Source organism: Nyctibius grandis, chromosome 4, assembly GCF_013368605.1.
Source record: "Nyctibius grandis isolate bNycGra1 chromosome 4, bNycGra1.pri, whole genome shotgun sequence".
NCBI lineage: Eukaryota > Metazoa > Chordata > Aves > Nyctibiiformes > Nyctibiidae > Nyctibius > Nyctibius grandis.
In genome coordinates, this window is record NC_090661.1 from 99,162,789 (window position 1) to 99,306,967 (window position 144,179).

The 144,179-nt window shown below is 38.5% G+C and overlaps 1 protein-coding gene across 1 annotated transcript; it reads left to right on the forward strand.

Annotated features, from left to right (window-relative positions):
- Positions 1-57,303: 57,303 nt before the first annotated feature.
- PLPP4 (phospholipid phosphatase 4) lies at positions 57,304-117,547 on the forward strand. The gene is made up of 7 exons (XM_068399336.1): positions 57,304-57,359; positions 75,324-75,432; positions 79,806-79,896; positions 83,255-83,318; positions 84,803-84,927; positions 111,712-111,882; positions 117,348-117,547. The coding sequence occupies exons 1-7, from the start codon at positions 57,304-57,306 to the stop codon at positions 117,545-117,547; spliced, it is 816 nt and encodes a 271-aa protein (XP_068255437.1).
- The last annotated feature ends 26,632 nt before the right edge of the window (positions 117,548-144,179 follow it).

A 144,179-nucleotide genomic window follows, 5' to 3' on the forward strand; every position in this document is an offset into this window, starting at 1 on the left:
TCCATTGACCACCAAAGAAAACCAAAGCGATTTATATTTGAGATTATTAAAGAACAGTAGCAAACATTCAATATATAGTCTGAGGCAACACAGGGCATTGACATGAACTTTTTTGAAAGGTGAAGCTGTAATCATTATATTCCCTGCATTCAATTTATACTATTCCCAGTAGCAATCTGAATTCTGTTAATTGGTAGTAATTTTATGTTCCTCTGTGAATTTTGCTGGTGGTAATTTTCTTACTAGATTGAGATCATTTAAAGACGGCACTTGTGTGTGGGAAAAAAATCTTTTTAAAAGTTACACAACCACATCATCTTAGTTTGGAGGCATCGTTAATTGGTTTATTTTAAAGTAGTGCTTTTCAACATATTTCAGTTAACACACATTTTCGACTACTTTTCCTCCTGTTTGTTTTATCCCTTTATGATCACTCGATTTCAGTGACTCATTTCTCATGTTTCCATGGGTCCATAATCATATCACGCAGCCCACCTTTTTTCTCACCTTGATCTCTATTCTCTCAGAACTAATTTTATTCTTCTTCTCTTACTGATTCAAAGTATGAGGCTTCAAAAGATTTAAAAAAAAAAAGGGGCGGAGGGGAGGCGAGCTAAAAGAAAATGATACATCCACAGGCAATTGCAGAGGAAGGTTTGGGGAATCTTTCAAATTCGCTTTTGCAGTTTTTTAAAGGTTAAAATGAAGGAAGCACAGGGCTAAGCATCAGGCAAAAGCTCATACGGCTTTGCTACTCATGTGAATGTAGTTTTGAACCTACTCACTGTAATGCTTCCAGTTTGTTCACTTCCTGATGCACCTGTAAACCTCAGACCATTAGGCTGAAGGCATCATTGCCATGACGTATGGCACCCAGGCATTCCAATCCCAGACAGAACTGCCATTTTCAGCAGTTGTTATAATATGCAATGACTTGGAAGCAATTTTTTCCACGTCCCAGAAGTTTGAACATCAGCATCCTTTCCCCCTTTTTCCATAGTAGCATCTGAAATGGGAAGTTTAATATTTGAGGCTCTTCAGTTCTGGTGGCTGTGCCGTGGTTCCTAAGGGAAAGCTACATGTTCAGTGGCACTTTTCCCCCAAATTCTGAAGAATAAATTATGGCTGCCAGCATTCAGGGTACTGAGGCATTTTTGATTCATGCCAGGACGACAGAAAAGCTGTTACCTGTGTCTGATTCATTTCATGGCTCAGTGAGGCCACAGGTAGCTATCCTGAAGGTTGCTATTCAAATCACACCACAGAGAGCTAGATTAGATGCCAAGGATGCTTATTAAGGAAACGGTGAGATACCTTCACAAACAGCAGCTCAGGCTAAGCTGTAACACAAGGTGTGAGAGAGCACAGGGAAAATTGCACGGATAACCAATTACAGCCTGTATGGGTCTCTTCCTTCTTAATCTGAAAGTATTCATTGTAAATTAAAGACTAAATGCATTTCCTTCGTGGCGACATAAGTTCAATGAGCAGAAATAATGAAAGTTTCAGCAAACACTGTTTCTCTCTGTAGAACAGAGCTTCATCTGTAATGAAATCTTGCCAGAATATCCAGCTGGACAGGCCAACAGTTCAGTAACTAACACTGAAGTCCAGAAGCAAAAGTACTTTATTTTCTCTATTTCACTGGGTAGATGAGGTACATGATTTGTTCCTTTCATTTCTACAGATCATCAGTTGTATATACAATTAGATGTACTTGCCTACCTGTATCTGATCTTGAGTAAAATTTATGGAAGTTTCACCGTTGTTTACAATGAATTTAAAACAGGCACTAAATCCCAGCAAAATCTTTGTGTTTTAAAGCACTTTAGCTATTTTCTCTGGAAACTGAAGGATGGAATTCTGTCATTTGGTATAATCTTTTTCAGTTATTTTGGAGTTTTTTGATACAATACTGTTGTCTGGTTTTCTCACAATGTAGTAAATCATGGGTGGCCCTGAAGTCATGCTTTTGTTACAAAGAAGAAAACACCTTTCTGTAGGAATAATTCAAAACAAAATATATGGTTCTGCTGACTGACTCAGTGAACTATGAGTAGACACTGCAGCCTGGGTGTGTGTGTATCTATATATAAAATATTGATAACGGGTGATCACTGCATGCAGAACTGAAGCTGATTTAGAGATAGAAGAGAGACACTAGTAATGAAAAATATTGAAATTGGAAACAGATTCATGTTGTAGAAAAGGGAGTGGTTTTAATGTCTTTTGACATTTACGCTGTTCATCGTCATGGTGACTATGTTTTCAAATAAATTGTATCTGAATTAGAGGCATAGGTTATATAAAAACAATTTATAGTACAAGGAACAATATGCTTCCAGTAGCATCACACTCACATCATGAATGCATCCAGCCTTGGAGGAGCACCAACTTTTAGCAGTCTGATGCAAAGACTATTCATAACTTTGAGGTTCATCTCAGGTTCTCTGCATAATCAGCTGTAATTGCAAGTGGTTTTTTTTTTAAATTTATATAAGCTAGAAACAGTTTTTATGTAAAATCTAAATTCTTCATCTCACTGAGTGCTTCCACCAGACAAAGCTCTAATCATGTTTATGCACTAACCCACCTCTAAGAACGTTTGAACTAAGAAAATGTGGCAACCAACCATGCAGCTTTCATTGGTCACAACTACATGTTTGCCTTCAGATTCGTTTGTGGACTCAAACAGATGTACTATAACTGCATGTGTAATAAAGTTTAAGGAATTAACTTCAAGAGCAAGCTGTAGGGTCAGGAGAAAGAAAATTAATTGATACGGGCCAACTGAGTTGGAAGAACCAAAAGACCTGGGGAAGAAACACTGATTCACTTTTCAGCCTGAGTAAAGCACATTTTCTTTGGTTAAAAATGTTTTCTTCCAAGCTTCATAAAAGCAGACTAACCAGAACACCCACAGCTGAATACTGAAATAGTATAGTTCATGCTCTAAAGCAGGGGTGGGGGGAAATGATGATGCTTATAGGCAGGTAATGACCAATATAGGTAACATAAGGAAAGCACGAATAGAAGGTCAAAGTAAGAGCTTTTCAAATGGAAGTGTAATACTTTGGCTGGAAAAATAGTATTAACACGTTGCCTTTTTTTAGGCTTTAACGAAAGTTAAAATCATATGAAATCTAGGTTTAATATCAAGTCTAACTACTAACTAGAGAAACTGTGAAAATCCCAGTTGGGAGAGCAGAAGGAAACAAAAATGTGGCTAGCTCATGAAACATAACAGCAAAGCTGAACTGCGTGAAGGCGTCCTAGATGGAGCATTGTTTCTTTCCCTGCACGTTGCATCTGGTGTTGCAGACACACATCAAGGTAAAATGCAGTGAATTAAAGTCAAGCATTTGTCTGGCAGTCTGCACGATCTGATTGCAAGGACTGAGTAGGGATTAAATCCTTCAGACAACTGAACCGATTAATAACAGAGGTTTCATAAGACAGAAGGCTCAAGGCAATTGGACTGTGGCATAATTAGTTTTTCTTTTGGTAGAAAAACAAAAGTAAAACAGCACTGAAAACCCCCAGCGTATTCACTGCAGGTAATTTATTTTTCTTTTGCTTATTTGTAAACTTCTCTTCCTTGCAGAATTAAGCATTGACAATAAAAATAAAGCATTTGAAAGGGGGGAAAGGAAGAAAGCAGGCTGAGAAGGAGCACATGGAGTTTTAACTGGCTTCAAACTACATTGAAACTATTTTGGTGAGAATAGTTTTGCCACTTCTTTACACAGTCATCAAGCAGGAGTTATTGGAAGCAGCTCAGAGGTGAATTTATAACAGTTGATAGTTAGAAAAAGTTGACATCTACCAAACTCTGATATGCAGAGTGGAGAGAGAAACTAGAACCAGTCTCTGGAGCTGAAAAACTACTTGATCAGACAGTTTGGGGTGCAGATTCACAGCTAGACCCTCTTTATTAGGCTTGAACTAAGACGATAACTCACAAGAATTTCTCCTTTTTAAATATTCCTTGATCTTCTTACCCTTTGTCTCATAAGGTTATGCCCAGAAAGTCAGATAAAATGGAAGGAAATTTCTTTTCAAAAGTGAAAGCATCAGCAGAAGTCAAGACATATTATTAGCAAATTTCTGAAAAGAAACTCTACAGTTTAAATCATGCCTGTTTGTCAGTGTGTTCTCAGTTCATTTTTCCCTTAGGTCCGATTAAGTCTGAGCTAATTTTCCAGAATTACACTAGCATTACCAAAATAAAGTGATTGTTTAGCATAACAAAGCTGGTAATTAGTATAATTCTAGAGATAATGTTAGCATCAGCAGCAGTGAATACCTCTGTGGGATGTACAGCCAATTTGGGACTATCTGGCGACACCTCCCTTCAACAATGTTATCTTGACTAGCTCTATTACTTTGAAGCTCTTCTGGTGGTAACTTCTCCCTCCGCTCTGAACAACCACAAGTTCTTCAGATCCGTAACCGCAGCAACTTTTCTTGAGCAAGTTTGGCCAGCTCCAGATAATCAGCCATTTGTGCTTCTCAGCAGTCAGACTGGTATCGATTAGGAAGCCAAAAGTTCCCATCTAAACAGCCTGACTACCTCTGTCCCCAGTGAGCTTGCTGTTACTTCTCCGTTATTGCTCTGAGTGCCTCAGCAGCACTTGGCTCTGTTTTCAGCTGCTCTTCTGCACGCTCGGAATTGCAGCAGCAGCACAATGGGTCTACGCTGGAAGTAACACTTGGAGTCATGTGCTGAGGTCACAGTCTCACTAGTCATTTAAGAGATTAAAAACGAATTTTCTAACTCATAGCGTCAAATAAAATGCAATTCTAGAATGAGTTATGCTGGGTGACCATCTGACTTGTTTCTAACAGCCTGGCCAGACCTGCTCGTTGCTGTTGCAGCAAATAGATCTCCGCACATTCAGCAGCCATTTCTTTGAGGATGTTTTGTTGGTGTTTTTTGGTTTTTTTTTGAAGGTAACAGTGCTGCCCACAGAAATTTGGAAACACTGACTTCCAGAGGTTAACTGCCCCAAAGGCACTTTAAGAGGTACAGTGAAGGAGTGATGTGATGGATACCTTCTAGATCCTCTGCAGCCAAGTCCTCACTCTTCAGCAACTTCAAAGCATCTTGATGGCATTGGTACAATCTGGGCAGGATCAGCAGATATGAAGTAGAGAGGGTAGATATTTTCCAGGCAGCGGAGCTGGGATGGGCAGGTGGTATTTGCGTGTGTAAGTTCCCTCAGATTCGACTCACATCTCGAAGAACAGTTAAGAACCCAAACATTAATTATTGAACACAGACTAACATTTCATTTGAATAAGCAACTTAAACCAAATCATCCAGGAAGTATCAGCTGACAGTATCTCAGTGGGGTTGCGATGAGTCCTTGAGGGTCATATACCTACTGTCTACATGTAAGAAAAGCACAGGGACCACAACGTTTGTGCTTGCCAGCACTTACAATTTTTTCTGGGTTCTCTGAATTGACTGAGGTCTGACTTGGAGGTAATTTTACTTTCTCTCACTAGCTAGTATTTGAGTGTCTGGCTTTTTCAGTTTAGCATAATTTTTAGTTAGCAAATATACGGTAAATTTCCTCCTGGACTGGCCGAAACTTGGCTTGACCTTGGTTAACTGTTTGCTATTTCCCAAGACATGAAATAGAGTTTAATAATGATTTTTATAATGAAAATTGCCAAGAGGATCTCATGTAATTAATTATTTACTAGTATAAATGTTTTCTGTGCAAATGAGAGAGCTGAATTAAAAAATTTAGTTCCTCTGACCCACACATCAGATTAGAATATTTGAGGGACTGTCATAAGCATACTCTTTTTTGACATCTTCTTTCTTAGCAGACTAAGGATGCCATCATCTTCACTTCTTGCTGTAAGATTCCTGGGGTCTCACATCTCACACAGGAAATGAAAACTCTATTATAGTTTCTATGTCATAGCTGGATAGCGATAGTTAGATATTAGGAAAATTTTCTAAGAGTAAGGCAAGTGAAATTCTGCAATAGATTGCCCAGGGAAGTTGTGGAGTTTCTGTTAGCTGAGGTGCATAAGAACAAGTTAGACAAACATAGCAAATTCTTTGTTCAGTTCAAGTGATCTGGCATTATACATAATTCCCAAATCTGAAACACTGTGTGGCAACACCATCAGTTGGCATAAATCTGAGGACTCCATTATGTCCTCAAAATTTCAGACAAGCCTGTTCTTAAAAGTAATTTAACTGTCCACTCATTGCATTTATCTTCACATCCCGTAGTCCATCTACAAATCTCATGTTTTGCAGTGTAGAGGTATGGAGAAAGGCAATAAAAAGTTTCTGTAGTTCATGGATGTGAAGTTAAGCTGGCAAACAAGCAAAGTGACATGGTAGAAAATGTGGTTTTGGGAAAAGAAGCATATTGTTGTCAGAGAACAAGAGTGAGAATCTGAAAACCTGCATCTTACAGAAGTTCCTTTGACTTGTTGCATGGTGTTGGATAAATAATTTTAAGGCTTTTATTCTGTTCCTACTCCTATTTTTTGTCTGTTTATGATGCTGCTTGGGACTTTTTCTCTTCTGTGTCTCTATAGCACAGTCTTAGCCTATAGCTGGAATTCCCAAGTTTCACTGCAAATGATAAACATTAATTGCAGTGAGGACTATCTCTTGCTGTGCAAGTACACGGCACCAAGCAAAAGGCATCCCATTAGGTTGAAGCACTGCTTAAATTTAATGACAATATTAACTCTTAGATATCCCATCCCAAAAATCAATATTCTCCAAGCAATGTATTCAGTCAGGAAAACATTCACACAAAACAGTGTCCCTGGCATGGTTTTTGCATATGTGCTTTAACAAACGACTTGCTAAAGCTGAACTTCATAGAAGAAAACTGTTTCCTTGCAAGTTGAAAGTATGACTGTCAGTGCACTAAGAGGGTGCCAGGCAAATTGAGGCACCGCTGTTTTCACTCTGAACTACAGTATAGATCAAGGTCTCATCAGATAAATTGGAGAAAGGGAGAATCTGGCTGACTATCATTAGAAATTTCTCACTAGTAAAACCTATTAATCTCTAAAGAAAAACCACAGCACTAGAGATACCTAGGTAGTAGCTGGGCAAATCAAGAGAAAATGTACTGTAAAGAGTCATTTTTTACTGGAGGAAAGATGGCCAGGACAGTTCCCATTCTCAGTGTGTGGTCTGTTCTTTTATATATTTCTGTAAATAAAAGGGATGTTTTTATCTATAATTTATATTTAACTATAGCACATAAAAATTATTTGTGTCTACTTTATAAGTACTGCAAGAAAATGTGCTGTTTTTCACTGCAGCTATTACATTATTGATATTTCTAGGGCAGATTGTGCCACCCAGCAAAATTTACTTATAACATACTCAAACTAACCCAATAACATCAAACAAAACCTCACAAATAAGCCGACAACATCAAACAGAACCTCACAAATAACCAGAAAAGCACCAGCTTTAAAGTTTCAGACAATAACAGAACTGGGTTGTTAACCAATCTTCCTATATGTATCTTGTGGACACGGCTTTAATATGAGTGCTGTAAGTATGGGAAGAACTGTACTTTATAAAGGACAGGATGAGTGCACAGACTTGAATACACTTTTGAAATATATACACATTACAAACTATTTAGCATTCTGCCTTTCAATTTGATAGAAGAAATTTTACAGTGGAAAGTTCAGCTGGTTATTCTGGACCAGTAGCTGAATTTTATTCTCTCAAGTTGGTATCAGTTTGATTTTTCCTGAATTTGTGGTATTATCAATGATTACAGGTTTACCAATATAATTATCTGTAATAATAACCCAATGTAATAATAAAATAATAATAGCCTCAGATCCTAGCTGACAGACTCATTGAGCTGAGCTGCCCCTAGAATGTAGAACTGAAATTTCTATCATGGATTGTTCTACAAACTCTAGGTTGGCACTCAGCAATGTGTGGTTATTCCAACTTCTGCTGCAGGACAAGTTCACTAGGTGCAGTTGTGTAAAGATTTACTTCATCTAGCACTGTTAGTGTAAGCGTTAAAGACCCTTATCACAAGGGTCTTTAAGAAATCACAGATCTGAAGGAATTTTTTGTTCTTGAAATTTGAAATGTCAACACCTTAAACATAAGTTATTGGCCCATTTTTGCTCTCTCTCTTGCCATTAGCACTGAAATAGAGGGCTAGATTGTTCTGATAATTTCTTTCAGTTTCTCAATTTTAAAAGTGTAACATTAAATTGATGAGAACCCTTAGATTCCAAGATGTGAAACATTTTGGCTTTATTGGCCAGCAAACCAATAGACAATAGCACAATACATCTAAAATAGTGCCATTGCTAAACGGGTGCTAAATGATGTGAAATAAACTGCACAAGAAAATGGCAAGACATAAGGGTGAAGAAGCCCCATACTTAGAGCTGCTTAAAAGGTTCTTTTTCTCATGTAAAAAACCTACTTGCAGTAGAGAAAAGGTCTGATTTCCCAAGAAAGATAATTTAAAAATCACTGTTCATGAAAAAATCACTCTTTTTTTTTTCATATGAGAGAGTCACAATTTTAAGGAAACTTTTGTGAATTCTGAATGCCTTGGGAAAGAGAGCCCCAAAAGTGAAGCAGCAGTGAGCCAAATTCATGTTGTTGATATACCGAGAAACAGAGAAGCACCACTTCGTTCTGTGCCAGGGTTCAAGCTGCAATATAGGAATCTGGAAAATTTGACACATATTTTGGAAGGCAAATGAAGCAGTTAGCATGGTTTACCTTTCACAGATACTCCGATTTGCAGCTCTACACTGTATTTCTGGGCAGGGCAGTGAGTCACTACTTCTCAGTTGTCGTATTCTTTAAGATGCTGATCCAGCCTGGTGTCATGAAGGGCAATACTAAATTATATTTCCAGAAAAGTACATTCAAATATTGAGTACGTTAGCTGCATGCAAAAGCAAGGTGAAGACAACAACAAGCACTCCAGGTAATTAGAAACTGCACACTGGAGAAGGGGATGCAGTGATCAGCAGATGGCATTTTTCTTATTACTTCTTTCAGTCTGCGGTGCTGAGGTTTAAGTTTTGACCTAATGTTGGGTCCCCTTTGACTGTGAAGCCAAGTCTGAATGACAATCATTGCCAAGAAACTTCCATAACAGGCAGTATGGAAAAGACTAGGGAATAAAGAAATACACTTTTCCAGTAACACTGCTCTTGTTCGCAGAGCTACTCATGTTGCTAAGAGCTAGTAAATGTGACAAAAATATTCTGTGGTAGATTCCTCCAGTGTCCCGTGAATGTAGATAGCTCCTATATTTTTAATCATGCCTCTTAGCATGCATAAAATGGAAAGCTCTATCCTTGAAAAAGGCAATAATTTAAACTGAATACTGGATGTTGCAAATGGAATTATTCATATGCATGTTTTACATTCCTAAAATAAATTAACACAATTAAGGTATTTGTTTTGAAAAAAAAAGGCAGCAAAAAACAACCCACAATGCTTTCTTGAAACAGTGACTTTATGTTGTGTGAAAGTTACCAGGATATTATTAATCCAGTGAAACTCTCAACCCTTGTTAGTGTCAGTGAGATTTTATGATGATGCCTAGTGACTTTTTCTGGCTTTGCTGTCTTAAAGCCTTTCTGCCAATATAGCAGTTTGAAACAAATACATTTAACCTTGCATTACGTTTCCTTCAGAATAACGCTTTTTCTCGTTAATCCCCCCCCACAAGCATCTACCAAATTGGTAATATGAGAGACACATTCTTATTTATTCTTAATAAATCCATAGTCAAGACTGGAGGCTATGAAAAAAGAAAAGAATGTTATTGTTAACTAGCAGAATATGTTTGGATTTTGTGTGGCTCATTTTAAGTCTATGCATTTTGCATTTTAGAGGGACACCCCTGTAACTTGCACTGCAGTTTTGCAGTATTCATCTTGCTGGAACATATCTTTTCTTTTCATCAGATTTCTGCTTCTGAATTATAACACTGTTAACATACAGTTAACTGTTTAAATGTCTTGCTTGTAGAGGGAATAAGGTAAAAGTAGTTTGTCTTTATTATAAACTCATGAAATTCTGCCTGCGATGCTTTGTCTCCTTTGCTGGCAGTATCAATCACATCTTCATTTTACGTTTTTATGCAACTATGTACAGCATCCCATCAAAAATAATCAAGTGTCTGATCAAAAGGGAGATCCAAAGGAAAGAATGAATACAATATGGATGTTGATTTAAGGGCAATTGAAACTACATGAACAAAATCGTATTATTTGACTACCCTCAGGCCCAATAAATTTCTGTTTACAGAATTCTATGATTCTGTGATTCTGCAGAGAAGTGGGTGTTCTGGATAATTTCCATCCTAATATTCTGAAAAAATAAGCCTGGAGCAGGACTCTGCATTAAGAACAAGAAATATTTTATTACACTTCTGTTTAGGAGTGCATATTGGAGCAGGAAGCCAAAAAAATGCAATATATACACTATTAAAGAAGTTGAGGGAGCAGTGATAAGGCCCAAACCAGTCATTTGGTTTGAATTATAGGGAAGACAAAGATTTAGAAAGACGCTTTAGAAGAAAACAGCTTAAATAGACAAGTAAAATGGGAAAACCAGAAAAAATGTAATGTAAGTCTACAAAAAAAGTATATTGTTAGAATCATCTCACATTTTTCTTTGATATTAATGTTGATAATCCAAAAAAAGGAAATGAAGAAATTGTAGTAAATTGAACTGTTCTTTGCTGTAGCAGTTGATAGAGCATCACTTGTGAAATTATGTGTTAATTTGGGTAGGATAGGATGTAATATAAATTTTATAAAGTCGTAAGTAAGTAAGTGGCTGTGAGGAATCAGCAACAGGCAATGTTGAAAGGGGAAGTACAGGACTAAAGATAAGATGATTAGTTTATTCCCTCAATAAATATTTTTAGGCTAGATAGAAGATGAAACAGGAAAAGAAAAATAAGTCTGGGTTACTAAGAGCAAATGCCATGAAGAATAACACAAACATATAGATGATACAGGCTGAGTTGCAAAGTAAGATACAACTACAAGGAAAGATTAAGAAATCACTTCAGATGTGCTTTAATAGTAAAAAGATGACCAAGAAAATGCTGATCTAGTCAATGAAGAACAAAAGGTATCAGGCCATGACACCAAAAGGGACAATATTTCAACACTCTTTCTGCAAGCAATTAAGATAATTACATTTGAAAGGGTCTGGAGGATAGGGGTGTTCCAGGAGAGAAGAAATGCAAATACAGTTTCTGTCTTTAAAAATATAGCAAGAGAAGAAAAGAATGATAGATCCTAAGAAAATAAATTCCAAGAATATATAATAAACTTCAATTTCTGTAACAGTCCAAAATAAATGATCATATACTCTTTGTGAAATACCTGGCAGGTAACCATGTGTGTCATAGGCTGTGTGAATTTTCGAAGAACAAACTATGTGAGCCTAACCAATGTATCCCTCTGGCAAGGTAACAGACATTATGAGCAGAGCAGAACCAGGAGATGTCATGGATTTTGACTTAAGAGCTTGACAGTAATTTACATGATATTTTCCTAAATATAGAAAATGTCTGCATGTTTACTATAGGATGAATACAAAACAGGCTAACAGACCTTCTCTGAGTGGGTTTTATTCATTGGATCAGGGTCAAAACGTACCAAGTAGTGGTCTGTAGAAGTCAGATGCCAGGGCATTCATTAATGATTTAAATAATGGCATAGATAGTGTGCTTACTAAATTTACAGGCATTGCAGAGGAATGCGGACTAAGTCTTTATTGGATTAGAAATTAAAATCTTGATAGTCTGAAGGAATGGGCTGAATCAGCTAGGACAGATTTCAGTAAGGACAGTCCTATGTACTACATACATAGAGGAATATCCACTGTGTAATTACAGAATGGGAATTACTGAGAGGGCATGGAGTAAGAACAAGTCCCAGGCTGAACATGAGTTAATAATAGCTTATTTCTGCAAAAGGAGTCACCTGTAATGGGGTATAAAATCAAGAGAGTAGCCTGCAAGATGGTTGGCTCTCTTCCCAGTCTCTTAATCACAAACAAGATCCCACCTGGTCTCCTTTTGGTCACTGTAGTTTGAGAAAGGTAGAGAAAATCTACAGAAAAGCAAGGGGGTTGATCAGTAGTGTAGAAACTATAACCTGTGAGGAAAAAAAAAGAACTGGGTTTGGCTAGCCTGAGGACGAGAAGACTTAAAGCAAACTGAAACATCTCCCAATACATTAAAAAAACCAAACCTATTAAAGAGATGACTTGCACAGTCTTCATGTTGCAAGGTGGACAGGAATAATCTGTTCTCCCTGTTCATGCTGAATAGGATTGAAATTCTAGCAGACGTTCAGAAAAAGCCCTTTTCTAATGGTAGAGGATATGGCAGCTTTGGAATAGACTATATGGTCAAGGTGTGGTGTTGTCAGTGCTGCTGAGTTGGAGAAACATTTATCACTAATGACAGTCATAACTGATCTGTCTTGGAGCAGGGGTATGGTCTCTACGACCTCTTAAGGTCTCTGCCAACCACACATTTCCATGATTGTGTGACTGCATTTAAAGATTTGTGCCAGGTGAACATTTTCCATTTACTATATTCTTTTGCCTTTCCACTTGTCAAAATGAAAAATAGCCCATTCTGGCACAGAACTGTTCCAGATTAAACTGTCATCCAGAAAGCTCAGTGCCATAGGGAAGCTGCTTTGCACATACATCCCTTAGGAGATTAGTTGAGCAGCCAGCATACCAATTCCAAAGCCTCAGAAAGTATGAAAAGGACTTGTAGAAGACAGTCACAACTTCACTGAAATAAGACATTCGTCTTAACTTCAGCATTTCCCTAGTATTCTGTGGTCAGTAAAATCTGAATAAATGGGCTGTTATTATTCTACACGTGTGTGGCATAGCTTCAAAATGCACAAAGGTTTCTCTGTGCAAAAATGAGGGCTCAGGTACGAAGGAGAAACAACAGTGAGCTGGTGCATTCATTACAAATGTGGGCTTTGTTTTTCTTACATTGTCACTATATAGGCGTAGAAGATTCCAGGGACCAAATACAAATACTTTACACTACAGAGAAAAGAATAAACCAGTGCCAGAAAATGTTTTGTTCTCCAAACCTACCAACCTAATGTAATGTATTGAAATCTTCTTGAAAACAGGACTAGCAATGCAGCTTGGTCTATACCACTTAGAAAACAGTTTATTAAAATACAAAAAAAGCAAGAAGAAAATGTGCAAGTTCCTTGATATCCCAGGTTTCACTAAGCCTCAAAATTTTAGACAATGTCATACTTCTGTGCCTATATGGCTTTTTCCTTCCACATCACAGCATCCAGTGATCAGTCTACTCAAACCCAAGAAACTTGTGATTCCAAAGTGAACATAACCCAGCTTTCTTTTGGCTTCTTATCATTCTTCAGTCTAATTTCTGAGAGTAAAAAGATTTTCCTATTTCTCTGCCACTTCCCGGACTCTCATATCAGCAGTGTATTTGTCAGGTAGAAAGTTTTGGTTTTGTCACTGGACTTGCAAAATTCATTTGGAGGCTGCACATGCACGTGAATTGACTCTGGGATGAATGACTTCCTTCCCTATTTCACCATTGACTTGCACCTTTGTCTTTAAACAAATAACTAATTACTCTGCTTCTTTTCCCTATTGGCAAAGCTGAGGCAGTGCTTCACCAATAGAGGTGGCTCAGTGACATTATGGCATGTTATTCAATGAGTAAAGATTCTGCTGCAGTTGGGTATAAGCTGCATTATTTTGGCTCTAACTTAAATTATGGTTCACTCTGGCATCCATTGCCAAAATTCTTCATAAAATTTCAGGTAAAACAAATGAGTTGGGAAATAATTTCTGTAATCCTAATTTGAGTGCTGGAAGCAGGTTCTCAGTTTGAGTTACAAAAATATGCAAGGAAGCAAAACCTTTGGAGAAAATTGACAAGTTTTTATTTCAATAAAATAAAAGTTATTATTTCAATAACTCATCTCAGAGTTTGAGTTCAGTATTTTCTTCTTGCCTTGTGAATATTTGGGATTAGCTTTGCTTCTCTCATTAGAGGGAAGAAATAGCTGAACATATATTTATGGGACTGTCAAATGTAAAGTAGAAAATACCCTGAACAATTGTATCAGCTGAATTTATCTTTCGATCTAGCATAAATCATGGATCATTCTTTACTGACTGGCTATCCAGAAGGACTGAATCCCAAATATAGATATGAGTTTTGAGGATAATATGTTTATTAAGCAACATATGTTTGCAGTAAAACATTATTCATCATGTCTTTTTAATTACATTCTATTATGTCCTATGACTTCATGTAAAAATATTTGCAGATATTTACTGTGCAATAGTTCATGACCTATTAAAAAATTCTCTAACGTTATATAATAGGTATAATGTGAGAAATAAATTATAGCCTTATCTCCTGGTTTTGCAGGGATCAAATTGATAGAATCACTTTTCTGTTACATTTTGTTTCAGTTTGTGGCCAGCTGTGGGATGGTGATCAAGGCCATTAGCAGTGAAAGCCAGGGCAGCTGCCCCAGGCTGGCCCACAGGTGTGTTCTGTAACATTAACGTCAGGGTCACTATACATGGGAAAGCTGCTGGGGCTGGGGGGAATTCTTTGCTTTCGTTAATGGTTGTAATCTGTGGAGGAACTCACCACCACTCTATGGGCTGAGTATATTTTTCTGTTTTTTTGTATTAGTATTGATATTGGTTTGCTTATTTTGTTAAATCTGTTTAAGTTTTAACCCATGAATCTCCCTCCTTTTCCCAATTCCCTCTCTCAGTTGGGCAGGGGTCTTGGGTGATAGAACAACTGGTTATTGTTTAGCCCTGGGTGCGGGCTAAACGTAGAAACCTTGATATATACTTTTACATCAGCTCTGAAATGGAGACATGCCAGGAAGGGAAAAATCAGTAGTAAAGAAAAAAAGGATCTAAGACAATAGCTTCTGTTCATTTAGTATTATTTTTAACTTAATTGAGCATCTGTTTGTAGGACTTTGTTACACCATAGTACCTTCAGTTTATCTTCACTATTATGCTAGAATCCTCAGATACTTACATGGGTATGAAAGGAACAGCTCATTTAGAAGGAAGAAATATTCAAATAATCCAACTACTCCAGTATCGTGGGAGAAAGATGAAAGATGTTGGCACTTCACAAGGCAATGTCTTCACTTCAGCAGCCAGAGAACAAATGTCCATTTCCAACATTTGAGGACGTATCTGTCTGGTAGTGATTATTAGTGGTAGGCACTCTCACAAAATGCAATTTCTTCTGATGGCACTGAAATTTGAGGCTGTGTTTTCCTCAGCACCTGCCTTATGGCATTCTGTCAGTTATCTAGTCTGCAAAATGATTTCTTTAAATTATTTTTCAAACATATTCCATAATTTTCATTATAGCCTGTGGTGATCTGGCATTTTATAAACAGGAATAGCTCCAAGAATGCTAAGAATTTTTTTATATCATTCTCAAGATAACCTAGATTTTTAAAGAAGAGAAAGTTGAAAAATTTGAACTTTCTTGTGTATCTAGGAGTGAATGCTATAGTGGTCAAACCTGGTGATGATAAGTCAAATATCTATAGTCACACACCTGTAAATATACAAAGAACAGTTGATTAGAACCTAAGTGGGCTACAGGATTTCCAAGGTAGCTTTCTGTGCTGATATAATATTAAAGTGGACTTTGATTTCAACACTTTTACTGTAGAGCAAAATAATAAAACAATATACAGTATGAGAAGATGAGGCGGAATTTTGTACTAGGATTGTAGTCTTTCCCCAACTGCTCTATTAGCAGGTCAGGATAACAAGCATCTTGTGATTAATAACCAGAAAAGAAGTTTCTGGGGATTAGATACTTCACAAATAATTCTAAATAGCTCCATGCAGCAGGTTTCGTGCTAATACTATTTTGATCCACACCTCCAGGAGCCATAAACTAGCTTCAGTCCATTGCCTTTTGTGAAATAACCCTGATTTATACTAGCTGGGAAGACTTCCTTTGCATTGTTGGAATTGTTACTGCAAGGTTTCATTGCACTAGCTATGAAAAAAACAAGATGCAGCAGCCAAGGCTTATTTATAGTTGTGTTAAAGATGTAGCAGTGCGGTAATGCAATGTGTTTTGGAATGAACTGGGCTGCAGGCGCTTGCGTTCAGTTTGCAGATGGGGCAGCATTTTGGGGCAAGGGGTGTTTAGCAAACGGAGACCCTGCTACTGGAAATTAGTACCATAGTTCCTAGCTAACTTCCACTTCTCATCCTGGCTATTCATCAGGGCTTGATTTTCATGAGGGAAAGAGGAAAACATATGTAGAATAATAAGGAAATGGGTTACTGCTTATTTCAGAGCTTTAGTGGGCTGTTAGAAGGAAGCAGCAGCACTTGCTTGGCCTTTGTTAGTACCACTGCTCTTTTCAAAATGGATTTCATACGTTCAGACTCCTGCAGCCCTACGTGATCCAGTGATTATCTATAAAAAGGGACACATGCATCCAGACTTCATGTTGTGAACCATGCTAGATAAATCAATTTACCTTCTCATAAAATGAGATCAATTAGTCACCTTCAAAGCATCAAACTCAACTGTGTGTATAATGGTATGTAACGGGTAGTGACAGGACACGATTTACCGCAGTGAAATCAAATGCAATTACCTGACTAAAACCAGCATGTGTTATCGCCCTGAACGGATGTAGTGAGCCACACAAACTTCACTTACACCACCCCTTTGCTATTTTATAAAACCTCACAAAACCATAAAAAGTGTTCATAAAAATAACACCAGTGACAGAGCACTCAAAATATTTACAGAAGGATACTATTCCTTATTCTTTCCTAAAATAACATCTGGTTGCCTATTAAATTCACTGATATGTAGGACTGTTCTCAGTGTTGCCTTCTCCATGCTGCTTCTCACATAGCCACAGTCTCCAGCCAGAGCAACCATCGAAGCACCCCTGGAGGTCTCAAGGATGAGAGAGGGTGAACTCCCCTTGGTGTTCTCATGCATGAACAGAAGATCCACGAGTGATACAGACTCATGTATAGACTTCTGTCCGAAGTGCTACCAAATTATTTTGCAGTTTCCTTGGGTCCTCTAGGTTCATTCCCTTTTCTTTAGACTTTTACTGCTATGCCAGATATAATGGCATCTTTTCTTGATATGCAAGACTGTCTTGGAGTTTGTGCATGGTCTCTCTTAGAGCTTCAGCCTTTAGGCACCATATTTATACTTTGTTTCAACTGGGAAATTATTGTCACTTCTCAAAAATGTTAGTTTGCTAAGGTGTCTGAACATCTTTACAAGAAATCAAGACAAGATCAAGACTAAAATGGTCTAAACCTGTTCCCCTCTGCTGCTTTGTCAGTGTTAAGCATTCTTTGGCTATTAAGCATCATTCTCTAAGGAGTTCTGCACATGCTTCTCCTGTCTCCCTTGCGCAGCCAGAATTCTTACTCCTTTGCTGATCTGACAGTAGAAATAAACATACAAGACGTATACTTCTCTTCCAAGTTCTTCATGGACTTGAGTCTCTCTTTTTTCTTAATCTGCCTTGACTGTGTTTTTCTGTGCCCAGTTTGACTTGTGACACCTGTGAATCCCAAACAAGAGACTAAAGATCTTAGTCTCTGTAAGTAAATATATGTCGCTCTGATGCTAAGGCTTCCACCTGAATATGTCAGCAATGACCTCTGTTATTCTGTCTTCATTGAGAGATGGGTTCTACATTAATTGTTTGGGTTTTTTTACACTGATATAGCACTGCCTTAGTTGTGTAAGAATGGTCTATAAATGCCACATGGATATGTTCTCAGTACAAAACATAGTAATCTTTTAAAGTATTTGAATTAACATATGCCAGGAAATTAAGTTTAGTAGCCAAACTGAATGAAAGGAATTGCAGATAAAATGAAATCTGTGTCATCTTAAGGTAATTATCAAGTATTAATGAAATGTTATAAATGTAGCTAAATCAAAGCTCATAAGTTTTAAGAACTTCTTGAGAAACCTGAGGTATGCGAGATGCCACTTTTCAGTTTTTCTTTTAACTCACAATTAATTGTGCATAATTCAGTCATATTCAGCTCTCTATTTTAAGAAAGATAAATACAAGTCTGAGATCTTTTCTGGGCTGGATGTTCATTGTCTGGTCCTTGTGTATTACATTATGTGGTTGTTTCATAATTATAAGGATTTATCTACCCTCAGAATTCTTCCAAAACAGCTCTTCAGGAATAGTTCCAGTATACATTATACTAAATAGGAAGAAGACACTTTAAAGCTGAATTAGAGAGCCTAGCATGGTCATTATTCTTGACTAGCTATTTTGGTAAACTTCCAAATGTAGACAAATCCTAAGAGTTCAATTAAATACAACCATTGAATATGTTTATTGGAGTTGCTCTGTTCTAGTAACCACTGAATATTTTTTTTTTTTTTTGGAATTGCTCCATTAAAGTAATAATGGGTGTTACTTTTCAGGACTGTATCTGTCTTGTTTTATTTCTTATCTGAAGCCAAACTTCACTCTGAATTAGACTGGGCCTTCAGTATAGAAAGCAAGGCTACTATAATGCCATCTAGGAATAGGATGAGATTTACCTAGTTTCAAAACAGGCAGTTTTGTGGCCCACTGATTGCAGGCTATATGGGGAAACAAAACTGGGGTATCTGTGAAGTTTGGGGCACTGGTACAGGGCTCAGCTCCAATGCCTGCAGGTCAGTCACTGCTTTTTTTTTGCACCTGGATTTCTCCTTCTTGAGGCTTCCTTGTTCACATGCCTTCCCAAGGATGAGTTGCCCTGACATCCTTGTGCAAGAAGTGTGTGAAATAGGCACAAATACACAAATCTGTACAGGGTCAGTAAAATCATACTAGAGATCTACCATGAATTTCAGAAAGGTTGTTGCAATTTAGAGAAACAATTTGCCATTACATTGTTGACTTCTATTGAATCAGACGTACAAAAATCACACTCTGAGTGATGAAACGAGAGATGGTAGAGGATACTACCATGGTTATAAAAGACTTTTGCGAGTCTTAGACAACTCTTGGAACCTTGAAGTGTACCTTGTTAGGCTTTCAGTTGTGGGTCATGACTGCATCTGCATTAATAGTGGATTCACCAGTTTAGGGGTAATAGTTTTCCTTTAAACAAGCAAGAAATAGGTTTTCAACTAAACAGACACTTCTACATTTTGACTCTCTTCATTTAATTGGTTTCTAAACTAAAACACAGCCTTAAACTGAAAATAAAAATCACTTCATCTAGAAGAAACTGAAACATTTTTTATTACATTTTAAATTAATTATATGAAGAAATGGAAAAAATTCCCTGAAACTTTTAGCTCCACTTTTAATTTTGCAATATCTACCTTTCATACTAAAAAATCTTAAACAAAATGTTCTGAAACTGTCACTCAGTTCTGTCACTTCTTGGGCTTAACATTTATTATGCCTACAGGCTGGGTACTGAGAGGGAATCTTGACTCAGCTGTGATCATCGTGGCAGATGTGACTTGGATTCTGACTGCAAGACAATTCCCTCTGTAACAGTGAAAAGGGTAAATAATATGCAAGGCAGAACCAGGTATTGCAGCATATTTAGAAAGTTATAGTTAAAATGTAGTGTACCCTCTATAACTTTGTGGATGATACTAAAGGAGGAGGAATAATTGACATGCCAAAAGGTTGAGCTTCAGTTCAGAGGGGTCTTGATGACTGGGACAATGAGAAATTTGGAGTAGATGATCTCAAGGGATCCTTTCTAATCAGTATTTCTATGATCTTAAAAGTAATAATGACTACTGCGTAACTTTCAGTGCATTTTATTCCATTGAAACTTTCTCCACAGAGCTGGTCTCTGCCAGACTTATCATTACACTGGCTGCTCATGAGTTTTCTCTACCTCCTCCACCTAGTCAGACACTGTTTAGTTTATTAAAATTATTTTAAAGGCTGTATGTTACTTAATTAGTAATGAACTAATTAACATTAATATGTTAATATATAGCCATCCTTCAGAATTCGTAATGTTACTGCCAGCTCTATTTCTGTCATAGATGCCATTCAATTACAGCGAACTCCCTGATCACAGATTTAAATTTTTCCTTTTTCATGGGTGTTTTTTTAAGACCCACAGGTCTCAAAAGGTTCTAAAGGATATGGTTTATTTCAATAAGAATTTGTCCAGAAAAAATGCCACTAAGGACATTGAAGGATCTACCTTAGAAAGAAGCACAGGTTCTGCTCTCCAATAACAGTACAAATTGATTTTTAAAATTTGACTATCCTAGCAGGGGTGTGCTACCACCTGCTGCAGAATGCTGCAAAACTGTGGGACACAGCTGGACTATTGTGTGATAAACATGTCTGCTGGTAAGGGAAGCTCTTTGGGAGGGTTTCTTCACTTAAGCTGTTGACTGAAACAAGAGTTTGCTAAATTTTGTTCTTCTTTGCACTGCAAAACAACAACAAAAAAAGGGAGAAAGAACTACATTTACTACTGTGAAAACAACACTTTCAAGTAACTGCCCCTCTAAAACTTTTTAAACCAGATGCAATAAAACCTTGCCAAAGCAGTCAGAGAATGTATGTATTTAACTGCTGGCAGAAACGAAACAGAGCAAACCTGTCAAAAGTGCTTCCACCTACTCCATCTGACAAAATAAACCACATTAGACCTATTATCCCATGAAGGACTGAAGATTTTCAAGAGCAGTACCTGCAGGTAAATTGGGCAGTAGAGCTCTGTAAATATAAAATTAAAAAGATGGTAAAATGGCTTTTGGTTTGGCAGAATAAGTTTCCTAATGCGTACAATAAAACACATTAGTGTTTAGTAGTGTTTAATGAAACCGTTAGTATGATGTAATATTAACCGCATTTGTAATTTTTTCAATGTAGTCACAGATTCACAGATTCACACAGATTCACAGAATGTCAGGGATTGGAAGGGACCTCGAAAGATCATCCAGTCCAATCTCCCAATATGACTTCATGTTGTTCATGTTGTTCTAGTTTAATTGGTTTTGTCAACTTGAGAAGTTTATTTGAGGAACAGAAGATGAGCATCTAAAGGATTTGCCATATGTTAAGCAAACTGTGACTCTGATAACTCAGCTGGTTTTATATGCAAGGGATAGAATTAATGATATTTTAGATGGGTCTGGAAAATTACATTTGCAAACCCTCTGACCCCGTGATGGAGAACCCATCATTGCCATTAAGTTTTAAAAAAGCAATGTCTGGAGCTGGTACACTAAGAATTCAGAAATTATATTACCTCTATTAACATGAACTTTTAATGTCCTTAAACAATTAAAGCTCAAATATTATATGTCTGTTAATGAACTTCATAAATATTTATAAGATGCCATTAAAATGTACAGTCTAAAATGAGTAAGGAAAGACTTGAGCTGCCTTTTGCCTAATTTGAAAGGATTGTGTCATAACTTGGAGGCTACCTATCTGTTGCATGCAATTCTGTATCCTTTTACCATAGTAAATCAGAGGTAATTACATTAATGTCAGTGAAATTATACCAATGTGAAAGCAGTAAATATGAAATATCTTACTGTTACACAATGTTTTTATTGGCTCCACTCAGTCTGCACTTTGGCACCAGAAAGGCTGGTATAGATACAAGAAGAGAAGAGAGAGAGCAGATTGTACTGGCAAGTTTAAATCACTACTTGTTCATGGATGGGCAGGAGGGTACTAGAATTTTCAGTTTTTTATAGTTGTGGAGCAGAGCTGCATAGAGAAATCTTTTCAATGAGGTCCGTCTTACATTCAAATGCCAAGAAACCCTTGTTCCACTTAAATCAGGTCCAGTGAACTTAATGAAACTTTACTCATGTAAAACTGATATACCTGAGGGAAGGGATATGGCACAGCGGTTTTAGCTCTGGTTGTAGCTTTAGACCTGTTATGTGCTTCTCTCTGTTAAAAAGCCTTATTGTCATAACCCCCTCTCTGGCTGCAGTTGTGTAGCCACAAATACTTAGATTGTATAGCTGGGATACATGTCTGGATAGCTGGGGTACGTTTCCTCTCTCCTCTGTCAAACCAATGAACCCAATTATATTAGGTGTTTATGAGTATTTATGAGTATTTAGGCATTCCTGCTTTTAGGAAGCTGTGGAAGTTGCTGATTAAAGTAACTTGAAAAAAGATACTTGTAAACAAGTTTAGCCACAGGCTCATTGCACACAAAAGTTTTTAAAAAGCTGCCCTTGTTCTGCTTGTTTGCCCTTGTCTACTTCTTTGTCTTTTCCTGCAAGTTTTAATAAATTCCTTTAAAATCAATTCATTCCAACTCTTGAATTAGAATAAGACTGGAAGACAGAAAACAATTTCAGTGTATGTGTTTCTGTAAGAGACTCATCTCCAGCCATTGCTGACTTGATGGCCCATCTCAGTCCACTGCCTTAAAGTATTTGTTCTCCCTTTTATATCTATCTCCGGAAGCTCTTGGTTGGCATCACACAGCTGCATTCCCACATTAATGAGTTTTCAATGTATCTTTAAATACTATTGATATTCACTCAAAATCTATCTTGTTATTTCTGCTTTTTTTTTTGATTTCCTGTTACAAGTAATAGGTCTTAGTTGCTTTGTCTTGTATACTTGAGTTTCCTTGCCACAGCTGCTGGATAGCAAATGACTTTGTAGATGAGTCTCCGTTTGTCACTAGCTCGCTACATCGCTGCTGTTAAACAGCAGAGCACAATGCACTAGTAATTGCTTCCCAGATGCAAGTGAAATGCTGCTAGTAAGTGTTTGGAAACATTAGCAGATGAACATAAGCAGCACCCTTTCAGACAGCACTCTGGTGTTTTTCATAAGTTACAAGGCCTCTTTTAGACTGATAACAGATGGAGTTTTCTGAGAAATATTTTTCCTCTTTGATTCTTTAGGTCTTGCTATAGCTGCCTGAGTTTCATCATTGCAACTGATACAATTTCAGAGATGCATAAAATATTCCCTTACTGGAGAATGCAGAACAGGTTTGCTGATATGAGAGAGGTTCCACTTTGTTTTAATTATGTGAGATCAATAATGAGACAATTTTATTTGTTTAATCAAAGTTAACTGTTTTAGCTTCCTGGAGTATTTACACAAGGAGAGAAGTACACTACATGTTTTTTGACACTTATGGCCAATGAGCATCTTTAACAAAACTTGTATATGAGTTTTGTGTATTGTACTGTAATTAAAACTACAAATGCTGAGGTTTAAATCAGAGCTGACTGATCATGTTTAATTTAAATGTCTGAATGGCTGTATGTTGAATAGAACATAGGTATATTAGCTAATCCAGGTTTTCTTCATACAGAGAAAGAAGTATGTAAAAATCTCTAAGAGTTTGCTCCAAAAAAAGCATATAAACTCATAGATTAATTCAGGCAATTAAAAATTCCACTGAAGTCAGTGATACTATTACTTGCTTGAAGTTATGTTTGCATTGTAAGGGTTTATATATCAAGAGCTTAATCTTGAAGTAACTTTTTTGCACCAGAAGAAAAACATTTTGATGGAACATGAGTATTTCCCTGGTGGCTGATTCTTAGGGGACACAACAACAATCTGCCTTTTGCTTTTGTATCTGGCATAGTGTATTCAAACACCCCAAATCACTTCCCAGGCTGTGTGGGAACTAATTCCATCCAGAGCAAAGTAGGACATTACATACTCCACTGGGGATAATGAAACAACTGTATGTATTTAAATCATAGTAAATGAGGGCAATTTTTGGCATTAATTTTGATTTTCATCTAGCAGAATTAGCTTCTTCCTTTACTCCCCAGAATAAAAAAGTATCCAGACTTTAACAAGGGCTTTTTGAAGGCATACAGTGAATGCCAAGCAGTTTCAGGGATAACTATAAGACAGGAATGATTACAAAGTATTTTGCATTGTGAAATATTTCATCTCCCCTCTGTTTTGCCAAATCAGAATTTTTGAAGTGGAAAAAAAAGTTGAAAAATAGTGAAAATGCTTTAGTTTGAAGTCTCTTGCCTAAGGTGGTCCTTTTCCTATAATGACTCAGTGAATGGAAAACTGGAATGAGGTTTGTAAAATCGTTGGTGTGCAAAAATACATTTAAAGTTTGACACTCTATCTAGTTTTCAAATCATCCTTAGATTCAACAGTTCCTCTTTGAAGATATTAGTACAGAGCTGATATTGAAAAAGGTAATCATTGGGTAGGGGTCTTTACATAGTACATACATATTTACAGCACCTCATTGTCCTGAGTTGTGATATACTGTTTCAATACCCACTGCATTTTATGGCTAATTTTTAAATTCCTGACCAAACAAGATTTTAAATGGAATTCTGATATGTTTTTTGATAATCACTACCAAACAGCAGCAGGAATGAGTCTAGGCTACATAATGATTAGGGCTGTTAAATCCTAACTCATGTCCCTTTTCTGACTGGACTATACTGAAAGACCATGGGCTTCAATCACTTGGAAATATAGCACAACTGAAGTATAGACAGAGAAATAGCTAAAGAATCACTGTTAAATACATAGAAGAAGAAAAGTATGAAAAGCAATTTGCTTTTATAAGCTCTAAGCCATGTCTTTGGCTCCAGACCTCCCAACTAACAAGGTAATAAATCCATATGAAAACTGAAGTTGCTACATCTGTGCTGCTGTTCAGCCAGGCTCGTTTCCTGCACTTCCAGGCAACTGCTGCTCTTAGCTGCTTCTTCGTGAAGACATCTTAGAAATATCCATTTACAAACACAGGGAAAAGTTGATCTTTTAAAATTTCTGTTTCATGTGACTTCATACCTCCTAAACATAGAAGAGGCAATAACTGCAGTTAATTTCTGTTATCTATCAGCAGATGTTGACTATACTAATGAGATTAATTAGTCATTTAGAGGTTAAACAGATTAATTAGATGCTATCTTATTTTAATTTTCTGTATGCTAATGAATATATTATACATTAATATACATATATTATAATTTTTTGCATGCTCTCTTCTTGATGCTTTTGTTTAAAATAATATTAACAGCTCATTGACACACACTCCAGGCAATATTTCATTAATTCAGTTCCTTATCATGTTATGAAGTCTTTTAATCAACTGTTTTTGCATGGAGCTTTTTCTCCTCCTCCATCTGCTAAATCATATCCACGCAAACTTTTTCCAGACACCAAGAAGTACTCAGGGGCTCTGTCCATAGCTTTGCTCCAGTAAATTCAGTTTTACTTAGAGAGGCATCTGCATGCATTCAGTTCTGATTCCCTGATTGGGGGGGGCACATACTCCTGCCCTGTCTTGTCAAATGAGCTTTGTTAGATCTTTGTTTTGAAGACATCTCTTCAGAACATTTAGTACCTCTGACTTTAAGTTGCATTCAAGCACAGCAAATATTCAAGAATATATTACTAGCTGAAAATGTAATCAAAGTGTATAGAATGTGACTAACCCCTGAAATATTTATAGATGATCTTCTGAGAAACAGGGGAAAAGAGTGGCTGTGAGTGACAGTTTAGAGGCTACTGTTCCATTTTCTCACTGTTTGGACACAAATTACAGAGCTGTCAGTGCTTTTACGTTGAGGGAATTCTAGAGCCTTAAGCTACAATTTACTAAATCTTACCAAGTCAACTCATCTCGAGCAACGCATGACACTCATTACCTGAGTCCTTCCATGGTATTTTTATTGTTATTACAGCACACTTACAAAATAGCTTAATTACTTGTTTTATAAATATATAAAATATTAAAGAGAATGCTAGCTGTTCTCAAAACATCAGCATATGTTCCTCATGTTTCCCAAAGCAAGGAGTGCTGATGAATGTGTTTCATTATTCAGTGTAGTAGTATGCCAGAATCACGTCCAGCATCTTCTCCTGGCACTAGCCACAACCAGATCTTATACTTCATTAGTCCACAGATAACAAATCTGTATTGACCTTCCTCTTGTCCACTCGAACTTGGGGAGAAGTTCTTTGTTCTTAGTGGTTATGGAGTGTCAATTTCTTAATATAGTGCAGTGCCTTCTGATACCAAATGAAAACTATTTAGGGTAATTAGAAGAATGTAATTTCCCTATTCCTGTCTCTAACTGGGAGAGTTATATTTTGTTTTCCATTAAATCTTTTGCAATATTTAAACAACATTTAATTGGCGTTACTACCAGGTTTTCAAAATTGTTACTGGACTGGTTCTTGCTTTTTTTTCTCTTTACTAAAAAATCCCTATGATTTGCAGTGCATGAAATATTTCTACTGAAAACTGGTTTAATTAACATTTCAGTATTAAGGAAAACACAGTTTTACATAAAAAGGCTCTGGTTTTACTAGTAAGAAATTGCAAATTTTTCTTCCTGCTTCACCTGCAAGTATATTTCAACCTTTCCAATTACATTTTTTAATGATTATGATAAAATATCTCTGATTTATTAGAAAACACTGGTTAAGCTGGCAATATAATTCTTAAAGAAGCTATATATGTATGCCAGCTACTACGAGTAATGGCACTTCTTTTTTGACCTGTTAAAGGATATTTCTACCTAAATATAATCTTTTTGGAAATTTATTCAAAACATTTTGGGTTTAATGAACTCTTCCTGAATTCAAAACAGGGTCCAAAAAATTCATCTAAAATGCCTCAGGGCACAGTTTTAAGTCAGTCTGCAGTGGGAGTGTTTTGTAGAAATCCCTGGAAATCCATTGCACATACCCAATTAAATTATTGTTCTCAAATATCAGGTTCACTGAGAAGCTGTAGGTTTTTGGACTTTTCTAACTCAAATTGTTGGTTTGGATTCTGGAAAAAATGTAAGTTTTATTCTGGTAACAGAATTTTCCTAAGGATGGAAACCTCTACTTTTTTATCAGCTTAGCTCCTGATGTTGAACTGATGCTCCAGTAGAATTCCTTTTGCTTAATTTAGACTGATGAATAAGCAAGCAAAAAGTAATGAGTCTTGTGATTTTCCTGGCTGTGAAAATATCAATACACTAACACTAGAAACAGATAGACATAGAAAAACTGCACTGTGCAAGTTGAAAACTGAAATCAGGTGACTAACTCACAGAAAAGGAAAAACCAAATCATGTTATTTTATGTTTTCTAACATTTATAATTGATTTGGTATTTTGTTCTATGTAATTGCAATTAATTCATTTGGGATTAAAAGCAATATCATATTATCTCATTTTAGTGCTCTTGGCATTCAGTTCTAAGATATTAACATCAGGATAAAATTGTGAGCATAGATTTTGCCAAGAACAGGAGAGTAAGGACAGTCCCTGGGTAAAAAAAAAAGATGAAGTATGGCCACAGGCAAGTGGTCTCAAGGGACAACAGGGTATTCACATTATTTCTATTTCTGTTGCTTCCATCCTAGTATTTTGCTCTTTGTCCTTAATCATGCTGTGCTTTACTTAATTGCTTTCCATGATGAATATAAATTCAATCACCTCCAATCACCTCTTAACAGAGTCTTGCTGATCCAAAGCCAGAGATGTCTGTAAATGGGTGTAAAGCGTGCATTGCTAAGTAAGAGCTGAAAAAACTGAAGTGACCCGAGAGAGATACAAATCACACTCAGATTAAACTGTACTTCTCAGAATTTTCAGAGCATGGAAGACATCTAAATTAGTCTCTAGTTATGGAACCGGGATTTTTTGCACGATTTGGGTACCTGTATTCCCCACTGGATTTTGAAATGTCAGGGCACACTCAGGTGAGCTTGCTGTGAAAATTCCCTTTCCACAATCATTTTCAAATTTCAAAAGATATTTATGACTAGGTTTGGAATGAAATAAAGATATCCACAACTGAGTTTACAGCCTACAGGTTGGAGTGCTCTCAGGGCATGACAGAGATTTGAGTCTGAGATGCATTTCAAAGATGCAGGGAATATTGAATCAGATGCTATGGAATAGCTCCAGTTGAAAAGACCTAAGTCACTCTACTCTTTAACCCACAATTTCCTGATGTCAGAGTTTGGGTCAGATGAGGTAGAGGAGAAAAGATGAGACAAACGATACCACTCATGTACTGCTGAAGCAGTTGCAAAGAGAGTCTTTGAAAATCCTAGCAGATACTATCTGTATACTAACTGCTGTACTGTCCATTTATTATATGCCCCTAGCCACCACCACCTGTGGAACCAGATTTTGTACCAAGCCTGGAGTTAGTAGGCTAAGGAGCTACTATCTTTTTTTTATAGGTGCTATTAATCTGACAAATTAACATCAAGGCAAAATGTAATAATGTTCTCAGTCCAGTTTCCAATGGTATGAGATTTGCCATTACAGAAAGTATCACAAAGGGAGACAAATAAATGGCAATGTTGATGGCTGCTTCAAGAGAAATGTGAGGGCGGACCACCCCCTGCCTCTTACCTCATTTTTAAAGTCACACCGGATTGTATATGTCTAGAGAACAAAGGCCATTCATTTGAGAATAGAAGAATTTACAGTGATCCAATCTGTATCGTGGCCAAATGGAGACTGGAGGGTTGCCAGGCTTATGTATTCCTCAGGACCCTCATGGCATTGACCCAAGAGGACTCTCTATCAGTCCAGGAGAAAGAAGTTCAAGAGGTCAGATTTGCTTTCTGTTGAGGGTTATTTTCTTATCCCTTTTCTGTAGTTTGAATTCCTCCGGGCAGCAATGAAGTCTTTCTAAAGGAAAGGGTTTTTACTGCTAATGCTTGTTGTCTCCCTATGCAGCCATACAGTTTTCAGGAATTTCTGCCCTGATGCACTCTCCTAAGTTGCATTTGCTCATCAAGGGGGAACAGACTCCTTTTCCAAAGGGTTATGTTCAAAGGGAAGACACAGAAAAGAAAGATAAAGAAAGAACTGATAGTTCCACAGACTGGAAATTTGTGCCAACTTAAGAAAAATACTGCAGTCTCCCTCATACACTGCAAAAATAGTCAGTCAGCTACAGGGGCATATTAGCTGTTCCAGATATTTGAAAATTTATACATTGACTCTACCTATGTAATCAAGTATGTACTGTCCTTATGATGCAATGGAGTTAAGCATTGTTATTATAAGCGGTTGAATCTATATGGCTTATTATATGCTAGCAGTAATATCACAAAATTCGAAGAAACTAAATCCATCCTGGAATTGATACACCACTGAATGCATTTCCTCCCCCCTTCTCCTACTTAAAATTACTGGACATACACTGAGTAGTCTCCAAGTCAGGCTAGTTCATCTGTTTCAGTAGGGTTTTTTTTAAAAAAAAACCCAACAGATAATGAGACACTGATCAGATTCAAAACAGTCCCAGAACTGAAGGCATCCAAGAGCTATTTTAAAAGCACAGTTAGAAACTTATTACAAGAGAGACTAATGAAGGGCACATCCTCAATTTCCCTGTGGCCCTTGCTAAGAAATTAAATCAAGCTTGTACTGGATAAGCATGACTGAACTGTTAGAAATGAGGGAAAGGAAAGATTAAAGTGTTATCTTCTAAACAATAAATATACAATGAAGAGAAAATAAAAAGGAAAGCCATTATAATGACAAGAAAAGAGAAATTTAATGGATTGTATAAGACCCAGCAGTTAGAATTGGTACTAGAAAGAGTCAGTCAAGGGTTTATTTTGGAGAAATAACTCCCAAATTTTGGACCTTGTGTGGGAAGAGGTTTCCCTGACATTTCAAGAATAGTAATGTTGAAGCTGCTTCTTGAGCCACCATCTGCCAGAAGAGGAAGATGAGCTGTCTCTACAGATAGGTAGGAGATGCAAGTGCCCTTAGGCTCTGCATGAAGCTTTAGCAAAACAGGTCCCCTCTGATTTTAGGATGAATTTCATGTGAAATCTCACTTCAGGTTTCTGGAAGCCACAGGAGAAGAGAACTGTAAAGCCAAATGTAGCTGGTGGAATAGCAACAGTATGTTTTGCACAGCTGGGAGAGTACCAGTGATTCAAAACGCTAAACTCCACCAGCCTTCATGTTCCAGAATTGTCTCACTTGCAGAGGGGCTGAAGAGGAGGTTAAGAGCTAGAAAGATAATACATAAGTTCTGTCCATAAAGAAAAAAATGATGTTTCAAGGAAGAACAGAATCTGATTTTTGGAGAGTGAACAACTAAGATGACCTCAATTAATTATTTCAACTTACCACAGCTGCTTGGAATGATATCAAAGCATTTAACAGGAACATCTAACAGCTTCTGCCTTAATCAGGTTATCTCTAATACCTTGATGACTTAACAGAGCAGGACGTGAGCCATACTGAAGGGATGTAGCTGAAGGTTTTACAGCTACTACCTAGTCAGTCTTTCCTGTGTATGGTTTGGTGGGGCTTTGTATATTACCTGAAAGTTCTACTAAAGAATTCATTTTATTGCATAGTAAAATGTTCATATTGACTTGATCTTGCAAAATTCTTGCTGAATTTATTTTTTTTATTTTATCATTGAAAAAAAACAGTTCAAATTTTGAAAATGCATTAATTTTCCCAAAGGTAAAAGCTGAACAGCATAGGCAAGTTTATAACCTGAGGGATTGGTTATGATATTATTATTATATTATTTCATTGGAGGGTCCTTGGGTTAGATGGGTAATTCATCACCTATATCCCATGTTACTCTTTCTGATGTCTAACTGGGTAAATAAAACCTTTTAAGTTATAAACATGAGAATGGAAAACGAGAAGTAGTTAATTCTTCTGTTTGCTTCTGAAACTTAAATTTGCATAAAAATATGGGTGTTTGTATCAATGTTTAGTCCCTAAGTGTTTCCTAAAAAAATACAAAGCAGTGTACAGATGTTTGAGCAAAGGAATGGAATGTTAAGTCTCACGGCCATTTTTTCAGCATCATTTCAGGTCCCAAGACCTTGTTTTCTTGTGATCTCAATCTCTCTCACTTTCTGTTCTATTTTGTTTAGCTAAATCAATTGACTTTCCAAATACAGTGATTGTCAGCACTCAGGTTACCTCTATTTCTGGAACAAAAAGAGAAATCAGAAATCAGTCTGTGAAACTTTTCCAAATATGCCTAGAGGACCCTCTTTTAAAGAGTATAAATCTTTGGCAAACAACACGTTGTTGCATTAATTAATGCTACAGACACTTGCTACACAGAATCAGAGGGAAGAAATGTCATAGTTTGTAGCAGATATCTTTTTTTTAACAGACCTGCTCCTTATTTATATTATGGGCTGCTGGAATTCCCCATACTTCAACTACTAAAGCCATTTTCCTGTTACATCCTTTGTTTAATTTAGTAGTCTTAGAATAAATTGCCTTTTTCCTACACAGCTTTTACAACCCTTTTATAATGGCATTGCTACAACTAACTCTTTTCTTCTCCCTTGTGGGCAATTTTTGATTTTTTTTTTTTTTTTTTTCTTTCCTGAAAGCTTAAAGTTTTCTCTCTGTAGTTACTGCCCAATTCCTGTTTTGGAAGATGTTCTCTGTCTTCATTAATAAGCTTATGGATATTAATACTCCAGCATTTATCACAAATTATGGAAGAAAAGCCCTTAATCAAGGACACTAGGGCGTGTATGTGAAGTTTCCTAGTACATTATGATAGATGACCCTCCATAGATTCCATAGCCCACCTATTTTACTGATTGCACATCATTATAAGCCTGCCCATCTTATAAAGATATGAATAATTTAACTTGCTCCATTACAGTTAATATCTGAGAGATGTGTCTGCTGTGGAAAAATGATACACTTATGAACTTTCTGAAGCAATAAAATTGATCAAATCTTGAGCCAGCTTTTCCTGTGAAGCAAATTCCTAAGTAATTTATTTTCAATGATTAAATCTGCTGTCTGAAAGTAGGAGTTAGCAGATCTACACGAGGTAAGCACAATCAGCTGCATTTGCAGACGGAGCCCAAACTCTCTGTAGAATCTAATGGAATTTGCATTGAGTGAGATAAATGGTATGTGTTTTTGTGCTTACTTACAGGAAAAAAAGGGAATCAGTCTAATACTTAGGGAGTTCTTTGCACTGATTATCACATTCTTCTGATGTTCTACAGAATGCAGCCTTTCATAACCACAAGAACATGATAATAAGTGAAATTATGATTGTATTGATTTTACTGGTTCAGCTGGAGAAGGGAGGATGCTGCTCTTTCTGGGATGAAAAGAGAAAGTGTAGCATTTCTACAGTGAAAAGCAATTACACTAGGCATCAGCTTAGAATCACTCTGTAGCTAATGTTTGTCCAGTGCTCTGTAACTAACTCATTCAAAATTGATAAGTTAAGACTAAACATCTTAGAGTCTAGTGAGGAGGAAAGGCAGCTGAAAGAAATAGCTGCCTGTAATTAGAAAAACCACCTCTGTAATGAATTCTGAATCTGATCACAAAGGGTGGACAGATACTTTTGGACAAGAAGGAAAGGCACAGACACGGAAATGGAAATCACTGAATTAATACTGGGCAGTAGAGAAAGATTATCCAGACATATTTTGGAAGGAAGGGAATCTTTTCAGGACAGTAGCTCCTGTGACATTGTTCCACGTGGATGTATTCCTGTTGCATTGTGCCAGTCCCTGGCTGTCAGCACAACCTTTCAGAAAGGACAGTTGTCCGTTAGTTTTAGGGTAAATTTTTAAACTTATTTGAACTCGTAATTACAGCAAAAAATGCACATTGGTTCCTGATCAGATCTAAGGAAGGAAAATGGCTATGATTTAAAGCTATTTTTGCATCTTGCTAGCTCTTCTGAATATAAGTAGTAAATCATGACAGCATAGGACAGCTCCTTGATTTCTACTAATGAAGTTCTGTTTTACTGACATAACCCTGAATAAGCCATTGAGGAAGTAAAAGCCCTTAAGCTGACAGCATTTATGCATGCAGTGATTCCCTGGGTGCACAGCCTGTGCTTTAGCTCGTTCACAGTGTCCTTGCTGGACTGCACGTTGAGAAGCAGTAATGTCCATTTCAGGAGGTGCTGTACCAGCAACAATCTCATTATTACAGGGTAGAAACAGCAAATGTTACAGACCTTCAACCTTTATATGCTGTCTTAAGGAGGCCCATTTGCTTCTAGACCCCTTTTCTCAGGAAAGTATATTTCTATAGGGAAGCATAGAGACGCCTTTCATCAAAGATGGATACAGGAACCCCAGAATACGTACTGAGAGATGGGAGCTGAGGTTACTCATACACTGCCATGACACTTCAGTCCCAGGCTCTCTACAGCACAAAACCAGACAATGAGCCTTCGCTAAACCGGCATTCAGATTTTTTGCAAAATTAAGTCAGTAATGTGCGGCATTTCTGTCACAGATTTTTTGGCCTTGGTTTGAATTCAAGCAAGGACCTAGGATGACACCCCCTGAATTTACAAGCTATTCCTCTATTTCTTCTCATTAGCTTAGCAAAATGCTATAGAATGGAAACTGAAAGCTAAAATATCATTCAGCCCATATGCCTAATTTTTACACTGAAGATTTATGTGTGAGGTTAACTACGCAATTATCCTGTTTAAGGGTGTTGCTGGGTTTCTGAATTAAGACTGATGGCATAGATGAACAAGTAAAGGTCATTCTTTGATGCGTTAGTTCTTTGTTGATGGACAATTTAACACACAAATACTTTCTGTTTAGCATGAAACCTCTTTCATGAAAATCACATCCCACTGCCTGTCTTTATAAATATTAATTCACAAAATGCATGTAATTTGTGTAGCTTCTGACAGCCTCTGTGGTAGAACTGACAAGTTAGTCAAAAACAGAGGAGTAAAAAAAAAAAAAGGCTGTAAAGTTTACTCCAAGGTGTCAAAGGGCATTAACATACATTTTTAAATACAGAGATACAGAGTATAAGGATCAAGTTGAAGACATGGGTGGATGAAGATGGAACAGTCAGCAGCAGATTCATATCTTAAAATTCACACTGTAGGTGGGAATCCTCCCGAAAGGGTTATGACAAAACAAAACTGCATAAAAGAAATCAGGTTAGAATCATCAAATCAAAACAAACAAAAAACCACCCCAAACCAAAAGCAGGGACTACATGCCAAACAATGCACAGACTTTGAAATGAGAAAGTACAAGAACTGGCAAAAGGATACATCAAGAGATATTGTCAGATTAATGGCAACTGAATAGGAAGAAGGCATACGTCCCTAAGCGGGAAATCAAGAGATTTTTGAATAGTCAATCTGTTCTGTGAGGAGATAAGTCAAAATTTTTCTAGCAAATCAATAAGTACGGAGCCAGATGGAATTCAAAGGGGGAAAGGTACTAGGCCAGACGAACTGAAGAGCTGAAGGAATTGCCAGGGAAGTCTGAGGAAAAAAAATGAACTGATAAATAGAATCAGCTCTGCTCTTGGGTATGGTGCCCAATTCCTAGCAAAGCTGTGGTTCCTGTAGACATGAGGTCAGAGATTACAGGTGCACAGGAATTCACAAATTTTGCTGGTGAAGGATCAGCACTAGGAAATTCTGAGCCTCAGAAAAACACTGTCTTAGAGGGAAACTGTTCCCCTAATTCCCATTAGAAAGGAGAAGAATTTGCATTTATTCTCTTAGCATCATGCTAAAAAGCTGATGTGCTTATCAATATACTGGCTGCTCCTTTCCTACCTGCTTTGGTATAAAACAGTATACCTTGGAAGGTATCGAGGAATTTTTCAAAATGGGAGCAGGCAAATGTCAGTACAATTATCAGAGGTCACATATTTCAAGGACCTGGCTAAACTCTAACCATAATGCTGGGGTTCTTTGTCTGCATCTTAAAACAGTACAATCCGTTCGCATATGAAGACATCAAAAGGTTTTTATTTAATTCACCTTCTTAGAAATTTTTTCTGTTGGTGCCATACATGTTGTAGTGTGGCAAGACAGAAAAGCTATAGCCAGATTTGTTGCAGTTTGCTTTTGCTTTGGTTTCAGTAAGAAAAACTTGTCCTTTCGTATTTTGGGTCTCATTTCTTACTTTTTACGGTCTGATCACTTGACAAGGATTACAGGAGACTAAATCTACATTCTGAAAGTGTATTAATTTATGTATACAACAATAAGGCTTTGAATATATCTTAATTTATAATAATTAATTAAACTATACAGTTTGTTAATAAATAAAATTCCAGTTACTTTAATTGTATTAAATTATATGTGGCTCTACTCTTATGTGTTATGTTAGCTCCATGTACAGAATACACAATATTCTCCTGGAATTTAACCCGTGAACTTTGGCTATGGTATTCACTTTCCATTTCAGTATTACTATAAAGCTCCTTTTATATCTCAGTGACAAAATGGTGTATACACACCTTTCTCTTTTCTTCATAATACTTAATCCACATTAGTTGTGTTTATTATAGAGGTAACTGCCTAGATTTGAAGAGAATTGACTTCCAGTAACTCAAAAAGTAATTTCATTTTTGTGGGACCAAAACAGGGTAGTGGCATTACTGAGGGCTAAGCTGGCTATATAAATTTATCTGCTTTCAACTGAGCAACAGAAAAGTGGACCAGCCTAGAACACCGTGGTGTTGAATTTATTAATTTTTTTTTAGATTCACCATTACACTACAGAAAGCAAGTTAATAACTTCATCATTTTATAATTTAGATACTGAAGAAAAGACAGCAGACAAAACCAAGGTTAGCTTGTTATTAAAAACAGAGGGGGAAAGCAATTTGTGCTTACAATAACTAAATTACAAAGAAAGGTTACTTCAAAAATTTTCTTTGGTAGTAGAAAAGTGGTATTTCAAAGCTGTTTTCAGAGTACAGAAATCTTGAGCATGCCAGAGCAACTATTGCATTTTTCTTTATCCACAGTATAGTTAAGGCTGGGAGGCAAAAATTTTACTTGAAATGTTATTTGTACTTTTTCACTGCACTTCAGGAAATTATATTGGTCCTTGCATTTATTTTGATCATCCTACAGGGAATCTATACAGTCGTTTTGCTAACAAAATCACCCAGTATGTCCATCAAAGATTATCCATTTTTGTAACATTTTTTTAACAGTAATCAAGCTACATAAAAATTGAAATGCTTCCTGAATTGGAATATGCAGCTGTATGTTTTATGGCTGGCTCTGATGTGAGGTGATACAGGGCAGACTATCTTACTGCTTCTTTAATGAAAGATGTAATGATTGAATCTCTGTGTCAAAATCTCTTGTTCTTTAGAAATTATTTAGTTGAAATTTTCTGTGGATATCAAATTGCTATGTATTATGCACAATATTTCAAGGCTTTACTACTCAGAGTAAAGGAATATTTGAGAATATCAGGGTGCAGTTTCATAATTGCATAAGTTCATCATCTCAAAGGGTTATCTAACTTGACCTCCTTCAGCCGAGTTCCCTCCTGCTTCTTGAGCAAGCATTAGTATTCATGCAGTTCTGTGTCAATCATCAGACCGAAAATGTAACATCCAAAAATTAAATGGTTCGTTTTCATTTAAATAGTGAAATTACTGAATTTACCCCGTGGGTCACATAACACTAGCAATAACTTAAGGGTAATTACGTGGAAGCAGGATCAAGAGGAAGGATGGGATGGTCCCTTTTGGTAACAGAGAAGGCTTACATGGCTTGTTGTTGTCTTCTGAGACAATGTTGGCACAGCCTTTGCGTGCTGATTACTTTAGAAATGTGGACTTGTGGTTCACAGGTCTGTGATGGTCACATCATGTGATCCGACCATCTTTGGACCTGAGTATGAGAAAGCAATTTAGAAGAATTTCTAGACTTCAAAAGGCAGACTAACCTTAGGGCACCTACAATCATAGAATCATAGAATGGTTTGGATTAGAAGGGACCTTTAAAGATCATCTAGTCCAACCCCCGGCCATTGGCAGGGACATCTCTCACTAGATCAGGTTGCTCAAAGCCCCAGCTAACCTGACTTACTTATGTACCAAGTACTGTTCAAATCTGCATTCTTGAGAAATCTCGACTACCAACCATGGAACAGGAAAACCTCAGCTGGAGTTCTCATGAGAAACCTCACTTTTAAAATAGAGTAATTTAAACCCCTCTGTTAACTCTGATTTTAAAAAATTCCTTCAAATAAAAATGTTTACATTTCTATTGTTGATGGAAACATAACTACTCTTTCCCATTTTCAGATTACCACACTCCAGAAACACCTGTTGTAACTGGATCCAGCCGCTGTTATGTGCCAACCTGAAATACCTGAGAAGTTCGACACCCAAGAGGAAAAACACCTTGTGCCATCTCAGCCCTTTCGTAACCAGACTTCTGCTCTAAGGAGAGACAGTCACAGGTTCTAGGAGACGCTGTGCATGGAATAATTTGATCATGGTCTGTTTTTCAGCTTCTAGGCAACTGCAGTTACACCAGAAAATGTAGGACACATTCTTGAAAATAGAGGTTATAATGTCATTTGAAGGTTGGAGTCTGATACAAATGTATATTCATATGTGACAGCTTCCCCACTCTGCTGTGCCAGCACACATGGTTGTATGCATCTGCTGATGCAATACCTTCATAATTTAGTCCCTTACCAAAATTTCTTTTCTGGGGTCCTTGCCAAAAGTTTAAACCCAGAGTCATGGTAGTTTTTCTGAGAGGATTCTATCTCTATGAAGAGCCAAAAAGACTGCATTGGGAAGCTGTCACATAGCCATGCTTCTCGAGCTGTATATGACGAAGCAAAAAGCCTTAATGTCACTGTTAAGAAATGTACTATCACTCAGCTTTATCACCTCCTGACATCCTGTGACTCCCTCTTTCTAACTCCCTTTTATCTTCTCGCTATCCTCAGGTACCTATCACTACAATAGCACTTGCTGCACACCAAAAAAGAATTTAGATCAACTGTCATGGTTCCTTGGCTAATCTTCCATTTCTTTTTACCTTTCAAGTGTAAATGATCCAAATGTAATGTTTTTCAAATCTCCTCTGTCTGGAACTTTAGGGATGTTCAAAACCCATCTCTGGTCCAGCAGGAAAAATGATGACTCCTGCTACCGTGGGAGCTAATCTGAAGTATCAAAAAAAAGTGAGTTAACATTTGGATTTCTGAAAATAATATATAGTTGATTGTAATGTAGATTATATGGGTATAATTTCACATGCAAAGAGCAATGAGTCGAGTTACAAAAGAGGTTTGAAAAATAATGAGACTTTGCCTCAACATATATTATTCATTCTGTAGATATTAATATTTGTCTTCAATAATTCATGACCTGCGTTCATTTTTGTGGGATCCCAATGTTTTCTGACACAGTCTCACTCCCTGGCAAGGGAGGGATGAACAGAACAGAAGCTCACGTGTGGGATATTACTGATTTTTGTAACGTTGCAGACCTGAGCTGCTACTAGGGAAGTCAATATGTGAGGAGCAAGTGCTTCAGGAAGGAACCATTTGGAGCCTTCAGAAAGGTCAATATGTAATTCTGGTAATACTATAGAGTTTTTTTAACACCAGTTTCTGGAATGATTTATCAGAGCTAAGAGATTATAGTTAGTTATGGGTGTACTGCAACTATTTTTCTTCAGAGCTATATCCTAATTATAAGTCAAATTTTGAGCATTAGGTTTCAGGAATCAATATTCTGGTGCCAAGATAATTTTCTTTTCTCTCGCCCTTGTTTATGTTCCTCGCTACCCACCACTGCACCATGCTGGGCCATCCCACTCTAGGGCAGAGTCTGTAACCCCTGCTAGTAAGGAAGGATGTCTGTGGTGTGAATACAAAAGAATCCAATCTGCTATGTAAAAAAAATCATTATTTTTAAACCAGTGGCTTCATTTTTGAGTAGCTGTGTTGTAGTAGGGTGGTGAATTTTAACATTACTCTCGTGAAAGATGGATGTGGTACATTCTACCCGTTCATCTTTTTGAACGTTGCTACACTGGCTCATTTTGCCCATTTACTTTGATGCTGTCAGGACTAAGGGAAAACTTCTATTCTAGAAAAGCAGAATTGAAGGGAATTAGGTAACTTGTGGGCATTGCCAGGTTGGAACGAAGGACTTTTCAAAGACCATCAACATATGAATAGGATTACCTTGGATGCACTGGTGACCAGACATATTTTTAGCCTTTGGCAGACAAGAACGGAACCTCTGAAAGAGCATGACTGCCACTCAGAATGAAAGAATTAATATGTCAGGAAACTAGGGAAACATTTTGAACATTACAGAGAAGGAGTTGAAATTTTTGGAGAAGGGGATGAGGAGATAGGCAGTGTCAAAAGCAGAAATGTATTTTTAATTTTGTTTTTTCCCTTCTGATTTAAGGATCCTAAAATAACATGTTCCAAATGAGTAATAAACGTCAGGTTGTTTGCAAAAGTCTGCCTGGTGCCACTGCACATTTATGTTGTCTTGATTTTGAATGAAAGAGCTCCTAAATAGAGGCTTATGGTCATCTGAAACAAGCTGGGGGTCCTGGTGAGAAATAGCGGCTGTGAACTTACCAACAAGTTAGGAGAAGCAGTGATTGCCTAAGATTTAAAACTGAAATGGTGCCCCTGCCAGAGAAGGGATTGGCTGATGTCAGAAAGTGCAATCTTCAAAAAGAATTGTGGCTCTCTTAAAATTCTACCTCCTTTTAGAGTGACATTTAATCGTTATCTTGTGAACCTTTGTATGCTTGTAGCTAATAATGCCTGGGATCTGCTAAAATCTGTGCTACACCAGAAGTCTCTAGGCTTGACTGTATTCTCTCTATCAAGAGGTTGTAAGTCAGCTTGAAATACCTCTTCCAAGTGCAGTGTCACTCTTAGTGCCAAGCTCACGAGACTAGGTAGCATATAATGTCTTGTACATGTAAATAGGTGATTAGAGTTTCATTATCTTATGGTTTAGATTACTTCGTTGCATAAAATCCACGCATATTTTTAAATATATTTCACAGTGCGATTATTTTTAAGCCTTACTAACAGATGTTGTCAGACTAGCTTAAAACAAAGCAAAAGTGAAATAAAAAAAAGAAGACAAGATTAGAAAGCATTTTAACCCTCATGAGAACTAAAGCCTTAAAATATTTTAATTAGCTTCTGTTCATCTGCCTTTATTTTTATATTCCTGAATAACATTATACTCAACCATATCACCATATATAGATACCTCATAAAGTAATTCATACCATCATAAAATCTGTACCAAAATCAGACAGGATGACTTCTCTGAAGATGCTGCTCTCTCTACATTGACTATAAAGGGAGTGTAAATGACCATCTTAAATTACACGACATATGAGATGACAAACTGAGATAACATGAATACTGTGATGAATTCAGATTTATCCAGATTCTTGGACAAACATTCAGAGCTAGGCTTTTTTTAGGATCCCAATTTCTAGGAAAGTCAAAAGGACTTAAATGAAAAATGCTTTTCAGATTGGTCCTTTTTATACCTGACATCAGTATATCAATCCTTCCCCATTTCATCTCTGACCTGCCAATATAGATGTAAACTGACTGGACCAGGACTGTTCCTTATTATATGAACACCATATAAAACAGCCACACTGATTTGATTTTATTCTCTAAGAGCTGTTTGTTATAGGATTGCTACCCAGTGCTAATAATAGAACGTGTTATGTGTTTTCATGTTATATTTATTAGCTTATTAGCTGCTGTACAATCTTCAGTCTGCCACAGTATGGAAGTGCAAAAAACTGAAAGAAGACTTAAGACTGGTTTTACTCTGGACTTGTGTAGCATAGAAAAAGAATAGGTATGTACAAAGATCATTTATAAAGTAGCAAAATACGCTAGGGGAAGAGTTCTCCTCCACAGAATTTCCTGTGAAATTCATCTTGTAAAATAGCACAAAAAGAACACCATTTTCTGTTATATGTCAGCTGAACTTTCCATAAACGTCATTAAAATGTGTGTAGGTTAGTGCAGCAGGGGACAAAAAGATAGAAACATTTTAGCAACTATTAAAGCATTTTAGGTAGGTTGCTTTATTTACTGGTGCACTTTCAAACATGTTAAAGGTTAGAAACACTAGGGAGAAAATGCCTACGTAAGTTTTCCTTTCCTATCTCACTGGGTCCCACGAGCGTGAAATGAAAGCATTCTTCAATGTATTTTTAAAATATATTCTTATTTGAAAAGTCAAAGGCCTTTTTTTAAATAGCAACAACATCTTAAGAAACCATTCATTGACACAGATCTGAGGGGTCTCGGTAAGGAATTAAGTTATGAATACATGAAAGAGGCTTTACTCTAAAAACACTAACAGCCCTGAGCCAAGATACACAGAGTAAATACTGAAAATGTGCCTACTATGATCTGTAGCTTCTAATATGGCAAGGAAGAGGCGTTTCCTAGGTTTACTCTTGCAGCCACACTAGGTATAAATCGGAAGAGTAACGTGGCTTGTTTGTGCTCCTTTTTGTAGCAGTGACTGATGTTGCATATTGCACTGATCATTAAGCATAAGGTACCAGAGGTGGATCTCATAAAAAGAAGTAATAAGGATGTATTTGTCCTATGTGGAACAAATCCAGATAATTTAAAAACCCCACGTGTTGCTTGCACCTGCCATATGTAGTTTCATGACCAAGCAGAAGACGCCATTTATAATTGGCATTAGAACTCATAAAAGCAGCATACGTTCCCATCTTCTTTCAGGGATTTGGACTCTGAAACTCAGCGCTTTAGTTAAAACTTCTCTGAGAGATTCCCTCTTGCCTACTGAGCCACTTCTGACCTGTTGCTTTAACCTCTCTGTAGTTGAGCGTGATTTTCCCTTTTGCTGAAGAGATAATCTTGGTAGATGCTGCATATTTCATTCTCATACAGGACTCTGACCATCACAGAACAAAGATTCCTAGGATTTTTTTTTAATTACTAGACGATAAAAAATTTTAGCCATGTTCTGTTGCAGACCACTTCTGAATTATGTTTGTTGTCTCTTTGAGATCTCGCATCCTTCAGAAGGCTCCTGGCCAGTTTGGGCCAGGATGCTGTCAATAACAGATCAGAAAAGTAGACAGGAGATGAGATGCTGAAATCCAGTCCGTCCTTAGGTTTTCATGCTAGGGATTTCTGTTGTGTTCTGTTCCTAACTCAGCTTTAGTTTTGGCCCATGTAATCAGTTGCACACAGTGTATTTGTATCCCTTCTGGATTCCAGAACTGATGATTTGCAGCTGGCTCAACAATAATGTGCTGTAGGATCTTCCAGGTCGGTTCCCCTTAACTCAGTGGATTCTTGCTAGTGTGTGCTACTAATTCCCATACCATATGGAAGTTCATCTCAGTCAGAGGTATTTTGTTCGATATGCCTGGGTGTCTTTTGCTTTTCTTAGATTGTATAGGTCCTGCTCATCTGTAGTTACTAAATTCTAAGACATGCATTGATCAACAGGAGATCTAAATAAATCCTTATAAACTTCTTCCTCTTTTGCTACTCAGCTCAGTTTTTGGTGCAGTTACAATGCTACACAGTAGCCAAGATTTTTGCATAAGATTAGATGGAAAATAGGAAATAACCTGTATATAGCACTGGAACTTATTTCCCATTTCCTGGTCTACTTCTTCGCTCCTCTTCACTAGTAAAGGCATCCTCCTTTCAGAAGTGAACCACTACAAAAACAGAGCATAGGAAGCACAAACGTAAACGAGGAGCAATGTTTCTTTTTTGCAGCCTTCAAATAGTCTCTCCAGCAGTCTGAGAGATCTGTTTCAGCATTCACATTCTTATTTGGTCAATAGATAAATACAGGAAAATGGATTCAGGGAAGTGGAATGTGAATGAACGACAGCCGTTAGCCTGGTGACTGGATGAAAAGCTCTGTTGGACTGTCTGTGATATCCCTCTCTGGTACCTTGCATGGTTTTTGTGGAAGAGTGGATGGGGTCAGCAAAGGATTGTGTCATAGCAAAGGGGTCTGAAATGTACCCCAGCCAGCTCCCGTGAATAACCTGCTGGGTGCTCCAGCGAAGTGATGAACCCTTTCTGAGGTTTGGGAACCTGAAAGCCTGAATCGGTACGTAAGCATTTACCGGTCTCAGTATTGCAGTTGGTGTCTGAAGTTGTGTCCTCATTAGTGTATTAGCACCAGGAGTGTGCTCTTTGAGAGAATCTCCTGATCGTTTCCATTTACCACATTTTGGTTGATGTCATTGTGTTTTGGAGCACAGAAATTGAGTTTTATTTGGATGAAACTAACTGGAAGATCCACCTCATCTGGACACTGGAAGCTCATCTAATGAATTTTTTAATAAAACCTCATCTAATGAATGCCCTCACAGGCATTTAGTTCAGGGCACCAGCCTAGATACAGTCTGGAACAACCCCCCCAAATATATATAACAGACACCTAATGCTCAGCACTGTTTCATGCTACAACCCCACTCCTAGTAGGCTGTGCTACCTGTTAACATATACACATACGCAACACATACTAGTAAGGATGAGAATATTGCCCTGTTTTCAAGACTTTCCCCCAGGCATTGCTCATGAAAAGAACTCCAGAACAGCTAAAAGACAAACACAGATGTTACTGTAAGATTTTGCTCTGCTGGGATCCCCTTTGTTTACCACATAACTTGTTTTTCTTTTTCAGAGGCTCCACTGATATAACCTCAGCTGAAAGCACAGCACCTTATCCCTAAGATTTCCCAATTCTGCTTCTCTCCTTTGCTCAAAAAACATTATAGGAAATATAAAGTCATTTCAATTTCCCATGAAGTTCACACCCCCCTTTCATTTTTGAAGTGATCCCTACATTTAGCTGCACAGTCTTGCTGAGGTAAAATGTGGCTTGTGCAACTCCATCTCTCTGTGGGACATTATTCTTCTCATTTGATAACAGCCTTCAGAGTTTGTATCACTATGCCATGACTTAAAATCTGCTTGTTGCAGGGGCAGCCTCCCGTCTGCTTTGCTATTGGCATGCAAAGTTAACTTACTACAGAAGCAAGGGCTGGGGGATGCTGAAAAAGGAAAGGAAAGCTGAATGTTTCCCTTTCATTAGATGTGAGGTCATTTGCTGTTCAAGCAGCAAAACTGTCCCTGTTCTCCACGTGTATGCCAAGATCTGCCAACTTGGGAAGAAGCTGGTAGTTCATAGAGAAATCACTGTTTCATTAAAGCTGATCAGACACTCTACATTTCTGTGGAAAATAATTTTTTTCTTTCTTTTAGTTTTTTTTCCTAGGAAGCAAAATGTTTCTACTGTTTGGCCTTGAAGGAAAAATAAAAATAGTTTTCCCAGAAATCAGATCACTTTAATGAAGAAATGAATTGAATCTAAAACCTGCATTTTCCAGTTTTGATAGAGACTTTTCAACCTGCCCCTTTCAAGTATTTTTTGAAACAGAGAGGAATTTAAAAACAAAACATTAATGTTTACTGCAATTATATTTTGAACACCTATAGATGACAACATACTTTTGCTTTACGTTTTTCCATATCAAACGTATCCTATCTTCCTATCTTTCATTACAAATGACGTCTACTGGTGACACAAGCTCTAAGATTGCTTAGCATGTGTAAATACCTTGGAAATATGGGGACATTCTTGTTCATTTTTCACAGTTCAAACTTCTGGCTGGAGAAGGTCACCCAGAACTCAGCACCATCTTGGAGTTTCTCAGCTCCCACTAAAGGTAACTTACTTGCCTGAAGACACACAGGTTACTGGGGAGAGAACCCAGATCTTTGGGACTTATGGGAGAGAACGAAGTACCAAGGATTTTAATCATAAGTCGAAATAACACTGAATGTCATTGCTGCCTTTGTCCTAATGATGGCAATACAAAATCCAAGCTTTTGAGAGGAGCTATTACAGTATTTACTATGGCAGTTATTTTTCTACAGATATGTTGCAGGAAATAGATTTAAAATTATACAGTAAATAACAGTAAATTAAATAATAGATAGCTTTCTCATATAGCATGGCAAGGTTTGATTCATTCAACAATTTGAGCTATTAATTTCATAATAAGTATATATGCAAAGTAGTGTATATGACACATTCTGTAATATCAAGTATGTTATTTAATATTTATGCAATTCTTTTAAGGATTACAAGTAATTCTCACAAGGCTAAGAACTCCAGAGGCTATGGTCCTTTGGTTAGGAACCAATAGCTTCATCTCAATGTAGACTGTGATGGCTTTGTGTGCCTTTGAAATTGATATTCTCTTCAAAGAAAAAAAGAGCTTTAAATGTTGGGGGGTTTTTTTTTTGTCTCTTTCAGCTTGGAGCTGTTTTGAAATGAACTCAATTTTGAGTAAAGTGTTCTAAATTCTAAAATGTTAATATAAATACTGCATGGTGTCAGTGTAAAGCAGGTGCCCACTGTGCACAGGACTGGTTTTGTTTATGTCTGCTGTCTTTAACATCAAAAGTTTCAGACTGTTGTGGAAGAGTCTTTATAAAAGAGAGCTGGATGACTCAACTAAAATTGCAAAGCATAATGGCAATATACAATTATATCTCAGGAGCTGAACATAAGTCTTTTTTCTCTCTTGCTCTCTCATTTTTATCTACATGTATCATTATCATCTCTATAGAGCTACACTTTTTTGAAGAAATACCTGATTTTTGATGCCTCTATTTTTTTGATTTCTTTATTCAAGGCATTTTACATTTCAGAAAATGAATCAGGCACTTTAAACACCCAGACTGGCTGCTCGTATGTTTTCTGAGCCTTATTTTCTGTCTCTAGATACAAAATAAGTTGCTGTAATAGGTTTATTGGCAAGAAGGAAAACTCACAAAGATTTAGCTTCAATTTTGTATTCTCTTGACAAGAGTTTAGCATTGCTCTGAATCTGTGGAGAGCTTGAAAGACATGGAAAATTCAAAAGAAGCTGCAGCTCTGCCACAATGAAGAAACATGGATTTCTCCCTTGCAGAAACTTGTGCTGTGGACTCTTTTCCATTGTGTGTCTGGTGCAAAGATGTGTGCCTGACTTGTGACCTACTGTTGGAAGACAAAAGGAGGACTCGGATACCTTTAGAGCTGGCAACCACTGAACTCCTACTTTCTTTCAAAAACCCTGCTCTGCATGACTTTTTGAAAGTGCTTTGGATATAAATTGAAACCAGGCTAATTTGGATTACCGTTACTATAGTGTCTGCCTAGACAGCAGGTAGCACAGTCTCAGTGTTTCAAAGACTAAGTGCTCCAGCACAGCACTTTCCCCTCAAATTATCCCTGGTAAACCCAAGGTACAAATTTCTCTTTCTGCCAGGTCTATGAAGCTCAAACAGTTGCGGAAAACTGTTGTGCCCTCATTCACTGAAAGGAAAATCGGTGAGCAAATATCCAGTGTTCATGACCTATGAGTACTTGCAGGTGAAAAAATGCACCTTTTATACCTATAAAACGATTGTGTTTGTTCTACAATATTTGCTAAACTTTTCCATTACTATCTTTTCTCAGTTTACAGTAAACTATTATGGTTTTTTTTATCACTCTAGTAATGTAAATTTAAATTTAAACCTGGTAAACATAAAACTTAATGCCCTTCTCAAAAAGTCACTAAGCAGATTATCATAATAATTAAATGACACAATTGTTGTGTCATAAAAACACAACTATAATAAAAAAGTGGGAACGTTGCCAGTACTTCAGAGACCACTGAAGGTTCACTGGTATACCAAACTGCAGCTAATGTCTTCTCATTAAAAATAGATATCTATACCCTTATACCACAACAAATATACCATGAAATATTAACTTTATGGTATATCCAGATGCTTCCTCTAAAAGCAAGGAAATAACAGACCCAAACAATGTTTTCTGGGCTAGGATCTAAAGACCTAGTCCTGAAAGAAGTGATGGGAATTTTCAGCCCAAATCCGTGAAAACAGCACTGAAACAAATCACAACCTGATTCCGTTGTTCAAAAGTGGCCTTCACCACCACACTGCTAAACCCTTTGTTTGCTACTGTGAATCCAAAGAACTTTTTTCACTGTCTTCAGCAGGAATTAGAGATATAGCCTTTCAACTGCTTTTTACTGTTGCAGAAATTTACAAAGGAGGGCAAGTCATAGTCACTTCAGAAATAATGAGAAATTGAGGTTATTTTTGGATTATATTGATGTGAGAATGCTTTGATATTTTTGTACCACTATAAATCTAAACTTCTCCCAGTTCCAGCTCTTGAGCATGAAGAGGATCACTCCTATTAACTATCTTAATACCAGTATTAAAACATCAGCTGGTAATTTATCCCCTTTCTCCACCTAGACCTATACTGCAGTCCAGTAAATATGTTTCCATCATCCAGAGCAAGAAAATGGGGCTGGGAAAAGGTTAACTCTCTGCAGGAGGAAAAGAAACCAAAAAGACTGGGGAAGGAGAAGAAGAAAAGGGAAGAATCAGAAGAGACAAGGAAAAAAGAGAATCAGAAAATCACAGAGGACTGAAAAGTAAGCATAACTGAACTTGCCACTTGGCTAACTAGCCTTCTAGTTTGAAGGCTATATACAAATAATGAATATTTTATGGTCCACTATTTAGAAAATACTCAGTATTTTTTACTAGCAGAAAACAAGACAATATGAGTTCTAGTCAAGTAGTAAGAAAATTACAAGATTGGAAGACAAAATGAGAAGACTGAGGATCCTGAGGAAAGGAAATTCTTTTAAAAAATTTGATAATTAGAAAGCAGTCTGATGTGTTCATATATTCTTTTTTTTTTGCCATATTCAATACAAATCTAGCATAACTGATTACTTACCACATTCATACATTATCATTAAGAACACTGCGGACCAAGGAGGGATGAATTATTCAAGTAAAAATTGTATAAATAGACACTTGAAGACATTGTTTTTTCATATCTTTCTCTAAAAGTAGCAATTCTCTTTTATTCATACTACTCTTTTAAATAAAAAATTCAGTAGGAAAAGGAAAAAAAATCTCTCGGAATAATCAGTGAAGTCAACCTAATGGAATAAAAAAAAAAGACCTTTATTGCTGAGACAGGAATTTTCCAGTGTGCTTAATCAAAATTAATTCCCAAAGATTTTAAAGCATTTTAGCTAAGGTATAGCTTTGCAACTTCACAGTGCAAGCCCAGTGAAAGAGCCTCTAACTTAACTCTGGTAAGTACCTACTGCTTGCTTGTACCCCATTTCCAATGAAGTTGAGTTAAATATTCCCTCTAGAACAAATTAGAGCACAGAACATGTCAAGCCTTCCACTAAAAGCCTTGGAAAATTTAACAGAAAGCCTGTTATATTTGAGGGCTGAATTGCTAACAAAGATGCTCTGTTCTTTTTTGTTTGCAGAGACTAAACATTCAGAGTAACATTAGGTTCTTTCCTAAAACCCAACGATAAGTAGCTAATCATTATTACTCCTGTGGTAACACACCGATTATGATAAATACACAGAACTCATTTCCATGACTATGGAATTCTGTAGGAATCCCACAACTTCATTTAGTTTGAATCGATATCCTTTTCAAAATCGTGTAATTTGTGGCTGAATCCACAACAGGATCCTTTTGTGGGTACCTGCACAGCAGAAAGAGATACTGTTCCCAAAAATAGTTCTACAGTTCAATATTTACACACAGCAGTATTGATATAGCGTAGTGTTAAACAGCTTACTTTCTACTATAAAAGCTTATTCTTTAAAACTAGTCGATTGAAATCTGTCTGCAATTGTAGAAAGTAAAATATGTATAAACTGATTTTGCTCTACTTGCTCAATTATCATTATTTACAAATCAATACATAAAATTTCATAATTTTTTAAAAGCCAAATAAATATTTAATATTTGCCTTTGGCTTTCCCAGAGAAAATTGCCCAGCAACAGAATTGCTTATTTCTACTTCTCAGAGGAGACACAGTTGCCTCATAAAATGAAACCTAAATATTGATTACGTACCTAGAGTGGCCAGCATCCACATTGCTATAGCCTGGGGTGGCACCAAGCTCAGTGCAGCTAATTTAAATCAGCTGCCTATCATTTTATGTCATCGTTATCAACAACTGTTACCATTTTCTGCTTAGATATAACAGTCAATCTCTGGCTTACCTAGACGAGTGTGTTTAGATTTGCCAACTCATGAAGCTGCTGATGTCTAGAACTATAGGATTATTACATAAATGATGTATACTTTCCCTGCTAGGCAGCATTAATGGGTGCTGATCAGACTGGCTTGGAACACAGACTGCTTTACGTTGTAAGCTGGGATTCAGCCACTGTGTTTAATTAATTAGTAGTCTTCACCTTGAGGAACTACAGCAAGATGTGCAAAATTAGCACTAACACACGCATACACACCCAACCAGCTCCTTAGCCTACTCAAGTTGCAGAACTGCTGATTTTTTAAATATAGACAATATAGAAAACAAAGAAAATGAAAGAAAGTACTGAGGCTGTCGTAGTGTGGCTCAGGTAACAATAATTACCAAGCTCTCTCAGGCTTTCCCAGCCTACCTTGCAGAAGATAATGAAATTATGAATACATTTTCTAGGCATCTAAAAGATAATACTCCTTGACACTTGCCCTGTCCTTCCTCTTCTTGACTACCGGTAAAATATATCCTTTACTATATATTGAAAATGATACAAATTAAACCACGTATCTTCATTTGACAGAAATCTACATCATGCTAGATGGGCCAGACAGCAATGACTTCTGCATTTAAACAAGCACATAAATTATGACTAAGTGCTATGAAGCATGAATTCCAGGGTTCAAGCTGGGAACAAAGTTTTGCCACTTCAGTCACAAGTAGCATAAAGTGTTCAAATCTAATTTCAATTTGCTTTCAGTATCATTCATGGAAACTGGCACTAAATCAGGATGTTTTTGCCCTCCTCTGACCTGTGTTATGTGTCTGACAAAACATCGTTGATGTATCCTGATTAGCCATGGAATTAAGAGTGCTTCTTCAACTTCTGCAGGTCTTGACTGGACAGTTCAGCATTCAATAAGGTAAGACACTGATGTGAGGATAAAGTAAATTGCTTCTTTTTCTGCAACATGGCTGAATGCACCCAATCCCACATCATCACAGAATTTAAAGAGGAATGAAGTCCCTGGTGTTGTTTCCTAGTCCCAGGTTTAGAAATCGCTTTTGCAGTAGCTCAGAGCTACAACCTAGAAATGGGTCTCATTCTCCTCTAGCAGAAAATCCTGTTTCTCCTACACATCACTGACAGGATGGGTGGCTGAGGCAGCCCACAGAACAGCAATAAAACATGACTCCTGCTGGGAACCCCCTGACGTGTTGTTTCTGAAGCTCTCGGACACCGCTGCAGCGAGCACAGCCACCAGAACGCTGTGTTCTTCCAGCGCTGGGAATGCAGATCCCTGTGCACTCAAGTGTGCTGTTACAGAGTCTGATTCCTGAGGCTGTGCAACAAATGGCATGCTTAAAGGCGAATGCAGAGTCTGAAGCTGTATTAATACACTGTCTCATCTCATTTTGCTGTTCCTGGGGCTGTTTCCAACAGGATCAGATTAGAACAAAATCCTGCTCTGAGTAGCTTCAATATTCTGGCTTCTTTATTACACAAAATCCAGAAGTAACAACTAGCAGTTTCAAAAAATCCAAGTGAAACCTGAACAAGTGGTCCTTTATTGTTACCGAGCACTAAACCATCAGGCCATATTCAAACTTCGGAGTGTGTGTTTTGAAACTTCTGTCCAATCCAAGAAGTGGCCATTTTATTTTGTTTTGCACTACGCATGTTGTTTGTGCTTGTTCTTCCATTTACCTCTTACATTTAATTGTCCTGCTTCATTATGTTCCCTTTTGGGTCAAGAGTAATTTGAAGTGACTGTGGCAACTGTCGGCAAGTTTCTACTACACTTACAAGCAAAAAAACCCCAAAACAACAAAACCCAATAGAAAAAAGTAATTACACAGCCATTTCATTGAAGTCAATAAGGCCATTCTTGGCATAAAGTGTTACTTAAGATTAGAGATAGCAGATGTCTGCTTTAAGTCACACTCTCCTATTAAATACTGCACAAGAATACTAAATATTGTAAATGTTGAAGACTTGAATTTATCACAGGTTTATTATGGGAGCATTAATATTTTTACAAGTATTAATCTCACACTAATATACACAGTATATTGAGCACTAAAGCTACAATGCTGCAAATGTCAATTGGCTCATAAATAATATATATCAATTTCATATATACATTAATTTAATTATTTAGACTTATCAGATTTATAATATATATCAATTTCATATATACATTAATTTAATTATTTAGACTTATCAGATTTCCCTGAGATGCTGATAATTACATGTAATAGTGTGCCAGCTGAAAATATGTCCCTGTCCATCGCGGTCAAGCACAGTTATAAATGACATATTTTGAAGCATGTAAGCCAGGGTTCAGTAGACAAATTCCACTGAAAGCAGCTAAAGTGGAGTCCACAGGGCTCGCTGCCTTGGTAGGGCGGATGCCCAGGATGTGTTGGGTATCAGCCAGGTTGGCCCGTGCCCCTGGACAGGCAGTCACCCATTGGGTGCACTGTGGTTCTGGGCCACGAGATGGCTCCAAGCACATACATTCACACATAATAAATTTTCAGACTATATACTTGACACAATTTCATTAAATGGCAACTATTGAAATATGCTGATACATTAATGTGTAGAAGAACTGTTTATTTAGGCACAATCATCAGCCAACTGTAGGCACTTGTATAATAGCTAGACAGAAACGTTAACGATTTGCTTTTATAACTGTTTAAATATGATATTTAGGGCAATTTAGATGTGCATGGTTACATCGTGCTGCCTGAGGTGTGTAACTCCTTTGAGCTTTGTTCTGTGAAGTTTCTACTTAGGAAAGAAATCATAGAATCATGGAATCAATTTGAAGTCCAACTGTTAACCTATCACTGCCAAGTTCACCCCTAAACCATGACCCTAAGCACCACATCATCAGCAAGATATATGGAATAGCAGACAAATCCACTGATGATGGGAACTTCCCAGCTGCCCTATGCATCTGTGCGTATGGCATATACATACAGAATAAAGATGTAGATAGGCTTTTTACCCTAGAAACTAACAAAAAAAAATATAGGCTAGTTTTTTTCTGGAATGAGCTCTAGTAATTAAGAAATGACTTATGCAGATTTAAGTGTTTCCCATGAGGTACTCATACATATACATAGAGATTGTCTCAGAAATAAATTATGTGCTTATACGTGTTCCAAATTTCTTATTCTCTTCATTCCTCATCATTTTGGTTTTGGTTAAGTAACCTAAAATAGCGAATGACAGACAGAGGAGGGCTATGGAACTACAAAATTTTGGAAAAAGCTCAGGGAAGAAAAAGAAAAATCCGTGGCTCTTGTTTACTCACTTACGTGAACTGGCCACACCAGTTCAACTTAATGGAAGAGTTTCACATAGTTAATAATGTCACCTCAGAATCGATGAGACTGACTTGGGCAGGTGCCTAAATCTATACAAAGCCCTCTGGTTTTCATTAGGCATTCAGGCACACAAAAGGGCCTGCCTGCACAGCATGAAGTCCTCGAGTTGTGCTTGTGTCCTCCAGCTGCATGCTGACTCCAGTCTCACTGCCTCAGCAGGTCTATGACACCCCTCTTACAGGGACAACACTTTTAGTACATTAGTTGAGTAGCACAGGGACATTGATACTCTCATTGCCCATTTGATACCTCATTAGGGTAAAAGAGCTGACTATGCCACCTAGAGAGGTGACCTATGCCACCTAAACCATAAGTAAGGTATACTCAGGGTGCAGCTCAATCAACTTCCACTGCATTCTGCTAACCCAGACTGAGTTAGGAAGTCTGAGAAAACCTTGACTTAAGAAATGGGCTGGTTTTAGTGTGCAGATGGGCCCCAAGCTCCCAAGTGCTGACCTTATGTATGTGACCCTTACAATGAAAACTTGGACTTGTGAAAAGTGCCTAAAGAAAAGAATAGAGAAAAGAGAAAGAGAAAATGACACAGCTTAAAATAGAGGCGATATTCCAGGTACCCTTTAGGAATCTAAATGACTCTTCCATTTGACATTTATTTTAACTTCTGACATTATAATTTAATTTCTACAATTTTGTAAAAAATACACCAAAGTATTTGTATTTACATTCATAGATCAGACACTAAGCATTGAAAGAACAAAGAAGAAAAATGTACTTTGCCCAAGAAAGTTTAAAAACAGTGAACATAATCACTACTTTAGATGACTCAAGAATGAACAAATGTAAAGTCCTAATAGTAAACACCCTTTGTTTTCTATTAATGATAATAATGAGCTATTTTGTGAAATTTAGTTTTAAGTGGAACTTCTTGAGCGAGCACAATGACAGGAATTTTTCAGGATAATTTTGCTATGTTTCATTTTGGAGCTACATGATAGATTTTAATGTCCTGAACCAGTAGAAAGATTCCTATCAACTTCAGTGGGGCTTAAATATGACTTTCAATCTTCTACATTTTCGCAGTGATACAAAAAACAGAGGTTGTTTAAAAGTATTAATCTGAATTCTGAAATAATTGAACAATTTTTTTTTTTTTTAATTAATCCTGCTATCTCTTCCCCTCCTGAAACCTATGAACTCTCCAACTGATGATGCATTCCTTAGGATTGAAATGTTTTTCTTCAACTTTTGAAACACTACCTGTGAATCTTCGTAGATTAGCTTTTTTTCACCTGTGCAGCCTTGGAGTACCTGATATATCAATTCTTATAGGTAATACTTGTCTCTGATACAAAAACATAAAAAATATATAGATGTGGAAGAACAGCCATCATCAGCCCATGATATTCAGCGGACTTAAGAGCTTCCACAACTATAAGACCAAAGAATGAGCCAGACAACACCAATTCTAGTGAGTCTTTCGGTCCTTAAGATCCCAGAAGAGTTACAAGCTCTTAGGAAACAGAAAAACCAGCTGTTACTACCACTTAGATTTTTGTCATGTCCCTTTTGCTGCAAGTTTGTTATTTTCCATAGCTTTTGGTAGGAAAAAATTTATCTGCTGTGATGGAAAAAACAGTCTTTTTTAAACTCAGTTTACCACGAGCTGCAAGATTTTGCCCCAAGGAAGGTAAGAAGCACTCACACATCCTGCCGCATTGGCAAAGAGCTGTAACCTCCAGGAAAGCCATATCAGCCATGCAGCTGTTTCTGCCTGTGAACATCTCTTTGTGGACTACAAGTAGGCTGCAGGTGGCTCAGCCGTTCCTCTAAGTATACAGTTGAGGAAAGGATTCAAGTAGCTTTCTCCTTTCTGCTCCCCAACCGTAGTCAGTGCAAATAGAGATTAATCCTTGTGAGAGGAAAACACTGAGAACCCTAGCTAGCCACCTGATGGGCTTGATAGCTGCCTCCATCAGAGTGGGATCAGTTCTTTCACCTTTGCAGTCACACCTAAGAAAATTAATAGCATTGAGAGCACCTGCTGTGTTTGTTGTAGGGGTGGGATGAATAGGATATTGGGTTATTCCCAGGGTCATTGTGGTTTGCTCTGAGAATTTGCTGCAGCACAGTGACTCTGCACTGCTCCTGCTGCAGGGTCGTAGCTTAATGCCACAGGGTAGCCTGAAATCTGTTCCTTGCTAATTATCCTTATAACTCATATTTGGTTAAAAGTCAAAGCAAGTTTTGTTCAGCAGCCAGCAGCAAGCTGGGTCGAGTTTTGAAAAAAATAAATCTGAAGTATTTATGCTTCATAAATCACCATCAGCTGATACATACTGGAGAATCAGAACACTGCAAGCAGACAGCTGCAGCAGGACAAATTTTGTTTAATTTCTAACTAGTATTGTTTGTTAGCTCTGTTGATAACACTTGAATGATTCCAAACACTAATACAAATCTGTGAGGAAAATCCCCTCTCCTGTAGCAGGATAGTAGCGAAGGTACCGTAACAAAGTCAAAGGGGCTGAAGGATCCATAGGCTAAGGCAACACTGCTGAAGAGATATATACAATTCAAGGACAAATGAAAAGGGGAGGAGATGTGTGACTGTTAACTGTTTCCCCTTTAAACACTACACACATGATGCCTAGATGCTCAAGCAGAGCAAATACAGCTTACCCACTTGTGTCACCTGCCTCCACAGTTTGTATGGAACTGGTAACTGCAGTACAGACTGCCAGAGTTATCTGGTAGTCCCTGCAGCTCCTCGTTTTATGACTGGCTTAATTCACGCAAATTATGAGCCTATTCCTGTAAGGAAGGAGTATTCATGAAAACAAAGATTTTTCTTGTGCGCACTTAGCAACACGGTACATACACGTTCAGTCACTGGGGGCACAGATAAGAGGAAGTACAAGTATTTTACCAATATAAGACAAATCAATTGAGCATCCTCAAAGGAAGGGGACATGTCCTTTACCACCACCACCAGCAGCTTAATATGGAGATTTCACAATTTAGCTTTGTTTCCTGAAACAGAATCACATTTTTATAAATCCAGAGTATAAATAGTTGACCAACCTCTGCCTTGAAAATTAGTGAAATAAAGCACACAAGGCAGAAAGATCTCATTTAAGTAACACATTTTAAGTGCTCTCTACGATGCCTGTCACACACCCGTGTTTTCTGGGCTTCAGTCACTCTCCTTGCAATGAATCTAGCACTGGTGTAGTTACCTGTAGGTGATGTTAGTATGGAAGCTTATGCCTCTGTTCTTCCACAAACGTGGTCAATAAAAGTTTTACTACATAGCAGTTAATTCAGAGTTCAAAGCTTCCATCTGATGCATAGTGGATATATTAAGCAGATAGGTTTAATAAAGCCTCTCTGGCATTAATTCTCTAACAATAATCATGTAGTAAAGTGAATTGGATCCCTACCGCAATACTGATGGTTGCTTTGTAACTATGTGCAGTATTAATAGCTATGAACATTTTTCTGAAGGACGTGGCTTCAAAGGCCACAAGCAAGCAGATAATTAAATACAATTAAATATGAATTAGTTTGCTGCATTTCATGGTTTAAGGCTGAACTTCTCTTACAATAAAGATGTTCAGGATTCAATCCCTCCATGCAGAGAGGAAGTTAAATGAACTCTACAAAACTAGGCCAAGGCAATACAAGGATTAGGGTGGCTCAGAGCTTGCCTGCCATTGGGAGGAACAGAGGATGGACTGGAGGAAACACAGGAGTAAACCAAGGCCATGGTTGTTTTCCTGCCTTTCTCCCATCCCAGCAACCTGCAGTCTCACATAATTAACTCCTCTGCCTGTTTGCTGAGCTGGACCCAGCTCTGTGAAAGAACTGACACTGAACTAAGCACACATTTAGGCTATAATATTGCATACTGGGCAGAACCTGACCAAGTGAAGCAGGAGTGGCATGCTGGGTTATTTGCGTTAGCAATAAGAAGTAGGGTTTAAAATCGCATGAATGTCTAAATGGGAGGAAAGCCTGTTACATACATACTGCAGAAAGTATTCACACGCTGTTAACCCTTTATGCAAAGATCATGTCAATGTGCCACGCTCAATGTCAGCATGGGTGGTCTGGGATGTAATTACCCGTTGCACAAACGACCAGCAATTTAAGTCTTTATGAACAGGCGCTATTATCTGTGCCGTGCTCCCCCCCAATTATTTTTTGCTCTATCTTTCCAGGAGCGCAGTGTTTCATTACGAATCAGAGACGAACGCCAGCCCGGCTCCTCATCCGAGCCGTGCCGTACTCAGGAGGTCTGGCACCCCCCAGGCTGTGCCATGGGACGCGATGTCCGCCCTCCGCTGACGCGCAATGGGTTAATTTCTTTCCAGCTAAGGACGGGGGAGCGTTGCATTAGAGACCGGAGAAGCGCTCTCTACGCCCCTTCGCGCCCGTACCGCACCGAAGGGCCCCAGGGCCCCCTCCCCCGCGTCAGCCGGGGGCCGAAGCCCCGGGGCCGCCTGGGAGGGCCGCCCCAGGCCGGTGGGACCCAGGGCGGCTGGCGCAGAGGCGCCCCGGGGGGCCGGGCGGGACGGCGCGGGGGCGGGGAATGGAGGGGAGGGGAAACCCCCCGGATCCCCCGCGCGGGGAGACACCGCGTTAGTCACCGGGACCCTCCCCCTGTGCCGGCGCTTGGCTCCACGGCGGCAGCGGCCGCGGCAGCGCCGCTCCTCGCACAGCCCGGCCGCGCCGCCGACGGGACGCGGCGCCTCCGTGAGGCGCGGGCAGCCGCGGGGGCTGCGGGGGGAATGGAGGGGCCCGGCCTGCGCCTCGCGGGGCTCTGCGCCGCGGCCGCCCTCCCTCGGGGCGGCGGGGCGGGCTGCCGGCGGGCGGCGTGAGGCGGCCGGGCCGCCCCGGGTGGGGAATGAGAGGGGGCGCCGCGGGGCTGCCAGAGCCCGCCGGGACCCACCATGCGGGAGCTGGCGATCGAGATCGGCATACGGGTCCTGCTCTTCGGGGTCTTCGTGTGAGTACGCGCCGGGCAGCGGGAGGGGGGGACGGCTCCTACCGGAACGGGACCTCCGGCACTGCCTCAACTTTCCTCCGTCGCCCGGGGCCGCTCTGGTGCCCGGGTCCGTCCTCACTGCCGGGCCAGGGGAGCGCGGGGTGGGTGCGGGCTTGGCCGCCCCTCCGCGCGGGCTGACGGCGGCTCGCCGCCCCGCAGCCCCTGCCGAGAGCCGCCCGCCGGTCGGCTCCGGCGGCGGGGGAGCCCTGAGCGAGGGGGAGCTGCCGCCGGTCCGGGGTGCGGGGGGGACCCGTTGTGCCGGGGGCGATTTTTTCCCGGGGTGGGTCGTTACAGGAGCCGCGGGGAGCCCGCTCTGCCTTGGGGTTTTGCCGAAGACCTGCGGGAAATTTTTGTCGGAGCAACTACTGTTTGTAAGAGAAGTGTGCAAAAAAAAACAACCAACAACAGAAAGAAAACCTGCTGGTGCGTTCGTTTGGAGGACTGTAGTTTCTGCTGTAGGGTCTGATCTGCCAGGGCTGTAGATGCACCTCCACAGCTGGCTTGCAGCAGTGGGAGCCTGCAGCGGCTGAGCTCCGGGGAGCGGGAGGGCTACAGCGCTGGGGCTTGGAGCTGAGGAAGGAGCTTGAGCTCAACGTGAGATGTTAGGTGTTGTAGCTGGGTTTGAAAATCTGGTTGCTGAAAGACGTGCAGCTATCGCTGCAGGAACACTCTTTTCTTCTTGCCTCCTTTAGGAGAAAGCAGTTACGTCTTATTTTGCTCTGTGCACTTCAGGCAGGCTTCGCCCTTTCTTTTCAGGGCTGTACCCGTTTCTTCTTTCTGGCAGTTTGTGTTCTCCATGCATTTGAACGGTGAAAAGTTATGATCTTCATATAAGTTTACATTTCAGTTGCTTAATGTTTCAAGATGAGTATTTGGAATCTTTGTGATCTGTCAGGAGTATCACAGAAACTAGATCAGATTCTGCTGCTGTTTACTTGTTTGTCTGCTTAACGATGGATCCTGTTCACAGGTGCAGGCAGCGATAGTATAGGGCATCTCTTATGCGGTGTTACTGACTTACAGCTGGTGGTACTGGAAGCTTTGATGCGATTCCTCTCTGAACCTCTCATAGTTAATGAATAACTTGCCCAATTTACTGATATTTGAGTTTTTCCTCAGTGCTCGTTTCTGTTGAATATTGATGCAAATCTTTTGATTTGTAACATGTTTGGTAAGTGTCATAAACTTTGATACCTTCGAAAACCTGTAAAGTACCTTAGATACCATTCAGTTCAGTTGCATCTTACTTTGAAAGTAGACCCGTTCCTTTCGACAGAACTCTTTTCTGGAATATATGGAATTACAGGGTGAGCAAAGACCTCAGAAACTGATGCTACATCAGTATCTTTCCCTTCATTGCGATTGCATGTGTAATTAATCACACCATCCAGTAAGAATCTCTTCATATAGCTTATTACCATGATATGTAAATGATGCCCCATTATAAGTAGTGATCTCTAGGTTTTGCTTGTCTTCTCATTTCCTCTCTGAAACATTCTGTAATTTTCACTATTCTTTATGCGGTGGTTCTAAAATCAACTGTGGGGTGGCTAAAGGAAATGCTTCTGGTAGAGCCACCATAATGCCAAATGGCAAATGACTACACAAGCACTTTCCACATTAGCTTCTTCTTTCTTGGGATTCTGGGGAATAATTCTGACATTGTAACAGGTCATTTGGAGCATTCATTGACATCTGAAAGTACCGAACACGTAGTATTCTAAATTCACGTCCAGGTTGGTGTTTAGTTTTGTGAAGAACTGCACTTTGTAAAGGCTGCAAAAATATGATCTCGGGCTAGACCAGAAGAATGGCTTTTATATTCAGATAATCTTAACATCAAAGTAACCCTTTGCTATTGAAATAGTATTCAGTGTTTCTGTCAGGTTTTCCAAAGAGGCGGTTACTTGTATTTTGGAAGGTTTTTATTATGAAGGCTTAAATACTGTGTTTTCTGTGGTTTTGTAGACAGCCAGGGCAAGGATTTTTATGGAGTGTTGAGTTCACTGAAATATCTCTTCAAGTATGAACAATCACTGGTGAATTTGGAAGCCCTGGGACTGGAATCCAGGTGGTAGCAATCTAAGCTCTACTGCAGAAGCTGTTTCTAGGAATGAAAAGGCTGTAAGATTCTCACCTCCCTTGGAAAGAAATGCCATTAACATCAATGAGTTGAGGCTGGGTCTGAGATCATCTCTCTTGTGAATGCCAGCTGTGACATAGATATTTGTCCACCAGGAACTGGACTGAAGAGAATTAGTTCATTCCAGAAAGGTGTTGATGACTTTGGGTCACTACCAACCTTTGTAGTGTTAGAAATCTGACCTTGAAGATAATAGTTCCATAGCTGTTTGCCAATCGTGAACCATCTGTGCCTCCCAGATGTCTTTTTAGCTTCAACCTACTGATTAATATAACTCAGAGTAATATACTGGCATATTTTGTGCCAAATGCAAAAGAAGAAGGTGTGTATTCCATGTTGTAGTTTCACTTGGTGATAAATGTCACTTCATAAAAATAGAGGTGTGAAAACTTATGTTGATGATTGCTGAAATTGAATGTATTGCCAATTCGAATGTATTTTACAGCAGCAACAGCCATATTTGCTGTACTTAAGACTAGCAACCTTTTTTCCCCTCACTTGCCATAATTATCAACTTTAGTCATTCCACCAAAGGCAAAAATCTATACTTGTTATTTAAGTTCTCTTCTGTCATGCAAATGTACACCATTCCAAGTAATACATGTTTTTGATGATTGTGTATTGGTTTGGATGAATTCAACAGACCATCAGTGAAGATAAGGATAACAACTGACTCAGTTCTAGATGTTGTGTTCTTAGCAATTGCTAAAAGTGTTCATTTAGCAATTAAAGATGGGTTTAGGTATTGAAAATGAAGCAACTCAAGCTTCTGTGCGTTTACAAAGATCTGTGCTGAAGGGCAGTTTAGCCCTCAGGATTTACTACTATTGAAGAAAGGATTAGTTAGGAGAGATTTATTAAGAGAACTACAGCTGCCTGAAATTTAGAAGCAGGAGTTTAAGAAAACAAACAAACGAAAAAAAAAAAAAACAAAAAAAACCAAACCCACAAAACTAAACACAACTGTTTGCAGCCAAAAACATGCTTGATGCACACTTTACTGTGAAAGTAAATTGATGTTCTTTGAGTACCTTCAGCAAAATAGCTCTCAAGCCACAAGTTATGAACTGTAAGGAGAATAGTGATATTTCTATTCTGCTCTACAGTTTTTCCCTAGTTCCTTAACATTAACAAATTTATCTTCAGCTTTCAAAATATTTAGTCTTACACCTTTTGACTGGGCTGAACTCGTTCTAACGAGCATAGATGGTCTGCTCCTTACTAGGAAAAGAAAATTCTCACGCTGTAATTTGACCGTTACATTGTTATTGCATTATGGAGTTTCACATATTTAGCAATTAAACCTTGACTTTAATCAATTCTTGCTTCATATTTTTGAGTTTTTTATTTATTAAGAAATATATGTGAGTAGAGGACTGGATTTTTTTAAAGTGAATTTTTTCATGTAAGATCTCAAGTAGGAATGGTTTATTGTTTCATATAACAACTGTGAGCATGTACTTTGTAGAAAAAATCAAACGCTGATTTTGAAGGGTGATTGAATTAGGGTATTGCATCTCTGTTTTCTTCATTTTGTACTTATTCCAATGACCTGGAGCATCTTAAGATGCCTGATTAATGCTAAAACATGTTAAACGTGGCCAGTCTTTCATCTCCTCCTTGTGGACAGTGGCATTTGTCGCTTACTGAATGCGTGATGAAAGCAAATTGTTTTGACTGACTTGGTTAAGGCAATTGTAAAAAGAGATTTGTGAGCAAGTCTGATATTTTTACACAGGAGTAATGCCCTTAAAACAACGTTCTTCATCTGTCCTAAAAAGAATTCATTGAGTGGTAGCTCAGAGTGAGCCTGTAATTGCTGGTAGGGATGTCTTAGTTTCTTAGCTAAATACATGTTATTCTGTTTTAGGTATCTCCTACAAGGCAAACTTTTTCACCTGTTTCAGAAGCTTTAGAAGACCACATCATTGTCGTGGTAGGAAGACAGAAGAATTTGCATGTGTTGTAGTATATTTAGCCCAATGACTTGTCAACAGCGTATTGCTGATGTTTCTAGAACTGTCTAATTGATTAAAAAGGCAGTCTTTCAAGGATTGCTTCATCAAACCTCGAGCTCTTCAGTGAGCGTGATGTGATTAAAATATAAATGTCATTCAGAGTAATTGAATATCTTCCCTACAGCACAGTCTCATTAGCAGCCTCCCTTGTGAATAAATGTTTGTCTGCAGGCTAACATACGTGTATGTGTTACACACATGTGAGTGTACAGTGTTGACCAACGCTGACGGCTTTGGTGGGGATGTGTGTGTGTACCGTGTTCAGACTTTGGTTTAAGTAAATAAAAGCTGATTCTGTGCATGTTGGGTTTCTTACAAGTTTACAATATTAAGATTTTAATCAAGTTATGAATACGCATGAAATGATTTAGCGTGGAAAGCTCTTTCAAGTAGCTTTCTTTGTCGTGGGTGGTGATCTTCTGGGTATTCTGCGTATGTTGCCTTCATAAATGATACTCTGTATTGTCTTGTTAACATAGACAGAAAATCAATTAGCTGAGGCAATTCCACAATGCTGCTGTTCTGCTTTACTCTTTTCTCACAGTTTGCACTTGCCTTTTCTCTGTCGTATCTACTGGGTTTTTGGAGGATAGACTGATCTGACAATCATGAGCAACTGGAGATCTGTAGTTAATAGAACAAAATGGTACTGAGAAGAAATCGCCAGTTTGAGACATTAAGATTTATTTCCTCATGCTGACACAAACTCTGCCAAATTACACAAATCAGTTGGACCAAGATTTCAAAGCACATTTTAAGCCTAGGCTCTATAGCTGAATGTTTCAAAGGGAAGTAGGTGTTTGGCCACATGAGCTTCTTAGTCATTTTGTGTCCTACATGCTTGATTTGAGTATCCCATTATTCTGACTTTGTTTGGAACCTGATTTTTGGCTTCTGATCTTAAGAGTCTTGGACTTCATTTCTCTGTACACTAGTTTCTCATCAGGAAAGGGAGATTAATACTACTTTTTATCACTCTTTGTTCATTTAGATGATAAATTCTTTGTAGTAAGGTTTGTGGACAGTAGCCAGACCCATTGAACATGCCTGGAGCTTTTTCACTGTTAGTTTCACAAATAGTAATGATAATAGGAAGTGAGAACATCAACGTGCTTGATTACTAACCTGTTTAAAAATAGGCTCTGTATTGTAAACCATAATTTAGACAATACTAAAATGAGGGAAAGATTTAGTTTTGTGTCCCAGGTTGAAGTCTAGTTCACTGAGTAGGGTTAATGCAGAGTTAAGGGAAAGACCTATAAAGAAAAAGACCTTAGCCTCTCTGGTGCTTAGGATCTGAGAACATACATCAAAGGTTGCATATTGAGCTCCAGTGTCAAGCAACAGACTTGTTCCAGTGGTCAGCAGAGTCTGTTATACCTTTGAAGTGATGGAAGAATTAGAATGCCATGGAGCTTCTGTAACTTGCTGAATGCAGCTGATATATCACAAAGGAACCCAAATTCTAAGTTTGCTCATCTCTGCGTCCTTGAGAGGTTACTGTAAAAACAAAAGGCCATAAATACCTATTATACCTGGTCTAATATGAAGCACACAACAAAATAGCCATGTGCCTGTCCTAATATCAGTGAAATATCACCGAGCTAACAGAGACACTTGTTACTTGGTGTTCTACTGAGCTGAAGCTTCTGTTTCCATTATTTTTTTTAATTTTATTTATTGAAACTAGAGTAGGATTTTACTGACTTTGATAACAGCTGTTCAGGAGAAAGTGTACCTGTCTCTTTTGTGCAGACTTTGGTCTGTGCAAATGATAGACTGTTTTACAGACTTGTTGCATCAGTACTTTTAGATCGTGGAACTAATTTTATTTCATTTGTCTTCCTTGAGTCCCAGGGGGTTAAAAAAGAGGATTTAATGGCAGGAATTGTAATTGTCCTGTTAATAGGATGGGATTTACAGTTGATGCCCATAGCTAAACTCACAGCTGAATACATGCTAAAAAAAAGGGTGTTATTGTAAATGCCAAAGAACCTGCTCCAGAGTTTTGAGGAGTAAATGGTGACTTTGTGTCTTTTCTTGTTGAATCCTATTTACTGACTGACTTTGGCACTTTGTATTTGTTTGCTCCCAGCCCTGACTGAGGACGTTTTATAGTGAGAATGCTACTAAGACTGACAGGGTTTCTCTAAGGGAAATTTTTCTTTAAAAAAAATGATTTTTATACTTTGATCTAAGCACAGTCAAGCTGTGGCACAACTGTGTTTCTTATGGCAAAGACTTTAATAAAAAGTACAGTCGTCTTGCTGAGAATGCACTCATACATGGCACAGTAAACTGAGATCTTTATAGTCTCCCAAACTGTTGGTGACTTTGAAAAGTGAGTACTTGGAAATAGTTGGCAGAATTATTGATGCTAAAAGTGAATTAAGGATTACATTTAGTGTGTCTTGTAGCTTTTTTCTGTAGTAAGCGCTGTACTGATACCGAACAGGGGACATTTGAGCGCTGTGTCTGTATTGGCAAGGATTAGTGAACAAAGAGAGAAAGCTAAAGACAATACATATGTCCCTAGCTAAAGTATTGGTTGTGATCCCCTAACAAACATCAGGGACTTACACTTGAATGATTCAGAAACCAGTGAAGCTTTCCTTAGAGTAACTGCTTTACAATTGGATTGTCTTCACAGAAGAGATGAAGTTGTCATCAGATGTGGCACTTGAACTAAGCTTTTCATAACTACATGGGTTTTAAGGTACTTTCCATTCATGTTTTTCCCTTGCCTTGTGAATGGTAAATTTGTGATCATTGGACCACAAGTCATTGCTGTACAGAAACTCAGTGACTGATCCATATGATTCTGCAGAAAACTAGATGAGGAATGTTTATTTGTTGTAAATCAGATTGCTACAGTTGCTGTGTATTGTATTTGTTTATTTCTCCACATTACAAAACACTTTTAGCTTTTACTATCCAGGTGGCTAAATATTTTCCTTGTTAAAATACCACTGAATTTTATTTGAAATTGAATATAGATGAAATGCAATAAGTGGGAATTGTTTTACTGTAGGCTAGAGTAACAGGGTTTGCAACTGGTGTTTTCACAGTAAATGGCTAATTAAGATTACTTATAAAGGCGAATTTTAGAGAATTGGGGAGGAGTGAGAAAGATGGTAAGGGGTATAAAAAACACCTTTTCTGAGAAAAGATAGAAATAATTGAGCTGTTTAATCTAGAAATCTGAGGAGACATGGCAGTAGTCTTCACATGTAAGCAGCTGCCATAAAGATGTATGAAGAAGGCAAACTGATCTTCATGTCCTTTGGGAATTGTACAGAAAGGAAAGATTTTTTTAAACTTGTAGCAAGGCAAACTTAGGCTGAGTGTGGAGAAATGCAACCTAATTGTGAGGGCTTTTGAGTGCTGTGACTGGAAATTTTAAAAAGCAAGTTATGCTGAAGTATCTTGGGAGTATTTTACATACAGTTTTGCTTTGCTGCATGGCTGCGAGGAGACAGACTAGGTGGCCTTGTAAGCTGGCACAAAACAGCTTAGTGGACTGAGGTTTATACGACCTGAGAGTGTCCCAGTGTGCGGGGAAAAGTTGAAAAACATTAAAGCAAAATCTCTTGTAAGAGATTTTTGTCTCACGTTGATGGACCGAAAAGGAAACGGTGTTACCAGTTCAAAGTTATTTGGAGAATACTTTAGCAAAGGCTGAGCAGAAGGTGATGGTCCCTTCTGGCTGGAAGGCACTGCCATGCCAGATATCCCATTTTAAATATTCTGTGTTGGTGAGATTGTGGGGAAAATGAAATCCTAGGTTAGGTGAAATCTTTCACTCTGCAGTCTTGCAGTTCAGCATTTTACTCTGTTTTGAGTGAAAAGTTTTACTACTACTTCAGAATTTATAATGGAGGTGTAAATGTCAGCTCAAACATTTCAGTTCTGAAGGATTTGTGGCACCCTGCCAAGTGTTTTGAAGCCTTGCAAATTGAAAACAACAGAGGAGAGTAGCATTTGATATAAAGTGTTATATCTTCATTAGCTGCCAATTTTCACTAATGGGAGAACAGATCTAATAGCCTGACTGTACTCTCATGGCCCGCAGAGAGGCCATTAACAATTTCATTCATCCAGTGTCCAAGGTGCTTTACAGGAGTGTAACTATTGCTATTGGACTTTAGCGAGTACCACAAAATGCTACAAGTGATGTTCCTATTCCCCATAATTATATCTTTTTTTTTTTTTTTTTTTTTTTAAATCGTTATTAATGTTCTGGAACGTGTAGTTATTCACACAAGTGTTTTTGGATTGAGTGATTTTAATATAGTTGAATTTGATTGTGAATATCATTAGGCAGATCTTTTTTTTTCCCCAGAGAATAATAAAGTAATTGATACAGCAACTGTGAAGGAAAAACTGGAACAAAATAACTTGTAATTTGTATGACATTTAGTGAATAACTTGGCTAAAAAGTGTCACTTTATTAATACTGAAGTGTTTTATTTTAAAGTTAATTTTAAAATCAAATGCATTTTTTATTAAAACCAGTTTAATGGATGCCCAGACAAAATATTTCATTTCAGTTTGAGTTAAAATGATATGTTCCAGCTTGACCAAAAATTAATGTTCGAATTTCACATGAAGAGACTCTTGATCAAGCCTTCTAGATTAAGCCATAGTATTTCTCCCCTCTTTCACTTCCTTACCAGCTCCTGAGGTTTTGGCCTAAAAAAACTGTCTGAGAATGTGTTTTGGCACTTAGCTCTAGTTGTGGATAATTTGTTTGATATTACCTAATCCTCAGTTTTATTCAACCTATACCCCTCAGATACAGCATTATGTGTGGACAGGCTTCACTGCCATACAGATCCTCTTTCAAGGTCATGTCTGTCTATCCATTGTATGTTTAAAGGCAACAGTGGTGCATAGCGAATGGGATAGAAATCATAAACATTCATATAATAAACATCTTCTAGACTAAAAATAACTTGGCTGCAAATTATCAAGTCATGTTCATAGTATTAAAATTCAGGTTCTGGCGAAAAGGTGGGTGGGTGAGAAAGAAAATTTCTTGTGTAGAAGTGGTAGGTTTTTGATATGGTTTTGAAGATATTGGGCGGGGGCAGTGGCTGAACAGAGATGAGATCCTGCAGCGTGGAGGAACGTGAGTGAGAAGCATTGAAGTAACAGTGAGCTACAAAGGGAGTTTTGGAAGAGGAGTGATGGAGGGACAGAAATAACTGAGAGGGAAAGCTTTGGTCACTAAGAGAAACTCAGCATCTTTGTGAGTGATGATACTGATGATTTCCTTTCTCTCTACTCCCTCCTCCCCAAACACACACACATTAAAATGGCTTTTGTGAAATAGCTTACATCATAGGGTATATTTAATAAAAATAGAGCATAGAAGCAACGATTAATACCATAAATTATGCTTTTTATTAACTAAAATGAGAGATAATGCAATGAAAACAGTAGCCAATAGTTTTCACTTTGTTGGTATCTGTTATTTCTCTAAGACTACCACTGTTGATTATCTCTGTTACAGTAGTGCAGCTGTTCTGGGTTGCCTCAAGTATTGTGCATTTACATAATAAGTAGCAGCTCTGACCTGCTTGCCCTGTGCTTGAAGTGCACCGCTGCTCCATGGGAGCAGGGATCACAAGAACTGAACTGCTTTTTCACCTCAGGAGCAGCTAAATGCCAAAACAAATATGTTTTTGTTTCAGAATGGTTTATTTTATATTCTGCTGACCAGAAAGCAAAAGATGCCAAGATCACTTTTAATATTAGGTCAAAGAAAGTTTTAAAAATTTAAAACAAGCCAAAATATGTCAATTTGACTCGTTTTGCAGTGTTTTTTTTCCTGATACAGTATAGACACTCTTGTCTCCTGCTCTTCTGCTCAAAGCTGCAATGCAGCATGACCAACTGTTCCCTCTCTCTTCCTTTCACTTTGCTCATTTTTCAAATATTCCACTTCTGTACGGAAGAAATTATGGTGAAAAGGTTGTGTCTAAGCTAGTTAAGTAGTTTAATGCCTGGATACCCATTTTTAATCCCATTGAATGGGAATTTTCTAGATTCAGCCACTTCATACTGGCAATAATGATACTCGGTGATATTTAGTGCTACTTGCAGTCAAAGTGCTCAGCCCAAGAGCAAGGAGAATGTATAGATTGGAAGTTTTTGGATTCTTTCAGGCGCACAAGAACAACTGGCTGGCTGTGTTAATCGCTTGTTCTTGTGCTGTTCATGCACGCTCAGATAATCCTTTCCCTTTCCTCTTAGGTTTAGTACAACTGAAATAATGTCACAGGAAGGAAATAGTTTACCCAGAGACAGAGTTCAAATGCCAGGGATTGAGAAAGCAGTAGAGGTATAATTTAGGTACTTGGAAAGCTAACATTAGGTTCTAAAACTCCAGGCTATTTTCTTTTGTTCAGCATTGTTAAAAGATTGCTGGGTTCGTTATTTCATATCAGGTATTCTAAGAACATTTAGCTATCATTTATATGTTATTTCATAAGCTGCAGGACTCCTGTTGTGAATCTATATTGTTGTTAGTTCAAGATCTGAGCTTCTAACTGAGCCCAGACTCCCCAGCTGTTGCCTTCTTGCTGATTCATTTAATTCATATTGTTTCTTGAATTTGGACCAAACAAGGAAGAGAAAATTTGAGCAGAGGTGTTGGGTCCGTTTTTAACCTGCTGCTGTTCGTATGTGTTTTCAGTGTGGGTACATGTGGCGCAAGTCATGTGCTGTAGCAGACCTGAGCATAATCTCAGGCACAGCTGATGAAGCCTTTGTAAATACAGCCCCAGATGCTATCTCAGAGAAGGTCCAGTGGCTCGATAATCATTGACACACTGACTGGCACAGACTCCATCATCTAGTTGGACACATTCTGGTTGAAGAACCTGTCTCGCGTCACATTTGGCTTTGTTGGCCCAGTAATAGTACAGCTCACCCTGACTGGAGTGCAATGCTAGCTGCAAGGAGAGTGAAGAGGGTGGCTGTTCCTCTTTGGAAGATGTCATATCCCGATATGTATCTGTTAAATCAGTGGATATATGAGGCAAATCTGGGAAACCTGCTAGTAAGACTGAAGAAAAATACTGGAAACTCTCCTCTTTCAGCACATCTGGGAAATGTGACGGCCATGGTAATATGTATGTTTTTAAAACTGCATCAGAATTTATTTTCAATCCCTTCTTAATCAAAATGATGTCTCATATATCTGAAGGGCTAACGTGGGCATATGTGTTAATTAAATGTAACACTGCAATTGCTAGCTAATTTAAAATGTTCAGAAATATTTTATGTCAAGTGATACTGACTCATCTGAAGCCAAACCTACCCTTGAGAACCAGTTCTCTACTTGTCAGTGACATTAAATAAACAAACAAAAAATATTGCCCCTGCCTTTTGTCCTTATCAGCGCCAGGATTTAATTCCATTGACTTCTGGCTTTTCCCTACATAAAAGTGCACTCATAGGATTAGAAGTGGGGAAAGCTGTATACATTCAGATTAGAATATCAAATGTTATCAGGAAGTGGTATGAAGGCTTTGTTTCTAGTGTTTCAAAAATACAGAAATTTAAAAATTGCTATCAACTTGCACTATTGCCAGGGCTGTATAGAGCACTAAATAGGGACTGAATAAAAGAAGCCTCTTGCAGCATTTTTCTTACCATTTAATTCTGCCAATAGTCAGTCTTTATAAATACTTGCCTACAAGTAGAAGGTTACTGCAAATGAAGAAAGGCATCAGATCTTCTCATCTCTGTGGCAATAAAAACAGCTTCTAAATTATCTTTGTAGGGTGTTCCTGGTAAATACTAACTACTCTGTATCCTGCAGGACACTCAAACCCAATAAAGCTCCATATTAGGATTATAGGTTGTTAAGCAGAAGTGATAGGTGTATACACTGCATGGCTTTGTATTGGGAGATAAAAGTGTTTAGCTGTTAAAAAGGTTGAGATAATTTATTGATACAGCTGCTTCTGTATCTCTTAGTGCGAATGTAAATTACTTAATGAATTGGTTTTAGTGCAGTTACTAGATAATGGTTATAATAACATGTTTCCATCAAAGCTTATGAAGAACCAATACAACATTAATTTCTGTTTCCATGTACGTGCTTCTTATGCAGTCAATATCTATTGCAATATAAATTCTAATACATTTTAGAACGTAACTCTTTACTTTTGGTTTCCATGGAGAAGTTAAAGATGTTCTTCCCTACTTGAATGCTTGTCAGCAGCGCGTACTTGGCATATGTGAATACCAGTCCAGTTAATGAACAAACTACAGCATCAGGAGTCTTGCTTTGATAGTGATATTGACCCTTCTTGCTGGAATGAATTGCTCTACTTTGCCTTGTAAAACATTGGCAGAAAACATCAAATTTCTGGTGTTGTGCCTTAACTATAGGGAAAGTTTCTCTTTCTATCAAAACTCAAGTTTATATTATTGAAGTTAGATTTTTGAATTCATGTCAGCTTCTTCCTTGGTAAAATGCAGTTCACCATTAATAATTGGGCCTTGGTCATGTTTTTCGTGCCCCAATACATAATTCCCTTCTTGATGGCTGAGGAACTGTGGATTCCCCAAATTACTTTAGAAATTAAATGGCTCGGATCTCTTTCCTTACGCTACCCTCTGAGCTAACACAAAGCTATCTCATCATGCTAATACGCATAGACAGCAGCATTTCAGAAACTGAACTCCTCCAACTCTGCGGTGAGCAGAATGACAGCGATAAACCACAGGCATTGTTTCTTATCTCACCTCATCACTATCTTATCTGCTTTAGTTCTGTTAATTTCGCATTCCAGCCACAGACCATTTCAAGCTTTTCATATTTTGTCTGTCTTTGCAGAAATTCCTAAAATAACCACTAAAAAGTTATGTTTTTTTCCTTAAATTACCTATAGGGAGTAAACAAGACTAGGTTTTCTCATGGCACGAGAATAAGTTATTCTCTCCAGGTATATCAAAAAACATGACATAAATGCTTTTCCTTGCTATGAGTATGTTTCAGAATGGATAAGTTGTTGAAGTCTTGGATTCAAATGTGAGCGAAGGTGATGTGAATAAGCAGCATTCAGTGCAATGTACCCAGCCAGTGTAAACACTGGGCTCTTTCTGTTTAGCCTAGGTCACTTGTTGGAAACCCCTAAAGCAAATTCTGTCTTTCAGAATATAATTTTCTTATCTCCACAGCTGTTGTGCCCTATGATGTGTTCTACTTTATGACTATTCATTCAAAATGTTGGTGCTGCGAATCTGTTGTGTGAGAATCTCTTGCCGAGTTATGTGTTGTGTATATACTCTGTAATTAGGCCAACTTATACGGAGCCCTACCAACTTCAACACCACTGACGCTGCTCACAACTATGCAGTTTTAGTGTCAGGACAACTGATTGCACAATTTAACACAGCAGGTACACTACAAAAGCTTTTACTACTAGATTTGAGACCTAGTTTTGGGGAATACTCAAGGAAATAACCATGTAAGAAAGTGCACAGCGGAGTTCCAATAGCACAGTCACAGCTAACCTGTTTCTGTGGGAGAGGCAGTGGTGAGTTTCCTCACACAGAGTTCTGCAGTCAGGGAATGGTCAAACTTTTTTTCCACAAGCCCTCAGACGTGATTTATAAGAGAGATTCATGAATACCTGCTACCTTTGCATTACTTGCTCCAGTGAGGAATTGCATACAAAGCCATTTTGGGAGCAGACCTACTTATCAACAGACGAAGCTTAGAAAAGAAGAGGGTTGGTCGTTAGGTATCTGGTATGAAAGACCGAGTATCACAATCACAAGTTCATGTTCACTCTCTTCTGGTGCTTTGTCATGCCTCATGTACTTCTCTGTCCTCTCTTAGTTATTGTCACTTGTTACTTGGGTCAAGCCTTGTCTGCAAGAGACAAGGCAAGAACGAAAAAACTCCAACCCCACCTCCTTCTCCCCCCAACCAGCCAACCCCTTGTACATCCTTTAGTTGATGCTCAAACCCAGGAAGCAATCTCTAACCTTCCAATGTCCTATGAACTCTTTTGACAAAGAAGATATCTAAGTCCCCAAGATTGCCAGGACCAAAGGCCCTGTGTGATTTCAAATTGTTACTTTCTGCAAATGGAGCTGTTGGCCATTGCCAGTCCTTGTAACGCTAGTAGGCGCTTCTATGGTTAACGCTAGTCATTATTTCATTGCTGGTAGCTTCTGTCTTGCTCTAACAGGACACAACAATACAGTCCTAAGGTTGGGCCCATCTATCCTATTTCTGTCCTGTTGTTGCTAGACTGGGAACATACTTTTCTACTCAAACATTTAAAGGTTTCTATCTTACGAGCTTTGCCAGTGCAGCACTGCATATTGCTCTTTCTCTGATCTTAGCAACTTCTGAATGACATTGCTTCTTGATTTCATGCTGCTGAATGCCAGGGAATGGTAGCTACCGTAAGCAGCGTTTGTTTAGCATCTCAGCTTACTGTTTCAATACCTTGCTGTTACTTATGGGAGATGAAGACCATGGTGGCAGCACAGGTCAAAGACTCTGTGGCAATATTTATGCAATGTTTGATTCATTTGCTACCAGTGAATGGTTTCATAAAAAACATTATTAGTCCTTATTATCACAAAACTACTGTGTACTTTTATCTCGATCAGTCTGTGACGTGGTGCTTGCACAGAAATTATCTTAAAGGGCTATGTGCTGTTAAATGGAAATGAAGTTAATGTAACCTGGAAGTGATTGTGTCCTCAGAAAAGAACATTTTTATTTAGTGTAGTGTTGTAGGCAGTAATGTTGGTATCTCCAAAGCAATCTCAAGCACTTGGGCACCTGTTCCTCACTGATGTTTTTAATGGAATTAGGGCTTCTGTTTCCCTTTGGTTGCTTTTAAAGTTGCTGTTAAAGGCTCTTGAAGTTAATGGAAGTCCTTTTATCCCTTAAATATGTGTTATCAGGCTGAACTGTTCAAAATCTTGCATATTAAACTGTTAAAAATGTTGGATGAATATGTAAACATGCAGAAAATGTAAGGCCAAAAAGCTAATACTACATTTTCATGTACTAATATGAAGTAAGCTTCCTAAGTTTCCCACCTGCTACCAGAGGACGTTATATGATTGAGTCTGTATTTTCAGCATAATAGAAAATGTCTAGAAACCAGTCTTCTTTATCCAAGGACTACATCCATTTCTAACAATGTCTAGTCATTTAAACAAGCTTGTGCTGGCTTATGAATAGTAATAGACTGTACTTTGGGTTAGGATGAAGGAACATAAATCACTAAGTGTCAGGCAGCTTAGAAATCAGTATGTCCTCATGATTGTTTAATAGGGTACAAAGGGAATTGCCTTCAAGCTAATGAAATCTCATATCCAGTTGCCCATTGATGATACTTCAAAAAAAGGAAGAGAATTGTTCTCTTACGAGTCTTGGCATAAAAATTTAATTAGCAGCTGAGCTCTTTCTGAAGATGATAAAAAAGTGATTTCTTTTTATATAGTCACTTTCCTTTAACTGTTTACTTTGTCCTTCTGTATTGTTCACACAGGCAAGGCCTGCCTTCTGTATCTATTTTTTTTCTCCTTCAGTAGTGATTTTGAAATTATTTTACCCAGTTTCAGCATTTCTTCTTTTCTTGCATTATGTTTCAGCATATTTGAACACTGTTCTTGGAAGATGTTCAGAACACGAGTAAGAGGAAGAAATTGATACATAGTTAGATTTAATAGGTAGTGGATACAAAACTGCTGTTTCTGTCATTGATAGATTTCTTGCAATGGATCTTTCTTTAAAAGAGTACTAAGATAGTGAGTATATACTAATCCAAAAATCAGTCCTCAACTGGAATCAGATGCTATTTGTGTTGTTTATTATAGTTTCATCTCTTTAGCACATGTGTTATTTTGCTCTTGAAGGAATTAAATCTTATGACTTAGCATGTATTTACAGTGTCACAATATGATTCCTGTGAGAACTATGAATTTGATTTTCATTTAATTTCTCAGATTTAAACAAATATACTTTAATCTCAGTTTTCTTAGTTTACAAGGAGACAGGAAACAAAAGAACAAGAAGAGCCCAAACCTTTAACTCTGTTGGCATTTGCTCATAATGTGAAATGTCTTAATTAATTAAATCTCTGGTCTAATGTGATAATGTTTTCCAAAAGTGCACTGGTGCACAGATATACTGTGATCACCTTGAAGCATAAATGTTTGTGTATTGTTTGCTTTTTGCAGTTAGTAGAAAAGCTTCAAGGCCTAGATATGTCAAAGGATGTGTCTCTACTTCAGGGCCTTCCTTGGCGAATCCATCAGTCCCAGAGCTTTGAGAACTGCCTCAAAACGGTTATCAGACCAGCAGATACCTGAGGCAGTATGTCAGATAAGATGTGAGTGGCTGAAAGATGTAGTCATTGAAACTTAGCTGGCTTCTTTAATTTCTTGTATGGCCAGGCATGCATGTGCTTATCTATTTATGTATGTTTAGATGACAGCGGTGAAGTACCTCCTGGCTGTAGATCCTTTATACATCTTCATAATACATGTTAAGTCCTGGACGGTGTAGCTGTGAACTCTGCTATTCAACTCTTCCAGGTGACACGTGTCGGATGTCATACTCAGGCCTCTGACTTTACTGTGGTCTTCACCATGGGCTGCAGGGGAATCTCTGCTCCTCCTGCTCCTTCTTCACTGACCTTGGTGTCTGCAGGGCTGTTTCTCTCACATATTCTCACTCCTCTCTTCAGCTGCAATTGCTGTGTGCACAGCAACTTTTTTCTCTTCTTAACTATGTTATCCCAGAGGTGCTACCACTGTCCCTGATGGCCTCGGCCTTGGCCAGCGTTGGGTCCACCTTGAAACCGGCTGGCATTGGCTCTGTTGGACTCAGGGGAAGCTTCTAGCAGCTTCTCACAGAAGCCACCCTTGTAGCTCCCCCACAACAAAACCTTGCCATGCAAACTCAATACTATAACCTCAGCATATTATTTTGATGCTCTTCCTTTCAAAATAACATAATTGCAAAGCTGTGGGGTTTTGTTGTTTGGTTGGTTTGTTTGTTGGGTTTTTTGTTTGTTTGTTTTTGAGAGCTAAATGACATGAGAATGAAATTAAAACAGTCAGTTTTGGTAGAATGAGACGTTTCTGGTAGAGCTAGATTCTTCTTAAGCTTGACAGCCAAAACAAAATACTGGGAATCTGAAAAAAGAAAATTGTGTTTCTATGAGCCCATGCTGTTGTAGGAATAAGGCTGTTTTGGAGATCTTCTCTAAAGTTATCTGTTCTTTCTAGCAGTAGCAGGAATTGTCTGGGCTGCTGCTTTCTCCCTGCTTTGTGATCCTGCAAATACAACTGTCATACTTCAAAGACTGGATGTTGATGTTTGAAAGACACATTTTGTGTTTGATATCTAGTGTATAATTTCTTCAGTGTAAAACATCTGCTACATGTGATTTTTCTAGTCCCACAATATTCTTTGCACACTTTTCCCACAAAAAATAAAATGACAATTTATTCTCCACAGAAAAGTTTATGGAACTTTTATGAAGTTGTAGAATATAGACTTATAAAAATAATTTTCCTTAGTGTATATTTATGAAGGTTGTATTACTAAAAAGTGGTGAGGTAGGATAGCAATGTATTATAAGCATAATTCAGGCATGCTTACCATAATTAACTTTTGGGGAAGTTTTAAATCAGCAGGACTTTTCTGTGTTTTTTGGTCATCATTTCAAATTGTGTAAAAATTTTATCTTTAATACTTCTTTTCAGTTTTACAGAATTTTTGGATCCATTCCAGCGGGTTATCCAGCCAGAAGAGATCTGGCTGTATAAAAATCCTTTGGTGCAATCAGACAATATACCTACGCGTCTTATGTTTGTAAGTACTAAAAGTTTATTGGTCATTTGATGGCTGTAAACTAAGTACACTTTCATTTCATAAGCAGTAGGAAACCTTTCAGAAGTATAGGATGTTCCTTTAAATCTAATAACAATTGTTTTCCAAACCAGACATGTCCAAAGTGGCAAAATGTAGGAAATCGTGGGGAGTTTCCAAAAAGCAGCTTTACCAGGTGACTGAATTTATGAATGTTGATTTTACAGTTTAAGATTTAAGCTAGTGTTAACTTAGAGGGATGCTAGAGAAATGATTAGAGAAGCTTTTTGAATTAGCTGGTTGGGTGACCTGAGAAAACCTTGCCATGCTCTTACTAGATTAAGTGCTTAAATTTTGAAATCCGATTTGTTTTAGGCAGGTTAGGCACTGAGATATTTGCCTCCAAATACTTCTGTGTTTTTTTTTTCCACGTAGACAAAACCTTTGTTTTAGCTTCTGCCAACAAGCATACTAAAGATATAGAGCTGCTCTGCTGTCACTGTTCTGGCTCTCTCCGCACAGCTCATGTTGACATGCAGACTGTCCCTCTGATTTTAGTGGTTTGTATGGTTATCAAAATTCGTGGTTTTGATAACCTTCACTAGCAATGATTAATAATCATAATAATCTACATGTATAACTATATGAGTGCACTAAGACCACTACGGAAATGCTAAGAAATTATCAGTATAGTTCAGGCTATTAAAACAAGGAGGTCAATCTTTGCAAAAGCTTCATCAGTCAAAGTGGAGATTTTGCAGGAATGGGCAAAGCAGATGAGGTCAAATCCTAGTACCCTTATGTCAAAGCATCTTTTCCTGTGTCTTCAGTGAAGCCAGGATTTTACTTTCAGGTTAGGGCTTGAATTCAGAATAAATGCAAATCAGCTATGTAACTTGTCTTCAATGTTTTTTTTTTTTCTTTAAAAGGCTCAGGTCTTCAGTTATAGAAACTTTTTCGTTAAGTAAGGAACAACTTAAAGGTGCTTCCTATTTATGAGGCAACAATATATCCCAGCCTTCCATGACAGAGGCTGAAGGCCTGGTTTTAAATTCACCAGCATAGTTTACATTGCATTAAGAACAAGCTCTATTAAGTACTTTTTCAGCCTGGATGAGTGAAAATATATGTTTTTCCTGAAATGGAAGACAGCTGTGTAAAAACAAAAAAAAACCCACAAACCCAAACATTAAATTGTTGTGCTAGGAAAGACACTGAGTTTAATTCTGCCAGTTTTCCTTATGCTGAGCATTACCTTGCTACATGGTTTGTCTGATCTGCGTTTATAACTTGAGTTCAAGGACCAATAGTGAATCATTGTACAGGGGTTTGCTGCTGTGGTGGAACTATTTTTGAAACCAGTTGGGATAATCATCAGTCCATCCTCTGTTCTCTAGGCAGTAGCCACTGGGAAGCACAATTCTGGGATGTAAGCGTAGTACGTTTCCCTGTTAACCACTTTCCATAGAGCCAGCTTTTGGTATACTTCATGGCAGGTGGAACTTCCAGGCAGCTCTGAGTCAGTAATGTTTTGTATAGTCTGTCTTCTCTTTCTGGCTCAGACCCTTGAGATCTCAGTAACTCAGTGAACAGCTTCTTAAATTAAGAAACATCGATGATTTCTAAGTGTTTTTTCTTATTTCTTTAATTAAAAAGAAGAAAAGTCCAACTCTAGCATTGATCACAAGCTTTCATTATGTAAAGAATTTTTTGCCACTATTGTACTCTGATATTGAAAAGTATGGCTATGGCTTACCAGAAAGCAATCTCGAAGACTTTAAGAACTGCTCGATTATTTTATATGCTGAGAGATTTTGAATTCAAGAGAAATGTTGTGAATACTCCAAACCCAGATCCAAATTAGACAAAGCTGATCTCTGCATGCAAGCCACAAGGACTGGAAAGGTCTGAGCCTTGTTCTGTCTCTCTGTCAGTAGATATTAATTGTCTTGGAAAGTGTAAGGTACTGTCACCTTCTCTTGAATGCATGGAAATATGTGGGAGTCCCTATAACTTTAGCATATCTCTGGCTTGCCAGGATGAATAATGAATGAGAGAGATTTTGTCCATGTTGCACAAAAGCAAGGCAATGTTGGAATATTTCACTGCTGGAAAAGAAAACATTGCAGAGATACATCAGAGGAGAGTATTGTTCATTAGACTGTTGCCAAATCTGTTATAGGTATGAGCCATCCAATCTTTTTGCAAAATAAAGAAAAAGGAGTCTTTAGCAAGCCAAACTTTCTTTATATGTGCATTTTGCTGCAGAGTAAAAAACACCTTCCAGCTAATGCTTTTGTGAAAGGAACAGCAATGTACTTCAAACACGAATAGTTCTTCATCTCTCTCAAAAGTCCATAGGCTTGTGAAATATGAGGAAATCTGCAGAAATTTACCAGGTTTCTGAAGATTGATTGTGAAGTGGCTTGGAACAAGCTGCCACTTGAATTCTATTCTTTGTTCATATTTTCTGCTGCTCCTGCTTGTTCAAAAGATTTCGAACTCCATCAAACCATCACTATAAGCCTGCCAGCCTGGCTATATTTCTACGTGTTCTTCAACAATGGAATGCAGATATCTTTCTTCTTTTCTGATGGCAATCCTTACTTTTTAGAATGAAATTAGTAATTCTAGGTTCTGCTTTAACCATTTTTTATTTCACTCTTTGTCTCTGAAAGCAGAAATTAAACTATTACTGAGGATAGAGAAGTGAACGTTTCTGGAGCAGTAACATGGGACTGGCATCCTAATTTGAATCTTACACACTGTAGACAGAAGGGAGTTTTAAGTGGAAATGGTGCTTATTTTTGCACAAAACCTGGTGGCTGCCTTTCTAAATGTGAAAAAGGGGAGCAGACTCCAGGCTGTGTTTTGATCTGCGTGGCTCACTGAGTTAGATAATATTTTGCAAATGCAGATGAGGGGAATCTGGTCCAAGATGCACTACCGAAATAACAAATGCAGTGCATTTTCATGTTGTTCCCTACTCAGGTATTCTAAAACAAGACAACGAGGACTGGGATTAATCTGTATTATAAAAAGAAGAGAGTCACACATCTTCTGTCATAATGTGTCTCTCCTGCGTCTGCTTTTTATTTCAGTGAGGCTGTTTAAGAAGTAAGGTGCTGTTCAGCCTCAGTAAAGATAAGCCCTGGCACCCCTTGTGCCATATAGAGCTTAATTTTCACCTTGTTTAAAAGAAAAAAAGTCATTTTCACTTTTCTCAAGAGAATAAATGCTTTTGAAAGACCTTGACTTGTTTTTGAACAAACGTTCAAACAAATGTTTTGAACAAATGTTTGTGGAGAGGTTTGTAGATTCCAGGAAGGAACTGGTTAACTTAGACTGGAACCAGCAAGAAGCATAAATGGACTACCTTGCCTACAAGTTGCCTTTTACCTCTGCAACTGAAGGTCTGAGACAGAAGGGATGCTGGAAGGACCAGTTGGGAACAAAATCATAGTTTCCATGGCAAGTTACTAATTAAAAACTCCCTGGTATTGTGCTTGGGAGAAACTGATACGTCTCTCTGGAGAAAGACAATAAACACCTGCTCTGGGAGGACAGACTGCAATATACAGATGCTGCATGAAGCAGGATGCTTTTGGGATAACTGGTGCATTTACAGTGAATCATCAAGCATAGGCCACATTGCTCTATGATAATGGAGATGGTGTTCGTGGAAATCAAGTGTGCGTATTGATGTGCAGATGCCATGTCAGGTTCCTTGTAGGAGGAATCCTGTCCTACAAGCACTGACAATAAAAGAATACGATCCTGCTTAACCAGTGAGTATTCTTGTAGATGTTCAGGTGTTGTTTTTCTGTTTTTGAACAAAATCAAGCAGTTGTCTCCACATCCAAACACTTGTAAGTGAAAGAATCATAAAGATGTGATCTTCTCAATACATTCAAGAATGACAGTTAAAAAGAAAATGAAAAGTAAAATAAAAAGCATTTTAAAATGTCCAAAGTTGGTGCCGGAGTCTGTTATGTTGAATAGTGTTTTACTGAGAGCACAGCCTGGATGGGCTGCCTTCTAGAGCAATGCTTAGCGTGGAAAAAATGTACAGGATCTATATGGATCAGTGCATGATTTTTGTGGACTTTAGGCTGTTGCTTTTTCATTTATGAAGCTGACATTTTAAATGCAGCTCCAGGCAATGACAAATCAATTATAACCCACAGTTATATTACAGTTTTAATGTATTCGTTGCTCAGTGCAACGACAAATCATCCCACTTTGCTTAAGGTCAAGAGTTTGATAAAGATCATTCAGCCTTCCAGTTTAAATGGAGCTAACTGGAACTAATTATTAATCAGTTGGACTGAAAAGGAATTGATGCTCTCACACATGATATTTGTTATCTCTTGCAGGCAATTTCGTTCCTTACGCCACTAGCAGTCATTTTTGTGGTGAAAATAATCCGGCGAACAGACAAGACTGAAATTAAAGAGGCTTTCTTAGGTAATGTATGTCATACTTCAAGATGGAAAATGTGTAATAGCTCTCAGAGATTGATTCCAATTGTAGTCTAAGCCTTGAAGAAAACCTGTCTCCGTTACAGTCTGTTACAGTAGTTTTCAGTGCAGTTACAGTTGCAAGCCATCTCACAAAAGCCTTTTTTTTAAATGTATGTTTCTAAATGTACAAATTCAGTGCCTTAACTCCACAATCTAGCTAGCAAGGGCCAGAATTCGATCAGCAAAGACCAGACCATCTGAGAGACTCTTCAGATGTATATTTTTCTGTCACAGCCAATCTATTACTTACCTCTTATTTATACTTGTAGCTGTTATAAATTAAGGGTTTGACTGGAAAGTCCTGTGAGACTCAGCTGCTTAGTGTAGGAAATTACTCCTCTCATTGCTTTCTCTGACCTACTCCTGGAGTTTACTCTTCCCCATTGCAAAATCTATGCTTATGGATCAGCTTTTCTAAGCACAAGCTGATGTTTCATCTTAAACTACCAGTGGAGTTAGATGTGCACTTAATCCTGGACTGTGAACTGCTATGGTTGTGTTATGGGTGAGGTCTAACTACAGTTGTAGGCAACAACTTTGAGCAAAGGAGCAGGTGGGCAATGGGGATGGTAAGTCTTAAACTGTTTCAGCTAATTCTGTCTGTGCCTATCTTTTGAAATCTTTTAGTGATATATGCCCAGATCCTTTTTACATAGATATTGCCAGAGGCCAAAATTGACTAAAGCGCTTTCACTGGCAGAGGGTACTCTGAAGCACTAAGAACTGCAAATGTTTTTGTTGGCAACATGTTTGAAATACGCCTAATTCTGAAATTCTGTTTTACTGGCTAATTTACACTTTAATTTATTGGCCTTTAGATCGTAAGGTCAAACCAATACTCAGCCTTGCCTTAAATAGATAGGGTGTAAATGGCACTATGTATCTGCCTTTGAAAATTTTTTTTATAGAAGGCTGGGTTCCCATAGCTTGTTCTTTCTCTAGTTGCTCTAACACAAGTGTGAAAAGATCCTAGTTTTGTTTTGGCTGCTGCCAGTCATTTGTAGTAAGTTCTGAAATGTCTTACAGTGATATTTTACTGACAAGTCCATTCAGTAGAAATCACTCTGATTCATAAAATGCATACAGTCACAGTTCTGAGTTTCACTTTCTGTTGTTTAAGAAGGAAATGAGCTTTGGATTAGTTTCTCTGTCACTTATTCTCACCTTTTTGTTCTAAAGAGACATTATTTTTTTCTGCTGTTCTTGCCTTCTGTTATGATTCCCTCCATAATGTCCAGGAGAAAACTTGCCAGCTTTCCCAGTATTCTCCTTGCTACCCAGACTTTAAGGAAACCCCAGCCTTGGTGTTCTGTACTGCAGGGTATCCCATTCAGTATGTGCCATAAGTGTGGAACTTCTCATGGCTTAATTATGTTCAAATGTACTGTATATTAATATGATTCACTATATTAATGTGTCTGGTGATGTGAAGCTGACGTGAAGATTCATTAACTGTGGTGGAGCTTTGCTGATTTGCTGACATCTGGCACATAATGTTCATAATGAACGATCAGGAAGTCCCCCAAAAGGTGAATTTCTTTAGGCATTGTACGTAGAAGAGATCAGAAGTTAAAAGGATGTGAAAATGCTTTGTCCCTCATATAGCCATTAATATAAAGAAGGTCATTCAGTGCATCTAGGGTAAGGAGTGGTTATTTTCTTAATGAAGGTATCCTTAGTCTTTCCCCTGGAAGTGCCTACATCAATCTACTGACTAGATTATATGACTTTTGGTGGGCAGTATGAATCTTTCCCAAAATGAAAGCAAATGCGATTTGTTTATCAACTTACGTTCACATTCTCATTTGATACTTGGATTGCCATTTTAAGGCATGTGCACCAGTGGTTCAGTCAGGTATGCAATGAACAATCAAGACAAAGCTCAGTGAAGAGAGTAAACTTTACCGCATGTCTCAGAAAGTAGATGCCTCTACATCTCCCATTTTTTAAAAAGGAAAATGTAATGCTGTGACATTGCTGGTCATATGCATTTTACTCTCTGGAAAATTTCAGTTCACCATGCAATCACCATAAATAACTGAGAGAAAACGAGAGGAAAAAGAGAGCATGGGACTGAGTGGTCACTATGAATGTAGGTGTTGAAAGTGGAAGACTTTTTTGAACAAGATCAGTGTCTCTAGGATTGACTTGTTCTTTTATTTTTGCTGGCAGCTACTGCTGTAGTCTGAGAAAACCCTTGTTTTTGCTTTGATGGAGGACTTCCTTTTTTTTAACTTAAAGAAAAATAGATCCTGTAACACACATTTTTATGATCTGTAATACCCTCAGGCAAAGATTTTATGGAGACAGGATGAGTGCTGCTGAAGTTTAGCATCTGGGGCAGCAGTCCAATGAGAAGATAGCTCATGTAGCTGTCATAATCAAAAGTTATATTACTGTAACTGTTCTGCTGGAACTCAGAGATTTGCCTGATAGATTTTTTTTTCTGATGGGAAATAAAATTCAGTGGCTCTTGTGTTGTGACAGGGAGCTACAGTGTGGACTGCAACATTAAATCAGTTTTAATCTAAAAGGAGTGTATGCCCTGGATCCAAGTGCCACTGGAATCAAGGCAGAGATCTCCACAGGCTTTAGAGGAGGTTATTCGGAAGGTCTAGGGACTTGGCATGCATGTACAAATAAAAAAGATGATTCAGTCATACCTTGTGTGACAGTTCCTGTTTATTACTCCAGTTTTATTAGGAAAATTGGTTAGTTCTGGGAGCACATGTAAGGGGAAAATGTCAAGATTTGTAGTCAAAACATTGACATCCTTTTGAAAGAAAAAAAAAAATCCTAGCCTAGTTTTAGCCAAAAGGCAGTCCTTTAGCCTGAAAGTGGACTTTTTAATTGTGTCATACATATATACATACATAAACACACACACACACATATATGTATATATATCTTATGTATAGGTCTATACAGGAATTCTCCTTGACCCAAAGAGCATAAGATTTTGATCCAGTAAATTGCAAAACTGATGAACACAGTACTTCATTCTTTAATAGTTGTTTCCATTGATGATTTATGCCTGTGCAAATGGCATGATATGAAAACCGGCTTTGCATAAGGAGATAAGATTTCTCAAGAGTAAAAGCAGAACAAAGTCAGTCATGTGATTATTATGATGCTCTGGGGTCTTTCCTTAGTCTGGGTAATAAGAAATACAGTAGGCTGCAAAGATCATTCAGTTTTCAGTCCAGTAAAGGTTTCACTCTGTAAATCAGATGCTGTAATGCTGCAATTTATAGCTTGGTATTTAGGTTATTATTGTTTTGTTTGTTCCTTCTGTTTTGTAGCTGTTTCCTTGGCTCTAGCTCTGAATGGCGTCTGCACAAATACTATTAAATTAATAGTGGGAAGGTAAGTCTTGTCATGTTATAAGTGATAGCTTTAGCTGTTATGAGAAATGAAGACAGATAGACAAATACAATACATGTTAATAAAAAGATAGCTGCAGCTCCAAAGCACATTGAATTAGAGCAAGCCCCTGTGAAGCTCTCCTTTCCCTGGTACGGGCGTTGTACAACTTCATTATGTGACATCCAGCTGTGGTAGGAATCTATGCCCTTGTGTTTTGTTATTTGTTTGACAGGTTGGTAGATCCAGACAAATGAGGAGTTTGAAAGAAAAGGTATGAGCTGAAATTAGTTCATTAAACTGGCAACACAAGGGAAGAGCCACAGCATGTGGGAGCTTAGATGCCAGTGCTACTAGTCTGATTAAATAGGAATCAATTTAGTCTCAATATAACCCAGTGCCTGCATTTTGTGTGAAGCATATTACTGAATGTGGTATTTCCAGATAGCATCAAGATACATGGCAGAACAAACCCGGGAGCTAAGCAATAAGTGGACTCCTAGATAGGCCATTTTTTAGGGAAGCATAAATTTGAATTAAGGGTTCAGAAAAATAAGAGGAAACAAAATTCTCTGGAAAATACTTTTTTTAGGTATTTTTTTGATCTTTATCAAAATTCTGAATAATTTCAGCTGAAAAATATGTATTTGACTTGACTTCATGCACTGTTTAGAGCCCGATGCTGCATTTGTTGTTGACCTGTGTTTGCAGCATTGAGGAATCAGTATTCATGCTTGGTTTCTGATGAACCCTCTCTGTTACAGTACCGATGCCCTGACAATAATGGTACTTGGCACTTTTATTTTAAGGATGCTTTTGAAATATAATTAAGAATGTCTGCACCATCTTCTTCAGGCAGACATGAGCTCATTTTGCCTGCACTCCAAGCTAACCAGTTGCTCTGTCAGCTTGTCTCTGAATCTGTGGTCATGTGGAGAAGCAAGGCAAATGGTTTATTAGCTCAGGATCACTATGACACCAGTCAGACCTGTGTGCTATCATTCAGCTCAGAGCAGGGTCAAAAGGAACTCAGAGGTTTGTTCAATGCAATTAGAGAGTCAGCATCAAGGCTGGCATTAGAATTCGGTGGTTGTTTTGGTGCCAGTCTTGTAGCCTAAGTTGCAGTCCTGTTCTCAGCTAGGTGTGTTGGCAAGACTTCTCCAACTTTGTGGGGTTGCTACGCTACTTTGCTCTGTCACTGGAAGTGCTGTGCAAGATTGATTGCTGTAGGCAAGCGTAGCCCTGCATGTTCATTTTCAGAGACAACTCCCACTTCCATGCTGCACTGGAAGCTTCCCTGAGAGACCCTGCCTGTAAAAAAAGTGACCTTGAATTGCTTATTCAAGGAAAACAAAGCATTTCTGTTGCTGTGTTAAGGCAGGAGGGAACGAACTCTGTATGTAATAATCAGTAAATGTAATAATCGCTCTGAGGTTTATTTGTTACTACAGCTTTTATATTTTTAATATCCATGGTGTTTTTTGTAGACCGCGTCCCGATTTCTTTTACCGCTGCTTTCCAGATGGAGTAATGAACTCTGAAATGCACTGCACAGGTGATCCAGATCTGGTGTCTGAAGGCAGAAAAAGCTTTCCGAGTATCCACTCTTCCTGTAAGTTCATTTAAAACGGTGCCTTTTTTGTAAAAAGCTGTCCTATCAATGTTTTGGAATTGCTCTTTTTTTGTTAGATCATGAACCTGATTTTTGCTGGAGGGGCCTGCACTGCTGTTTTAGGTCACCAGTGCCAGGAATTCCCTTCTGGAAATAAAGTTGGGAGCCTGTGACCCTTCCTTATCTTGAGAACTACCTGACTTCACTGAGAGCCACAACACGACTATCAGTAGAGTGAAGCACTATTCAAGGTTAAAGAAAACAGTGTGGTTCTGAGGGGGCATCTGTTCCCTGATGCAGCCCTCTGTATGCAACCTTTGTCTACACAGTAAATATTTATTTTGTTATATTCAATTGAAGTATGAAATGTGACAAGGCGTGTTTGACCTGCATAGTTTCTGACAAGATCTAGTTAATATCTTTCAAGTACTAGATCTATTAAACCAAAGTTCAAGTCACAAAGACAGTGCAACTGCTTTTATCATTCAGGTTTCTTCATGGGAGGTTGTATGCTTGAAGGTGGAAGGAGTAGAAAGGAATACACAGAGATCACGTCGCATGATTTTGATGCTGTTCATCCTGATGAACTGGGTACAAAGTGAGGCTCACGAAGTCCCTATAGCACTAGAAGCTATTGTAATATGCCAGTAGAAGGATGATTCTTTCATTCCCTGTTTTCTTACTCTTTTGACAGTGTCCACTGCTGGCTGTGGCTAAAGGCATCCTTGTCTGTGTGGGCCTTGATTTTGAAGGGTTCTTATACATCCATGTTCAGATGTCTACTGCCACAGGACTGCTTTGCCTGGACACAAGCAGGAGCACATGGCAGCTCTGTCCTGACTTTTCTCTCAGCATGGCAGCACAGAGGTCGCATGTAACAGGGGAACTGGTGTATTAATAGTATCTTATTTAGAGGAGCAGGTGGGCAGGAAATGGGTAAATCTGGCACAGTTTGGAGCTTCTGTGGTTTCTTGTCTGCTCCTAGGACAGCACAGTCACTTGTCACTCCATTTGGCTTTGAGGTGGTCCTCAATCTAGGTCAGATGGTTTGTTCAGTTACCCCTAGCTTATGCTGTATCCTGACAGACATTTAGGTGGCTTTATGAAAACTCTTATGTCTGATTTAATTAGTTATATTAACTCAGATGTTTACAAAGTTTCCTTCCTCTGTCTTGAGGAGCTGACTTCTAGAGTGTTTTATGTCAAGTGTCTAATAAATCTTCCTTTCATATGTAAAGTAACTTGATTACTGTGAGCTTTTTTTGTTTTTTGGCCAGTATTGTTTATTGCCTTGTGCTGTTCTGTTTCCGAGAACTGCCAATTGAGTACCAGTAAGTCATATCTCTGGAATTTGTTTTTCTGATCTTGTTCTAAAGTAATAACTTCAAATTGTCTAATTGTGCAGAATTATATATTGCAAACAAGTTGGGTAATGAGGTGAATGAAATTCTGAGCTGATCTTGCTCCCTTTTTCTTGTTTGAGTCCCAGAAACAGATAAGGGAGTAGTAGATGTTTGTGGATATGTTATAAACCTTATAGTCCTAAACAAGAAACCAACTTAGCTGTCTTAAATTTTGTTTATAAGCTTCGATTACATTGAAGAGGCAATAGCAGAATATATCGTATGGTGTTTAGAACAAATGGTATTTATTGCTATTTGTAGTCTGTCTTCAGATCTGGTTGTCGCACTTAATTGCAGTCCTGTTGGTTAAGTATTTTGTCAATGCATAATGACAAAGGCTTAAAATAATGCATGTATACACTGATGAACTAGAATTTACAGATTAGCCCTCAGCAAGTGTTACATTTGGTCACTTTCCTTTACAAAAATACAACAGTTTACTCCAAGGCTGCAAAGTGTGAGTTGCAGAAGACACCCAGTGTGCTTTTGTTTTTGCACAGACTAGAAACACTGTATGTGTAGCATGCTCTGCTTAGCTCTGGCACACATACTCATTCTCTTACCAAGACTGCTTGTCACACAGCGAAGTGCTTTGTCCCTGTGCCGGTGGGGCAGCCATAGAGTGCATACTGGGGTTTTACTTTTAACTGGTATTGGTTTTATAGGCACTGAGTTAACATTACTGCAGCTCACACAAAATTCAGTTGGAGCGGAATGATGGCCAGTGTATTTAGAACAAAATGATGAGAATAGCTTTCTGCAACACTGATAAATATAATATCAGCATGTAGCTGAGTTGATTATATTTCCCACTACAAAGCATTTTATTACAATGTGATAAGAATGAAGAGATACATCTGCAGTAACTTTTATCTGTTGGTAAGGGTATGCTAGAGTAAGGCAATTCTGCAGCTACTTGAAGACTTAGCTGTTTGAAGCCTGATGTTGTAATATCTAAGTCTCTGACAAGACTGTGTGTTTTGAAACCTTAAAATCCATACATATTTTAGTGTCATAATGGAGAAGGATGCCATTTTAATTTGATAATCTTATCATGCTAACCTCTGCTCCTTCTGTGTTGCAAAATTATTTAGATAACCAGGATTGTCAGTATTATTTTATCAAGAATAGTTTATATTGTGATAATAAATTTAGTTTCTTGCTGTTACTTCATCCCCCACTAGATTGAAGGGTGAAAAGAAAAAAATATTATGGGAGAAACAACATTATACTGCCTTCCTGGACTTATGAAACAATGAGGATGTTGAGGAAATAATAATTCACATTTCGGAATTTGTCTGTAATTCTACATTTTCAGTATTTTGTTTTGTGTATTGTACGAACTATACATCTTCTACCTCCCACTCCCTGTGAAAAATTATTCTCTTATCTCAGTTTTAAAAAGCTGTCCTTCATGCCTCCTTAACATGTAGGTAATTACAAACTTTCCTTCCATGAATTCAGGCCAAGATTTTTTCTTGGCTCCTTTCTGCCTTCCTTCAACATAAGATTGCTACTAGGTAGAGTGAAGGAGTTCCGTTCTTCAGATTTCTGTCATCCGTTCTCTGTTTGTTGTGGAATTTGTGAAGCAGCACCAAAAAGAGGGGTTTGTTTCTGTTACTGTTTATGTTTTTTGTTTTTTGTTTTTTTTTTCCTATTTTCATGGCTGAGGAAATGTAAGTGGGGAGGATGAGAGTTCACATAAACTATAGGACCTCTCTTGGAATGATAGTTACAAGTAGCTCGCTAGAGTTGGTATTTTCTACTTCACTTGCACACAAGAGGAAAATAAATCACAAGTAAAAGCTGCCAGGCAGATCATAAAGAGAGGTTAGAAGCTTCAGTCAAGAGCCATTTTCATCTTCAAAACAGTTTTTCGTATAGCATTCCTTGGACAGGCTGTCAATCAAGAGCTTTGTTATACCAGGATCTAAAACCTCATCCATGCAAGACATGCATGCCTTTAACAAGGAAGTCTGTGGTGCTGTGAATGCTACCCTATAAGAATGTAGTGCAGGGATGTACAAGAGTGACAGTACTGACACCCCCAGATGGCCTGACCTGACCTTGCATGCTCAATAAAAATGTTTTGAAATACCTATCTTCCACTTTGGGAGTCAGCTTGTGTCCTGAGGGAGAGTACGTTCTCCTTATTAGAGCACAGATTATTTTCTTGGCTTAAATTACCGTGTCTTTCATCTCCCTGTGCCAAGGGGTGCACCTAATACAAATAAGAAAAATGTGTGGAGGACAAACTGTTTTGTAAAGCCAAAGAGTGACTTGCAGATAGATGCAAACTATAGTTGCCTGAAACAATTGAGGCATTTTGTACCAAATCAGAACAGGAGGTTGACCCATGTGAAGACACTGTTGTTGTTACTACCCTCTCTGAATGAGGAGCAGAACTCTACCTGCAGTGGCTGCTCAAAATGTACTTTGAGCTGGCATGCCTCATCCAAGGCTTCTGTCTCCTAGCTCTGTCTTTTGATATTCTTTTCTGGAAAGACTATTGAAGTTGGTGACTCCTCTTGGTAACTTTTTATAACAGCAGCTTGAGTTTAGAATCTACACAAGCACAACCCAACGTTCAATAACTCCATTGAAATTCATGCAGTAGTACATGGATCAAAGAAGTCCCTGGACCTTCTGGATTGTTTGGAGCATATTTTGCCTCTTTTCCAGTTGAACTGCCAGTATGTCTTGTTTGAGGGAACCAACATTTGGGGATAGGGAGCCAAGACTCCTGCCTGGGTCCACTACCTCAGAGGTGTTCCCGAGTCCCAGGTTTATATGTACTATTCTGACCAAAATGCTTCTAAAATGTAGGTGTATTTTTCCCTATTTAGTATTTCCATGGTTTTATAATCCATTGACAATTTTATGCTATTTAAAGCTACTACCTGTAAAGATACCATGCAGCTTCTCTATGTCCATACTTCATTGAAAGAATGATGTTTATGAAGATCATAAATACAGCATTTCTTCCTCCTGCCTGTGTCCTTCCTGTGTGTCTTACGTAGAGTTGTCTTGCAGAGAGCCTTCAGGTAGCCTGCCATGGAGATCCCTCATGGCATCCTAACCTCTCAAGATATGTGGAGTAAGCACCCATACTCTTCAAAGTTTGTTCTGCTTGTTATCCAAATAATAAGCAAGTCTTTCTCAAATGTGGCCCTGAGGATAGTGGGAGTTTCTGAACATCCAAAAGACAGTTACACCATCTGAAAGTGCTGACTTTCAGATGTAAGGAATGGAGGAATTCAGCCATCTCTGTGGGGAGCTTCTGAAGAAACTTTTTTGTGTTTGGTGAAGCATGATGGGAACTGCCCTTTGCTGTATTTTTTTTTTTTTTTTGGCATAGTTTCCCCATTTCAACCTTCAGATGTGCAGCAGAAGAGAGAATATATTATTTCCTCAGATCACCCCTTGCAGTGCTGGGAAAGTACATAGTGCAACTGCTGATGGACTGATACAAGGCCCTTCACTATTTTTTCTCTCCTTGCAGCAAGATTCAAACAGCAGCAGCAAGCAACAGATAAAAGCCGAACATGAACAACCAAACAGAATATTTAGTGTATTTAATGAAACAAACAGAACAAATTATGCAGAAATCAGTATAAATCTTTTATTGTCTGGAATTAATAAGTGCAATCATTACCCAGCATACCAATTGGTGAAAAAATGCAATGTATGAATAAAGAGTATTTTACTGAATGCAACACATGAAAACTCATTGATAAGAGGAAAAATATGGTGAATGAACTCAGAACAGTTAACTGGATAAGCCACTGGTAGCTGAAAAGATCACTGAATTTGCAGGCATACATCATTATACTGATGGAATGGATAGAAAGCTTTTGTAATTGATTTCTTCTTTTTTATCTCATCACTGATGTAATTTTGACATTTGCGTCAGGCTGACAAGCTCTTTCCACAAACAAAATATGAAGCTAGAGTCCTGTAGTGTTATTTATCTGAAAATCAATAATATCTAACTATTAATATTTGTTGCTGAAAAGTTACCATCATGCAGAAGCCTCTTGTTAAATTTAATTATTGCCCAATGTCTTATTGTGCAGAGAAAATGCATGGGAAAAAATGCTTACAATACCAGGTTTAGATCCAGTGGAGCAATTCCAGGTAGACCAGATATTCAGTGATTGAAAACTGTAAAAGAAATCAGAAAGATTCTTTTCAATATCAGTTGTTTGTTACTTTAAGTAGCTTTATGCCTTTGCCAGTTCAAGGAAGATTTCACAATGTGGCATTCTTTATATAGGCTACAAACAGCGAGTATTTGATTGTCCAGTATTTATGTGGACAGAAAGGTCTGAGTTTATGGTGACAAAATTTGGAATTTTTATGATGACCGTGGTATCTGGAGGGAGAAAGTCAGCTTTCTAGTCCCTGTTTTATTCTTAAATTACTATTGTTATAATTGGGCAAATACCTTTGTTTAGAGAATATATCTAAATTTCTTCAGGGAATGTGTTCAGCCTACAAACCATCAGGGTGTTTTCATGCACTAGGAAGACCGATTCTGCTTGTGAATAGAAGACTATATGTCAAGTACCTGTTTAATTAAAGTGACAGAAATACTGAGCATGTTTTCCATATGAGTGCTCACGTTTCTGTAAAGCACGTAGGGTTCATGAGGTGCAGCTTACATTTGTTGCAAAGGAAGAAGGGAGAAGAATGCCCTGGGACCTCTAAAGGGTTCTGGGAGAGGTGCACACAGTGGCAATATCAGATGTAGCTGTCGTCCCTAAATCAGTCATACATTATAGCTTTAACAGATGATGACAAGTCCAGATTTCAGTTGCATACCAGTGAAAATTCAGTTCTTTTCCTAAGCACAGAGAAGTGTTTTAAAATACCTGAAGCGATTAACATGCCCATTATATAGGAGATTAAACCTTTACTTCCCATGAGTAGGAAATATAAAAAGCTAAGTTTATTTGTTGTCCGTTTCTGGTAAACTGTCTTACAGATCCTTGGCCGGTGTCTATCGCGAGGATACTGGGGTGGACAGAAGATGCACGGCAAGTCACCCATCACAGTTGGTTAGAACTTCCATTCACAAAGAACGATGACGTGTTTGAACCATGCTAGTGCTTTATCAGCTGATGCTGACTTTGGTTTTAAAACCTCCTGTGTTTTTACTCCATTAATTGAAGCAGCAAAAGATGCATGTTCAAATCCATCAGTTTTACAAGTGGAACAAATGAACTCCAGGAGATCTGTAGCTGATATTATGCTGCTAGAGGAAGTGGTGGTCATGACAGAGAGGCAGAGGAAAAGAAAAGAATATGACCAGTAAGGTTGCTGTGATGTTGCCATATCACCAGTCAGGTGGCTGCAAGTAGGGGGGGAACTAAAGGGGCAAATTCTCTTTTCACTTTATGGTCCTGGTAATGCCACAAATATAAATTAGTTCTGCCAAATATTGGAAGTGTTTTTTTTTTTTTTTCCCCATTTTGAACAGTAGAGCTCAGTTAAACTTGTCAACCCTTAATATGCGAAAAATGGTGAGAGTTTACATATGAAGTTTGGGAATATCTGCTATTGCCTCTCTGTTTTTGAAGGTTTGGCCTGGAAGCCATGTATGCTGAAATCTTACAGAATTCAGTCTGGAAACAGACTTTGTCTTTCAGGTCCACGTATAGATTCATAGACAGGGTGGAAAAGCCTTCTTGTATCATTTACAGTACATTGCTATATACAGATGATTCCTGACAAATTAAAAAAATTATTTTCTTTTATTAATTTTAAGCATCTTACATAGTAGGATTTTCCTGCAGCTTAAAATGAGGCTGGTTATTATATGGTTTGAGTTCACTCTAGGATAAATACCTGTCTCTGATCTAATCTTGAGCCACCTAATTGGACATTTCTTTTCTGAGCTTAGTGCCTCATTTTGAATTGCTCTGAATTAATCATGTCAGTATGATTCTCCTCTATTAAGCTACAGTTTAATATTACAGTTTATGTATTCCAATAATTTTCTGCATAATTTGCTTTTTTGCTGTCATGCTAACTTCATTTTCTGTACTTATGTGTATCATTGGTAGCACATTTGCTTTTCTCACCATGTATGCTAATAAGGAGTTCAGGGGATAATTCTTTGTGCTACTGCGCTGTGGCACTCTCCAGGTTTCAAAAAAATTGGAAAACATCTGATCATGTCTGAAAGAATTACGGGGTAGAGCTAGATAGGAGGAGGAGGGAGGGATGCATGGTGTGCTGGAATCAGCAGCAGTAGGTGGAAGTGAGTCTCCCTTGGTTCTTACACTATTTGTGGGACTGGTGCAAAGAGAGCTGACTGCCAGCTAATACAAGGACCAAGATGATGCTTTAGGAGCTGTCGGAGTATCACTGATACTCTCTTTTAAAGCCTGTGTATACATTTTTTGGCAAGTGATGTAGAGTGATCGTCAGTGCATGTTCTAATTGTACCTGCTGTAAGTTGCCTATGTAAGGGTAAGCTTAGATGTGGGGTTCCCGTGAGATAGCATCACTTGTGGGATATGCTATGAAGAACAAGTGCTGGAAGACAAATAGATGCCCTTTAAAATAGGTGCTGTAACAATATATACTCTAGTCTTTTGAAAACCCAGTAAGGCACTCCATAATGCAAAGCAAGGAAATTAATTTCAGGATGCATTTACAATCCAGCAATTTTAGTAGTGGAGCAAATGAACTGAAGGTGATTTCCGTTCCTTAGGTCTGAAACCTTTGAAAGGCTGGCCTTAATATCCAGTAGAGTTTTACTTTTTCTGATTTGTTTAACAAAAGTGTCTGTCACTTACAAATAGTTTCCTACTGCCAAAAACTAATTTACATAAGATCCTTTGAAGGATCTTTATGGAAATGCTACAGTTTTGCAGTGAATGGATGGAGTCTTTGACCAAATCAGGTTACAGTGTAAGAATGAACACCTATCTACTTTACTGGGTATTTTTAGGCTATTTGTATACTGACTGATAATTGATTTAAAGCACCATTTACCAAGACTGCGGGTAGATTTCTGCAGGTGGAGAAGGAGTTGAGCATGCTTTGTGTGTATGACGGAGGAAGACTAGTAGGCAGTTCAGGGAATGACGAGGTGGAAACTGAGGGATACTACAAAAGGTAGGACAAATAGCTATCAAGGACAGCATGTTTTAGAAGCAGAAATTCATAGAAATCCAAATCTTGTTCCCATTGCTGTCTGAAATTAATTTCTCTAAGCTTTTAGCTGTGAAGATTTTGGTTTAAAAATATGAATCCAGATTGTCTTCCCAAGTTGGTGATACCAAGTTTTGGGGTACAGAGCTCTGAATCAGAGGGGGAAAGACCTGACCTGTGGCATTTTAACTGAGTTTTTGACCCAGAATGTGTAAATGAGGATAGGCCACCAACAGCAGGCGTGAAGGTGCTGCAAAAGTATTATGTGTTTATGTTAATATAGTTTAATGAGTGAGTCTTGGCCTGTTGTGAAAACTGGGTCAACTCCCTGATTGGATCTGACCTTAAATATTTGCTTATGTTCATATGTTACTTACCAGAGCAATAAGTAGATAAACAAAGCAGAGGAAGTAGACACCCCTGAGCTTGCAGTCAGAAATATCGCTGTATTGGATCCAGCCACAGAACGGTCTTTTGCTCCTCTGGTTAAGGGGAGCATAGCATAGTGATCTCAGAGTGTGGGCCTCTTAACCTGCCTTCTCTTTCACATTTGTTGACTGTTTATTGGGTAGTCATAAGAAAATATACTATTTTTTTTTTTAGTATTAAACTGCTAAAGGAGTGTCCACAGCCATATCCCATACAGAGAAAGGGTAGAAATACAGAGAAAGCAACAGACCATTCTGATGTAAATCTAGCTTTGCAACAGCAACAAAACCCATAGTATTGTGTTCTGATCTGCCTTCCAGGTAAATGATTTCTGCATGGATTATCTCCTGAAGCTTTCTTAGAAAAAAGTAGCAACCATGCAATACAGACTTGCTTCAAATGTTCAGTAAAATAGGTTGTTTAAGTATTAAAAAAAATTCTAGACAGTTAGATATCTTATATGCTGACGTGACAGTAGTAATGAAGTCCTTGTACAATCAAGTATGGGTAAATAATAGTAACACAAAACATTTTCTTTAGAAACACAGAAAAATCCTGTGTGAATGAAATGCAAAATTCTTGGCTCTGTTTGCTTTCTTAGAGGGAATGATTAATTCATTGTGATATAACTCCCTTTAGGCTCTTATTCTACTCAAACCATTTGCAAGCAGATTGCAGCTCCCAGAGTTTTGGTCTCAGCTTTATTTAGTGACTGTTTTAAAATGTGTTAATTCTGAATTGGTCAGAACTATTTAAACTGTGTTTTTCAGTGAAGAGGTTGCTGTTGTAGGTTTGAGGATGTTGCATGAAACTGGTTTTGATACCTTTGAGCTGAACTAAAATAGAATGGCTTGGCAAGAGTTTAACCTCCTTGGAGCCTATACTGCTTAGTGTCAGTAGTCGGTGGCAGATCGAGCCCGTGATTGTCATGAATACCCATATATGCAGCTTGAACTTGATGTCTGCTATTAATAAATGAGTAATCACTTGCTAGTCTGGTTAGTATCAGCTTATAGTTTGATTCAGAAAATTGTTAGGTTGAAGGTACTTCTGGAAATCATCAAAGCAGGGTCAGTGAGAGTAGGCTTCTCAGCATGGTATCCCATTGAGTTTTGCATGTCTGAATATGGAGGTTCCACAACCTTTCTCATAGGGAAACCTATGTTTTTTTCTGTCACGGTGGGAATGTTTTTTCTTATGTTTAAATGCAATTTCCTGTACTTCAATTTGTGCCCATCATCTCTTCTCCTTTTGCTGGGTACTGCTGAGAAGAGTCTGGCTTTACTTCCCCTAGAACAGGACTTTGCATTTCCCTGTGTTGAACTGAAGGAAGTTCATGTTGGCCATTGATTTCAGACAGAAAGGTCCAAATTGATGCTTAGTGGATTTCGCATCAACTGATTGCAAGACAAACCTGATTAAAAATTAAAATCGGTTGAATAACACAGTGGCCGCAGAGATAATTAAACTTAGAATTTCATCTTGGGATGGATCGATTCATGAGAATAAAATAAAAAAAAAATTCTGTGTAAAAGTGCTGTACTAGCAATAGAAGAAATAAAATACTTATGTGACTTGACTTTTGTAGCTGGAATTTAATTACTTAAATTAGTTAGAAAAGTTGACTTTTGGCTAAATTGTGCCATTGATTTTTTTTTTTTTTAATAGAAATCTTTATTGATTCCAGGGGTTCCTTTTTGCAAGGAAAAATCAAGGTTTGAAGAATTTACTTTGTGGTAACATCTCAAATTGATTTGTACAGCTTCTAGAGTAAATGTTAACATAATGCTGTACAAGAGCTCTTATTTCTTGTGTGTAGTTTGTGGTTTTTTTTCTTCTTTGTATTATATTGGCTGAAAGAAGGTTGTAGCGATTACTGTTGAATACAGCTGAAGAAATCAGAGAATTTCATCAGAAATCTGAAATGAAGCATGTAATCAGAGTATTTGGTTGTAGGGACAATAACAGCTACTGTTACGTTATGTGTTTTTTAATTACCTCCTTGATGAATGAAGGGGTCTCAACATGTTTGAGACACTAATGGCCTTTTAGAAGTGAAGAAGAAAATTATTTTCTCTGCCTTTCAAGCTATAGCATAGACTTACCTCACAGTCTTCATAGAAAAGATGGCAAATTATAGGTAAAAACTCAACTTTTAGGTGTTGGTTGACCCCATTTTTATAAGGAATTCATATTTTTAAAGGAAACAGTTCCTTTCACTGCATATTTTTAATAATTTGCTCTTTTTATACAAATAAGACCTAGGTAGTAATATGACACTATTAATGTAAGTTACGTTAGCAGTGGCCAGATTTGCAAAGTAGTAACCCGTTGTAACATCATGAAGAACAATTTTTCGCAATTTCATTATTCAGGATGAGCCTTTGCAGGTATGAACTCATTGCAAATTAAGGTAAACGTCCATTTCCAACACAGGGCATAATCTTGCTCTGATCAAAATCAATGCCAGAACTGAATTGCTTGGACAATTCTAATCTATTAATAGCCATCATTACTACATCAAAGGAGTAATCAGCAAACAGGGTTAGTGGGAGCAGTGACCAAGGAATTAGGATAATGCCTACTGTGCACTTGAATATAGCTTTAAGAAAACATTGCCAGTGGAGCATGTTACACATTGTAGATTCTGTTTATATTAAAAGCAGGATATACACATTATAAGAGTGCTGGGTATGAGGTCATCTCTGCTTATTTGTTGGGAGAAAGAACAGTGTCTCAAAGAAAGGATGTACAAACAGCAATAGGAAAAAAGTAATTGGTTACTCTTTTCTGCTGGCGTAGTAAATGAGATTACATCTTCAGACCAGTCCTGAATAGTAATTTCCTACTTTAAGTAGCCAGAGAATGACAGCTGGAATTGCTCAATCTGTTGTAAGAAGTTTAAGAATATATGAGAAAAATTATTCTGCAGAGATCCCCCAGCCTTGTCTTCAAATAAGGAGAGAGGAATCCCAGCTGACTTTTTTTGCCACATTACTATTTCTTCCTTTGTGAGCAAGGTCAGCCTCCATATCCTACAGATAGTAGGAATATGCATACCTTTCCCTCCAGCGTTGACATATTTCCCAGTAGTGGGGTTCTTATGTTAGCTTCTTGAGACTGCTCTTTAGTAAGGCTCCTAAAGAGCAGAATGAAAGGGACTATACTGGAAAGCAAATATAATTTGCATTTGATGATTGTCATTGAATGCAGGTGGCAGTAGGGGAAATGACCATGTGCATCACCAACTCCATCCCATCTTGTTCAGGAATGGCAGTATACACAACTTTAGTGGCAGTACTCAGGAGATAGTTCCCTTATCCAGAATAGAGAAGGTGAATGCTGAAGGTCTGTGCTCCCCTCTTTCTAGGAAGAACCAACAGTTAATTTCCACAAGCTATCAAGAGTTTGAGTATAAACTGGCTCAGATGCCTGTTTATCAAGCAGCTACAATGCATATTATTGGGATAAACAAGGTGGCTATTTACCTGCCTATTTTCTTTATGAAAAGACATAGCTACACAGGTATGCTATTCATCTTTGTCAATGCTTACCACTTATCTGTCTGAGAATATACCAAATCTTAAGGTGAAAGGACATGTCCTTATCTTTCCATCAGTTTCTCTGCAAACAGTAGGCCTGCTTCCAAGCCATGTAAGAGCTCTATGCTTCTCACCAGCACCCATCATTTTTCATTAAAATGACTAAAAGAACTGAAGCATGAGGTGTTGTATCTCTTTGCTATCTAGCAAAATTCAGCAGACCTTCTTGAAATAAAGCTGAAAGTAGTGTGATTCTTCATGGTGACATGTTGTTTAGCAGTACCAAGGACTGCATGAAAAATCAGAAATTGTACCAGATGAGCCTGTTACTTTCTTGATCTCAGGACTGTGATTTGCTGACTTGCAGTCTATTGTAATTTGTGATTCACATAGGATACCAAAGCTGGGGGGCAGGCAGCTTTGGTTTTGCTTTTCCTAAGCTAAAGACCAGATCATGCAGGGAACTCAAGAGCAGAGTGAGACTTCAGAGGCGAGTAAGTGAAAACACGGAATCTTGACTGCTGAGGAACAGAATGAATGACTCTGAGTCAACATCATTCTTCCTCAAGTGCTAGAGAGCCAAAGTTAAAGAAGCGAGCTGGAATATGAGTAAATCTCTGAGCTTAGCTTGGATAAACCAGTTTTCCCATCAGCTATTGCTGCTTCTCGGTTATTATAGCTGTTCAATTTGCTGTCATCTGTGAAAGGAAGAAGCTTAATTACCTTCCAGTCTAATTCTCCCTTTTTCTCTTGCCTAACTAACTTTTCAGGTAAAATTAATAAGCTAAGGTTAAAGTATATGCTTGATTTCACAGCCTGCAGAAGACTTGGTTGTGGTATTGTAGACTTCACCTGTATGTAAAGCTAAGACCATTGTTCTTCTGACTGACCTTTTCAGTTAAAAGGACTTTGAGTTACACTGAAGATCTATAGATCAATTTTCGTCTGTGAACTGCTGTGACAGTTCTTCTTTGGAGCAAAATGGGTCCGAAAGCTCAAGACTAATTTGAAAACGAATGGTTATCAACTCAACTGAGACAGAAGAGGCTGGCACATCAATTTCTGACCATGATTAAGAAAGAAGTCTCATTACACCACTGACAAATATTGAGATTCCTTGACATTGCCATTTCAGCATAGTGCTGAAATCACACTCCGAAATCCATTCAGTATGGTTTTGTGCAGCATTTCTTGTAACAACAAACCAAATGTAGAGATGTTTCTAAAGCAAGTGTGTTGTTAGCTCTTCCTTAGTAATATATCCTTCAGTGTGGAGTTTTCTTTAAGGTACGTAAGCTCAGCAGTGGGCTGTTTTAGGCAGCACTTGGAAGGTAAGAGAAGCTTGGATACTGCACTGTATATGAGAAGCAGGTAAACAGCCCAAGCAAAAGCATGGCTTGGTTGCATGTTCATTGTATTCACTGCATAAACATGTTTCTTTCCTCTCTTCTACCTCTAATTTCAGGTCAAACCCTGGTCTAGTGAAGGATAGCCCTTCATCCTCCTCTGCAAAGAGGAAAATAGAGACTCATAAGTATTGTCAGAATTCCTGTTTTGAGAACTAGAAGCTGATATTTGTGTGTGAATTCGGCCCCCGTCCCATCAGCTGTGAAACATTTTGATCATGTTCAATCAGGAATGACTGCTAGAACCAGTCCTTGCTCTTAAGCTTGACAGAGTAATTTTCTGTGTCTGTAGAGACTAAGGGTAAGACTTTCTGTGGCAGCATTTTCATTCTGATCCGGCGTACGCTGTTGAAGACAGTGTTATGACAGTCCCCTCTTGTAGCTCTGTGTGGCCGTGGAGTCCACGATAAGAATAAATCAGAATATGTATGAGAGCGTTCTGCCTAGCCTAGAGCTACTTGGAAGTAAAACCAACCATTCTGTTTCGATGGGGACTTCAAATCTGTCCACAGGGTGGTCACCTTCATGAGTTGAGGTGTGTGTTTTCCACTCTACAAGAGCTAGTTGTGATCAGTCTCCAAATGATACTGGTTGACTCAAACCCCTTTTGAGCAGCAAGAGTGATAGAGCTGACTCACATAAGTACATGTTCTTGTAATACAGATAACCCTGAGTCAATCCAGAATTATTTCAATAAAAACAAGAGTATCAACTACAATTCTGCTGTAAGCAAAAGAAAAATAAATCAATAAAAACCTTGAAATTGAATTATAACGTTAAAATGCTAGGCACCTTTCTTTAGAGGTGGCTGACTGATTTATGAAATTGCAGAAATCTCAGTCATAAAGACTTCTGAAAACATTAATTTAGGTCTCTTGAAAACAAGGGGATATTAAAAGTCTCTTGAGATAAAAGCTCTGAGATAAAAGCAGGAAATCAAGCATATTATTTATGCCAGAAAGAGAAAAGTACAGAACATCTGCAGAAAGCCTCACTTGGATTTTGCTATTACTGTCAGTTCTACATAGAAAGCACCAGCTATTACAGAGAAGTAGGTAATTTTTTTTCCCTCCCTTCTGCAGAGGACTGAGCAAATAATTAAGTCAGTGTTTTAACTAACAAAACCTAGACAAAAAAGTTTATGCAAAATGTTTTTAGAACTAATACTGCTTTGTTACAATCAACTGTTTTCCCTGGTGATTTTCTCTCGAGACTTTTAGTTTTTGCTTGTTTCAGTCTGAACTAAGACAATGGTTTTAGAAGTCTCTCTGTCTGGGGTTCCTGCATTCTCTTTAAACAATCAGAAACTTTTCAAAAATGATTATATTGGAAGTTTCTGATCATGTTGGAAGGCAATGTAGATTGGACTCATGGATGAACCTGCCAGTGAATAATAGCATAGGAGGTCTTTTTAAAAAAATCATCTTGTGGAAGAGGAGGGAGGAAGGAAACATCTTTGGATGATTTTACTGAGGGAATTAATCAGAGAATAGAAATCAGACTGATTGACCAGATGTTTTTGATAGAATAGCATTTCCACAGACAGGACTAAATAAGATTTGAACTGGTGAGGGGTGCTCAGTGATGCAAGAAGTTCTCTGTCACATGATAAGCCATTTTATTCTTCATTGTATTAGCCTGTGTTCTTGGCTGATCTCTTCTCCTGGTATCCAGTGATAGGATGCATGGGAATTGTTCAAAGCTGTGCCGGGGGAGGTTTAGACTGGACATTGGGAAGCATTTCTTTACTGAGAGGGTGGTCAAACCTGGAACAGGCTTACTAGAGAGGTGGTTGTTGCCCCAAGCCTGTTGGACAGGGCATTTGGACAGTGCCCTTAATAGCATGCTTTAACTTTTGGTCAGCCATGCAGTGGTCAGGCAGTTGGACTAGATGCTCATTGTAGGCCCATTCCAACTGAAACTATTCTATTCTATTCTATTCTCCATCTTCTCTGCTCTGGCTGTCTTCCTTTGTTACTTCCTTGAAATCAGTAAGTTTGTGTGGGTGAACACAGCAAGATCCTGTCTAGAAAAATGGAACTACTAGTTACTGTAAATAACAAAAAAGTCTAAAGGCAAGGGTTATCAAGCAATAGACTAGTATATCACTTTCTGGTATTGTTTAGTATGGCAAGGAGGCTAGAGTCTGAATGAAAAGGAGAGTATCACTGTATCCAGAGAATGCCTCTTGCAGTAGGGTAGGTAATGGGTTAGGAGTTAAATATGAGGAGCAGGAGTATAATTTGGATGTGCCTATTCATGGGTCTGGCCGTGATTCTGTTACCAAAAAAATGTTATCTGGCATACTTTGGAAATGCCTGTTTATCTCTAGCAATTATAGTCTCGATAACTGGTTCACATACCGGTGTCTGCCTTTGTTTGGATGTGTTCCGTTCCTCCTAGCTCAACGCTGCTTATTTGGGCAGAAAGCGTTCTCAAGGATTACTCCTACATTAGTTTTCTGTCCAGTCTACTCCTTGGTTTGGGGGGAAGGAGAGAGAAATCTCTTGGGTTTTTTCCTTCTCTAAAACAGTTATAAAGTCTCTGACAGTCAGACTAGGAGTCTCCCTGGTGTGAGGTGTCATCTTAGACAAGTAAGGACTACTACAACAGCTCTTAAATAGCACCTTTGCTGTTGACTGTCTAATTGGTTAACTTTTTATTTTCTCTTTATCTCCACAATTAACTGTTCCACTCAGTGTTGTTTGTCACTGTATAGTGCATTACCATTGTATTACCGCCAAGGAGTTGCCTTCTCTGATGATATCAAAGCTAATTATGCAGTTCATGCTTGCACCAGATTTGCCTGATGAAGCAAATGAATGTAGGATTTGTGATGTGTCTTGCTTTTTCACTAAAAAGAAAAAAAAAAGGAGACTGGAAAATATTATGTCTTTAGAGTGAAAGCACAGATAGCTCCTCCTCTACTTTTTCACTAGGTAATTGAAATTAGTCAGTTGTAAAAATGAAGAGAGTTTTACATTTTAAAAGCCATTCATTTGTTTGAAAAATTAAAATGATTTATGTGCTTCAGAGTGAAGAAATTATTGAATTTCAATAGAATTGTTTGCTATCCTGTGATAATTTATATAAAATATTACTGCAGCACATGTAATTATAGTTGGGTATCTAAATTTGAACTAATTATCTTTAGCTAGCAATTTTATGGAGGATAATCATATTTCCTTCAGTTGAAAGTGAACATTTTAAGTAACAGATGAGCTACAAGCCACAGGTTTTTGGCAGTAATTGCTGTTACTCCGCTATTTTCAAGATAAACCTCTTAATTAACAGCTGTATGTCCATGTCTCTCTGAAATATTTCATCCTTTTAAAGAAGAATCCAGGGAAATAAGGAATGGATTTCTTAGATATGCAAGGAAAAAAAAAATCTCCTGTGGGGTTTATTGGCTTCTTAATTCAAACTGTAAGTATACTGAGGACTGGTTGTGTTTAATGCTTTTACCTCTTCTCTGACATATTTACCTCTCAGTACTCAATAACAAAGGCTGTTTGAATTCATGAGGGGCTTGTGAAATGAGCTCTTTAAAGTTTAGTTTTCCAGCTCTAATAATAAATCAGATCCTGCTAGTCTGTTTGAGGTTCAGATTATGTATGTGTCTCAAGCATACCTCCAAAACACTTTCTAGTTTTCCTGAATTTAAAATAAATGTGGGTTTTTAATACATGAAATCATATCAGTGTAAAACAGTGGTTCCTCATTGGTATTTATTTACCTAGCAAACATTCTCTATGCATTGTCTTTTACACTGTAGCATTTTACACAGTAACTTTTTTTTTTAATGGTAGTATATGGTAATGTATTTTCTCCTTTTCCATGCATGATTAAAGATATTAATCCCAGTTCTAGTGTGTACTCCGGAATGGACAGCAACTTTTATTTTTGCTGTCTTCAGAGGATCTAGGCTGAATTGGAAATGAAGACACCCACTTTCCAGTCCCTGTTTCTCTCAGGAGAGTTATTTAGAAGTTTCTCTAGGAGAGTTATTTACAAGTTTGGAGCCCAGCATTGAATTCAGTGACCATATAATGTAACTGTGCAGCTGTTCTCCTCTCGGTGTCCTGGTTCACTTTGCTACTTAAAGTGTGGTTGAAGAAGTCGTCAGATCGCTTGCCTCTTTTTTTTTCCCCCCCAAAACTTTTCTTCTTTACATGAAACCTCCAATGATGAGTTCTTCTTGTGAACAGTAGATAGATCAGGCTTCATTGCTTTGCACTTTGCAGTGTAGCAGGAATAAAAAACATTTTCCTATTCCTGCTGGGTCTGGCAGCATGAAAAGAGAAGCAGAGCTCTTCTATATAACCCTTACAGCTCTGGCTGTGCATAGTCTTGGGGTTTCCCTAGTTTCTTTTTGAAGTGTTTAGGGGGATTATTTGCAGGCAGTACTAACACTGGTATAACCCAGCAAACTCCTTGACCCTACCTACCATGCTGGATTGTGTGCTTGACGGAAGCATTCTGATACTCCACTGTAAAAAGTTTCTGTCCATTAAGGTGCTCTTCAACATGTCTTTTAACTGTATTTTGCATTCTAATCTGTATGCCTGTGCCAATTTGCTTCAAACAAATTTTAAATTAAATGCACATCCCTGAAAGATTGATACAAATACCTGGCATGGTGAATGGAAGGACAAGTAGTTGAGCAGTATGTGATCCGTTATCAAGGATAGTACCGATGGTATATGTATGGCAAAGCAGGAAGCAAGAAGTTGCCTGATCCAGTGTATGGGACTCGGTATATTCCAATGTTGAACTAGAAAGAAAAAATTGCTCTTGACAGGGATTACTTGTAGTTAGTTACCTCATAAATACCCCAGTGACAATAATTTGTATTAGAGTTGGAGAGCTGATGAGCTAAAGCTTGTGGCTAGATACTGTATTTATGCTAAGGTCTAGCAGAAAGAGAAATTTATTCTCTCGTTATTGATAACTGACAGGGTAGCAGCTGTTTAATCAGTCCTGACCTATTTGAATTAACCTGGCAACTCTTATCTCAGTTTTAAATTTTTTTTCTCAAGAAATTAGAAGTATAGTATTAGGACTTTATTTCTTGGAGGGATGCACATCTGATCTAACAAAAAATATTCAGTCAACACTTGGTATTCCTGATGCCTCTAAGGAGAAGAGTGCATTAGCCACGGACCACGCTAGAGCAGCACCATCATGGGTATGTTCAAGGACCAGTTGCATGCTGATGTCATTCTGTCCTGGGTTTAAATCTGATACAAGTTCATTATTTGGACCTAATTTCACCCAGTGTAATTGAGAAGCATGAAGGTCTTGGCAGTGAGTAAAGAGTAAAAAACATACCTTGCAAAGAAAGATGTCTTTCTAGTGTGATACAGTTGTATGATTAGGGCTGAGTTTACAAGACAGTCTCTTGTAGCTTATATTAATGCTAAGGCTGCTTTGAATAGCGCATGAGTGCTGACCCCTTCACTTCAAAGTAATTCCAGAATCTGAACCCTTTTAGGCTTGTCTTTACTGCGTTCTCAGAGAAAGGAGATTTCTTCAAGGTTTCTGTCAACAGAAATGGCAAAGCAGGCTATGGAACAGGTTCACTTTTAGGACTTTTTGTAAATGGCATCATTAACTGAACAAATCAGAACTTAGTTCTCGTTTTTTGGTAGCAATGAGGTGCACCCTGAGACCACTTTAGAGAGGTATCTTGAAAGGTGCAGGAAAATAAAATATGTCAGGAAAAAAAAACCAAAAAAGGTTCAAGAGAATTCACTGTGACACTCCTGCAAAAACAACCTAATGACTAATACTCTAGTTACTTGCTTTTTGGATAATATAGGTCTATTTTTGTTCTAACAGGTCTCCGTCTCCAATATCTCCTTTTTGTTTCCCAAATCCCTGCATACATTTGTATTTTGTGATGTGCTTTTCATGTTGCTTCTGCTGAATTGTCTTTCTTTGTGAAAAGAAATTAATGAAGCTAAGACAAAGGGAAGGTGATTTACTGTCCCACTTGAAAAAAAAAATATTTTGCCTGTGATAATCTCAAAACGTTCTCTGGGAATTGTACTTCTATAAAATCCTCTTTGAATTGAATTTCAGCATTAAAATTTATGCAACCATTTGGTATCATACTTTTTCCTTCAGGAAAGATAAATATTTCAGTCTTTGAACAGTGTGAAACTCAAAACATTCACCAGTAGCCCCAGCTAAAATTGCAATAGGCTGCTGTGCAATTCCAGTGATCAATAGTATGTGTTTGCATTTGGAAAATATACAGTAAGCACTGCAAGTATAAAGCATTACAGACAAAGAGATGGATCATTTTCTCTGATTGTTACATAGGCCATTTCAATGGTTGTTTTGCAGTTTCATAATTTGTTGCCCCTTAAATAAGTTTAGGATTTTTTCTTCAGCTCAAAAACTGCTTAGTGTAAAGAAGACGTGCTGCTTGCTTAGCACATCATCCATTAAAACTTGGGAAGCTGAAGATCCTCATGGGGTAGTTTAACTCTCAGAAAACACCCACAAAAACAATTACATTTTTAATGAATGATTTATTTGAGGTGCTTTAGATCAGATTCTTGTCCACAGTTTCTCGCTTTATGCATTTCAACTTGGTATTCGGTTTGGTCTGTACGGATAGGTTTTTAAACTCACCTAGATCCCCTGTCTGGAGAGAATCAGATGTCAGAATGGGGTCTGCAGTATCTCCAGATGCTATCATCCTCTTTATTTCTTCTGTGAACTTTTTTTTTTTTTAAAGAAAGTGCTAGAAACAGACTGAAAGATTGAGTCTAATATAGTTTTATTTAGTCCAATGATGATAGTGCCCAAGAGGAAGCTGGTTTTTGACATACTTCAAGTAGCATTATGATATAGTTTTAAAATCTGCCTTCCAATAGCAGTTCCAGATACCCCACCTACACAAAACAAGGTGAAAGGCACTCTCAAGTTAGTGATTCCTAAACCATTAGGATATAAAGGTCAAAACAACACTTTCTTGCCTTCACATAGAAGTCTACAGCTATTCAGTTAGTTCTCAAAATCTATTCAATTGTATTTGTTTTGGCTCTTCCATTTTCTACACTCATTCATCAGACCTGCAAGGCTCAGACCTGGCACCTTTACAGAATGCCATTATCCCCTTCGAGGTTTCCCATGGTGGCAAGGTTCTGCACCCTTGGATCCAATTGCAGGATGAGGGCTTGGAACGTGAATTCCTTGGGCAGAAGGCATGCCAGGTTTTGTGTTTTTTTTTCTGTGAAGTTATTTTTCTCATGTCATTGCTGTGATGGTAAATGGACACACTCAAATGCTTCCTTTCTCTTCTGCCTCAATAGGTGCTTGTAACAGAGTGTTTACATCAGTTCTGCATGTACTTGATTATTGTGAAGTGGGAGCAATACCTCTTGTAGGAAGGCTGTTGGAGAGCCTTACTGATTTTTTTTTTTTGTCTGCGTAGCAGTGTTTGTATTTCTCTTCCTATTGTAAGTGTCTTACTGAATCAGGTCCTCAAATGAAGATGACCCATGGCGAGGGTGGTTTGCAATTTGGTCGTGGTTTTGCCAGTAAGAACTTCACCAGGTGGTTGGTATTGCAAGTCCTCTTGCATCTTAGATAATTCTCCTCCTCTATCTTTAGATTATTTATCTGAAAACTGTACTTGATCTGAACTCACATTCTGGTGATAACTGGATCATACTTAATTGTGTGATATATAGGAGGTCAGATGAAAAGATCAGCTGGTCCCCTCTGGCTGCCAACTCTGAACTTTTGAACAGTCCTTATTCAGCAAGCAAAATAAGCAGTGTTATCTGCAGAGAAAAACCCCAGTACGCTTTGTGAACTTGACTGACTTAAAGTGGTGACTTCAAGCTGATCGATCCCATGTGTAACTGGTATTCCAAAGCCTCGTTCTGAGGATGGGAATAGGGAATTCATTTTGGTGAGCAGAGAGAGACAGCGTCCTTCCTCTCTACCTCCCTGCTGGCTTGGATCGTATGGCAGAACTTACAGTATGGTCTCTGAATGGTTTATAGTCAAAGTTAGACACCTTTGACTGGCAGGTCTGCATAACCAGTAGGTCTACATTATGGAAAAGTGAAACAATTAGAACAGGTATAAAAAGGAACGGAAATTGATTTAGTTTTTGACAAACTAATGTTTATTCATGACTGAGAGACTATCTAGGTACCATTAATATTATCTGGAGAGTGCATATGCATTGTTAAAGATTCTTTGTAGATAATAGTTTGAAATAAAACCATGTAAGTAGAGCAGACACATAATACATGTGAATTCCAGTGATTCCTTTAAAGAAACTCAAAACATGAGTAACATGCACTATGAATCTCAACTCCCTTCAGAATCTGTTCAGAAACGTACAAAGATTTGGAAATCTAGGATTTTTACTGGTGTTTAAATAGCCCGGTTGGCCCTAAGCCAATTATCTGATGCTATCAGCAGATCAGGAAATGGACGTAAACAATAAGGGGACAAATCAAATATTGCTTAATGTGTTTTCCTCTCATTTCAAGTCAGCTCATAGCACCTACTCCTTTAGGACTTACATTTTCTCTTTTCATTCCAGAATTCCCTTCATCTCTGTTAATTTCTTAAGAAACCATAGCTGCCTTATTTAAAGGGAACAGTTCAATAACAGCTTTCAGAAGGCAGAGGGAGAACAGTGAAGGCAGCACAAGCCGCAAGCTAGGGCACAGACCCTGGCTCTCCAGGAGTCAGGTTTCATCCTTGACTGAGCAAAATCCTCTCCGCTCTCTGCACTTCACCTTGCCTCCTTCGCCTTTGTGTCTTTAGTTGCTAAGCCTTGTGGGACAGTGTCCTCTCTGTGTGTTTGCACAGCACTTGGAGTAATGGTAACCTTGTTTCAGCTGAGACCTTTTGGAGCTGCTACAATGCAAATATTCCATTTTCTGTCTTTCAGTACGTCCAGAAAATCTAGAGCGTTTTGTCAAGCCCTGACAGAACGTGTGGCTTGTCTCAGGAGAGTTTTTCCCGTGTTCAGAACTTGTAGTGTCAGGACTTTGATTTGAGTCAGCTACACCAATTGTTTGAAGTATCTCATTTCTTTCTACTGTGTTTGATTCATTCCTTTCTCCTCTTCCAACACTTAAAATCGATTAAATATTTGTGTCTGGAATTTGCATCAACATCTATCTTGAGTTAACATTGTTTTAAAGTAAATCAGACTGATTTTCTTATTTTCATTTGTGTCAATGTCTCCAAAGAGGGCTGGTTGGTATTTTACGTTGCTCTTGCCTTCTTTATATAAACAGAGTATTAATTTCTTATGGCCTGGGAAGCAACCAACTTAGCAGGGGTATTAATGTAGATGAGGAGCATTGCTTTGCTGATTCTTTGGAATCTGTCTTCTTATGCAGAATGAGAATTTTTCTTACAACATTAGGCAGTATGTAATATGTTAGGGCATGTGTGTGTTTGCATTTTCTTTGAGATACAGTGAGGTATCGACTCTAGCTGGTGCAGAAAAAAGTGCTCAAATATATTCTACTGATTGACCAATTTTTCAGTGTAAATATCACCTATAGGCCCAAGGTTCTGGAAGAGTGAATTGTTTTTCTTAATGTTGTTGACTGACAATGTCTTCAAAATACAGTCATCAAGCAAAGTTGCCTACATGGACTGGACAGCAATTGATTTGTCTTGGAATATATAGTCACCTTTATAATGGATACTCCCACATCCCAGAGTGTTTCGCTGTTAATTCCACGTTCTTTGCTGCTGACTCTGCACACACTGGGGCTGTTGGGTCAAGCAGATCTTTCTGAATGTGTATGCTCCAGGGTAAGGGAAGTCAGTCTTACAAATCTGCAATGTAAAACTGCTCTGCAGAATATTAGTTTCATAGCCACAAGCTGGTGCATCATTATATTACTTTTCCATCTTATATTAGGTGTAAGTTCCCCTGGAGGAGTGTTTGTGAGTCTCTTCCTCACCTTTAGTTTAGAGGAACACATCAACCATCTAAGGCAAAATTTGCCATTGTGTCTAGTGCAAGTACAGATCCTGCTGAACTTCCATATTCATTCACGAGCTCTTCCTTGTGGAAATGTGGCAGATCCTGAAAAACGCAAGTTCCAGGGAAATATTTTTTTTAAAATATCACGAGGTTTGCTCTAAAGCCCATTTAACTAAACCTGCTTCTGCTGTCCACCACACATTTGAATTGCCTGACAAATGCTAGTAATTCTGAATAGAAGTCTGTGTGAACTGATCAGCTACACTGCGGTTTGGGCAATATTTCCCTTAAATTGCCAGGCATTGTAGATTGCCTGAAAATGAAGCAACAAAGCACTTGATACTTCTGTCTGGAAATACTGTCTTCAGATTTCAGTTCATCTTCTTCTAAAGATCTAGAAAATAATAACCTGGGATGGAAAATGGAAATATGAAAATAAAACTAATTTTTGCAAGGAAGTATTTGAAAGTATTCATTCCAGGATTGCACTTGATATCGAATATCCAAGACAGATTTAGTTTTGCTCACTGCAGTTACTCAACTGGAAGATGGAGTGATGCAGACAAGTGCTGTCCTTGCAGTCTCAGGTAAGTTTATACATGTTTCTAGTTCCAAAGGTCTGCAGAATGAACAGCCCTATGTCTGCTCACGCAGATGCGAATGTGTGTTTTTAGCGATCAAAAAAAACCTATAAAGAGCTGCAGGTCTTTGCTATGAAAGACAATGCCACAAAAATTATCCAGTGCAACTCCTGTTGTAGAGTGCAAAAGAGCTCAGTGTTGTCTTTTCTCATATTCCAGTGGCTAATCTAGCAAATGTGAGAGGCACAAGAGAAAATCTACACTGGAAAGAAGAAGTGTTTGTTTTTAAGTGTGTCAGTCTACACTGGATACTGAGTTGGAGATGATGTTTGAAAAGGGGGGAAATTACTCCAGTTTTCTGAGATATGTTGTCAGGATCATAGATTGATTTTTTTTTTTTTTTCTTCTTTCCCCATGGTGGCTATAGCCTTGTGCTCTGACTATGCATCTCACAGCCTGTTTCTGTGTAAGACATGCTACTCTTAGGAAAATACATTCATTTCAAGAATACCATGACATAGAAATGTCAGAAGAAATGATTTCTTCTTGTCCAATAGGTAGTCTGAAAGGCAAAGCAAGTTTATATGACTCTCAAAGGTCTGTAGACAAGAAGGTAACCCAGTCTGAAAGAAATCTTTTATTTACTCACGGTTGTTTGTTATATTTTAAAGTTTGCCTCCCACTGTTTTCTGACGAGTACAGAATCGGCACTGGTTGAAAAAGCTTCTAGGAAACAATATATTTAGTATACTGGTTAAATGACTAATCAGCAGTCTGTCTTGCTCCGCCACATCCAGTTTAATGATTTATTTCTGTTTGAAGGTGAAATGCAAATCTTCAGTAATTGCATTCCAACAGCTGTGTAGTATAAACTTATGAAACTACTCCATTGTACTGTCAGCTAAAATTGACCATCCCATAGATTTATCAGCAGAACACAAAGTAATTACTTTGCCACAAGTAGCGTTTGGGAACATGAGAAAAAGGGCTTTTGAAAAGCTTTAGCAGGAGATTAGAAAAAAGAATCATGTCTGACCCAGCACTCATGGTGATTTTACCTTTAAATTCACTGATAGCAGAATTAGAACAGTAGTCAGAAAAAGGATTTCAAGTGTTTGGATAAATATTTATAGTTTTGTTATCTTTGCTTTACATGGTTATATTCTATTTTGAACTGTGCAGTCAGGAGCAAAACTGAGTATGACATTTGTGGAGAAAATAGAAGATGTGTTTCACGGAGCTACCTGTTCAGCTGCAGCACTAATTTTCCTACAGCAGAAGAAAAAGTTTTTAAAAAAAATTAAAAATACATATTTAAAAAAAAAAAGTCCATCTAGCATCTCTCTGGAAGCTGGACAGCTGCACCAGGAAGGAAGTTCAGTACAGACACTTGGTGCCTGAGTTCTGTTGTTACTGCCAGTTGAGCATGTTCTATAGAAACAGGTTAATGGAACCTAAAAATCTCATTCAAATGTAATTCAATTGCAGTACAAACTGACTGAATTCTGTTCTGCTTTGAACCTTAACTTTTTAGAATAGATCTAAAATCAGGAAAGACATGCTGAAGGTTAAGCATGAAGGAGCTTTTGTGACTCAAGTTAAAAATTCGCGTAAATGTTTAATTTAATGTGCAAATAAAATCAGGGATTCTTTCTAAAGCTGATGTCTCCCCCAGAGGAAAAAGGTAAATTGCTAAAGGAAGAAAAATTAAATTGCTATTGGATAGCTGAATGTCAAGAGGTACAACAGTATTTGCAGACCTGTCAGATCACATGAAAGCCGAGTATCTATGAGAAGGAAGTGGATTTGCTTTGTAGTGTTTACTTGTCTGATTGCTTGCATTGCTACATAGATAACACCACCGCTGTGGAGAACGTACATATGTCATGGATCTTGTGGGAGACTGCCTTTTCCCATTCAGTCCCCAAAGTACTGTGTTTTTTTTAAAATTTGTAAGATCATGATTGCTGTATTAAAAAACAAACCCAAAACAAAGAACCTCTCTACCTTAGGCAATTTGCTACATCCCTTTAAAATACTGAGTTATAACAGCATCATTTATATGATTACATAGGAATCACCATTCAAATTATGAAACACCCTCAATTTTTTGCAGCTGGGTCTTCTCAACTTACCGTAGCTCCTAATATTGCCCTAGAAAGTCCAAGACCTCTCTACAGTGGGATCCTGCTGTCAGATCTTAAAGGATCTTAAGGGATAGTGTTGTACAGTGTTAATGGCAAAATACTGTAATTATGTGTTTTTCTTTATCAGTTGCATTTTCAGGCCTTGGCTTTACCACCTTCTATTTAGCTGGAAAGTTACACTGCTTCACGGAGAATGGCCGGGGGAAGAGCTGGCGGCTTTGTGCAGCAATTCTCCCACTCTACTGTGCCATGATGATTGCCCTGTCACGTATGTGTGATTACAAACATCACTGGCAAGGTGAGCCATGGAGGTATCTTTTTTCCTACTTTTTTTTTTTTAATTAGCCTTGTATTTATTTGCTTTTGCTTTTTTTTTTTTTTTTTTTCATTAATTCACATACGTTAAAACACCATAGTATGCTATAGATTTTCCTTGCTTCTGGATTGCTGCTGAGGTTTTCAATGTCTGAAAATACTGCAGAGGCCCTTTACCATTCTGTACTTTTATGTATCATCATTTTTTACAAATGTACATCAGTGCCATAGCAGTCATGGCACTGGTGTACATGGCCATCAATTCCACGCTTTCCAAAGTCAAGTCCTACTTAAGGACCAGAAGTACTACATCTTCTTGTTTCTACTGGAAACTTTGGATCATCCATATTATGTAAGCATTGTCATATAAAGGAGGCATTATTATAATACAATGCAACTAAAGCAGATACCTTTTGGGAGGTTTCTTAGTGAGGTTGAACTAACTAGCACTGACCCTCATAGCTGCAGGGCGATGCTGCAGCATCCTCTCTTCCCTCATGGTAGGCACTTCTGGACTGTAGCACCAGTCAGACCGGCTGCGTCTGCCACAGGGAGACTGTATCAGAGTCCTTTAAAATTCAGGTATGAGGTGTACCTGATATAGTAGGCTATACTATTTATTAATGACACATATATTACTAAGTTACAATTCTGTGACTTCATTCTGTTAAGTCAGAATTATATCACGCTTTATCCTCCCACACTGAGTCTTTCAGACATGGACCTGGTGTAGAATCTGGCGGGTTGTCCGCATGGCTTCCCTCCAGCATCCAAAGGTCAGCTTCCTACTGTCTGTCAGCATCTACACTTTCCCTGCCAGAAAATCCTACCATCTATTATTCCTTTTACCATTTCTTGATTCTCTTTTTTGCTGCTTCGTACCTGCCTTTCTTTACTTATGTTTCCTCTGAAGTAAAGCAGCCTGTAATTACTTTTTCCCCATTTATCCCCCTATTTCTGATACTGTTATGTAGGTCATCTTGGCTTTATGTGGTATTGCTGGTACAGTACTGCTGGCCTTGCAAATTATAGTCCCCTCAAGGTTATAACTGAACCTTTCAGTTATCTGGTTCATATTGGTTACATATTGTTTACCTGTTTTCTGAGACATATCATTCTGTTGGTTCCTCTACATAGTTTCAATTGAGCACAGCATACCTCTGTCCCACTGAGCTCTTTCTTATCTCATACAGCAGTCAGCACACCAGAGCAAGACTCATCCATGCTTTTTCTTGCTCTGTTTTTTGTGTTCGTGCAGTATCATGTTCGTCCATAGGTGCTTAATCACCAACCATTTGCCTTGACAAGTTCTTTAAGGAGTCTCCTGGTTTCCTGCAGATGCCCTCTCTCGTTACAGGGCTCGTTACTCTTCTTTGCTCACCGACACTCGGAGTCGGAGAGAGCCTCCAGCACAAAGCTGCTGAATGGGAGATGCGTGCCTCACTAGGCTGGCAGGGGGGACGGATGGCAGTTACGAATCTCATGCTCAATGTGTGACACTTATCTGGTTTGAACTCTCTTTTAAAAAGAGAGAGAGAAGAGTGTGAATGGGAGTGTACAGGTTTACTCCCTAGTTTTGAACTTTGCGGTTTGTACTATCTCTTGCCGAGAGTAAGAATTATTTTTGTACTGAAACATGTGCTATGAGGCAGATTATTATGGTGTATTTTATATATGATAGAAGAAAACTACACCCAAGGGGTTGTGACTGTGTCCGTTACAACTGCTCATATTTTGTCTTTGAAATTTAAGGAGATGGAGCTGAAAATTCCACTCTTCCCAAGCTAAGAACAGTGCTGGCAGACATTATCCCACAGGTGACCTATACTTTCACCTAAAAGAACTGCATTCTTAAGGGAGACACTAGTTCACTCTGTAATATACAGCACAGAAGCTCAGGCCTCATCTTTTACGCTCAGCAGAGTCAACTGATGGTGTTAAATTTCTTGTGGTGGGGTGAGTCTTAACTATGGTGCGGGGAATGAACAAGGGCAATCAATATAATGACCAAGACTTAGCATACTGTAGGTGAGAGATGGAGTGGAGTATCCTTACATTAAAAAGCCATTGAGTGGGCTCAGAATGTTAATATTACGAGTACTTTATGAGCTCCCTTCACTTCGGCTGGAGAATGTAGTATTCAAGATCTTAATGTTGGTATTGGTGAATATTAGGATATTTTATTATGAATCCTGAATGTATTCATGGAATCATAGAAATGGCTTGGGCTGGAAGGGACCTTAGATCATCTAGTTCCAACCCCCCTGCCATGGGCAGGGACACCTTCAACTAGACCAGGTTGCTCGAAGCCTTATCCAACCTGGCCTTGAACGCTGCCAGGGAGGGGGCATCCACAGCTTCTCTGGGCAACCTGTTCCAGTGTCTCACCACCCTCCCAGGAGAGAATTTCTTCCTAATAGCTAATGTAAATCTACCTTCTTTCAGTTTAAAACCGTTACCCCTCGTGCTATCACTCCATGCTCTTGTAAAAAGTCTCTCTCCAGTTTTCCCATAGGCCCCCTTCAAGTACTGGAAGGTATTGACTGCTTTTAAGTCCCTAGATCTCTGTATAGGCTTATAACTCTGAAAATGTTAATTTACTCATGAAGTAAGTGGAAATTTTATATGAAAAAGTGTGAAGAAATATTGAGACTGAAAGAATATTCTTTTTCCTTTATGGGCAAAGGAAAAAAAAAAAAAAAAAGAAAAAAAAAAAAGGAAGCTGTGGCTACCATGAGCTCAAACAAAACACAGAATTGTTGTCTTCAAAAACAGGAGTCAAAATAGCTACCTGTATATTTGCTCTGTACCCCCAGTCAAGGTCAGAAAGCTGGAAATCTTTGGCATAAGTCATGTAGTGAATTTGTATTACTGTGGTGCCCAAACTGAGGCCCAGAGTTGCAGAATTTGCATGTAAGTGTTTTGAGAGAAATTATCTAGGCAAGTTTTCAGAAAGTCTTGAAGTACCAGGGAACTTACAGAGGACTGGTGTTTCTCCATAAGTAAAAATAGTAATCATAGGCTTGACCTCATTGTTAAGCAAAATAAAAAAGCAGCTGGAACAGGATTCAGTCAACCACAATTAAAGGAGGGTAATCTGAGAATTACAACCAACACAGGTTTATCGAAAATGAATATTGTCACAATAACTATATTTTTACAAGTTGATTGATACTGTAATAGTATATTATAGTGAAAATTCTTGCCCTTGGTATCTTTTGTACCATGACAGCTTGACAGGGACAGTCCGAATGGTACAAAAACAATCAGCTTCCAGTATGGGTAGGATAAGCCTCTGTCTGCTTGCAAATACTGTGTACACACAATCAGCTTTTAAAATCTTAGTTGAGTCTCTATTACATTTGTTTGTGATACCTTTGTTATGTCCTTTTGCGTGTAGGATAGGATTAGAAGGGATCTCCAAGGTCATTCAGTCTTGTCCTCTTCCCCAGCAGACAACTGTGACTTACAATCACCTTTCTTAAATTTATTCATCCCAATCTTAAATTTTCAGGTTTTCTTGCTCCAGCTATTCCTGTTAAAAGGCTTTTCAGAATCTCACTTCTCCAATGATTACAAGCCATTTATTACCCACTGAAAATTGAACCACGTGCCCTTTGTTTTAAGGTATACTAGACTGACAAACAGGGGCATTTAATCTGTATTTAACTATTGTCCTGGTTTCATGGGATAAAATGTATAGAAACAAGTTTCTGTTAGATTTTGTTTCAGTTTGTGGCCAGCCATGGTGATCAAGGCCATTAGCAGTTAGATCCAGGGCAGCTGACCCAGGCTGGCCCACAGGTGTGTTCTATATCATTAACATCAAGTTCACTACAAAAGAGAAAGCTTGGTGGGGAGTAGTGGGGATCTTTTTGCTCTCCTTTCTTCTCTCCTACTTCTGTCTCATTCCTGATGATTGCTATTCCTGGAACAACTTGCTGCGACTCTGTAGCTGAGTATAATTTTGTGTGTTCTGTATTATCATTGATATTGGTTCCTTTATTTTATTAAATTTGTTTAACTTTAACCCATGAGTCTCCATCCTTTTCCCAATTCCCTTCCTCGGTTGGGAAAGGGACATTGGGTGAGAGAAAAACTGTTATTGTTTAGCCCTGGGTGTGGGCTAAATGAAGACAACTATTTTAGACAAAAAATAATCTGTATTGATTAACCTTTATTTGTCATTAAACTCAACAATTCTCTATTTTTATTACACTGTGGTTTGTTTGTAACTGAAAATAAAATACAGAAACACAGGTATACACAGATGATATGGTGGTGCTTAATAGGTCTTGTTAAAATAAAACATGGTGTCAAGTCATATTCCAGCCAGTGCCTTTTGCCTCACTTTCATTATTGTTTGTGTTCAAAACAGAGGCTTTTGAAGTCTGTGTATTTTCAGTAAAGTTATGCTCTGATTGCTTCAAAATGAAACACAAGATCAGATAAGCATATTAGCAAGAGTCAGGGAGAACCTAACAACAGAACGAATCCTCTTACCCTTCAGGTGCTATGTGGTTCCCATGGAAAACTTAAGATTGCCCTTGTGTGAGAGCTGCAAATATCGCATACATTGGCCTTATTTTATCTTATCTTATTTTCTTTTCTGGTAGGAGTATGGGATAGTAAATAGCATCAAAGAAAGATATTCAAAAGGTGTTAAATCAGTTAACAGGCATGCTTAGTCTTTGACCTTTCAGGTGCTTTTAGGAAGAATTCACCCAGCTTGAAATTGTTCTTGACAGCTGTCTTTCTCAGGGGCCTTTCAGGAGCTGCAAGTGAAATGAATTGTTGTAGCTACAGTGGCCCACTTCCTGAAGGAAGATAATTTTGCATCTTATGTCCTATCTGCTCCCTGTCTGCATTGGAGAATGCCTTCTGGAACACAAAGCAGTCAAGAGTAGATCTGGTACTTCAGCTGCCATCTTTCCTGGGGATACTTAGGTAGAGACAAGGAGCAGGCTGTAGTCAGTGCAGTAGTTTGAGATGTACCTGTCAGCGGGAGAGCTCTGGATGCTGTAAACAGCATAGTTCAGCTGTATTGTTCATAAATAGAAAACTTGGTGGTGGTCTTTGTAAGTCATGGCAAACTGGAAGAAGACACGTGGGTTGCCTACCTGCAAACGGTGGTCAGTGGTAAGCTGAAACATCATGAATGTTTAACGCCCCATGGAGGCCATTCCATTCCCCTTTTTCATCTCCTGAAACAGCCAGCGTCTACATTTGGGGGATTCAAAACGTTGGAGATGTCCCCAACAGAATACTGATTCTATGTGTCCTACGTGATTTTGGTATTCAGCTCCAAATTCTTGATGAAAATTTGAGGTTCACATTTTCTGGGTTAAACACTTCCAAGTCAACCAAATGTCTTTTGTTTACAGTTGTCACTACTGACTGTCCTTTCCATGGTAACATGCTTCTGGTTTTGTTGCTTTTCTTCTCTAGATGCTTTCGTTGGAGGGATCATTGGCCTCATTTTTGCTTATATTTGCTACAGACAACACTACCCTCCTTTGGGTAATACAGCTTGTCATAAATCTTACGTCAGCCTGCTAGATCAGAACTCAGTCAAGAAAGAAGAGAGACCTACAGCAGAAAATGCTACTGGCCTGCCTCTAGAGGGAATAACTGAAGGTCCCGTATGACTTTAAGAAATGCGCAGAATGAACTTTTAGCCTTCTCACGTTTCCTCCAAACTGGTCTCTTAACACGATGTTTCTTACTGTATGTGTTTTTTCTTTTGTTTCTTTCCTTTTTATAAAGAGAAATTAAATATTTTATTTTCATTGCCATAGTATCGTCATACTTTTAAAGTTAAATTTTCAGTCCATATTGACTTGCTGAATTATCTGTTTTCAGTCTACTGCAAACAGATAGACTACTTGAGGGAAGGGAAAGAACATTAATAAAAACAATTCCATGTGAAGAATGGTTAAGAGAGTAATTATAAGAAGATTTGCTTGACGATATAGTAGATCTGGAAACAGATTTTCTGAAGTACTGAGTATCTCCTAGAAAGTTCTGGTCATCTTTAGCACTCCTTGATTTTGATGGGTGGTGAGTACACGCAGCACTTCTCATCAGATGTTCAGCATCTGTTGTGGCCAGCCGTTTCTTTATATAATTTGATAAGTTAGGGCATCATCCTATGTTTATCTTGTTGCCTTCTAACATTAAAAAGATCTTCACATGATGGTAAAACTTTGTATTCATTGTCAAGTTTTGACAAGGTTATTCTGAGCTACTAATGATCAAGCAGCTGATATGAACGGTTAAGTGTAAGAGCCAATCCTTGTTGCATTAGTAGTTCCACAGGATGATGCTGACATTCAAGAAATTCCATACTGTTAAAATTACCATCTTGCAATAACATATATGTTCATAGGATGGATTAGAAACTTGGTATTACATCATTAGTGATTTTTTGAGAGCTCTTGCAGTAATTACCATCAAAACAAAATGAAAGAAAAGAACACCCATGACATTCAACAAGCTGAAGTCTTTAAAACAAATTTTTAAAAAATCCTGAAACTGCGAGGATAAAGAAACACAATGTTTTCTGTGAATCTTGGTGTGCCATGTTCATTCTTGTGTAGTGACTCCCTGCAGCATTGGTGATCTAAAGAAATGCAATGATTTTCATTTGTGACTTTGGGCGCACAACCATGAATGCTTGTGGTGGTCTCCAGCAGCGTAACGTATCTAGAGGAAGGCTGGAGACAGTTTTCCACTAGACCCATTCCATGTTTCGAGCTCATCATGTTCTTGAATATGGTGTTTGCGAAGGTTGGCTTGGTACCTAAATTGAAACTCACCTGAATCAAAACACTGTTGGTATGGAGAAGATTGCTAAGTGTATGACTTTAGTTAATTTGTTATTGGTAGGATCCTGTTTTGTTATGTATGCACTATGCAGTATACATCACATTCCTGTGAAATGATGTACCTTTGGATGACAGAATGTCAGATTCCAGATTTTTTTTTTTCTTAGATACCCTGTGAAAATACAGGCAAATGTTCCAGACCACATCCTGGCAGTTGAACATTTCTTATCTGGAGCTGCTGGTTAAAGTGATCAAGATAGTGTTGATCAATGACCATTATTACGGTGCTTTAGACTGGAGGAGACTGCTGCCATAATTATAATTTATGTGTTCCTGTTGGAATATGTGTTGGCCTTGTAGGCGTTTTGTGATTCAAACAGCTCAATGTCTTTATGCAAGGCTCGTCATTTACTTTTCTCCAAGGTAACTTTTGTAGATTTTCTGAGAATAGCTACTTCCTGATTGGCAACACTTGAATTTTTATAGAAAGCAAGTAAATTAGAATCCCTTCAAAAATAACTGTAATAATTGTATACAAGAGGATGCAACCATGCTATGTATAAACTTATGTGATATTTGGAAATGACTATAAATGGGAAATGACATTAAGGAACAGAATGTAATAGGCATGAACTCAGGAGGATTCTGTACAAATTAGGCCTGATTTACTTGTAAAACGGTTACCAGTTTGACTGCGTCAGTTAGAGACAGGATTTTTTACCGATAGTTACAGTACTCCGAGCTCTAGAATAGAGACAGTTCCCCAAACTAACTGTGTTTTTACTGGTGTATATATGCTAGTTCACTAGCATCAGCAAAGCAAAATTATTCTGGAATTGCATTTGCACTGGATTTGACAGAACACTCCTCTGGTGTAATTGAGGTCTTATTCTAGAAATCCACACAGTTTAGTGGAGGTTCAATCTTTCTATAGTTTTTCAAGCCCTCCTACAGAATTCTGTAACAGGGGTATCATTTTCTATTACTTCATGTGGGAGGATTAATGAAAACCCTAGAGTAAGGGTACCATGTCTTTACATTGCATAGGGCTTAGCCATTAGCATTTTCTATCAGCAGGAACCCTAGTCTTCCAGGTTATATGCAAATGTTAAAAAAAAAAAATCTTAAATCGAAATTAGAAGTTTAATACTGATGCATAGAGCATTTTGCATGTTTTTATATAGATCTGACTTATTCTCAAAAATGAGTGGGGCCTCCTAACTGTGCTGTACACATTCCCAGTATTTTAATGGCTTTTGATACAAACCAGCTATCTTCTTCGGGATGGGGAAAGTTTATACAGCCCTCAAACGAGTAGTGGCTGTTAAAAGATTGGAATATGAAGTGTAATGCAGCATAAATACTTACATTGCAAGAGTAATTGGTGAACTTTGCAAAGCAGTAAAGAATAACATATTTTAATGGGAATAATTAAATTGAAAGTCATAAAATAGACAATGTAAAAGCTTTGATTAAAATGTAATTAAAACTATGAAATGAAACTTGTGGAGGGATCTGTAGGCACTGTAATTACTAGTGCAGGGTCAGTCTAGGGAAGGCATTTTTGTGGAACAATGTATTTTAATCTCATGCTTTCTCAATGTGAAGGAAATGTAACTTCGTAACGCACCAATAAAACAACACATGAATGTGGGTTTGTACAACTGTGTGTTACCATTTTTTTTGAGAAGAATAAAAGTTATCAAGTCAGTTTCATTAATAAACCACCTGGAGTATTACAAAAAAAAACAAGCCCTAAGGTGACTGCATTATTTAAAACAGCAGTTCGAAAAGTCATTACTGATACCACTAAAATGGAACAGCCTTCCTCCTTTAACCAAAACACGTTATCCAACTTTCATCCAGGAAAATGTACAGTGTAAGTCTGCAAGGTGGTAATCTTGAAGTACCAGCTAAACTGCAACAGGTCCCTTTTCACCTCTCAAGTTCCATATCTCAAATAATACTAGGAATGCCATATTCAATAACAAATGCGGTTGGACTAGAAAAGGATAACAAAATCTAACCAACCAAAGCAGAAGTGTCCAGAAACCAAGAGAAGCATAAGATTGTGAACTAGTCAGCAAAATGTCCCCATAGTGAATGCATATCTTGGGCAATGTGTTAGGAATAGAGCTGGAGTGTTTATGCTGATTTCATTCTCGGATTTTGTTGTGTGCAATTAGTCCAATTTGTCCCTCTATTATTTCCCTGTGCATAAAGCAAGTTCTTTCTATTTAATGTGAAAAAAGAACCTCATTTTCCTTCTTTCTTTCCATGGCAAAAAGTACTGTGCTATGGATTGGTGGGAGGAAAGCCTTGTTTTTGTTTTATGGTACTGAAATTCCATTGACTTAGTGGAACTGCTCTGGATCACTAAGCACATCACATCCAGTGGGTGGAATAAAGCCTTCACACAGAGTTTTTGCTCACAGTCTTACATTTTTAGGAGTATAATTAGCAAAATATTGCAACTAATTTGTTCTTGTGATAACATATATCTCTCCTGAGTTAGAAAACTGTTGGGTTGCTCTGACCTAATGGCAGAAGAAAAGTCTTGAACACACACAGCAGCATGAGGATGATGGGAGTGAAAAGGTTAGATGCAGGTTTCTGTTGCTTTTGATGTTCAGGATGTGTTCAGAATTGCCTCAAGCAATAGGTAACAATGATTATGAAATTTCTGTATTCGCTGTTCACCACTGTTACTGCTTACAGGAATGCTGTGCTGGCTGGGACAAATACAGTATGGGCCCTGTATTGAAGAGTTATGATATGTTTATATTAATTCACGGAAAGAAAACAAATTCTGCTCTTCGTTATACCAGCATAAACACTGCTGAATTGCATAGAGTTACTTCACAATGATATTCTTCTTGTCAAAGCAAAATTTAAGATTTTGGCCTTCTGTCAGCATAGGCTGGATCTTGCTGCTGGTAAACTCTCATAAACTTAAATGTGAAAAGGAGGACCTATAGTCCCTTTCCAGGCATATGTGCTATATTGCAGTAGTCATCCTGTTGTGGGTGTGCTCTAAACAAAGCCAAGTTTCAGGGCTTGTGTGCCCAAACATTTGTCTTGGGAAGGACGGTCTAGAGATTCATAATGAATCTCAACAATCTGTGCAGCAAGGTGTGAATGGGGCATGAAATAGAAAGCCCTTGCTCAGTGCTTTGGCTTGATGAAAACAACACAGCGATGCATTCGACCACTTCATGAGTATTGCAGAATGTCAAGCATGAAATGCAATTCAGCTAGCTCCGTAAACCTTAAACCTTTGGACTGAGTCTCTCTGTTCGTTCGCCAAAAAAAGCTCTTAATTTCACTAGCAGCTTTACAGCTGTCATCCGTTATTCTGTCCACCTACTAGAATTTAACACTTGATATGAAAACTCAATTCACACAGCCTGAAACAAGTTTGTTTCCAGGAGTTGATGGGGCTGGACATAAGGAGTCTTTGGTTTCCATTCCAGTGTTTATATATGGTTTGCTTTTATTTGGCCTCTTGTTCATAGGTATAACTGTGCTTTTTAATTACCCCTCATGTCCTCTGAGCTCCTTCAGGTTCCTTCTTGTTCTTTTCATCTCCAGAGCAGCTACGCTACTGATGAGGGGAATGGGAAAAGAAGTGTTTGCTAACATCTACACATACCTTCTCCTGGATGAAGTGGATGATGTCTGTCTGTCTCCTCTCCCTCTTCCATCCTCTCTACATTAATTAGAGGATTTTAAAGTGGTCTTCTCTGTTGTTTTGCTGTATTATTATAGAAGCATAGAATCATAGAATTGTTTTGGTTGGGAAAGACCTTTAAGATCATCGAGTCCAACCATCAACCCAGCACTGCCAAGTCCACCACTAAACCATGTCCCTAAGCACCACAACTACATGTCTTTTAAATACCTCCAGGGACGGTGACTCCACCACTTCCCTGGGCAGCCTGTTCCAATGTTTGACAACCCTTTCGGTGAAGAATTTTTTCCTAATATCCGATCTAAGCCTACCTGGTGCAACTTGAGGCTATTTCCTCTTGTCCTGTTGCTTGTTACGTGGGTGAAGAGACCGACCCCCACCTGGCTACAACCTCCTTTCAGGTAGTTGTAGACAGCGATTAGGTCTCCCCTCAGCCTCCTTTTCTCCAGGCTAAACACCCCAAGTTCCCTCAGCTGCTCCTCATAAGACTTGTTCTCTAGACCCTTCACCAGCTTCATTGCCCTTCTCTGGACTCACTCCAGCAGCTCAATGTCTTTCTTGTAGAGAGGGGCCCAAACCTGAACACAGTATTTGAGATGCGGCCTCACCAGTGCCGAGTACAGGGGGATGACCACTTCCCTTGTCCTGCTGGTCACACTAGTGCTGATACAAGCCAGGATGCTGTTGGCCTTCTTGGCCACCTGGGCACACTGCTGGCTCATGTTCAGCTGGCTACCAAACGATTCTCTTGTTTCTGTTTGAAAACTACTTTTTTATCCAATGTCACAGCTTTAGTCAGCTTGATATGCAGAACAGACTCCCCACCACCACCTTCCACCCTGCTTTGGAGCACTGGAATGGTTTGAGCTCACATTTGCAACTCGTTTCCGCACTCAGGGAAAGCAGCCAGCAGTTACTTTGGGATCAACTGTTTGGGTCAACTTTCACTCTTTGAGGTAAATGAAATAAATAGGCTGCCACTAAGGGATCTGCACGTGTAAATCGATGCCAGTGAAATAGCTCACAGGATCACAAACAGTGCACCTTGAAAGAGTCTGTCTCCACTTCCCTGCTCCTCCTGGGTTAAGCAATGCAGCACTGCTCCTCAGGCACCCAGCGTGCAGAATGGAAATATCTGCCCAAGCTGCATGAAATCCTTTCCAAACCTGCTCTGCGAGTAGGAAAACTCTCTCTCCCTCACCAGCCCCTGCTACCACTGCCCTAAGCCAGCCCGTATGAGGAAACACTGTATTTAGATCTGCATATTGGAAAATCTCAGGAATGGAAAAATCTGGAATACTTGCACTTCATATGAATGACAAATGGAAAAATTGATACCTCTGAGTAGCAGTAGTCGTACTGGAGCTAAACATAAATTATTAACAGGGAGCCACCAAAACAAAATAGCTTGGAATATTAAGAATGAAAAACGTAAGTATAATAACCCCTCCCAGCTTAATCCCTTACACAGACATCCCAGGGAGTGAGCTTTTGTTTTTTCAGTTAACAGAGGCATCAATATCTATAAATTTTTAAGTCTAATTAATGCATTTACATAACATAAACAACATTTACCCACAACACAGAATGCAACTCTTAAGGGACTAGATATCATTGCAGAATTACCCAACAGAATCAAAACAAGCCCTGACAGTAGGACTTAGGTTGCCACTGGCTGATACACAAAACCTCTCACTCTTAAGCCACAGGGCACTTTTAAGAGGTAGCTTTTACGTTTCTTGATATTGCAGTAAGAAACGGTAATAAGAGAAGTGTCCAAATGCACTTTCGCTCTCAAGTTCAAGGGAATTCTTATCCTGATTCACCGCTGGGGCAGAAGCAGATTTCTGTTCTTCACATTTTTGATGTTATAGATTGAGCTAACACACATCTGATCCACAAGATGACATGAGTGCCTGGTGAGTGCACTTTTATGAGTGTGGCCTGGAGAAAACGATTCAGGAAAATTCTCACTTCCTCCATGATGCCTTCAGAAGGCAGCCTGCCAACACAGTTACACTCACAGCAGGCTCATGTTTCACTTTTAAGAAACTTCTGAGATACCAAAAGCTTCTTGGTCTATCCTGTCACCAAACATCCTCAGCCTGGCACAGGTATTGGTTTATCATCCATTTAAGACAGCGTGAATACTGATATGGCTACTTCAAGAGGTGACAGAGCATACCAAATAAAGCTGCTCTTCTTCAAACCACTGTCTAGTGAAACTACGTTGTTAGCATTATTCAGTGAAATACAAAAAGCTTTGTGCTGATTCCCCTTGTTCCGCATTTCCAGCACTGTGATGTTACTGCTGTTAGAAGCCTATTTCTACCTTCCAGCTTTTTGATGTGTGGTCACCGCAGCAGAATGGAAACAACCTGTGAAATAAAGACGACACTGGTCTGCCGTCATGGGAACCGTTTGTATGAGAACCGTGGCCAAAGGCCAAGTTTGCCACTATTCCAGTTAGCATCACTTGAAGTGACTTTCTGACACCAGGGAGAAGGTTAAGAGTGAGGAGATGCTAATTAAGAGATAGGTCCATTACATAATTTTTGGAACAGATCTAAACGAGAATTTTTGATTTATTAGTCCCAAAAGCTTTGCCCATTGCCCCTTGCTGGACACACAGAGTAGGTGACTCTCACTGAAGGCTCCCAGAAGTCATATTATTGTCAGAAATCTCCTTGAGCTTTGTATTCAATTCCTTGTATCACGTCATTAGGAGAAAGGAGTCCCCACTTTATTTAGGAAGATGTTTAAAAATCATTTCTTGTTACTCAACAGACTGTTGAATAACTAACTATCTCCCTTACCAGACAGGCTGAATACACAATACTATTGTATTAGTCTGTATTCTGTGCACACCATTTCTTATCAGCATTACAGAGCATTTGGGTATGCGAAAGTGCATTTCATCTTCATCTCCAGTCCACCAGACTGAAGCCACAATAAAAGATTCAGATGTGAGTTCTTATTGAAACCAACACAACACTGCAAAAAAGGAAGGGGAAAGGAACATTACAGCAATGGCACAATGTCACTCATTAATCTAAGAGGTGTAAGCTGGAATGTGCTGGAATTCGTATCTGTGGCATTGTCCAACAGATAAAGTGACTTAAAACATCCTCTGTATTGATGAATGTGAAAAAGACTGGACCTGGCCTCTTTAAACAAATGATTTCATGAAACAAAGGGCTAGAAATCATATTTCCAAGGCTTGTTTGGAAAACAGGAATTCCATTTCGCAAATGTGATGGGTTAGAAAATAGTTTTAATTTAATTTAATTTAATTCCATATGTTAATAAAACTCAGAATTTTAGCAATATTTTAATAGAAAAAAGCTTACGATGTCTCCATACAGCTCAGTGTGTAAAGTCCTCTGCGAGCATTTGGAGAGAACGATTTCCACCCTTGCTCTTTCGAGGCTTCTGACCCACTCGTGTCAAACAAATGCCCACAGTAACAGGGTTATTCTTAAGTGGGCACTTTGTTCCTTCCGAATTTGTTCCTTTCCTAATTCTATCCTGGGCTGAGCAACTCTCCCCCAAATGTCAGTGCAACTCTTCTGTTTCTGTGAATTGTTCTGATGGGAAATACTTTCATTTTATTTTTTCACCAGTTTCGGTTTAGCATCAGCTAGAGTCCCCTCTTTTTTTAATACTAAAAGGAAACTCCCGTGCTACCACTCCCCAGAGAGACGAGCACAGCTGATCTGAGTATTCAGTTCAGGCTAATGGGAACAAGCACAGACAAACCCAGCCTCCTGCAGCAACATTTTAAGTAAGATCTGGGGAGCTCAGAGAGAGGACAGGGTGCTGGCCTATGGTGCAAGAAGAGGTGCTACAGGAACTCATGACGAGTAGGTGCATTTACCTTTTCCATGAAGAGATGAAACCAGCCTCTATTCTATTTGGGATATTCCCAAGGTAAAGGGAAATAAATTAGTTGTGAGTGCATTTCAGCTGGGAATTTGTGAAGTTTAAACACTGAATGGTTTAATGCAGTGAAATTGTAGAACAGCTTCTTGTTAGGTGTAAAGGGGGTCAGAAGAATTGACCTTGTTTCTTGATGGCCCTTAGTTTGTGGAAGGTTTCTGCAGCAAGGAGAATTGGAGCTGATCACCTAGTGAACTTCTCCAGCCTTATTTCTTTTTCTAACTCTTAATAAACAGAGGAGCCTCAGGGTTTGTGTTCTTAGGTGTATTCCTATCTGCTGTTAAATAAAGCCTGGCTTCCAACTTAAAGTGTACTGGTTTATAACCAATCAAGACTATTAATTTCTTCCAGCTTTACTTTTATGGAATGATTATTCTGATAAAGTCAACTAGTTTTCTGAACCTGTATCTATCTAATGCTTATAGTAGTTTCTAAGGAGCTATACAGAACTGTTAGGCAAGTAAGTACGTATTTTGCCATTATGTTGTCCTCCCTAAAAGTAAGAGGAAAGCTTACATTACTTTTACTGCTATCTTCCTGTAAAATTGTAGTCATGACAGGATGGTTTCTTGAGTTTAATGGCACTGGTAATGGCTATACAATAAGAAGCATTTATAATGTAGTTAACACAGCTATGAAGTAAGGTGCTTCTAACTTAAATCATAGAAAAACTGCCTCGTTATGTTGTGATAATCCACTAAATAACTGGAGTCCCTGCTGTAATTAGTACTAACGTTCAGAATTGTATGTGAGGTGTAACATCCTCGGAGTCTAGAGAAGTAAATCATACATTAAAGATTGTAAGCTTGCTTTTCCTCTGCTAAATCTTTGCTGGTAGCATTGCTGACATTCACTTAAGTACACCAAGACTGTAAAGAATTTGTTTAAACACCAGAACTAACAGGCGCAATATGATCTAAAACAATTCTGTGACCTGAATTTCAATGGCTTTGGTAGGAGAGACCTGGGCAAAAATAGATTTTCTTGTCAGCTGAACTCCACTAAAAGCTTTTCTGTCACTTCCCCATCACGCTGAATTTTCACTTAGTTTCAAAGGAGGGCAAGAGGTATAATTTACTCTTCTCAGTGTGTTAAAGGAATAAAGGTTAGGTTCAAAGGGGGAAGCTAATCATACTGTGTTCAGGTAAGTAAGTAGAGAAAGATTCACAGATACTTTCCTCTTCTCACCCTGCCCTCGGTGTAGCATCACAACTGATGTTTTATGGTCCAGTGATGTGCTTTCATAAAACACACTGTGTCTGTCTTCAGGCTAAATTGCATGTTTATGTTTTGGGTCATTTCTAAATGCTTACGTTAGTGCTCCCACTAGCTTTTGTAAGCTAATGCTACTACACAGGAAAAAAGGTCTAGAAGCTGAGTTTTTAGATGTTTTTAAACTGGGTTTTTAAAATGGGCTCTCAGTATCTTGTGTGTGTGGTGATTGCTCGCTATTAATAAATGGTGATTCACAAAGGTGATTACTTAAGAAATTGAGATTCTCCTGCAAAGCACTGGCTGTTAGTATTTCAGTAAAATGACTGTTTCTTTTTTGCTTTCAGCAGTGCCAGGTACACAACAGTTCAGATTTTATTCAGAGAAGCTGGAACTGGCTCGTGTCAGTGGTCTCTGAGCTAGGCTCCACCTAACATTGGGTCCTTAAATGAGGTTTAGTGGCTCTTGGGCTTTCTTTATAGTCAACAGACCATTCAGTACTTGGGCTCCTCTAGAGGAGGTTTTAAAACTACAACTGCAAGTGAATCCCTGATTCTGTTTAAGACAAATACAGCCATCTGTCTATGCACTTGATAAGGAAAAGTTTATACCAAAATTAATGTCATTACTGGTCATTAAGAAATAGAACTGCCTTTGCTTTCTGCTGAAATCAGTGGAGGCCAAAAATACTAGGGGAATACTAGCATTATACAATGCATTATTTTCTATCAGTTTGTCTGTGATAAGGTGAGCTGGCAGGCATGCTTATGCTCCTAAACAATTAATCATAAACTCAAATTAGTTCTTTACATGAGAGAAACTTCCCTGAAATCTAAAAGTGGGTCAGTCAGACTGTTCCATTTCAACAAATCCTAATATCAGTTATTCACACTGGTACTCGAGCTCTCATGCACTCTTTCACACTTTCCTGCTACACAGCAAATGCAGATAGTGGCATGGATAGTTGTCTGGGGTACACATGGGTTGAATCACTTCTAATCACCTATAAAGGTTATTTTTGTTTATTCCTGGTAACATCCAATGAAGGACATGAAAGGCCTTGAGCAATGAAAGTAACTCTAATCTTTCCTTTTGCTCTTCTGCCTGTAAATTCCACTAAGCAGGAGCTGTTTTCCCTTTCTTCCCTTGTTCAGTGCTTTTTACAATGAAGGTCTTTGATGGTACAGAAGCATGTTGCAGTATTGGTACTCTGAGGTCCCCCATGGCTCTAATACCTGAATCTCAGCCCTTCCTCTGCAGCAGTGTAATTGCCAAAGCAAAAGAATCTCACCAGTTAACCCTTTCTAGGGTCACACTAACCAGATGTCAGAACACTCATTAGAAATTTAATATTACAAGTCATTGACTTGCAGGTTTTGTTCAATGAAATACAAACCTGATTTGATATGAGAGAGTTTGTGTTTTTAGACAATTCTTTTTAGAGGCCACACTTACCGTCTCCAAAGTTTGTTCACTGCTTAAGTCTGACAGAAATAATTCCTCATGTTTAGGGCTGTTCATCCCCATAGAAGTGGTGTCCTAGGAGGAAGTGAATAGATGATGCTTTTTTTCTTTCCTATTTCTTTATGGTTAAATGAGTACAGTGAAAATGCTTTCCTCCTTCACATGGTGTGTTCCTAAGGAAAATAGGCATGTCATACTGGATGCACGGCAATATTTCAGCCAATATTTAGAGGTATATCAATACCATGAACTTCAAGAAGAGCCACTGAATTTATTGGCACTGAGCTTAATAGCACCCTGTCGTCCTACAGGACAAGCCTGAAGGAGCACCACTCCGATGCCTCCCTTCCAGAGATACCACTTTGGTGTCTGGTGTTTCTTGCTGGAGGCCCATTCACTGTTGTCCTGGTTTTGCAGGGATCAAATTTATAGAATCACTTTTCAGTTACATTTTGTTTCAGTTTGCGGCCAGCTGTGGGATGGTGATCAAGGCCATTAGCAGTGAAACCAGGGCAGCTGCCCCAGGCTGGCCCACAGGTGTGTTCTGTAGCATTAATGTCAGGGTCGCTATAAATGGGAAAGCTGCTGGGGGGTAGGGGGCTCTTTGCTTTGCTCTCCTCTGCCTCCTTGTCCTCTCTTCTCAATGGTTACTATCTGTGGAGGGACTTGTCACCACTCTGAGCTAAGTATAATTTTGTGTCTTTCGTATTAGTATTGATATGGGTTTTTTATTTTATTAAATCTGTTTCAATTTCAACCCATGAGTCTCCCTCCTTTTCCCAATTCCCTTTCTCAGCTGGGGAGGGGAGTTTGGGTGATAGAACAACTGGATATTGTTTAGCCCTGGTTGTTTGCTAAACAGAGACAGCTGTGTTGTCTCATGTGTATCCCTTCCCACACGTTGAATATAATACTTGCTGTATGATCATCTTTTTCTAAGTATATGTAGTTCTGCTACCCTTTTCCTGAAGCTTCAGCATGGATTTGATCCTGCTGGTACTGGCAGCTATTTACTCAAAAACAAACAAACAAAAAACAAAACAAAACAAAAAACCAAAAAAACCACCTGCAAAAAACCAAACCAAACCCACTTTTCAAGCCTGTAGCCATTGTCCATGGTCAAACTTGCCTCCAGTATGGGAGAATGTGGTTGAAGTGCCCCTTCCAGAACTTCCCCAGGATGGGTTTCACTGCATTTTTCTACTACTTCTTGGTAGCCAAGCTAGTAACTGCTTGAATAGGGCAAATGAATGTGAAGAGTAAACTTAAGGTCATTCTAACACCACCACAACAATTAAAATTATACTGCAGCTTTTGAAAGGTGTGAAGCTTGTATGAGCCCTGTATTTACATAGGCTGTAAGTCTGGAATATTTCAAGTTATTAAGCATTAATGCCTAGCTTTAGTTAGAATCATCCAAATTTTTATTGAGTGCTAGGTATTAAATAAACCTTTATTTCACGTACTTAAAGTCAATTGGGTTGATTATTGATTGTGTATATTATTATGCTTTTCTCTTCCTTAGGTTTTGTGCTAAGTGAAAAGCCTGATTAGAATTTGGACATGAAACACGGGGTTAATCCCTGCTTTGTTTGGTGGATTGTTTTATTCACGGACTGTGTGTTTTTTTTTCCTCTTTTCATATTATTTTATTGGGCAACTGAGGGCTTTTCACTGTTAGATGACTATGTGCCACGAGCTTACTGTTACTGAAGTGTGCCTGGCTTCAGGGTCACTTTTTATTGAAATGGGATCACAACAGAGGATTGAGCTAGAGGAACAAAGTCAGCAGCTCAGTGAGATGCTTTGAGCTGAGCATTTCGCTTTTGTGCGGGCAGAAAGCAGAAGCTGCCTTCATTTTGACTGCCTTATCTTCGTTGCTAAGCAGAAAAGGGAGATTCAGGCAATCTTTCAAGGCAAAGGTTTTATCATTTTGAAAGTTTGAGCTGGGGAATGGCTGAGGTGAGCCCTAGAGGCTTCCTCAGTGAAGGGCTATTTTATCTCTTGTGCAAGGGCACACTCCAACAGTCTCTCCCTGAAGATTAATAACGTTTACCTGAGAGGGCATAGACAATCTTTTCCGGATACAGCTAGGAATGTAGTAGAAACGGTTTGCTTCAACTCTTTTGTTCATTTCAATTGTTGTGACTGTTATGGTTTAACCCCAGCCAGCAGCGAAGCCCCACCCAGCCGCTCGCTCACTCCTCTCATGGTGGGATGGGGGAGATAATTGGAAGAAAAAAGTGAGGAAAAACTCATGGGTTGAGATAAAGACAGTTTAATAGGTGAAGCAAAAGCCTTGCAGGCAAGCAAAGCAAAACATGGAATTCACTCACCACTTCCCATCGGCAGGCAGGTGTTCAGCCATCTCCAGGAAAGCAGGGCTTCATCACGCATAACAGTTACTTGGAAAGACAAATGCCATCACTCTGAATGTCCCCCCTCTTCCTTCTTCTTCCTCCAGCATTTATATGCTGAGCATGACACCATATGGTGTGGGTCAGTTGGGGTCAGCTGTCCCGGCTGTGCCCCCTCCCAACCTTTTGTGCACCCCCAGCCTACTCGCTGGTGGGGTGGTGTGAGGAGCAGTCAAGGCCTTGACTCTTTGTGAGCGCTGCTCAGCAATAGTGAGAACATCCCTGTGTTATCAACACTGTTTCCAGCACAAATCCTAAACATGGCCCCATACCAGCTACTGTGAAGAAAATTAACTCTATCCCAGCCAAAACCAGCACAGTGACTCATGAGACTGCAGTGTGGGAGGACTGTTCTTCCTTCTAAAGCTCAGTGGCTGTATTTCACTTGCCAGGTAGTTATCCGTCATAGACACTTTATGGTTATATGCTGTCCCTCACTTCTGCAATAGTCCTTCATTTCTATTTTAATGAGGGAGGCTGTGGAGTATGGAAAAGAGCTATATGCTGTGCACTATAAACTTTGGGCCTGGGACTACAAAACAGATGTGACTGAAGGAGGAGATTGATTTGCCACAAGACTACAATGAACTCCAGAGGTTACTTGCTTGGATTTGTCAGTTCCATAGGCTGTGTTTTAAATGTAAGACTAAATTAAATTGTTCCATCTAGCATTGTAAATTACCTGTGAAATCCCCAGAATTGTGGCTTGGTGCACAAAGATGAAATATTGCAAGCATTAGCAACCCATATAAGAGATTACCAGTGTCTCAGCTGGGGTGGCATCCCCTTGGTGGGTATCCATGGAGTGCACATTCATTAAACGGCTCAAGGACAGCAGTAACAGCATGACTAGCCACCAGCATTATTAAACAAAGTCCTGCTGTGAATGGAAGCCTGTGAGACAATGTGCTATCAACATGGTGTCTTCCCTGGGATACTGGCTGGACATTCAGGAAGGTATTCCTCTTCCCATGGGAAAGCTTCTATGATTTTCTTTACATGGAATAGTGATTAGAGACCCACTCTACCTTGACATAAGCAGGAAGGACTGCAGTGATATTCTTCCCTGCTCCTGGCCTTGATCTAAAGTCATTCATTAATTTAAGTCACTTTCGGAGAACACTTTTTTTAATTTTTCAGGTTTTGTGCCTCCTAGTAGAAAAATGTCTCAAAACAATTTTACTGATATATTTGGGATCTTCTTTTTTGTGTTCCAGGACAAGACAGCTGGAAAGCTGCAGACAATGATGTTAATAAATTATTCTGCAAACTTTTTCAAACCATGCAGTCTGAATTTGGGTCACTCATTTGCAAATGAATCTGTCTATCCTCAGTTAGATAGCTGTACTGTAACAACTCCCTGGCACCTAGCTGTAGGCCATTTAGGATATGGTTAAGCTGGCTTCTTTTTGTGTCTCTAGCTGTTGGCCAAAATTAAAATCAGAGCACTGTGGAAAGTGTAGTAGTGTTATACAATATGACTGCAGCAGGAGATCAGACCCTGGGCCTTTAAAATATTTGACAAAGTCTGAAATGGAGAGAAAAATACCAAACCAGGAAACAAGGCAGAGCAGTGTGAACTACCTATCAGTACAGCTGCATTAGGAAAGTTCCTTTGAAACCCCAGCCTAATTTTCTAGAAATAACCTAAAAATCACATGTTCTCCTAATGTAAAAATAAAAACACATACAGAAAAAAGAAAAGCAGTGGGGATTACTTCCATTACACATGACATGAAAGAAAATATTTCGGGGACTTCCACTAAATACAGCTTGTAATTTTCAGCAGAATGAAGAAGAACATGTGGGATTGGTTATATTTATTCTGAGCAGAACTTAAAGGTCTTAAAGATCATGAAGAATCATTGCAGAATATTTCTTTCTGAAACAGTATGCCAAATTCATTGCTATCATATGACCTTTTGACTCCTAAATGAGACAGGTTTCTTATCCCCAAACAGCTGTCTGTAATATTGCTTTGGTTTTCTATTTGGGGACTCTGTCCCATTCCTGAGTGTCATGAAACTGCCCTCCTTTTCTAATGTTCTTTCTTGAAGTGCAGCGTTGGGTGTAATGGTTATGTTCAGCTTAACCTTTTCCTACAAAATCAAAACTTTGTTCCAGTTTACCCACACCTCAAAAGGGTTTTGGAGTAGGACTTCAAGCAACCTACCACCTATGGTAGTAGAGATGGGTGCTTTTGAATAGTCCACATTCTGAAGATATGAAGAAGTTTAAAGCCAGGGTTCCAGGCAACAATAGTCCTCAAATCCAGAGCTTTACTTCAGGTTAGTACAAGCTCTTAAACAACCAGGGACCAGGAGTTTTGCAAGGAGCTGAGCTCATTTGTTGTGGTTTGTTACAGCCAAGTAAGTTCTTTTTAGTCCTATATCCAAAGACTCAAAACGATGTTCAGGGCATTCGGAAGATGCCCTTGTACACCCTGAAGCCAAAAAAAAAAGAGTCCACTGCAATTCAGCAGCAAATTTGCCATCCTTAGGTGACTATCCAATTTGCTACTAATTTATTCCAGGCAGTTACCTATCACTGACCTTTCTATGATGGCTATCTATAATAACCTTACTTATGGGTTATTATCCTATGTCTATATCCTATTATGTCCTATTAAAAATTACATTAACCCATATTTCTGCATGATAGAAAACACTGCATTGACTCTTAAACTATATAATTTCTCTAAGTTAAACCACAGTTTACCTTGTGTTTAAGAGAGGGGAAGCTATTGCCAATACATAAGCAAATAACTGTTAAAGGTGAGAATATTTATCAGCTAATATTAATTGTAAGATAGGGACTGGATTTCCTGGAAAGAAGCATTTGCTTCCACAGCTCAGTCAGTTTTATGGTTTTGATGTTCTACTTGGGAAAATTCTCTATTTTTTATTAGCACAGCTACTTTTGTAAAGATCCACTGTTTGTAACTTATACGTTTCTAACTTATTTTTAGCTTGTATATTAATTTTCATAGAACATAGCATGTTCCATTTCTCCAGTTAGCCCTCCTGGTTAATATCAATAGTACTTTGGATGAGTCCATCAGAACAGTGTATTTTACAGAGAATGTTACTTCATAAACACAAAATTAATTGTTCAAAGGCTGACATTCATGTGGCAGCAAATTTTGTAGCTTGCTTATGTAAGTTCTAGTATTCAGTGAAAGCCTTAATGATGCTATTAAAATAGATAATTCCTAAGTCTCTGGAGAAGGAAGGTTTTGTAAAGCTGAAGACCCGTGAAGAGCAGCATTGCCTGCAGCCCCAGCACTCTGCCATGCAGATTGGTTGCAGACGTCCTCTGCTTGCAAGGATTCTGCCTCTCTATCAGCAAACAGCATCAGATGCATTTTGGCAGGAGCTCTAAATTTTGGCTTCCTGAATGGTACTTCCATATCTCTTGAGTTTTTACTAACAGTTTATGTAAGAGCGGCTTTTATTTCCTCTAAATTACTTTGTCATGAATTATCCATTATAAATGATATACTTAATTTTAAATCCACCAAGTCTGGAAATACCCAAGAAAGGCTATGGATCAATTAAATGGGAAGTTGGCTAAATAACCTACATTTATCTTTACTAATGAATTTTAATGACCAATGGCATACCAATCACCATAATAGTGCAGCTCTTGCATTCCAGAGCAAGTTAAGCAACACCTTAGCTGCAGGTATGTACCTGTACTGAAAGCTGGCAGGAAAATCTTTCTGACCAGGGATAGCACACATCTGGCACACCGTACATTGACACCTACCTCAGTGCTGGGAGGGATAGACTTACAGGGACACAGGCTTAAAAACAAAATGAGGTCAGGGTAAATATTTAACTGCTGGCTGAAGGTCCTACAACCTGTTATTTCACCAAAGGTAGGATCTCTAAAGTAAAAATCAAAGCTTGGAACAAGAACTGGTGGTAGAAAGTGAGACAGAAATAATCAAACTGGAAGTAAGATACCACTTTCCTAAGTGAAGAGATGTAGTCCTAATCCTTTCTGATTGTTAATTGTAAGTGGTAGTAATATCATCACTATTTGAAGACCATACATCAGGTCTGTGTGTCTTTCTAAACAATATGCTCTAATTAAATCTCAGGTTAATGGGAAGTCAGGCTAAAGAAATACCGTTGTATTTTTTCTTGTTTAAAATCCATTAATCTATATAAGTGAGTGATGAAACTTGCAACCAAGAAACAATCTCTGGCTTTAGAATTTGGACTCTGGCTGTGACAGGTAAAAAGGTCCAAAGGAAAAATTTCAGAGAAGTTCCTTAGGTTGGAATTATTTCCTTTTCATCACTTTACAAGGGAAGTTAGGTTAGGTCTTCAGGATTTACCAGAAAAGCAAAGATGCTAAATACATATCATAGATTTATTTTAGCAGTTTTAAACTTTTTTCACCCCTTTCCTCCCCCTCACCCTGCAATCTTTTTTTAACTGACAAATACACATTTAATTTTCCAAACATCTATTGCCAAAGCTATCAGGAAGAATTTTTATTGTATTTTTTCCTACATATTTTTATCTACTAGGAGATAAGGGATTTTGCAGTCTTTTTCACTTCATAATTCAGCAGTATTAACCTGCTAATGAACGCAACCAAATAGGCATATATTTTTTTTTTTGTAGTAATTTTGCCAGCAAAAAGTAATTAAGTGGGTTTTGGGTTTTGGTTCTGGATGTATGAGCTCCCGGAGGAGATCTACCCACTGCACTGAATACTTAACATGCTAAGTGTAACTTTTCTCTGTAACTTATCTCTGAGCCTATCTCCAAGTTGCAGAGCAAGAATGAACCAAATTGTTATTTATATTCATTTAGACTTGATACTAATAAAAATACCTCACCACCTGGCATCATTAAGGTTCTCATTACAATTTTCTGATTAAACAAAGTCTGTAAATTTTTAAACCCCCCAGAAGCAGGGATTTGCAGTAGTGGTGTGTCTGGTTTGGTAAGGGTAGTCATGTATCCTAAGCTCCTGCTGGACTGCAGCTAGAGAAGGTATTCTCGGTCATGCAGTGTCCTGGTAGCTCACTGTGTTCTTGGAAAGGATGATACGTCTCCCACGGGGGACAGTGGTTATCAGCAATTCCTGTGCTGATGTGGATGCTTTTGCAGGAGGCAACACATACCAAATAGCTAAAGGCTTGCATATTCTGCCATATACTTATACTTTCAATCATATTTATGCCTTGGGTTGGTGGAGAGTTAGGCAAATTCTCCACATAAATAGGAGAACATGAGGGCTAGCAATGATGTGCATGGGTAGATTTAGGCTTAGCTCTTCAGCCTGGTTACACGGGTAATACCCTACACAGCATTATTCTGTGCTGTTTTCTTTGTAAAAGTATACTGCTAGGAGCATAACAAGTCTTAATATTCTGGGTAAATAATGGATAATATATTTAAAACACCAGTTTAATCTATACATGTGAAATCTGGAGGAAGCCTTGTTTCACATAGATACAGTTCAGCTATGCTTTCTAGGATAAGAAAAATCATTTCCAGTGTGGGATGTGTCCTGTCCTGTCAGTTCTCTGGCACTGAAGACTCTAAAGTTTCGGGTAGCTCTTAACCTGATTAGCAGTCACTTGTTAAATGCGGTATGCAAATTGTCACTGACTAGTTTCCCAGCAAGAATCCCTCTAGTAGACGTCAGCCATCCTTCATCTGGCTTAGGGCACAATCATTTAAGAAGGTACAGTCCCCTTTATCTTCTTTTTCAGGAAAAATACAGCAGTAACCTTCATAAAACACAATACTCATGAAATACAGAAAGTTGGTGCCTATAAGTATTTGCTAGTATCACCTTGTTTTGTACTGATGTCTGGTTTTTGTGTTAGCAACACTGTAGTCGGGTAACAAACTCCGTTAGTTTTGGTTATGATGACTGCAGTGCAGCTCTCCCTGCTTCTTGAAATTCATGTTTCTCAGACTTAGTTCGAAACCCAAGTTAGCATCTTCTACATCCACCTTGGGGACTGCAGGTGACCTCACCTACTATACTATGCATATGTTTGGAGAAACAACTTCATGTAGCCATCAGACAATTTTGGATAACCTGTCCTACTGCCACTTATGAGCACAGTCACCTATTTTTGATGCACCCTGTGTTGCAGTGGTGGAGCTGTGACCTCCAAACCAAGCTGTGCTTTGCGTGCTCCCTCTGCCAGCTCTCATGCTCCCAGCATCAGTTTTGTAACAGCCCTTCCAGCTCCCAGGACCTTTCCCAACCCAGCCAGTGCCTGAAGAACAGTACTGCTGGCTCAGCCCAAGTCTCCTGCAGGGCTCCCCCTCCCCAGATCTGCTGGGGGACTCCCCAGACAACTGGCTGAATTAAATGTGTGTGACAGTTGCATCTACTGTTGCTCTTTTTGTGTATTTAGGTCAGTGAGAGCGAGCTATTTGTGCAAACGCCCATCTTATAATCGGAGCATTGAGACTGCTATCAACTATAATGAGATGCTGCAGTGCTGTTTTAAGAGTATTTTGACAACTGTCAAGAAAGTTTTCCACTGTTGCTTTAGCTTAACAGCTTGGGCCTTTTCCAAAACTGCTCTTCCCAACCTTACGTTATTGGCATATTTGTCTCCTCCCTACCATTACACTACTTGCCATGCTTCTTTCTGGAGTGTCTGGGGTGCCAAGCGTAGCTCTAATAGCTACTACAAATTTTATCTTTTTAAAAAATGATCTTTAGGGATACCATCCATAACCCCAGTGATGTGTAGCATTTAAATATTTTAATTCTAACTCAGAATTTTTGCCTTTGTAGGCGGCAGGATGGGATCTTCAATCAGTTTATCAGGAACTGCTGGGTCTATAGGTAAAGAATTAGGTCCTTTCTCCTTATAACCAGATAACACAACACACCACAGCAGGAGAGCCGAGGGGTATACGGTTCATGGACCACGCAGATCCTTTCAGCTCTGATCTCTGCCTGCTCTAGGAATCCATCCTTACTCTCTGCATGGGATGTTTTATTCCCCTGCTTTTCTGATGAACTCATCCTTTTCATCCACATAGCAGCCAACATATTTTACTAAACATCTCCCTTGTTTGCATTTAGGTCCCACCTTTTAGTGAGAGCTCACTCTCCATGCTCTGGCTGTTTGCTTTTTATTGCCTGAAGCATCTGGCACCATCCTGGCACATGCACCAGCATCCAGCACCATCACACAGACAGGGCACTTCTATTCTCCAACTGATAATCACTTGTATGAACAGTTTGCTGCTTTTCACCAAAAATATCACACTAATTACAGAGCAGTATCTCTGTTTTATTGGTTTTCTCTAAAATAAGTGCCCCCAACCTCACTTTCTACAATTTAGCTAACTATTGCCCTATCTGCTGATTTACAGCATACTGTAGCAGACGCTTTTTGCCTTGCAGCTTTGCAAAAGCTGGTGGAATAAGTTAGTCTTTTAACCCTTTTGAGAGCCAGCTGTGCAGCATTTTTTCTGTTTTGGGGATTTGTGCTTTGTCTGACTCTCTTGTCAAGTTCTTGGATTTCTACACTTCTAGTGCTGTCAATTGCTGCTTTTGTTGTTGTTCCTTCTGCTGTTATTAATGAGCTCTTTCCCCTGTGTGCCTGTTCAGCTTAGACCTCTTCAATGAGTAATTTTAATTCTTCTATTGCATTTATAGTCCCCAATCTGCTGAGACCGACTGGGTCACTTTGCCTTCCAGGTGCTAATTGCCTTGTCAGGGGCTAATTCCAGGCCAACTGCATTTCTATGTGGCTTTTCTCATACCAGTCCTGGTAAGGTCCCAGAAAGGACCTGCTTAGCCAAAGTTGTAAGATTTTTCCATTCAGTCTAATTGGTGAAACTGAAGGAAATATCGTTCTTTTTTGGCTCCCTTTAAAGCACATATTTTGTATGCTTCATCCTTAAACTCTTGGGAGAGAATTTTGTACTTAAACTCATCTTCCTGAGTTAACTGAATACTGTAGAACTGGCAAGTGCCTCAAAAACAGATATTTTCAGAAATGAGTTGTCTTCTGAGTAGATTTGTTAGTATCTGTAGCTCACATGTGCAGGGTACTTACATCTTCTGCTATTTACATCCCCTTTCCCTCCATTCTTCTGAGGCTTTAACTACCATCCTTCTAATTCTACTATCTTCTATTCAAGGTTGTTTTGTTAACTTGCTTCTCTTCTGCTAGCTGTTATTCAGGAATCAATGAAGGACAGTAACAGAGGTTTCCATGTTAAAACCTGAATTCCAGCTGCTGGGCTGGGATGAGGTGAATAAGGCTCTTGCCATTTCTGACTCTCTTGCTTGTCAAGGTAGTTCTTCAGAGCAACCAGGATTTTTACCATGAGGATTGGCTGACTTATTGCATTACCAATAGAAAGATAAAGGCTTATATGAATCCCTATAAAACAATCTCTACTCCAGCAAGAGATAATTGGGTCCTTTGTTTGAGTTCTATTTCTTCCTGATTAATACCAACCTGAGGTTGCTAACTGTCTCAGAAAATATATGTACTGCAGTGAGAGTGTGCCTGGCCTTTCTGACTGCATCCAACTGCAAGAGTGTGCATGTATTACCTGATGGTTAAGTGAAGCTTAGTAGATAACTGTGCCAGTCGATAAAGAAATGAGCAGAAAGGCTTACTGCAAATCATGTTTGAGGAGAGTCAACTCATTAATCTAATTATCTACGAGCTCTCTAAAAATGTCTTATTGACTGTAGTTGTCGAAGCATCAACTGAAATATAAGGGATTGTACAGCACTGAGCTGACAAAATCCCCCTCCACTCAGGCAGTGCAGCCCTGTCGCACGTTCCCATTCTCATCGCTAACCAGCGTTGAGCAAAGGGGACGTGCTGCCCCTTGCTGCTCTGTGTGTGAACAGAACAGCAGTTCAGTCATGCGTTTCTGATGCAGATGACGAATGATATGACTGAGGAAAGAAAGCATCCACCCCAAAGAAGAGTTATCTTGGTTTAACAGTCTGTATGCAAAATGCTTGCTGATATTGTTAGCTTAATACAGTCAATTGCAACTGTATTACAGTCACACTATCAAGCATTGCATGTGTGCCTTTTTTTATCTCACTAAAATATAAAATGCTACCTAAGAAAGCAAATACATGGAATTTATTCTGCTCCACAGTGATAAAACTTGGATGGGTCAATCCTAAGGCCCATTAGCCTAGCCTACTCGCTTTTAAACTACAAAGTTGTCTGCGTACCAGACTCCCTCAACAGTTCATGTTGTCCTTTTTGGAAGAGTAACAGTGTCTCTCAGGGCAGAGGAGTGATCTTGACTCTAAGAATGAAGCTTGGAGAAGCTTCTCAGCCAAAGCAGACCAGCCAACATTTGATTTCAATCAGCCTAAGCACTGAGGCTGCTTTGATCTTGATAAAAATGCATGATGATTTTGGCTCTAGGTCCATCCATAGCTGAGGAAGAGCAGTGGGAGGTGTGTCGGGTTTACTGGCAGGCAGGCTGATTGCTCAGCACTCAGGAGGTTCCTTTAAAGCAAGTTTTGCTGATGTTTTCAGTGCCAGTAGGGATTGATAAAGAGTTGCCACCAAACAGACCAATAAAGCAGTAGCCCATGTGAAAATGTGGGCTTTTTGGATTTAAAAGTAACCCCAAGAAGAATGGAGGTTTTTGTCTTCTAGAGAAGAAAGATCACACAAAAGGTTATTAGCTTACTGGGAACTTCATAAAAAGAACTAAACACAGATGAATATGAAATTAAAATTTTATATAAATGCACTGGATAATTACTTTTATACTGACTTAATTAGAACAAATGCTTTACCCTTGCCAATAAGGGTAATTATAAAAGTTCTCAATGCTTTAAGAAATACACTTGATAAGGAGAAGTTGGACTTAAAGAATGTTGAACTATTATCATAAAATGAGGAAACAGTTGTATGGGGAAAATGGTCTTAGGGAGAGCCCCAAACCATCATAGCATAGTTCATAAATGTGGTATCAAGTGAGCTATGATGATTTGCCCAGCAAGTCCAGAAGTATTTCAAGTTAATATGCTTAGCCCAAAATAAATACAGACATCTTTAATATTCTACAAGAACATACTTAAAATTGGAAAAGAGAGATGACAAAGTGCTGAAAGACAGTTGCATAATGGAGCTTTAAAAATGCAGCTGAAGTTCTTGTGAGTGCATGAGTTAAGCCCTTGTAACCCTCTGCTTACATGAACCAAATGGATAATTTTCCCTCTAATGACATGCTTATATTCAAACAGACAGTTAAATCCTTCTCAGCTCTTTTGGACTTGCAGATATGGAGTCCAGTACAGAATAAACAGATGAACCATCAATTTTCAGGCTATTTAAAATTGAACTGAAAGTAATAGATTTTTCACCTCCTGTAATTTCTTACAGTCTATAAAAGTTCTGCATTAACTAGTTAACCTTGTCCATCCTGCTAAAAGAACAGACACTGTACTGTTTTCCTCAGAAAGTTCTCCAGTTTGAGATATCAGAATTAGGAACATTTTCTAATATTTTGTTTGAAATTAAAACCTGGAGAAGTTTTAAAAAATAAGTCTCATGGAGTAACTTGTTTAGTTCAGATCTCAGTTCTTGTTCTTTTGCTATATTGGATGTACGGAAATTGAAAAATGTTCTGTTCTCTCTTTCATCAGTATCTAAGGGACATGTTCTTGTATAGTTAAATCTAACATTGTTTTTTTCTTATAAATCCATCGTTTAGGAAGGCAAAATTGTTTTATGTCATCAGTTGTGTGATGTGAATTACTGTAGTTGGATGTAAACAGTTTCAATAGCTTATGCAGTTTGTCTCCTATGGCCTTATCCTAATAACCTGCATAGTACAGAGCTATGCACATTAAGCTTTTTACTGCCTTTTTAATAAGGGTCTCTGACAAATGTGGCTCAAAGCCTTGCACGTACAAATCTATTTTGAAAGAAATGATGAGGAGCAGCCAAATCCTGAAACTACTATTGAAGCTGCTAGGAAATTTGGAGTGGCCTAGCATAGCTCAGAATATCTGGGTGGGCTTTGGATTTGTGTTGCAAATGCAGATTTGATCTTCATTTCTGTTGAAAGACTGATCCAAACGTGCCTTGTGTCATCATTAAATAAGCTGTAGCTTTGTATTAGGTAATTTGATCAAAAATTTAAAACCCATGAGATGGACAAAAGGTTACTTGCAAAACCAAGTTTCATGGTATGAATAGTATATTAACCAGCACATTTGAAATGAAACATGATCTAAGGGATTTACTCAAACATTTCAGTAAGTCCACAAATGGGAGTATCATTCTGACTTTTCCAACCTGCAAAGGCTGTGGTACTTCTGTGGAAGGAAGATAAGAGGAACTTGCTGAGCTTTAACCCAGACACCAATGCTGTCCCCAGAAACAAATCAGTTCTTGTCTTTTCCCACATTCTTGCACCTTCTTGAAGTATAAGAGGTTGTGGGTATGAGCAGCTGCAGTGGAGTCAGAACATAGCTCTTCAAGTGGTTTTCAAGGACATGTGTGCCAAACACTACAATTAGATCTCTGTGTGCTGCCAGATCCATTGCTAAAGGCAGCGAGGCTTGATGCCCGCTGGAGTTTTTAATTTGCAAGATCTGGGCTGTCCTAAAAGACAACATAACAAGTCTGAGATCAGAACCTAATGGACAGGGCTTATATCCAAACTACCCTGAGCTTTTCAAAGACATTTGTGCTCATTGTGTTTCCATCCACCCGACAGTAGTTGCTGCAGGTCTGTCAACAGCAATATTCACCAGCTCCAACATGGATTTGCTTGGTAAATATGTTACTTGAAACTAGAAAAAAAAATGCAGTTGTAGGTAATTAACATACCAAATCCATGCAGAAGACTGAGAACTGTCACAGCATTGACCACAGGTTTGGTTTTGGGATCCCAGCAAGGTTGATGGGAGCATTCCTGGCCTGGTTCTTCTGCCAGAGTTAAATTTCTGCAGCAAATGTCCCTGCACAAACACTTCCTAACACTGAAAGACACTCATGCACATAGCACACTTGTTTGGATACTAGTACTTCTTTCTGAAAATAGAGATATAATATCTTCCCAAGTGACTGGAAAAGGGTGCATTTCTGTCTCACCGGTAAATCACACAAAGTGACTTAGCAGCAGTCTTGTATCACAGAAGGTTAATGAAAGGGAAAATGGAAAGCGTTCAGAAAATAGCACCATATCTTTTTGCTCTGAAAGTGCTTCTCTTTATACTGTCCTTATCTTGGTCTTTAAACAGACTAAGAAAAAAAAAAACCAATATTAAAACAAGTTTATGGAGTAGGAAGCTAACCAGTGAATCAGAAACAGTTATTATGAATATTTATGTAATGTGTAATGAAGACCATATGCAACAAAGGACTTCATTGATTTAGATTGGGGAGGGAGAAGGGCATTTAGTTAATAATTTACTAATTTGATAAGATGAAGGCTGAAATTTAGGTTCAGAAAAGTGGAACAACTCATCTGAGGCCATGCAGCGAGTCAGTGGCTAAATGTGGAATACAGCTCACAGCTCCTCAGCCTTTAGGTGCCTTGTACCCTATAAAGGATCTCGATAAGCAAAGACACTCAGCAAGTGTTCTGTTCACATGCTCCAGGCTGGGATTCCTCAGATCATTTACATCCATCACTTGCAATTTGTTGTACTAATTCCACCAGCTCAGCACAAAACCGGGAGATTTATCACAGGACTAATGCTATCATTCATCTCATGATCT

What these genes read in the sequence shown, in the direction of transcription:
- PLPP4 (XM_068399336.1), top strand. Translation starts at nt 57,304, where the DNA reads ATGCGGGAGCTGGCGATCGAGATCGGCATACGGGTCCTGCTCTTCGGG. An exon ending in AATTAAAGAGGCTTTCTTAG is followed by an intron (nt 79,897 to 83,254) that starts GTAATGTATGTC and finishes TCTGTTTTGTAG; the next exon opens with CTGTTTCCTTGGCTCTAGCT. An exon ending in ATTAAATTAATAGTGGGAAG is followed by an intron (nt 83,319 to 84,802) that starts GTAAGTCTTGTC and finishes TGTTTTTTGTAG; the next exon opens with ACCGCGTCCCGATTTCTTTT.